The sequence below is a fragment of the Cynocephalus volans genome, chromosome 4 (genome assembly GCF_027409185.1).
Source record: "Cynocephalus volans isolate mCynVol1 chromosome 4, mCynVol1.pri, whole genome shotgun sequence".
Taxonomy (NCBI): Eukaryota; Metazoa; Chordata; class Mammalia; order Dermoptera; family Cynocephalidae; genus Cynocephalus; species Cynocephalus volans.
The window spans coordinates 21,878,982-22,020,903 of NC_084463.1; the positions used below are offsets into that span (position 1 = coordinate 21,878,982).

At 44.1% G+C, this 141,922-nt stretch overlaps 4 protein-coding genes and 2 pseudogenes across 7 annotated transcripts; 4 read left to right on the top strand and 2 right to left on the bottom strand.

Moving 5' to 3' along the window:
* Window positions 1–28,695: 28,695 nt before the first annotated feature.
* LOC134377248 (farnesyl pyrophosphate synthase-like) lies at window positions 28,696–29,743 on the top strand (annotated as a pseudogene).
* A 1,568-nt stretch (window positions 29,744–31,311) lies between these two features.
* Window positions 31,312–61,083, top strand: MSANTD2 (Myb/SANT DNA binding domain containing 2). 3 transcript variants are annotated; one of them, XM_063094510.1, is made up of 4 exons: window positions 31,312–31,887; window positions 54,567–54,822; window positions 56,413–56,473; window positions 59,910–61,083. In XM_063094510.1, exons 1-4 carry the CDS (start codon window positions 31,378–31,380, stop codon window positions 60,760–60,762), a joined length of 1,680 nt encoding a protein of 559 aa, XP_062950580.1. In that variant the 5' UTR covers window positions 31,312–31,377; the 3' UTR covers window positions 60,763–61,083. The 3 variants fall into 3 exon arrangements, with proteins under 3 accessions (XP_062950580.1, XP_062950581.1, XP_062950582.1); XM_063094511.1 differs by having other exon boundaries at window positions 54,723–54,822; XM_063094512.1 differs by lacking the exons at window positions 54,567–54,822; window positions 56,413–56,473; window positions 59,910–61,083 and adding an exon at window positions 50,682–50,784.
* A 4,677-nt stretch (window positions 61,084–65,760) lies between these two features.
* On the top strand, window positions 65,761–73,878 carry ESAM (endothelial cell adhesion molecule). The gene is made up of 7 exons (XM_063094598.1): window positions 65,761–65,947; window positions 69,388–69,575; window positions 70,534–70,735; window positions 70,928–71,083; window positions 72,311–72,433; window positions 72,715–72,841; window positions 73,090–73,878. Exons 1-7 carry the CDS (start codon window positions 65,878–65,880, stop codon window positions 73,403–73,405), a joined length of 1,182 nt encoding a protein of 393 aa, XP_062950668.1. The 5' UTR covers window positions 65,761–65,877; the 3' UTR covers window positions 73,406–73,878.
* A 1,050-nt stretch (window positions 73,879–74,928) lies between these two features.
* On the top strand, window positions 74,929–79,542 carry VSIG2 (V-set and immunoglobulin domain containing 2). The gene is made up of 7 exons (XM_063092477.1): window positions 74,929–74,989; window positions 75,389–75,546; window positions 76,113–76,320; window positions 77,125–77,283; window positions 78,283–78,402; window positions 78,519–78,663; window positions 79,410–79,542. Exons 1-7 carry the CDS (start codon window positions 74,929–74,931, stop codon window positions 79,540–79,542), a joined length of 984 nt encoding a protein of 327 aa, XP_062948547.1.
* A 408-nt stretch (window positions 79,543–79,950) lies between these two features.
* Window positions 79,951–87,516, bottom strand: NRGN (neurogranin). Of its 2 annotated transcripts, none has more exons than XM_063095737.1 (4): window positions 87,453–87,516; window positions 81,334–81,560; window positions 81,065–81,082; window positions 79,951–80,667 (listed from the first exon to the last, which is right to left on the bottom strand). In XM_063095737.1, exons 1-2 carry the CDS (start codon window positions 87,465–87,467, stop codon window positions 81,339–81,341), a joined length of 237 nt encoding a protein of 78 aa, XP_062951807.1. In that variant the 5' UTR covers window positions 87,468–87,516; the 3' UTR covers window positions 79,951–80,667; window positions 81,065–81,082; window positions 81,334–81,338. The 2 variants fall into 2 exon arrangements, with proteins under 2 accessions (XP_062951807.1, XP_062951808.1); XM_063095738.1 differs by having other exon boundaries at window positions 81,065–81,085.
* A 35,508-nt stretch (window positions 87,517–123,024) lies between these two features.
* LOC134375722 (small ribosomal subunit protein eS24-like) lies at window positions 123,025–123,408 on the bottom strand (annotated as a pseudogene).
* Between the last annotated feature and the right edge of the window lie 18,514 nt (window positions 123,409–141,922).

Genomic DNA, 141,922 nt, shown 5'->3' on the forward strand with positions numbered 1-141,922 from the left:
TTGGCTTGAATCCTTCCAGAGACAGGGAGCTCAAAACCTGATGGGGGACACCCAGTGCAAGGCGAGGCAGCTCCAACCAAGAGCAGCTCTGGTCTACAGATGCCTGCATCGTCTATGGGGCTTGGTTCTAGTGCTTCCTCTCACTAAAGAATTGCTTCAGAAGTGGGTAAGGAGAAAGGTATGATCCAGAGAGAGAGATGGAAGTCTAAGAACTAAGGAGAAGAAAATCTTTTGGTAAGATTCAAATATTAGATGAGGCACTGGAGGACAGGCTCATGTTTTAACCTACCTTGAGCCATCTCTGCTCAAAACCTGTAGAGGGTGGGGATGGGGTGTCTTGGGACAGTGTCTAAGGAAGCAGCTTCATAGCTCCCATTTAAATCCTATTTCAACACTGCTGAAGTTGGAGGTGGGAGGAGGGAATATTCCATGGAGCTATTTCAAAAAGGCCAGGGCTGCTGTCAGTGGAAGCTGTAAAACTGTCCGGAGTGGGGTGTGTGTGTGTGTGTGTGTGTGTGTGTGTGTGTGTGTGTGTGTGTGTGTGTGTGTGTGGAGACAGGGCCCATGTGTTTTGGGCTCTATTAACTAACTCCCTCCCATCCATCACAGCCTCCCGCCGGCCACTGCAGCCCTGGCAGCTGGGTCACCCCGGGGAGGCTGGGCTGGGGGTCCCTAAAGGGAGCCAAGCTTCAGGCGGAGCAGCGGAGACACATGTGTGGCTGGCTGGGTTGAGGCCGGCACCTCATTGAGAAGGGGGCTCTCCAAGCTGGGCTTCATTAGGGCAGTGGCACTAATAGGGAGGGGTGCAGGGGGCCGGGCTGACAGCCAATTACTTGCTCGTCTGCATTATGGATTAACCCATCTGGGCCTGGGAGATTGGCTCTGAAAGGGGCACAAAAGGGGGGGCGTGACCACAATCACACACTGAATTATCCTGTCTGGGCACAATTGTCCATCAACAAACAGGGCCACAGGATGGGTGACCCCTTTGGGTTCCTTCCATCCCCCACCCCTTGCCCCATAGCAAGAGCCAGAGATAAACTGCCTCCTGGTTAAAAGGCAGGGTCTGGGACAAGGAGAACAAGGATGCCATTCCAGAGAAGCAGGGAATTTAGGGGAGGGGAATGGGGTTGAGGTTAAGCCAGAGAAGCCAGGAGCCGAGCAAAAGTTCTCTCATCATACTTTTTATCTCAGTCCTCCTCCTCAGAGGCAATGAATGACATAAGAAACTAGTCGATCCGGAATACTGGGCAGAATCAGAGAGCAGTTCAGTCTAACGGAGAGGAATGGGAAGGACCAGCGTCAGGTGTCGCACATCTCACCCGTCACCCCTTCTAAGGTTAATTGATTCCAGACATGAATAAGGCGCTCTGATGTGGGGTCTTGGAGGACCCCTGCCCTGCTCTGGCATCTCTGATGCTCTCCCAGTGGGAGTGCCCGGACACCTCCCCCATACCTCCTCCTCCAGGAATAAGCCCACAGTGGGGGTGGTGGAGAGGAGAATGGGAGGGGGCGGCAGGCAGGGGGCTCTCTCCTCTGGCTAATCCCCTCATTACCATCTCATAATCAGAATCACGCTTTCAATGTAAATGGGGATGTTAAATATCGGTTTCTCTAGACACAAGCTCCTTTGGAGAAAATTATTGATGTTCCCCCTTTTGCCAGTGCTGGTGGCCCCCACAGTGAGGGGGCCGGTGCGGAGCATTAGTGAGAACTGGGGGCTGAAGAGCTGGGTTGGTGGGGAGGGTGGAGGTGTCTGACAAAAGGGGATATACTGATTTGTTTTTAGTTGGCCTGGGCAGCCTCAATTTCCCTGAATCAGCAGAGGAAACTCATCCAGAGGAAATTGGCTCATTTCAAACTCATCAAGACTTGGTTGGAGCTGATTGGCTTCTGGTCTCAAATCATCTTGACTGGAGATCAATATGGGGGTTGTAGATCCCAAAGTCAGATTACTGGGGGAAGGGAAGAACCTTCATTGGGGAGCTCAGGCTCCTTGCCTTGTTGCCCATTGCTAGAAATCCCTGGCGTGCCCTGGGGCAGTGACCAGACTCTCCTTCCCACTGTTTCTACATACAAAACACAACATACACTAGCAACATCCTTTCACATCCAAGACTTCATATTTTATAGCAGTCCTGTGACGTAGGGATGGCAGTTATCATTCCAACTGGCAGATGAAGCTGGAGCCGTCAAGCAAGTTGCTCAGCCCACATGCCTGGTCAGTGCAGATTTATATGGGAACGTGTGTCTTCTGAGTCCAAACTCACCCTCCTGCCTTTGTGCCATGCTCTCTCCTTTAAAATTGAGGCTCCTACTTCTCCGCCACTTGTGAGGAGACAGACACTATCTGATATGTCCGTGGTCTATCACATCAGATGCACACACATAGAGGTGAGTGCATTGAGTGGCGAGTGGGGTCAGGCGGAGGTCATTATCTGCTCAGCTCTACCACCGTGATTAGGACCCAAGGACACTACTCAGGAAAGGCCATCACACTGCTTGTTCTCTCTCTCTGTTCAGGGGCTCCATCCCTCACTGCCTTGTTCACTCTGGGCTCAAAACTGGGAATGTACAATAGTAATAATATTAATAGTGGGTTCTTCTCACATTTGCTTAGCATTTTGCAGTTTACAAAGTCCTTACCATGTGTTATATGCTTTGACCCTCACAACCACCTTAACTAGCACCAGAGCTTACTGCTAAGGACACAGATCTGGAGTCAGCCTGTGTGACTTCGATTCCCAGCTCCACTGCTTAGTAGCTGGGTCACCCAGGCATGTGGCCCGGTGACCTCAGGCAATTTATGTCACGGCTTTCTGCCTCAATGTCCTTATCTATGAAATAAAGATGATAATAATAGAGGCTACTTCCTAGAGTTCTTGGGAAGAATACAGGAGATATACATGCTACGTGCTTAGAGCAGTGACTGGCACATACTAAGTTGTCAAAAAGTATTAGCCTTGTTTGGGGAGAGTAAGGATCCCATACACAGATGCAGAAACTGAGGCTCAAAGGACGAAGGAACTTGTCTGAGGTTACTCGGTTGGCAAGGGCAGCAGACCTGGTTCATAATTCAGGTCTGGAATGAAATCTGCAGGCGGTCTGGGATCCACGTTCAAAGTTCCCCAGGAAGAAAAAAGAAGGGGGCGGTCTCCTGAAGTCCTTTGTTGCGCCGTAGATGGCAGGGCACGTTCTTTTTCTGTTCAGCCGGTGAAGGCACACACCAAGGAAGAAGAACCAACGTCTCCACCGCGGCTCGTGACGCCAGGCGGACCCCTCCTCTCGCCGGGCCAGAGCTAGCGCGTGCAGCCGGGGCCACCACGTGGCTTGCGCTAAGCCACTACTGAAAAGGGAGGGCGGGAGATGCCTTCGGAGGGCCCCCTGCGGGGCCTCGGACAGGGCTTCCGCTGCTCAGCTCCCCGCGTTTAGCTTTCTCCTCATTAACTCCCCGGCCTCATTAATCAGCCCCGATGAAATGCGCCCCCGGGAGCACTGCCCGCCCGCTCCGCCGCTGGGCGCTTTAATTATCCTCCCAGCGGAAGGAGGCGCGGTGGCGGGGCGCCGGGCTTCACACGCGCGCAACCGGCCGCGGAGGGCCGAGCAGAGGCAGGGCCGGGAGCGACGCAGCCAGGGCGGCAGACGCCGGGCGCGGTGCCCGGGACGCCACCGCAGCCCAGGCAGCCCTCGCGTGTCCGTGGCATCTGCCGAGTGAGCCTCCTGTGGCGTTGTCAGGTGCATCAAGTTCTCCCCCGACAAGGGAAAGGGGATCCTCTTTCTCTCCAAAACAGTCCACGAACTTTCACCTCTTTGGTCTCGTTTCACTTATTAACCACATCGTTACTGACCCTCCTACTGTGCGCGCCAGGGACACGGTATAGGTGTTGGCCATACAGACATAGCCCTGGTCAGGTCCCTGGAAGCTTCCGCACCCGCCAGGACGGGACAATAGAAAAAAAACAAAAATACCAAACTTTAAAAACAAAATACAATAACAACAAAACCCCATCAGTGGCAAGGTGCTATTTCTAAAAAAAGCACAGAATGCTCTAGAAGTGCAGAGCAGAACATCGAATGCAGTCAAGGCATGCCCAAGAAGGTTTTTCTAAGAAGATGGAAGCTTGAAGTTGGACTTTATGTAAGGGGAAGCCAGCCGGTGAAAGAGTGGGTGTTTAAAGAAGCAGATAGCAAATACAAAGGACAGAATACGGATAGAACTGTGCACAGAGCCTAGTGGGTAATTCAGTCTGGCTGGAGAACAGGATTCTGAAAGGCACAGAGTGAGGTAAGGAGGTAGCTGTGGTCAGGCACAGGTCCTAAGGGACAGTGTATGCCCAGCCACGAAGGTTGACTGACATGTAACCCAAAGGCAATGAGGACTTACAGATTTTAAAGCCAGAGAGTGACATGATTAGACCCGTGTTTTGGAAAACTTCTTTGTGAGTGAGGAAGATGAATTGGAGGGGGACAGAAATGGAGGCAGAGAGGCTAATTAGCAGTCTAGGTGACTGACTGGGTGTGGGAGGCAAAAGGCAGAGAGAGGAGTTTGGAATATTTCCAAGTTTCCTCTGCAATGCCTGTTTGGGGATCAGGAGGAAGGTTATCTTGAGGTGTTCCCAGGTCTCTGACTCAGCTCAAATTGGAGGTGAGGCAGACACCAGCTGGTTCCCTCCTGTTTGCTTTATTCTCCTCTTGGCAGGCAGCAGAAGACGTGTCTTCTAGTCACAGGAAGGTAAATAACTTCATCAGTTCTCTCATCTATAAAATGAGACAGTGGGATTGGATCTGGTTTACAAACTCACACCTGCGCGTTCCAGGGAGATGATAGATCAGAGCAGACCAAAGCAAGAATAAATGCCCATTGAAGGGGGCAGTGCCCCTCAGTCAAAGCCTGCTCTAGCTTTGCTGGAAAAGGGCTCAAGCTTGCCAAATCTTCCACAGTAGAAGCCAGAGCTCAGTGTTTTTTTTTTTTTTTTGTTTTGTTTTTTTTTGTTTTTTTTTTTTTTTTTTTATATGAAATCTCCTAGTTTTAAAATGCCCATGCAATCAAAACATACTTGGTTTGAAACACACCAAATACATTTAAATCCATGAGTTCATAATGATGTTTTTAAAAAATTACTGATCACCTTTCCAGGATGCTAAGGAATCAACCCATTATTTTGAACAATATTAAGGGAAAGAATTGAGCATCTATCCTACCTTTCCCATTCAGAATGTACCTCAGTTTAAACAAATAGTTGATGACACATTCTCTTTAGAGAAGTATTCCTGCTCATAAATTCAGAGGGAATCATAGAATTAGAATATCACATTTGGCAATCCTTAATGAAATGATGGATCTAGGCAATGGTCATTACTGGATGCTGATATAACAACCACAACAAAACAGACAAGCAGACATCTCTCCTGATAGAATTACACAATATTGCCTAAGAATTATTCTTGAAAAAAAAAAAATCAAGCATTAATTGATCAAGCCTCTATATCTAATAACCAATTTACAGGAAATATAGGGGCAGAAGAACATGTTAAATGACACCATGGGGATACATTTAACAAAATCCAGACTGTGGAAAATTCTACAGAACAAATGATCTGATTTCTACAACAAATAAATTGCAAGGAAAAAAAGAGATGGGGGGGGAGAGACATCAGATTAAAAGAGACAATGCACTGCGTAGATTCATTTGGATCCTAATTTGAACAACAACAATGATGAAGAAAAATAATTATGACAATTGGGCAAGTGTGAACATTGAGTATATATTTGGTGGTAAGGAATTATTATTTTAGGTGTGATAATGACATTGTTATTATTGTTTTATTTGAAAGAGTCTTTATCTTTTAGTACTACATTGAAATATTTACAGAAGAAATTGCATGATCTCTGAGATTTGCTTCAAAATCATGAGGAGAGAGAGGGGGATAGATGAAGGATGATTGCCTTTGAATGGATAAGTGCTGAAGTTTGGTGATGGGTATGTACGGGTTCATTATATCAGTCTCAGTACTCTTGAATATGTTTATTATCCATAGTCTGCTATTATCCATAATAAAATGTTTTAAAAATACAGACCCAAGTGGATCTGTGGCCTGCAGGTGGTCCACCGGCTACCAGATTATGTCCTGTGAATCTGATGACACTTCAGCTTCCATCCAACTCTACATTGCCCATGAATCCAAACCTTCAGTGGTGGGATCCTGTATTACCAGACCTTGTTTTCCAAAACCTTTTTCTAGTCTCTTTTCAGGTCCTTTCCCAGAGGTGCCCATCTCCTAGGGAACGTGATAGTGTGGCAGAGAGGAGCATTAAACGAACCCATAACGACTAGTGCGAGTTCCCTGGGACAGATGACACCACAGGAGTAGGATGCTTGGAACTGGGAATTAGGAGTTGTCACAACCTAGCTCCCCTCCTCTCACCAATTATCTCACCTCAGCGTTAAAGATAAACACTGCATCTGGCCGGGTCGCCCACCTTTTATCTGAGCATTCCAGAGCCCAGACAAAGGCGTCTACTGCCCAGGAAAAAATAGAAAATAAAAGGCGGCAATCTCCCCTGGAGCAGCTGGGTTAGAGAAGAGGGTGGGCAGCGTGGGGAGACTGAGCAATGGGGGCGGAGGAGCGGCAGCGTTGGAGGCAGACACGGCGCTGTTTCTGGGCAGTGTCTTCTCGTGCTGCATCCGTCCTTCCTCCAACGCCCCTCCCCACGTTGCGGTGAACGACCCTTCCCCGGCACGTGTCTGCGGCGCTGGCTGCTCATTTACAAAGGAGGGGGCCCGCCCGGAGAATGAATCACAGGGGCCGAGCGCGAGGGGTGGCGGCTGGCCAGGGGCGGGGGCGACACACAATAGGCAATCCGCGGCAGCCGGGGGCGGGTAGGGGGCTGCTCTCGGAGGGCGCGTCCGTCCGTCCCCGGCCCCCGCGGGCCTCTTATTGTTCCCCGGATCCTCCTCCCGCCCGGTCTGCGAGGCCCAGGTCGGCGCCGGTGCGGGGGCTTTGGCGAGGGGCGGTGTTGGCCGCACACGGGACCGGTGTCTCGGTGCCGGCTGCCTCCACCCTCGCGCGCTTCGTCCCAGGTGCCCGCCCTCCCCGGCCGCCACCGCCTGCAGCAGCCGCTCCCCGACCGTGGGGTCCACGAGCCGCCCCCCGGCCTGGCCCCCCGCGCCATGTGTGCACGTGGGGGTGAAGCCGGGTCTCCGCGGTGCGATGGAGGGTGACCGCGCGAGCGGCTGCGACCCCCGCTTCACACCTGCTCCCCGCCCCCTGCCCGCGGCCGGCGCGGGTGTGTCCTCTCCCTCCCCGCGGGAGGGGCTCAGCTGGGGCTGCACTTGGTAAAGAGGCCGTGGAGAGGCCGCCGGCGGCCCGAGGAGGAGCTGTAAATTTGGAGCAGATGCGGCCTGACAGTCACCCGGCCCGGGGAGGTGGGGGAGGGCTCTGCTCCCCGCCCAGGCCCCACCTTCTATTCTGCAGCTGAGTTAGATGGACTCCGGGCCAAGGTGACCCGCGACAAACGGAGCCTGTCCTCCTCACCCCCACCCCCACCTCTGCCTTCACTCTTTGTGTGGGGAGAAGGGATTGAGGCCGGGAGATGCTGGAATTAGCTTATTACTTTCCCCCTAAAAAGAGTGGTTTTTTTTTCAGAAGAGACTGTGACAAAGTCTACCACCCTGGCCCTGAGCGGGCACTTTTTGGCGGCAGCTGGAAAAAACTATAGAAGATCGCAGAAGTGTGCTTCAGTTGTTCGTTCCACTCAGAGTATTCAGTAAGCGCCTATTTTGTGCTAGAAATGCAGGGTAGGGAGGCACGGGCAGACAGGAAGGGGCGAGAGTGGGAAAGGGGGGCAGAAAAAAATACTAAGGAATAATACTTCGTACTGTAAGTATTCTGTACACTGTAACACTGCACGTAAATAGTATTTCCCCTTAGGAAGTAGCATTTCCTCCATCCCAGAGGACGGAGCAGGGTGCAGAGTGCCTCTAGGGTTTTGATGGATTTAGTTCTCAATCCACGTATCCCAACCACAAATATGTGTGTAGAGGTGAGGGGTTGGGGGGGTTACCACTAACCACACGAACAAGGAAGTGAGATGGGCCTGTCATGGATCTGGAAGGGAGTGGAGAGAGTTGAGGCTGAGTACAGGTGGGATGGACATAACCCTAGTTTACCTTCCTTGCTCTGGATCCTGTAGGCAACCCTCTCTAAAACTGTGAATTGGAGACTTGAGTCCATGTCTCCTGTCTGAAGATCCTGGTACCGTAATCAATCTGACCAAGGGTTATTTGGGGGTTAGTGGTGCCAAGTGGAGTTAGCAGAAACATCTGTAATGACCCTGTCATCCTCCCTTTGAAGCTGTTCCTCTGCTTCCTCTAATCTCGGGGAGGGGTTAACTAGATTGCCTTGCAGGATCCATTGCCCCTCCCCTTGCCTACCACTCCCACCAGTCTCCCTGATCTGAACCCACACGGATTTCCTCCTAGGCTAGTGGTTTTCAAACTTAACCATGCATCAGAATCACCTGGAGGCTACGGGAAGGGCGGGAGAGTTTGCATTTCTAAAAGTTTCCCAGGTGATGACAGTGCTGATGCTGAGTTCCACACCTCCGAGCACTGCCTAGGTGGAAAGGAAAAGTAGGGGCTGGGGAAAGAGGAAGGAGATGAAGTTCTCAGTGCTGGAGAAGGTTCTGGAGACTTAGCATTCCCCCTAATGGACTCAGATTATTCTGCACTGACCTTAGCCTTTCAAAAGGAAGCAAGAATTACCCTAATTTATTTTTCCAGCCTAATTTGGTTATCCACCCATCTCTTTGTCACTAAAGGAGCAGGGGCATTGTCTTATACATTTATATTTGCAAATTGATTAGCATAGGTTTTAGTACACAATAGTGGCTCAATAAATGTTTGTGTATGAATGTCTTTTTTTTTTTTTTTTTTAAAAGATGACCGGTAAGGGGATCTTAACCCTTGACTTGGTGTTGTCAGCACCACGCTCAGCCAGTGAGCGAAACGGCCATCCATATATGGGATCCGAACCCAGGGCCTTGGTGTTATCAGCACCGCACTCTACCGAGTGAGCCACGGGCCGGCCGTGTATGAATGAATTAATGCTTTTTTCCTCTTTAGAGAACCCTGACACTGCTCACCTTTGCTTCTTCCAGCATTTCTAAAACATTTCAAAGGTGGTTTAAGGTGGTTAAGTTCCAGATATTCGCTGAAAAACTCTCCCCAAGGTGTCAGTGTCATTATCATCAGTTAGGAGCCTTTGGCTGGTTGCCACCAGCCAAAAGTCAGAGGCCCAAGTCAGAGGCTGAGGACGGGTTTGCAAAACTGGGATTTTAAAAAAAGATCTAGGGAGATTACATGAGGAAAGCAAGTGGCATTTTATTTCTTACCGCCAGGTGGCAGACCTTACCTCATCAATGAGAAATATCCCTGGACGTGAAGCCTGGCGTAAATTCTAGTTTTCTCAAGTCAGAGCAAGGGCAAAAGAGCTGTTCCCTACCTAGATGAATTGGGGATTGAGGCAGGGAGAACCGTTGCTGGAAAATACCTTTGTAACTGTTGCCAGTGTACTTGAGCGATCCCTTGCTTCCTCATCAGCAAGAAATGACTAGCTGAAACGTAGTTTTTCCTTCAGGAAAAGAGGCATGCACCCTTTGTAGATGTAAGGAAATGTGTTACCTAAATAAGAAAAATGTAAGGAATCCAACTTCGAACCAGAGGTTTCTGGTAGCACATAAACACATAGCAGCCCTAAGGAACTTTCCAAGCACATGGCTTGGTTTCCTTTGTGACCCGCCCCTGTCTGGCAGGCACCCTCTTATTTCCTACCACCCAAGAGTTCTTTGTTCTGTTGCCCATATTGAAATTTCCTCAAACTAAAAACTCAAGTTTTATTCTAGTGCTAGAATCCACTCAGGCACTTTCTTACTAAATTCTAGTTTGCTCTCTGATGGACATATGGATGATCTCTCCTATAACCCAAATGATTTTGACCCTCAGCTGATACTTGACGTAAAACAAAACCTAAATTGTATAACTGTAGCAAAAGTTACACACATACAGCAAGAATATATATTTCTTACAGGAGATTTAATGAACAATTTTGTGAGAAGGGCTGGTGAATGTTTCTGTTTTACAGACCTTTCTTATCTCAGGTGTATGTTACAACAGAAACTGAGGATATAGTAGCATCAACCACAATGTCAAGGTCAGAGCAGATCTATACCTTACATAGAAAACAGGAAGTTGTCTATGCCAACATCAGGTCATCTAGCATAGGTGGGACATTACCTATTTAGCCTGTGGAAGTTATTATTTCTCTCAGCTGCTTAGCTTTAGGCCTCTTCTCCCGTTTTGGGGTAGGCAGATCCCAGGTACACAGTGAAAATCCTAGACTAGGTAATACCCTCCAGCCCAGAGGGCTTCTCTGCATTGAGCAATTGTCTTTCACTGCAACAGCTCCCTTGTACACCTAAAATGTTTATAGATATGCTAGCAAACAAAGCCTGTGAGAAAGAATGTTAAGAAGGTTGAAAGAGTACATATTGGGTTTTTTTCTATGAGGGTTGTTGACAGAGTTAGTCAAAATACATTTATGGAATGCCTGAAGGCTACATAGCATGGTACTTTACCTTTCATTGAAAATCCGTTAAAACAGGTCATGCTTGGAAAACTTTTTTCACAAAGGAATTTTACTTAGTTGCTGGGTTGGCAGGAATTAATTTGAGATACAAAACTAACAACCTCATTTGAACTAGGGAGCCCTTATGTAAACTACCACATACTGCTAATAATATATGTGAATGTATTTGTAACTGTGTCTGAGTATGCGGTTTTAAAAGCTAAAGACCTAATGGTACTAATGTGTACATAAGGGAAGAAAAGTTTGAAAAGTTAGCAAATCATCTTCTACTAATGCTTCAAAATTAAATGTTTACCTAGAAGTTTGTGCCATGGTTATAGGCCATGTAGGGGCCAAGGAAAGACATCCCCTTCAACCCCCCGAAGGTTTTCTGAAAAGTCACCTGATAAACACAGATTAATATGAAGAAAAGGCATAACAAATTTTATTATATCATTAATGTGACGCAGTAGCCTCCAGAATTAAGATCCAAAGATATAGGCAAAATTGTCCATATTTATGCTTAGGTTCTATGAAGCAGGGACAGCCTGTAGAAATGTGATTGGACGGGAGAAGTATGCTCTAATGCTAAGAGACCGAGTGGGGAAACCCAGCAAGGCCTGTCTGTTCAGATGCTCCTTGGCCTCTCTATGTAGCATTCATTCCTCCAGGGTATGGGGCAGGACCTTTTCTGGAATGGGGGTCTTATGACCTACAATCAGACAAGGTAAGTCAGAGAATTTCTTTATGGCCAGCTCCTAGACAGAAAGGGGGGCAGGGGAGGGAAGATTAGAGTATATCTATGACCTGCCTTGGGGAAGAAGGATTCCAGATTCTATGGCTTGCCTCAGGGGAGAATGATGCTGAGAGACAGGAGGGCAGGAGGTCATAGGAAAACTTTGCTTTTGAAGTTGTCTTTGAGGCCTCCACTTTGGGGTATCACTTTCTGGGCCTCAACAGCCATTAATGACCATCAATAAGTAAAACTGTGTTCATATCTCTAACAGTTATGGAATGTCATTCCCTCTTGCCTTTCATACCAGGAAACTAGGCCAGAAAAAACCCCAAGTTTCTTGATCAAGGCCAAAACAGACTCATTTAAACCAACATTTGGTTTTTGATATTAATTTATAAACATAAGGAGATTTTATAAGTTTATTGTTTTTTCAACTCCTAAATTTAACAACCTTTATTAGCATTTGTATTTATACACAGTTGGTTCTGTCTTCTTTCAATCATTTGTTAAACAATGAATTTTTATTACCTAGTTAGGGGACTGGGATAGAAATTGCCCCAATTTCTTGCACATTTTGCTAAGGGTTTCCAGTTGTTAGTGGAATCTCCACCATTTCTATTCCTGTCCCATGTGTCTAGTTCCAGATTTTCTCTGCAAGTACTACTATCTAATCTAAAACCCTCCATGGTGTTCCCTACCTTCTTAGAGCAGGAGGAGAGAGAAAGAGCAGAGTTGGGCAGAGGATCTTATACTGCCTTAAAAGAAGGGTACACTTTCTGTCAAGTGATAGAACTGTGGTGACTGACCTAAGAAAACTAGTATAAGTTTAGAGCAGAAGCCAGGTCAAAGTTCAGATCCATCACTGACCAGTGATAGCGTCCACAGCCAGTAACAACTTCTCTGAGCTAAAGCTAATCTTCTCTCTTGTAAATTGAGGCTTAAATAAGATAATGCATGTAAAATGCCTAATGTTTGCCTAGTACAAATCATCAGACCCAAACCTCTGTGAGAACAGAAGCCTACTTTACCTCTGTTGCTTTGGGCTGCTTTGGGCATACCTTTACCTGTAATTGAGAGAGAATGTATGTATAATATTGTGAAATATATATTTGTGATATTGCAAAATATATATTTGATCTTCTCCCATTTCTTGACACATAAGCTCCTAAAATCCTTGGAATCTCTGGAATGATGAGTTTTTGTACGCCAATGAGATGGCTAGTGACGGGGCTTCCCTAGATAGCCTCAAGATGGGTGCTGGTTGCTGGAAAGACCAAGACATGATAAAAGGGTTGGGACTTTTGGCCCCACCCTCCCAACTCTGGGGACTGGAGAGGGGCTGCACGTTAAGTTCGTCACCAATAGCCAATGGTGTAATCAATCATGCCTATGTAATGAAGCTAACATAAAAACCCAAAAGGACAGGGTTCAGGGACCTTCTGGATAGGTGAATACAAGGAGGTTGCTGGAGAGTGGTGCACCCAGAGAGTGCACGGAAGCTCGACTCCCCTTCCCACATCTCACTCTATGCACCTCTTCTATCTGGCTGTTCATCTGTGTCCTTTGTAATATCCTTTATAATAAACCAGTAAATGTAAGTAAAGTGCTTCCTTGTTCTGTGAGCCACTCTAGCAAATTAATCAAACCCAAGGAGGGGGTCATAGGAACTCTGATTTACAGTCAGTTGGAAGCACAGGCAAAATAAACTGGGGCTTGCAATTGGCATCAAAAGTTGGGGGGCAGTCTTGTGGGAAAGAACCCTCAACCTGTGGGATCTGACAACATCTCTAGATAAACAGTGTTAGAATTTAATTAGAGGATACCCACCTGGTGTCCCCTGGAGAATTTGCTGGTGTGTTGGGGAAAAAATCCCCACACATCTGGTATCAGAAATATTGAATGGCTATGTAAGAGAGCAGAGACTAGGGAAAAACACTTTTGTTTTTGTTTTTTTCTTATCTCTTTGTGCAAATACTACAGAAAGCTCACTGAACTGCCAGTAAACCAGGATACTGCATCATAGGGATTTTCTATACTGGGAAGAAGCTCTGTTTTGAGCAGGAGTCAGAGATAAGCAAGACCCTTTGCCTTTCTTCTAATTGTTGGTGAGTTGGTTTGGGTCCTTCCAGAGATAGACACTGAAATGAGGATTTGAGTGCAAGGAGTTTATTTGGGAAAGCAGATCATTAGTAAAAATTGGGGATGAGAGAGAAAGGAAGGAAACCAATAAAGGGTGAGTTGTGGGTAACTAGGGTTAAATCCCATCAGAGAACTCTCAGAGATAGTATAGGACACATCTCAGAGTTATCCCACCTGAGGGGCAAGGAAATTGGGATATTTATCTACCAACGTTCCATCCATCATTTGTTAAGATCTGCTTCTGGGAGCATTAACTCTTGTAGGCATGGCCTTACAACAGAACTCTAGAGATCTCTACTGCAATTTTTCTGATGGAGATTGCAAGAGATTCCACGTGGCATACAGACCTACAAAAAAATACCTCTGGCACTATGCAGTTACCGGTCTACGTCCAAGCAGCACTGCTACTTCAACTGCAGCCAGAATCTGTTGCACAGACTATATTCTTGCTTAGGGCCTCCCTCAAAGCTGGTAGCCTTCCGAGTCACCCAATACATGGACTGAAGCAGTATTCCTAAACGTGGTATATGCTGTCTCCAAAATCCAGAGAGGACTAGCAGTACCATACCTTTGAGCGGCAGGAAAAGTAAGGTACAGTAACTTGTCCTCAAATTAGGAGTGGATGTCTTGGCATGCCCCAGGTGACTGAATCCCTAAAAGCTTCACTGATATGGCCGGTCCCTGAATTGTTTTAGGGTTTATTTTCTAACCTCTGGTATACAGGTGATCCAATGAATATAATGCCATCAAAACAGCAGAACCAGGGTTCACTGGTTAGCTCAGTTAGAGTGTGGTATTGTAACACCAAGGTCAAGAGTTCAGATCCCTGTGTCAGCCAACTGCCAAAAATAAAAAGGAACTTTGTAGAGTTCCGTGGTATATATATGATAACAATCAAGGTCCTTTGGTCAATACATTGGGGCTGCTGTGAGAAAACACCTTAAGATCCTCAGAAGCCCTAGCTAAGAGTGTGCTTCAGGCATTGCCTTAAATCATTCAGAGATTTAACAAGTGTTCTTACAACCATACACATGATTTGATTTTGGGCCTGAGATTCATTTGACTTTGAGAAATTTTTACCAACTAGGAAAAACTGAGGATAAGAGACAGTTATATTTTCCAAACTTACAAATCCTTAGGCTTCTATATATCCTCTGAACTCTGCTCATAAGGCGAATAGTTTCTTCTTTTGCTCATCTCTCTTTTCCTGTGTGTTATCATATACATTTAGGAGAAACCAAATGGCACTTTCAACTTTCTGTCTGGAGATCTACTTACTCATATGTTTAAAACTTTATTAAGTACACTTTCTATCTTTCAAGTTTCTGCAGGCAACATTTGTCAATTATTCCATGACTGTGTAACACAAGTTGCCCTTTCTTCAGCCTCCAGTATCTATTTTCTCACTGCCTTTCCAGCTCCAGCAGCTGTTGGTGCACCATTCCTCCAGCCTTTGCTCACAGCCTTCTTGGTATTTTTCCAGGCTGCAACCACCAGCTGGTCGAAGGGCAGAATTCCAAGAGAATGAGAGTGGAAGCTACAAGACTCTTAAGGTTAGGCTCTGGAACAACATCACTTCTGCCACGTTTTATCGATCAAAGCAAGCCACAGGGCCATTCTAGATTCAAGGAGTGGGGAATTGACTCAGCTCTGAATAGGACGAGTTGTAAAATATTGTGACAATGTTTTACAATTTACATCAAACATCTTTTCACTAACATGTGGATAGATCTATAGATTGATTCCTAACAGTGAACTTACTGAGTCAAATCAAATACATATTTGCAATTTTGAGAGAGATTGCCAATTCACCTTCCCAGAAGTTGTACCAATTTTGAATCTCAGCAGCAATGTAGGAGGATGCCAGATGAGCTTTTCCCAGATCTCACAACAGGGTGTGTTATTCAAAATGTTTCCCCTTCCAGTCGGATAGGGAAAAATGGTATCTTCCTGTAGTTTTAACTTGTATTTTGCACATTGTGAGTGAGATTTGGCATATTTTATTTAACTAAGAACCAATTATATTTCCTTTTTCTGAAAACTGGCTATTGATAAGTTTGCCATTTTCCGTTTGGCTTGTTGGCGTGTCACCTTCCAATGCATTCAACAACTTACACAAGTTTGTAGTGGGATACTTGGACACCAATTCTGGGACAGGGTCTCTTGAGTCTCTGAGCCAAAAGTATCCTTAGATACCCAATTTTGGTCTTTCTTATTTTTTATTTTTTATTTTTTTTTTGTCTTTTTCGTGACCGGCACTCAGCCAGTGAGTGCACCAGCCATTCCTATATAGGATCCGAACCTGAGGTGGGAGCGTCGCTGCGCTCCTGCGCCACAGGCTCGGCCCCCAATTTTGGTCTTTCTGAGGTCAAGAATATTCTCTCCTCCCCTGGCCATCTGTATGAGGAGAACATAATAGCTCTTAATTAAATGAAACAAATAAAATATGCCCAATCTCACTCATTATACACAAATTCACTTACTTCAGTTCAGCCAGCTACAAATTAAGGGGTTCCCATGATCACCCTCAGATTCAATGCTTTTCTAGAACGACTCAGAACTTGAGACTGACAATTACAGTTTTATTATAATAAAAGGATGAAAATTAGACTCGACCAAAGGAAAAAACACATATGGCAGAATCCAGAACTAAGAAGGTTCCAAGTTTTGTGTCCTCAGGAATGCATTACCATCTGGCACTGATGTGTGGAAATGTGCAGACTGTTGCCAACACAAGAAGCTCATCCCAGTTTCAATGTCCAGACTTTATACACAGGCTTCGTTGGGCAGGCATGGTTGATCGAATTATCACCCAGGTGGTTTACTTCTGTTTCCAGCCACCCTCCCTCCATAGTGGTCAGGTTGATCTCACTACTGTCATTCAGGAAATTTAAAGAGTTTAGAGGGAAACTCCCAGAAGGGACAAAGGTTAGACCTCTCTTTGGGTAAAGGTAATTCTTCACTACACAAATACCCATAGTTTTTCTTTGTTTTGATTTTTCATCCTAACTGAAAATGTATTTTTGTTACATACAGAATAAAAAGAACCAGTGCTTGTCCCTCACAATTTGTGTAGTGAATTTCGTGTACTTTTGATGCACTTTAATTTCTTAGTTTATCTTTTTTCCTCAAAGGATTGGGGGCATGTATAACTCCCACGTCTCCTTTATTCTCCCTGTGCTAATGTGGTGGTGTACAAAGTCCTGGAAGGGACAGAGTGTGTCTTTCATGTCCTTTTTTTCTCCATCACTTTGTTCACTGGCTTCCCAAGGTCCTCCACTCATGTGTTTTACTGGGTGGAGCACCATTCAAAGTTTACCAGATTACTACTTTTCCTTTGTTCTCAACTAGCTGTCTGCATATAAAAACAATACAGCAAATTTTTAATGCTAGGGTGTTAATGTCTAATAAAGGTTTAGTGTTCAGGTATATTTGATTTTGAAAAGAAGTTCCTGGGGATGATTCTCTAATTGCACAATTTCAGGCCAGAGGAGAAGATGTATTGAACATAGGTTCCGATGAGCCAAGTTGATATTTGGGGAAAGGGTGTTCTGGGCAAAGGGTATACAGCAAGAGGAAAAGCCCCAAGGCAAACATGTGCATTATATATTCAAGAAACAGCAAGGAGGCCAGTGTGGCTGAGGCAAGGGAGGCAGCAACAGGAGATGAAGTCAGAGAGGTAAATGGATTACTCTGGCTGTTTTGGTGAGAGTAGATGAAGTGGGGGCAAGGGTGGAAGTAAGAAGACCACTTAGGCAGCTCTCAAAATAATCTAAGCAAGAGATAATGGTGACTTGGAACAACAGTGGAAGCTGTGAGAAGTCCAATCGTGAATAAATTTTGAAGGTAGAGCCAACAGGATTGGGTAGAGTGAGAAATAGTCAATGACAACTCCATGATTTTCAGCCTGAGCAGATGAAATAATGGGGAAGACTGGAAGGGATAGATTTGGAGGGGCAGATCAGGAGAAGTTTGGGACATAGAGTTTGAGAAGCCTATTAAGCAACCATGTGGAGATGTCAAGTAGGCAGTGTATCATATGAATATGCAGTTTGGAAGAAAGGCCATGCCTGGAGATATAAATTTGAAAGTCATCAGCATATGGTTGGTTATTAAAAGCCATGAAGCTGGAAGTAAGTGCAGATAAGAAGGAGAAGAGGTCAAAGGACTGGTTTTGAGGCACCACCAAGAGAAACTAAGAAGAAAAAATAATGTGGTAGAAGGAAAACGAGGAACCAGGAGAGTGTAGTGTCCTGAAAGCAAAGTGAAGAAAGCATCTCAAGAAGGAAGGTGAGATCAACCGTGTCAAATACTGCTGACAGGTCAAGCAAGATGGAAATGATATTGACTATTGAATTTAGCAATGTGGAAGGCATTAGTGACCTTGGCAGGAGCAGTTTTACTGGGTTCATGGAGGCTCAAAGCCTGATTGGAATTATTTACTCAAGAAAAGTTTGGGGGGTGGGGAGGAGCCAGGAATTGAGCATAAAGTACTGATGACACTTTTAAGAAGTTTGTATTAAAAAAGAAGGAGAAAGAGAATCACTTCTGGAATAGCAGTGTGAGGAGCTCCACAGACCCTCTCCCCAACAAAACAGCCGTAACTGGTGAAAATGATTTCAAAAAATAGCAACAACCTTTTAAAGTCTCTGGAAATTGTCCTAAGGGCGTGCAGTACACAAAGAAACATTATTCAAGAAAATGTATTAAATTTCAGTAAGAACAGGAAGAGTCTGTGACACTTAAGTCACAATCTGCTACCTCTCTTGCCCACTCCCGCAGCTCAACATGATGGATTCTCCACTCTGGGCAGCTATGGCCATGAAGACAGGGCTTTCTCTCCCACTAGCTTCCAGTCAAAGACTATGCTATCTCCCTCCAAGGGGCAGGTCATCAGCATTGGTTATACCACCAAACTCTGTGTAATAAAGGCTAAATTCCAGGGAGGTGCTGCCAAGAGGTTGGGGGCTCTCTTTCTTCACCCAGCTGCCATTTGTAGGTCAGAGGCTCTACCCAGGTGTGTCAAGCTGATAATACTGTGGCCCCAATCACACTCACCCTAGTTCACTCCAAAGGCAGAGGTTCCACATGGGAAGTGGCAAGCCAAGAAGACCAGAGGCTTACCAACCTCACACAGTGCCCTGCAGAGGCAGATCACTCTGAAATAAGCAAGCCACTGCCCCTGCCACCAACTCTAAAGCAGTAGTACAGAGGTTTTGCCCAGGAGAGACATAGGCCATAAAAACAGAAAGTTCTAAAGCTTTCCCCAAGGGAACTGACTTTATTTGGAACAGAGTGTGAGGAAGTTCAAGCCTAAGGGCACTTTTGAAAACAACAGAGATGTTGGTGGTAAGCAATTAAAAGGAGGCTGGTAGCTCCAAGAGAACAATAAGCTAAACTGTGGGCTAGCTAGGTTATTGGAGAGAACCAGGGGAAGAGACAGCTATGAACAGTCTTCCTGGGGTCAGGCCAAACCTCAAAGACTATTCTCAGAAACTGTCTCTGTAAAGAAGCCGGCATTTAATTGAATGAGACTCTGGAGCAATTTGTGCTCCGGGTCATTGCAGAAAACAATAGAGCAATCAGTTGGTAATTAGTGGAACCTAACAGTTCTATATGAATATAGATGTAAAAGTCCTAAACAAAATACTAGCAAACTGAATCCAGGAACATATAAAAGGGATTGTAAACCATGACCAATTGGGATTTATCCCCAAAATGCAAGGTTGGTTTAACATCTGAAAGTTATTTAATGGAATTCACTATATCAATAAAGGACAAAAATGATATGGTGATCGCAATAGAGGCTAAAAACCCACTTGATGAAATCTCACACACCAGGACCCCTTCACAATAAAAATACTCAACAAAACAGGCATAGCAGAGAATTTCCTTAACCTGAATAAAGAACATCTACAAAACCCTCATAGCCAACATCATTTTGATGGTAAAACACTGAATGTTTTCTCCCTAAGATAAAAAATAAGTGAATCTGCTCTTGCCACTTCTATTCAACACTGTACTGAAGGCTCTAGTCAAGGTGGTGAAGCAAGAAAATGAAGTAAAGGGCATCCAGATTGGAAAGGAAGAAGTAAAACTACCTTTATTTTTTAGATGATATGATCTTGTATATAGAGAATCATAAGAAATTTATTAAAAACAAATTAAAATTAATGCAAAAATTCAACAAGATTGCAGGTTCCATGATAAATTACATATATCAATACTGTATTAGTCTGTTTTGTGTTGCTATAAGAGAAATACCTGAAACTGGGTAATTTATAAAGAAGAGAGGTTTATTTGGCTTATGATTATGGGACAGCTGTATCTGGCACAGGCCTCAGGCTGCTTCTACTTATGGTGGAAAGCAACAACCAGCCAGTGGCAGGTACAAGCAGATCACATGGCCAGAGGAAGTGAGAGAGAGAGAGAAAGAGGGGAGGTGCCAGGTTTTAGTAAACAACCAGCTCTCATGGGAACTAATAGAGCGAGAACTCACTCATTAATCCCCCCTTCCCCAGGGAGAGCATTAATCCATTCATGAGGGATCCACCCCCATGACTCAATCAGTTTCCAACATTGCCACACTGGGAATCAAATTTCCACATGAGTTTTGGAGGGGACAACACATCCAAACTCCACCAAATACTATTTTTATACACTAGTAATGAACAATCTAAAAATATAATTAAGAAAACAATTCCATTTACAGTAAGATCAAAAAGAATAAAATACTTAGGGATATATTTAACAAATGAAGTACAAAACTTATACTCTGCAAACCACAGAAATTGTTGAAAGAAATTAAAGACTTCAATATATGGAAAGATATCCTATGTTCATTGACTGGAAGACTTAATATTTTTGAAATGGTATCTTAGTCCATTTGTACTACTATAACAAAATACCACAGACCAGGTAATTTATAAAAAATAAACTTATTCCTTACAGTTCTGGAGGCTTGAAAGCCCAAGATCAAAGCACCAGCAGAGTCACTGTCTGGTGAGGGCTGCTCTCTGCCTACAAGATGGCACCTTGTTGCTGCATCCTTAAGTGGTGAAAGACAGAAGAGCTAAAGGACCTAGCTGGTTTCCTCCAGCCTTTTTATAAGGGTACTCATCCCATTTATAAGGGCAAAGCCCTAAGACCCAATGTCCAGCAACATATAAAAGGGATCTCAGGTCTTAGGTTCTAACATATGGGTTTTGGGGGGACATATACACATTCAAACCATAGCAGATGGCAATACTCCCCATCCACAAATTGATATACAGATTCAATGAAATCCCTATTAAAATCCTAGCTGGCTTTTTTTTTTTTTTTTTGGTACAAATTAATAAGCTGATACCAAAATTTACATGGAAATGCAAGGGACCCAGAACAGCCAAAACAATCTTGAAAAAGAGCAAAGTTGAAGGACTCACTCTTTGCAATTTCAAAACTTACTATATAAAGCTACAGTAATGAATAAAGTGTGGTACTAGCATAGGGACAGACGTATATATTGGTGGAATAGAATTGAGAGTCTAGAAATAAACCTTCATATTTACAGTCAATTAATATTTGACAAGGGGGTCAAGACATTAAATTGAGAAAGAACAGTCTTTCCCACAAACAGTGCTGGGATAACTGGATATCCAGATGCAAAATAAATAAATTAATTAAGTCAGTTGGATCTCTTTCTCACACCGTACACACATATGAACTCAAAATGGATTATAGACTTAAACATAAGAGCTAAAAGTATTAAAGTCTGCTAAGAAAAGATAAGAATATGTCCTTGTGACTTTGAGTAAGATATAGACTTCTAAGATTTGAGAGCAAAAGCACGAATGACCAAAGAAAAAATTAGGTAAATTGGATTTCATTAAAATAAAAAACTGTTGTGCTTCAATTGATACCATCAAGAAAGTGAAAGACAACCCATACAATGAGGAAAAAACATTTGCAGATGTTTTCCTTTATATAGTCTTATACATCTGATAAGAGATTTGTATCCAGGACATATTAAAAATATTACAACATAAAATAAAAAGACAAATAACTCAATTAAAAATAGACAAAGCATCTGAATAGACATTTCTCTAAAGGAGATATACTTATCACCCATATGTTCAATATTACTAGTCATCAAGGAAATACAAACCCAAGCCACAATGAGATATCATTTTGTATGCACTAGAATGACTATAGTCAAAAAGACAGATAATAACGTGTTGTAGGGGATGTGAAGAAATATGAACACATACTAGGCTGGTGAGAAAGTAAAACGATGCACCCATTTTGGAAACAGTGTGAAGTTCCTCAAAATGTTAAACCTGAGTTCCCTTATGATCCAGCACTTGTATTCTTAGGTATATACTCAAGTGAAATGAAAATATATGACCACACAAACATTTCTACATGAATGTTTACAGTAGCACAATTCATAATAGCCAAAAAGCAGAAAGAACTCAAATGGCCGTCAACCAATGAACAGATAAAATGTGGTTTATCCATACAATGGAATATTTTTTGGCAATACGAAAGAATGAAGGACTAATTCATGTTACAGCATGGATGGACCTTGAAAACATTATGCTAAATGAAAGAAACCAATCACAAAGACCACAGATTGTATAATTCCATTGATATGAAATGTCCAAGATTGGCAAATCTGTAGGGAGAGAAAGTGACTTAGTTGTTGCCCAAGTCTGAGGCAGGTGGGTAGAAATGGGCAGTGAGTGCTAATGGGTATGGCATTTATTTTTGGGCCAGTGAAAATGTTCTAAAGTTGACTGTGGTAATGGTTGCACAAGTCCATGAATATATTAAAAACATTGACTTGTACACTTTAAATGGGCAAATTATGTGGTATATAAATTATATTTCAATCAAGTGGTTTTTTTTGTTTTTTTTTTAAAGGAAGGAGAGAAATTGGACAGTAGCTGGAGGAGGAAGGTGTGTTTTGAGGTTTTTTTTTTTTAATGAGAAAAATAAGTCATGTTTATATACTGATGGGAATGATCTAGTCCAAGGGAAAAACAACTGCTGATGAAGGAGCTGGAAGAGAGAATTTCTCAAGCAATGTTCTTGTAGTTAGAGGTGATAGGATTTAGTGCTTAAGCAGAGGAATTAATCTTAGCTAAAAGTACAGAGTACTAACTACTACTAACTAGAGGGAAGCAGGCAGGTAAATAAATGTTCTGGGAGCTTTGATTCTAATCCCTTTCATTTCTTTTTCAGTGAAATAGAAAGAAAGATGAGCTGAGAATAAAGATTGGAGAAGATTTTGAAAGTTTGGGGTGATCAAAGGCATAAAATAGTGAGTGACAAAATGAATGAACAAGAGAAATGAAATGATTGCTAAGTCACATTAAGAGCTCACTTGAGGTCAGCAGTCATCATTTAATTAGGCAGACCAGTCAGCATGGTTTCGTGTTTTTTTCTAGACGTGAGCAGTTGCATGGCAGAGGTGTGGCGTAGGCAGACAGTTGGATTTAAATAGGATTGTGGTTTTGCCAAATGAATACTACAAAGAGAGAAAGGAACAGTGAGTTGAGAGATAACAGCCTTCACTTAAAAGGGCTGAAGGGGAACCTGGACAGCCAAGTTTGGGTAAGAGCAAGGAAGTGTGGAGAATGGCTTGAGAAGAGAATGAGGACATAAGGATTTTTTTCTGATTACGGATTCTGAACACCAGAGGCGTTTGGGAGGTGTGGGTAACAGAAAAGAGAAGCTAGAGTCCCTTGGGCACTAAATTCCAGGGCATTTAGATGTCTTGGGACTTCTGGGCTTCTCGTGGTGAGTGCCTTAAACAGATAAAAGAGCATGATGAGATTAGCACTGGTGGTCCCAAGTCACATAGTGGTGGTAAGGCTGTCAGTGTTGGATAGGGATAGGTTTGGAGATGGGAGACCTTCCCAGCAGCATGCAGATGAGAGGAAATAGTGCAGTAATCTTCATTAGGTGTTTAGTAGTACCAGGTTTGATGCAAATTACACTTCATGTATTACCTTATTTTTCCCATATCTTCTTAATAGGTAGGCAGATGTCCCCATTAGGGAACAAAATTGACAGTGTACCTTCAGTGTTACAATGGCCCACAGGTGCTGCAGCTGTGGGAGAGAGGAAAGATTATTGCATTATTTCTTCCAACGATTTTTTAAAAAATAACTTTTTGCTTCTTAAAAATCACTAAACTGGCTGGCCAGTTAGCTCAGTCGGTTAGAGCGTGGTATTGATAACACCAAGGTCCAGGGTTTGATCCCTGTACCAGCCAGACACCAAAAACCAAACCAAAACAAAAATATAAATAAATAAATAAATAAATAAATTTTTAAAAATCACAGAACTGTCATTTCTTTCTTTGAAAATAAAACAAGCATTAGATATAACCAGTATTAAAACTTGCTGCACATTTGTTTCAGTCCTTTTTAGAATTAATAAATATGTGTAAACCTATTTTAAAAAAATATTAGTTGGCTTTATTTCTTAGAGCAGTTTTGGGTTTGCAGAAAAATTAAGCACAAAGTACAGAGCCCCTTCCCCTCCCCCCAGCACACACACAGTTTCCCCTGTTATTAATATCTTGCTTTAGGATGATACCTTTGTTACAATTGATGAACTAATGTCGATACATTACTATTAACCAAAGCTCACAATTTACATTAGGGTTCACTCTTTGTGTTGTGTAGCTCTATGGGTTTTGACAAATGTATATAATGTTTGTATCCATCATTACAGTACCATACCAAATAGTTTCACTGCCAGAAAAATCACCTGTGTTCCACTTATTCATCTCTCTCCCCCTCCCCCATAGCAACCATTGATCTTTTTACTTTCTCTCTAGCTTTGCCTTTTCCAGAATTTCATATAATAGAAATCATACAGTATGTACCCTTTTCAGACTTGTTTCTTTCACTTGGGAATATGCATTTGAGGTTCCTCTGTGTCTTTTCATGGCTTGATAGCTCATTTTTCTTCAATGTTGAATAATTTTCCGCAGTGAATAATATTCCATTTACCTATTGAAGCGGATCTTTGTCACTTCCTGTTTTTGGTAATTATGAATAAAGCTGTTATAAACAATCATGCTGGTTTTTGTGTGGGCATGAACATGATTGTTGGATCATATGGTAAGACTATATTTAGCTCTGTAAGCAGCTCTACCGTTTGTGTTCCCACCAGCCAATGACTGAGAAGTCCTGTTGCTCCACATCCTCATCAGCATTTTGCATTATCAGTTCATTGTATATTTTGGATAAAAATCCTTAATCAGATATGTGGTTTGGTTTGCAAATATGTTCTCCCGGACTGTAGCTTGTATTTTCATTCTCCTAACAAGCCTACTATCCTTTTTTTTTGGTGGCTAGTCAGTATGGGAAATCCAAACCCTTGACTTTGGTGTTACAAGGCTGCACTCTAACCAACTAAGCTAACCAGCCAGCCCTGCCTGTTATTCTTGAGTAATAAAAATATTGGGAATGTCTCTCTAAGTTAATTCCTTTACTATACCATTTTTTATGTCAGAATAATATTTTAAGGAATGGATATAATGATGTTCATTAACCAGTCTCTTACTGCTGGCTTTATAGGTCAGTTCCAATTTTTGGTATTATAAAACAATGTAGTGACGAATAATCTTATAACTAAATGTTTGTGTGCAATCTTCTTTTCTCAGTATACATTTCTAGAAGTGGAATATCTGGATCAAGGGGTTTTATGTTTTTGAAGCTTTTGATATTTGTTAAAATTGTTTTATAGAAAATTTCTCCCAGTTTACATTCTTATTAGCAATGTAGGAGAGAGCACCTTCAATCTCTTGTCAAATAGGTATTATAAAATGCTTTAGAAATGGAAGTGGCTTTCTTTTTTCTTCTGAATATAAAAATAACTCATACTTATGCTATCATTTTGAATTATTTGCAAACTGAAAGGTTAAAAGTAGTATTTCATTATTTTAATTTGTATTTCTTTGATTGCTAACAAAGCTAAACATTTTATGAGGGAAAATATATTCTTTAGTCTCACTTAAGTGACATTATTCTAATATATACGTAATAAATCCTTGGTGAGAGTATTCATAAAACAGCATTTATTGAGCAATTATTCCAACATGGTATTTTGGTAGTTATTACGTAAACATGTGTAGAAGAATCAATCCCTAACTTCTAAGAAATCACAGTCCAAGAAAAATCAACCTCCAGTTAACAAACGTTTATTGAGTGCCTACTATCTTCCTGGAACTATTTTTTATAACAGCTTTATTGAAGTATAATTAACATACAATGAATCGTGCATATTTAAAGTTTTCAATTTGATAATTTCTAACATATGCATACACCTGTGAAACCATCTCCACAATCAAGATAAAATATCCATCACCCCCCAAAATTTCCTTGTACATCTTTATAATCTCTCACCTCCTGACTCTGACCCCTTTATACCCTCACCATTCTCAGGCAACCACTTCTTGCTATCATGAATTTGTATTTTCTAAAATTTTATGTTAATTGAATTATGCAATATATGCTCTTCTTTGGGGGGGTCTGACTTGTTTCATTCAGCATAATAATTTTGAGATTCATCATTGTTGCTGAATCAACAGTTCATTTCTTTTTATTGCTGGGTAGTATTCCATGGTATGGACACACCATAATTTGTTTATCCATTCACTTGCTGATTGACATTTGGATTGTTTCTAGTTTTTGACTATTACAAATAAGGCTGCAATAAATATTCATGTATGTCTTTGAATAGACATATGCTTCCATTTCTCTCGAGGAAATACCTAGAAATCTTATGATTGGGGTATATGGCAGGTGAGGTTTAACTTTTTAAAAAACTGCCAAAGTGTCTTCCAAAGTGGCTGAACCATTTTATACCATGAGCAATGTGTGAGAGGTCCAGTTGCTTCAAATCCTCACCAGTTAGTGTGGTGGTTCATCTTTTAAATATTAGACATTCTAATATGTATGTAGTGGTATTCTTATTTTGGTTTTAATTTGCATTTTCCCAATGACCAATAATATGCAGTATTTTTTCATGTTCTCATTTGCCATCTGTATAACTTCTTTGGTAAAATGTATGTTAAAATTTTTTGCTTGGGCTGAGCCCGTGGCGCACTCGGTAGAGTGCTGCGCTGGGAGCGCGGCGACGCTCCCGCCGCGGGTTCGGATCCCATATAGGAATGACCGGTGCACTCACTGGCTGAGTGCTGGTCACGAAAAAACGACAAAAAAAAAAAAAAAAAGTTTTTTGCTCATTTTTAAAATTGGGTCGCTTCCTTATTAGTGAGTTTTGAGAGTTCTGTGCATATTTTGGGTACAAGTACTTTATTATATATGTAATTTACAAATTTTTTTCCAAGTTTGTGCCTTGTCTTTTCATTCTCTTAACAGTATTTTTCAAAGAACAGAAAATTTATTAATTTTAATGAAGTCCAATTTTTCATTTTTTTTCTTCTATGAATTGTGTTTTTGGTGTCAGACCTAAAATATCTTTGCCTAACCCAAGAACACAAAGATTTTATACTACTTTTTCTTTGAGAAGTTTTATAGGTTTATGTTTTAAATTTAGGCCTAGTAATTTAGGTCTTAAATTTAGGCCTATTTTGAGTCATGTTTTATATACGATGCAAGAGATAGATCCAAGTTCAGATTTTGCATATGGATATCCAATTGTTCCAGCACCATTTGTTGAAAAGATTATCTTTTCTGCACTGAATTGCCTTTGCCCCTTGAGAACAATTGAGCACATTTGTGTGAGTCTATTTCTGGGACATAACCCTTCTGAGTACTCTATCTAATGCCCCATGCTCTGTGAAGTTTTCCAATTTGGCTGGTGGGAAGACGAATTATCCCCAGTCTGTATGAGTTCCAAGTATTCTTTCCTTTAATCCTTTCAGGTTATTCTTCCCCTGGCCTTGGGAATGTTTTGTCACACACAAGTGCTGATAAGTACTCATTTGAAGAGCTGACGGAGATCTTTTTCAGATCTCTGGGGTTCTGTGTACATCTCTTTTCATTTCCTTCTGGTGCTCAGCCCTGCAAACTCTACCAGCCTTGGCCATTTTGGACTCTCAGCTTTGTCTCTTCAATTTAGGGAGACCTCAGAATGCCTTTGGTGATCCTCCTTCCATGCCATGTTCTGGGAACTCTTTCCAGCCAGTAAGCTCAGGCAATTGTAGGGCTCACCTTGTTTCCCATCTCTAAGAGTCCTTCCTTGTCTGATGTCCTATGTCTTGAAAATTGGTGTTTTATATATTTTGTCTGGATTTCTAATTATTTACGATAGGACGGTATAAATATCTGGTCCCTGTTATTTCACCTTGATTGATGGGGAAAGCCTGCCTGGCACTATTCTAAGTGCTGGGTCTATTAGAAGTGAACAAAATAAAGTCCTTGGCTTCAAACAGCTTACATTCTAGAGGGGGAAGACAGACAATACATACATGAAAGAAAAATTAATACATATAAATAAATGATTTCTGAAAATAAGTGCTTTCAACAAAATAAAATGGTAATGGATAGAGTGGCAGTAAAGGTCTCTTTGGAGAGGTGACATTTGAAGAGATGAATTACCAGGAGACTGTCACTTCAAGAGCTTACATAAGCCTGGAGCTGCAAACTTGCCATGAGACATGTACTGTCAAGACCTTGAGAAATCAAGCAAGACATCAATAAAGCTATGCTGATTCCACCCCAAAGCAGAGCAAAATCCTGCAGGACCCTAAGATAATGTCAAGGACAAGAACAGAAGCCAAAGGGAGTCTTGGCAAGAATATGCACCGGGCCCCTTACACATCCTCCTTCCCTGCTGCTTTTCACTTTCCACATTCCATTCCCTTTACCCCTTCTTTAAAAACCTCTCAGTAAATATGAGTCTTTGAGATAGTTTTAGTCTGGACATTCTCCTTCAGGTTTACCGGAGAGATGGGTTAATCTACCATCTCCTTCAGGTTACTGGTCCTGAATAAAGCTGGCTTCCCTTATCACCAACATTTGACTTTTGAGACTTTTGTTTGGGTGGAAGGCAGCCAGACTAGAATTCAGTAACAAGATTTTGGCAAGCCAAGCCAGGGACTGAATACCCTGGGGTAACAGATTTTGGCAAGCCAAGCCAGGGTTTTGTTTGGGGCAGGCAACAGAACTAGGGTTCGGTAACAAACCAGGCACCATCCAAGAAGGAATTCGAATCCAGGAACACTTTGTTCCTCCCTCAGAATGAATGGAGACCAGAAATCAGACGTTTATGTCCAAGAAAAGCAGAATTTTCTCCAGCACTTCTCCCAGATTGTCAAGGTGCTGACTGAAGATGAGATGGATCACCTGGAGACAGGAGTTGCCATTGCCTGGCTCAAGGAGGTCCTGGAGTACAATGCCACTGGAGGCAAGTACCAGCAGGGTTTGACAGTGCTGGCAGCATTCCATGAGCTGGAGGAGCCAAGGAAACAGGGTTCTGATAGTCTCCAGCAGGCCCTGACTGTGGGTTGGTGTGTGGAACTGCTGCAAACTTTCTTCCTGGTGTCCCACAACATCATGTATTCATCCCTCACCTGCTGAGGGAAGATCTGCTGGTATCAGAAGTCAGGCATAGGTTTGGATGCCATCAACGATGCTTTGCTTTCGGAAACATGTATCTACCTCCTGCTGAAGTTCTACTGCCAGGAGCAGCCCTATTACCTGAACCTGATAGAGCTCTGGTCCTGCAGAGTTCCTATCAGACTGTGATTGGGCAGACCCTGAACCTTATCACAGCCCTCCAGGGCAATGTGGATGTCGGCAGATTCACTGAAAAGAGGTACAAATCTATTGTAAAGTACAAGACAGCTTTCTACTATTTCTACCTTCCTGTAGCTGCTGCCATGTACATGGCAGGCTAATGGGGAGAAAGAACATGCAAATGCCAAGAAGATCCTGCTGGTGATGGGAAAGTTCTTTCAGATTCAGGATGATTACCCTGACCTCTTTGGGGATCCCACTGTGACTGGCAAGATTGGCACTGACATCCAGGACAACAAATGCAGTTGGCTGGTGGTTCAGTGTCTGCAATGGTCCACTGTGGAACAGTGCCAGATCCACAGGATTACAGGCAGGAGGCTGAGAAGGTGGCCCAGGTGACGGCACTATACGAGGAACTGGACTCTGCAGTCTGTGTTCTTGCGGTATGAGGAAGACAATTACAACCACTTATGGGGCTCACTTGCCCCAGGCCATCTTCCTGGGGCTAGCACAGAAGATCTACAAGTGGAAAAAGTGACCTAGAGACTGCAAAGGCAGGGAGGGGAGGGATTATTCTGTAATCTTAAAAAACAAAACAACAACAACAAAACCAGGCACCATTCTAAGGACTTTAACTGTATTAACACATTTAATTCTCTCAACAGTGCTGTGTGGTCATCCTCATTTTCCAGATGAAGAAACCAAGGCACTGGGAGGTTGGTTAAGTAACTTGGCTGAGGTCATAGAAATGGAATTTGAGGCCAGGCATTCTGACTCTAGAATGTATATTCTTAACCACCTTTCTCTTAGAAAAAAAGGAAGAGGATAGCATAAATTCTGGAACTTCCTTAAGCTTCTTGATAGTGTTAACTTATAAACTATGGTGACATTTATATGACTTAGGAAGACAATTATCTCCTCCCCTACTTCGTACCTATTGCTTAATCTTTTGGCTTTCCAAAGAACCAGAGCCATTCTCTAGGGTGATTCTCAGAGTTAAAAATGTGGCTGACCTCAACTTTTTTTAAACAACATATGTTTGCTATTTTTAAAAATATTGCATAGTTTATTCACATTCATTGGTCAGCCTCCTCAGTTACAAGTGTGATTTGAAAAAAAGAAACTGCGCGGAGTTTTAAGTTAATGATCTACGATAAAAGATTTTCAGCTTTGAAGCATATGGAAATACCTTACAGCTAGCTACGTACTGGATTTGGTGTGCTACTGTTCATTAAGTTCCAGAACTATATAGAAAGTTCGGGAGTGACTAATGCACTAATTTATTAACAGTGGTCACACAAGAGCTGTCATAATTGGCAGTTTTCTTTTTAATCTTCTTACACTCCAGAGTGTGAAAAACTGGGAAAACTAGGCAACTTCCAAATCAGGGAGGATGGAGAATGGTATTGGAAACTAACTTTTCTGCTGGGCTCATGAGTTCTTACATGTTCGAGCCATAGCCAAACTGTACAAACGCCGTAAAGACATCTAATTCTTCTACGAAAGGCCACACCGACGCACACTAACTGGAAAACAGGAATCAGAAAGTTGCTGTTCTTCACGTAATGGGCTTGGGTTTCTTAAAAAGCTACAGCGTACGAACTCTACCTTGGTCCATAACTGCTTTTTAAAGCCTCCCCCAGAACTGCTGTCCCTTCAGCCTCGGCGCCTTCCCGGATACACCCTCCGTAGCCTTCCCTCGTCTCCACCCTGGACGCCACCCTCTGCACCTCGAGGCCAGTTGAGAGGGAAGAGAGGAACCGGGAGGGAAACAGGGAAGAGAGAGTGAAATGGTCAATTCCTCCTTAACTCCGGGCCCCCTCGCGGGCCTCACCCCTCCTCCCGTGGGCTGAGATTGGAGAGGAAGTGGGAAGGCTCCAATCTGTTCCTCACTCCAGCGCCCTCATGCCCCCACCCTTCTCCTCAGCTCGGGGCTTCGGTGCGCCTCGTTCCCGCCCCTCGCCCCGGGAGAGGAGCGGGCGGCGCGGGAGGGCTCGCGGAGAAAGGCCGGGAGGAACCGACGGCCTCCGCCCGGCAGCTGCATCCTCCGCAGCTGGGGCTTGCAGCCTCCCGACAGCCGGCGAGCCAGGCCCGAGGGCAGCCCCGGAGACCGCGGCGGCCGGATGCGCGGGCACGTCACTTCCGGGCGGTGTAGCGGCGGCCGCTTGGAAGATGGCTGCGCCCTGTGGCTCGGAGCTGCCCGCCAACTCGCCGCTAAAAATCCCGAAGATGGAGGTGCTCTCCCCGGCTTCTCCTGGTGGCCTGAGCGACGGAAATCCATCGCTGTCCGACCCTTCCACACCTCGGGGTGCCTCCCCACTCGGGCCGGGCAGTGCGGCGGGCTCGGGGGCAGCGGCGTCCGGGGGTCTCGGGCTGGGGCTGGGGGGCCGCAGCGCCGCCTCGTCCTCGGTCTCCTTCTCCCCTGGTGGCGGCGGTGGCGGGGCTGCGGCAGCCGCCGCCGCCGCCTGCCGGGGCATGTCGTGGACGCCGGCCGAGACGAACGCGCTCATCGCAGTGTGGGGCAACGAGCGGCTGGTGGAGGCGCGGTACCAGCAGCTGGAGGGAGCCGGCACGGTGTTCGGCAGCAAGGCCCCCGGGCCAGCCATGTACGAGCGCGTGTCCCGGGCCCTGGCCGAGCTGGGCTACGAGCGGACCCCGTCCCAGTGCCGGGAGCGCATCAAGGTAACCGGCCGCCCGGCTTGGGGCAGCGAACCAAAGGCAGAGAGAAGGCGGGGAAGCGGGCCTCGGGGGCGGGGGCCGGTCCGAGCGCGGGGCTCCCCTCCGGGGCCCGGTGGGCGATTCGCATCTCCTCCGTCTTTTTCTTCTCTCCCTGGGAAGGGGGCTTTTTTCCAGATGGCCGCCAGCCCGTAGGTTTCCTGAGTTTGAAGTTGGGCGTGCCTGCCGCCGCCCCTCTTTCTTGCCAATTGAGGATGTTCCTGCGCTCTGAAGTTGGTAGTTTCTCATTGTGCGCCGTGCGGCAGTCCCAGTGCCCCTGGCGCCTCCAGCCCCCACCGCCGGGGCCCCTTGCTTTGTTCCAGGTGGAGGGGCTTCCAGGCTGAGGCTTACCGGCCGGGGCGAGATTGAGGAAGGGCAGAAGGGGGGCCGTTGAGCCCCCAGTTTCGGAATTTTTAATAAGTGACGGTGGCAGAGCCATAGAAAAAGCGACTGGCTTTTGTGTCAGTCGTTTTGCTTCTAACTTGAGCTGCGAGGGACGAGTAAGATTCTTTAGAGAGTTGGAAAGACTTGATTGTAGCCAGATTGTGTATTATCGTGGGAACCATGAAAGTTAGCCTGACCGAGAGTTGGTCTGGAATTTGGATTGTTGGATGCCTCCAGAGTTAGGTTGGCTTGAGTCCCTGCTGTTTCTCTGACGAAGCTCCTTCGTGAAAGCCAGTTTTTCCCTGCAGTTGTAGTTACTGTGCCGGATGTGGTGACAAGTAAAACTCTCAGTATGCATCTGGCCAACCTGTGTATCTGCATGATTAAATGCAGAGGCTTAATTTGGGCTAGGAATTTTACCACCAGCCGCGCTATCATTTTGCTGTTTTTACTGACTTTTATCTAGGCATTCGTATTGGCAGATGTGGAGTTGTATTTTAGTTAAGCTCTATTCCTCATCGTAGTGTCTGCTGAAAGATTCGGGTAGGATTCTCCCAGTTTTCATTGAACTACTTCTACTTAGTCACAGAATCTGTGTACTTCTTTTTTGGTAGGGCTGTCACTTTTTCTGGGAACTTCTTGGAGGGTAAAAATCGTAAGTAAGAATAATGACACTAAAAAAATAATCAGAAAACCCAGTAGGAACAATCATAAGTAAGAGTCATCACACTAAAGAAGGGAGAATTTCACCAGAGTTCATGAGGTCTTGGATGAAGTGCTGTTGTTCGTTTGGGGACGTTGTTGCTTAGAAAAGATGGTCCAGAAATTAAGATATTTCAAATCTACTAATGGTTGTTCAGGAATTTGGTGCCTGTTACCCAATTACAAAATCAAATTACTGTATCTGATAACACACACCTCTGGGACTTCTTAAGCGCGTCCTGCCCCGCTTCTTGCCCCAACCCCTTTTTAAACAAGGATGTCGATAAAGTAGTAGCTAATAGACAAGAAACAGCTACCGCTCTCTGAGTCTCATTCATTATGCTGAGTCTCATCATTTAAGGTCATTTGCACCGTCCTGGTTAGCTTCTATCCATGAACTTTTCTTGAGTTTAGAGGTGCATTTTAGGCATTTGTAACTGTTTTAGCTTGATTGATTATTAATCCATAGACACTTGCCAACCGAAGGGAAGAAGTGTTGTACTATATCAAAACATCGCTCCATAAAATTATTTATCAAACGACCAGGGAATATCTAGTTAGGTTGCTTCATTGACCAGATATGAGAAGGATAACCAAAAGCAGGGAAAGGAGATCAAGCTTCTCTGAAGAATTTTAAAAAGGATCACTTTACCTGTTTCCAGACAGGTGAGACCAAATTGACCTCAAGCTCTTAGAATATTTTGAGAATATGAAGCTGATGATGAGTTCTCTGATAACAAGGAGGGCAGGTAACTTTTGTTTTTTTAAAGTGCCCTACTCTTTGATTTCAATCAGGGAACCCAGACTTCTTCATTAATAATGTTGATCTTTCCTGTCATAATTATAAGCTCTTTGAGGACAAGGTTCTGTTCTCTCTACTCAACGGCTGTACTAGTTTATAATAGGCACTGAATACATGTTTATTAAAGTCAACAGATAAAGACTAAAAAGAGAATTTTGGAAAGTATAAAATCTACAGCAGTGTTATTCAAACTTTCACTCAAAAACAAACTTGGAACCCAATTTGAAAAATACTGCATTAAAAACTAAGCTCTGTTCCTTTAGGAGACTTAGTGTGAATGTAATCTTAAGCACAGACACAAATGTGGTCACTGAAATCATAGCCTTACACAATTATAAGGTGAGTGTCCAAGTATCCCAGATTATGCTTATGGAAATAAAAATACAACCTTAAATTCTCAGAAGATCTTAAAACTATGAAAACAAATTCTTAGATCTCAATTTCAGAAATGCCCATTTAGACTAGGTAATTCAAAAATCTCTTTTCACTTTATTGTGTTTATGTGAACTGCCAAAAGAAATTTAGTAATACTTTTTTCTTTAGATTCTACAAAATAGTAACAGTAGTTCAGTAAGCTGTGGAAAAGGAGGGACTTCTTGTATGTACTGATGTAGCTCACTTAAATGTGAACTCAGTGTCAGAGGTTCACAGAGAAGGAAGGACTTGTGAGTCAATTATATTTCTGTTATAATATATTTGAAATTTCTATTAAAAATTTAATTATGAAAAATTAGTAAATAATTTCTTATAAGTTTGAAAGGAAGAGACATATAGTAACTTCAGTTTTGCCATACAGACGTTCCTTTGATCAGATAGTTTCAACATGTTCACATAGCAGTCTTTATCTCATGACGACGTCTGCAAGTATCAGAAAACGGAGTCCTATCCCAACTTCTTCTCTGACCACCTTCCTGAGGAACCTTAAAGCACATCACTTACTTTCTCTGGAATGCACCTCAGCCTTCTTATCTATGCAATAAACATATTAAAATTGTAAATATTGAAGTTGAATTGATAACTCTTGGATTTTGATACTAAAGTTCTACTTTTTAATACTACTCAAATGAATATATTTCTAAGCACACAAAATTTTACCTAAAGGCAGATATAAAGATTTGTTTATTACTACAAAGAGTTTCATTTTGATGTCTGTCATGTTATTGGTATTTGTTCTATCATTTGGATAAAATGGATGTGTTCGAGATTGCCTTACTACACAAATTGTTGTTTATTCTGAAGTTTTGTTGCTTTTTTGTTTGTTTGCCAGAAGAAAATTTGTCTGCTAACAATTCCAGCCTAATTTTGGAGTCAGATAAACTAATATAGGGTTCTTTTTTGTCTAGTCATTGCATGATTTTTCTTTTTTTCTATAGGCCTTTTCTTCATATCTCCATTCACCAAATACTTGAGTGCTTACTGTGTGCAGGGCTGTCTGCTAGGTGTTAGAATGAATAAAAGAACTGTAGTATACAGTTCCTACAGTCCAAAGAGCTTACAATCCATCTGAAGCTTGTATACACACATTAAAGAATTAAAAAGCTGTCCAAGACAACACAAGGGATAGTATGCAAGGCAGTACTTGATTAAGTATCATATGACTAAAGCAGACTATAAGTTTGATGACTTCAGAGGAGGGAACGATCTCATCACTGTCCGTATTCTAGTAGTTGAAAGATCTATCTAGGTTTGGAATTCATGAAAGCATTCACTTCTCAACCAGATGCTGTATTCACACTTCAGTCAGTTGATCTGATGCACTGCAAAACTCATTCTCAGGTCCCATATTTTTGGTGTTCTCCAAAAATGCTTCTTGCAGGTTGGCATTTTGTCTTTAAGACAGGTGTGTACTTCATCCTTAAGATGAAATGCAAGGTGATTATATGCAACCTAAAAAACTTGTCTTTGCTAGATTAGTGCTGGTTGCTCATCAGACAGATTTAAAAGTGATAAGGAGTCTTTTCACTAGCAAATGAAATGATTAATTTTCTAGGGGCGTTATTTAGATTTATTCATCAATAGTTGTCATCTTTGGAACCAATTTTGTACTTAAGCACACAAATTGCAGTATCATATATTTGGTCCTTAATTTAAGCTATCAAGCCTTGCAATTATTTGTTTGTGATAACCAATAAGGCACAGATAACTTGGAGCCCGAAGATAACTTTTTCCCTGTGTAAGCACTTTAATAGACTCTGCCCATCGCTGAGGATTTTTCTTTGGTGTTTGCAAATAAGATTTCTGCATTATCATTGAAAGATTTCCAAGAAATTTGGCAAGCCACTCAAATAGTTCATAAGAAAAATTTAGTCATATTTATTTCATATCATTTTTTACATATTCAGCTTCTGTTGTTCCCATCCCACTGTCACCTGAAACCTTGTACATTCCAGTTTGCTTGTCCGCTTGTGAATCTGACAGAGGCTTGAGGTGTATCTTAAAAGAATAGGCCTTGACTACTGACCATATACTTATATTTAAGCTTTCAATTTGTATCTAATAAGCATGTGTTAAAACTGAATAAATGAGATTTTGATTTATTTCCTGACATTTCTGGAATCTAGTAAAGAGTGGAGTTAATATTCTGGATACTTCATTAAAAGGATATGTAAAAGGAAAAAAGAATTTAGAAAGCATGTAGTACAGATAGTGCTGTTCAGTAAACCTTTGTGATGATGGAAATGTTCAATATCCACCTCAGTTCGGTATGATAGCTACTAGTCACATGTGGCTATCGGGCCCTTGAAATGTGGCTAGTATGCCTGAAGAATGGAATTTTTAATTATGTTTAATTTTAATTAATTAAATTCTAAACTATAAACATGTGGCTAGTAGCTACCGTATTGAACAGTGTAAGGTCAAAAGTTATTATTCATAGTGTTAAAGTAGTCTTTATTTTATAAAAGGATTCTCTTGGCCATATACTCAAACCTCTAGGGGGAGCTCAGAGTTCCTTTTTGCCACTTTACCCCTGTGTAAGAATCTTAATAAAAGTCAAGAAAAATGGTTCACCATTCTAGGAGGTGGAGCTTTTAGTGCAAGGAGTAAAAAACATTATAACCTCAACTGGCTGGGGCAAACAGTGCATAATCTTGGTTCTCTAAACAGCGCTGTCCAATGGAACTTTGTGATAAGAAAGTGTTCTGTATGGGTACTGTTCAATATGGTAGCCACTAGCCACAGGTAGCTATTGAGGACTTGAACTGTGGCTGGAGTGACTATGAAACTGAATTTTTAATTTTATTTAATTTTAATTAATTTATATTTAGATAGCCACACATGGCTAGTGGCTGTTGTGTTGGTCAGAACAACACTGGAATAATGGTATTCAGACTTTTTGCTTATGTACTCCCAAAAGAGTTTTGAAATCCATGTACTCCCCTTGAACATTTATAAGGAGACATTAAAATTTTCATCATGTGTTTGAAAGTTTATAGGAAGATAATAGAGTATAGAAAGTATTAAACCTACTATGAGATGAATAAGATGAAGATTGGCTATAAAATGTATTGAATAATGTACTCTAGATCTGAAAAATCCATGTAGAATTCTTATCAAAAGGGTGGGTTTTAATCAAATGTATCTTGAAAATGTTGGTGATTAGTAAATATTCTAGTTACATTTAAAAGAAACTATCACTAACATATATTGCTTTGGTCTTTCTAAATTCAGGGCCCAAGCTTCATACCTTAAAAAGTATACATAAGACTGGAAATAACAGAAATCCCTAATGTTTTAAGGTACTTTGATCAGTCATTAAAGAAGGCGTATGGCTATCCCAGTTAAAGACACTGACCATCTTTTTGGTATCTTTCTTGGCTGATGTAGTGGGACTGGGCACTGTCCTTAGCAAGCCCAGAGGAAAACAGGGAAGAGTTGCAGGGGAAGGTGTGGAGCTTTACTCTTGGCCAAAGTCCAGGCATCTGGGGGGATTTGGATATCTTGCCCATTCCCTTTCATCAAACTCAACTGACAGATTCATCACAGGGTTTCTTTAAATACTAAGGACTGAAATAAGGACTTTATTTTTTTTGTTATTTACCCACAAATATTTGAGTGCCTACTGTGGTAGGCCCTAGAAATACAGCAGTGTACCATTTACCTTCAAGGTGTCTGCCTTCCAATAAAGGAGTCAGATGACTAAAGAACCAATTACAATAGTGTGAACAAGGTCTTTCGTGTCATGTTCATGTTAAGCTCATGGTGCCGCAGGAGCACATGGCATCCTAAGTGTTCAGAAGTGGGACTTAATTGGGCAGAGGGGAATAGAGGTAGTTGAGTAGTTGGTGTAAAAGCTCAGACGTAGCATAACGTTGAATAGTGCAAACTGCAAATATGGTAAGATAGATTTATCTAAGAGTCCCAAACTAGAGGAATCCAAATAATGAAATTGTTCCAAAAATTTTTAAGTGATCGTCTATTTAAAGAGTCATGTCTTGGGAGAGTGCGGTGCTGATAAAGAGTCATGTCTTTTAAATGAAGAACAGTTTGCCATAGTGCATGGCACAGGATAAAGGTGTGATTTAGGAGTTATGAATGATAGATTGGTGGTTTCATAAAGAATGATGTAAAAGGGTGGAGCTGATCATTTGGGGATGACATTATAATGGACATACCAATTCTAGGTAATTTACATGTTTTGATGAGTAATAACTTTTTTATAGCATTGAACTGCAGTTGTGCAAATATCATTATGTATATCAATCCTTAATTTGTATACTGGAAAGGAACATTGACACAATGCATCGTTTTTTGACCACAACCCTGAAGAAGAAATATATTTTACCCTAGGGTTCAGTACTTACATAATACAACACATGTATAACTGAAACAAATGTTATAGAATAATAATGATTATAGCTAACATATTATTATATTATGTAGATTATGTAGCATTTACTATGTGCCATGCTCTGTTCAAATATTCTATTTGAACGCAGACAATCTGGCTTCAGACTCTCTTTAGTAACAGTTACACAGCACATGAAAGCACCTAACATAGTGCCTGCACCTGGGAGGCCTGTGGTACCTCTCTCTCCCCTTCCCTGGCCACAGCCTCAGTTGTTTCCAGAAATTCCTTCATCTAAAACTGGTGCAAAGAAAATCTGCGGGGATGGGGTTTATCCCTAGCGGGCTTACTTCTTGGGGATTGGCAGCTCAGGCTCACGTTGGTCGTCGCCACAAGGTGCGTGGCCAGGAGATGGCAGGATGGAGGAGCCGGAAGAACTGGGGAAGGGAGACAGATTAAAACACATACCTGAGGGACCCACAGATTTCTCCCCCTCCCCATACCCTTTTGCCATTCCACTGGCCCCTCTTCCAACCCTTATACTCAGCCATTTGGGAGAGAGACCTGCCTGACCCCCCTGGGGGTAGGGGCGTGGGGAGGGATCCAGAAGTGCATGCTTCTCACTCACCCAGCACATTGAGTTCTAAAGTTTTGCTGCTGAGGCCTCTGTGTATTCCTTGACCATCTTGCACATTCCCAAATACCCATAGGAGACAAAATCTTCCTCCTGGAGGTCCTGCAGCAACAGTGACACATTCTTAGAGGGCATGGGGTACAGCAGGGATGCTCCAGATTTGCTTGATATGACCCCACTGATGTAGGCCAACACCTGGTGTGGGGCATAACACCTGTCCATTGTTATTATTACACACATGCACTAGACCCACAGGCTCAGCCAGTCCCTTCTGCAAACTGTGTTCTCAAATGCCCCTCACCTGCACCCATCCTTCTACGTGTACCAGCTCCCAGTCACCCTTAACTCACCAGCCACCCTCTCACCCACTCCTGGGACCTCTTCACCAGAATGGTTCTCATTCCCTCATACATTGTCTCTTCATCTCCCCCTTGGGGAGTTCAGAAGTGTCACAACCCACTAAAATTGATTTTTCAACTCACTAATGAGTCATAACCTGCAGTTAGATAAAAGGACCAGAAGATATTGAGGTGAGGTCAAGATTTATTCAATTACTGTGCTGTTTTAGACTTAAGATACCCAAACTCCAGAAACATCATTAATCTGCAGCAACGTGTGCCCCACATATTCTGGTGAAATGTTTTAAACTATGTAGTTCTGGTAGATGGAGCCTAGGGTTCAAAAGTCAAGGGTGAAGGGAGGTGAGAATTACTAAGAACTGAGACTGGAGATATAAACAAGAGGAGGTGATGTGTGCTAAGGAGTTTGGATTATCCTAATCATCAGAGTGTTTTAAGCCAGGTATTGACATGGTTAGTCTTAAGTTTTAGAACAGTCACAGGCTGTAATGTAGAGAATGAAAGGGATTAAACTGGAAGCACAAAGATCATTTAGAGGCTTCTTGCAGTAAGCTAGATGAGAGGTGAAGTAAAGCAGTGGCAAAGAAGATAGAAGAGAACAGATTGCAGATGTATCAAAATCAGGGGACTGTTTGCAGAATTTGGAATTTTTTTTTTTTTTAAAGATGACTGTTAAGGGGATCTTAACCGTTGACTTGGTGGTGTCAGCACCAAGTGAGCTAACCGGCCATCCTTATATAGGGATGTGAACCTGTGGCCTTGGTGTTATCAGCATCACACTCTCCCAAGTGAGCCACGGGCCAGCCCTAGAATTTGGAAATTTTAATTTACAGAATTTGTTAGGTCTTTATATCTGTGACACAACTCACATCTACTTCTCTACCAACTTATACCAAGGATTCTTTGCTTTAGTCATCAGAGACTGTCACAGTAGTTCATAGCTTGAGTTTTTAGGCTTGATTTCTAAGAATCCAATGAGGTCTAACTGAAACACCATATTAGGACAGTCCTGTCTATGTTGCCTTTAGGATATACTCTTGGATTGGATCTGCTCCCCAGTCCTCAGAAGTAATTATTCGGCCTCCTTTTTTTTTTTTCTCTCTCTTTTTCTTAGCATTACCAGAGGGTAAGAACGAAAATTCAGATCTAAGATTTCAAGTGTTAATTGTCATACAGGCACACTGAAGTATGCTCCCATTGCTTGGTTAAGGTAGAATAGCAGTTTTATCCCCCTATGGAAAGTTTTACCTGTGTAATGTTTAAAATATGAAATTAAATAGAGGAAGAAACTTTCTGAGTTCCAAAACAACAGACCAGTACCATAAGGAGCTTTAGATTTTAAACAATTGATTGTTAGGATTGCAGAGATGGTTAGATACACTTATTTCTGTTATTGGGTTCATGCACTGTGTTCTGCCTGCTATTTACCGTTGCAGAAACTTCATTCAGTGTTTAAAATGAAAGGTTAATGAATCTGTGCCTCCTGTGCATATGTTACAAATTATCTGGAGCTTGTATTTATGCTGAGTCCCCCCCCCCCCCCATTTTTCTAAATAATTGAATAATGTCTGCATATGGAAAAAGGTATGTATTTAAATCTGTATAATTCTCAGCTATTTATAGTTGAGAGAGTCCTTGAGAGCCAATGGAAAGACTTTTTTTCCTTGGTCCTAATCAAAATGAGTGTTATCTTTTCACTTAGTAGGATGTGTTGTTACTGCTTGGTAAAATACAAATCTGTGTTTATTCTCAGGATTTTAGGAACAACAGCCATCATTTTATTTTTATATGTGTTCTTGGCTGTATTCATAAATTATATATTTTGAGCTACCAAATATTATTTCATTCGATATAAATGGATATAGTAGAGTTGAAGTTGTTTATTTAGATATGTTTTCTAGTTACATTTTCTCAGGCTATGTAAGACTACTTTGTTGCAACAGACTGAATTTTTGAAATTTACCATACTGTTTCTCTACTGTCTTCAGATTACTTCATTTATCTGAATTAATGTTATGTCTGTAATTGATATTAATAAAACCAGAATAAAAACTCATATCTACCAAAACTGTTTTTATTATTATTATTTTTAATTTGCAAATACTTTCTCTAAATGGAAAGAACTGGTTTATGATTTAGGAACAAGACTATGATAAGTCAGAAAGTACCTCAACCTTGATCTTAGAATCTCAGCTGCCTATATACAGTCTTAAGGAATTTTTATTCATTCATTAATTTATTCATCCAACAAAAATTTATTGAACCCCTTCTACATGCCAGGTGTTGATATAGGTGTTAGGAGTACATCAGTGAACAAAGTTGACAAAACCCCCTGCCTTCAAATAGCTTACATTCTGGTAGAAAACGGGCTGGCTGGTTAGCTCAGCTCGTTAGAGTATGGTACTGGTAACACCCAGGTCCAGAGTTCAATCTCTACCAGCCAGCTGCCAAAAAACAAACTAACAAACAAAAACCAATATGATATTTAAAATATGTGATTGAAAACAATGAACACAATTAGGGGAAAACTCTCAAATATATTCCTAGATAAAGCCTTATTTGTCTTAGAAAGTTTGAGCTCTATACCTTTCATTATGCAAAAGAAATAGAAATTCATTTGCCTTTGCTTTATTAAGAATGACTTACATGATTTTATATTATTCCTTTGCATTGTATATATCCAGTTGTCATTGAAGTCTGCAGCACCAAGCAGCAAAGTGCTACATTGTTGTCATTCGTTCTGTCGTTGGTTAATGAGCACCTGCTATTGAACAGGCACTATGCGGGGTCCTAAAGGGACCATCTTGAGTAAAACCAGGTGATGTCCAAATTAGGAAACGTAGTTGGGCTTTGAGAGTTCAGAATTGTGCCAATTTTAGGACAGTATAAAATAATTACTTTTTTCTTTATGTAAGTAATATAACCACACTACAAAATTAAGAGAAAAAATCGAGGGAAAAAAATTTAACTTCTTCACTGTAGCATAACCACATATCCATGAAACATTTTATTTTTCAAATGGTAGTGGTAAATCTGATTTTTAATTCCAGTAAATTTCCATGCACCAAAAGAGGAATTAGAGATCTACATGCTTTTTGTTCCATCAAACTCTAAGGAAACATATGGGTCATTCATAGTCCTTATTTTTTTTCATGCTGAGTTTTGCCTGTCTCCTGCTTCTTGTAAACAGGTTGCCCAGTGAGTGAGGCCTAATCCTCACTCTGTAGGGGTAGTTAGTCCTCTTACCTCCTTGGTTTATATGTTAATGTGTTAAGTCACCATATTCTTGCCAAGACTATAAACCTTTGAAAATGATTAACTAATTGGCCTTTACCTATAAAAGAGGAACTGAGCAAAAAGTTGAAGAAGCTATGTTTCTGAAACTTGAATAATGTGTGGACAAAACCATGTTTATATAACAATGTTATTTACTGTGTACAAGCCTACATCTAAGTATAAGCTTATTTTACCTAAAGAACTCACATGTTATCAAACAAATACAATTTTGTAAAATAGTTTCAGTACTAGTGAAATGAAAAATAAAAAGAATCAAGTTAGCATTCCTTTTAATACTTTGGATGATGTGGTTTAGTTGAAACTTATTTGCCTTTCCCAGACATGACTCTGATACTGATTGCTACAGTAAGGTTCTTTTGAGTATGTTATTCCTACCATGTGCTTGTGATAAAGCACTTTGCTGTTACTACTTTCCTCTACTTGAACTAACCTTTATACATAAGGCCCCTTGGTCTCCATATAGTGTAACTGTATCATTTTTGTAATAATTATAATGATGGCTAACATTTACTGAGTGAAAGCAATTAGCCAGACACCATTTTGAATGTTCTACTTCTATTTTCTCACTTAATGCTCACAACAAATCTATGATGGAGGTACTGTTATTAGCCTCACCTTACAGATGGAGAAGTTAAGGCACAGAGGGAATAATTTTCACATCTCCTAAAGGTAGCAGGTGGTGACACTGAACTAAGCAATCTCACTGCAGAACCCATGCTCTTAACCACTTGATTATATTGTCTCTTTATGAATCATCAGCCCGCCTTTATTAAATTTTGACAATTGAAATAATGTTTTTGGCAACAATGTGATAATAAACAGTCATAAATATAATACCAAAGTCATTTAGTAACACCCAGGTGAACCTCATTATGCTTATACAGTTGGCCCTTCGTGTATTCGGGTTCACCATCCACAGATTCAACCAACCCAGTATTGAAAATATTTGAAAAAAATAAAAAATAACAATACAGCAATTAAAAATAGTACAGCATAACAACTATTTACCTAACTTATATGTCGTATTCAGTATCATAAGCAATCTAGAGATGATTTAAAGTATATGGGAAGATGTGTGTAGGTTATATACCATTTTATGCAAGGGACTTGAGCATCTGCAGATTTTGGTGTCTGTGGGGGTCCTGGAACCAATCTGAGAATACTGAGCTGTGACTGTATGTGTTTCTTTTTCTTATCATTGAAATGAAAACACAAATTTTTAAAATTCTTGCAGATAATTGTGGTTTCCTAAAATTATAAATACAAGGGGGAAACATTGATTTGGAAGTCCTAAGAAATAATTTAAAACTAGTGTTGAAACACAAGTAAAGCCTTTATTAGAGAAGATTCATTCAGTTATTCTTTCAAGTCCTTTGGTAAATGGTGGTATTTTTTTTTTTTTTTTTTTTTTTCTAAAAGATGACCGGTAAGGGGATCTTAACCCTTGACTTGGTGTTGTCAGCACCACGCTCACCCAGTGAGCAAACCGGCCATCCCTATATGGGATCCGAACCCGTGGCCTCGGCGCTCCCAGCGCCACACTCTCCCGAGTGAGCCACGGGCTCAGCCCTAAATGGTGGTATTTATTGGACTACCAATTCCCCTTAAGGGAAGTAAGTTATAGCAGAGGAAACATTTACAAAGTAGAATTACTTTTTGACAAAAGCAGGTAAGGATGAGGCTTACCAAAGAAGGCCATGAAATGTCCATTACCTTATGCCAGCTATTGTTTACCTAATATGTAAATGCTTTAGGTACTTGTCATCTTAGAGACAGATGATGAGGTTGAGATGGCCTGTTATGTAATATATACAAAAAAGGCATCAGCATATTGAGAAAGCTAAAAATAGAATCAGAAAATAAGAAATCAGAATGAAGGGAGCTTAGCAGTAACCCAGGTAAATGTAGTTACCTCAGCTAAATAGTAAAATGAGCTATGAGTTTCCTGACAACTATGGCACAAAGGTAAATACAATGACTTTCTGTAATTTTCAGTGTCTCTGAGTAGAAGCATATCAGGTCCTAGTTTTGAAACCTAAAATGAATTTACATTAAAGACACATGATGTGACCTTGGGTAAGTTCTTACCTTTTTCTGTCTGTAAAATAGGGGTGCACCATATATCTCTTTGTATATATGCGATTCATGGTCAAGATCCCTCTGGGAATGAGACACTAGTTCCCCCAGGTATCTAGAACTCTGACTGCTAACGACAACTTGTTTAATACCTCCTAGGAGTTTCCCTTTGCCCAAGGAAGCTATCTCACCCAAGTGAGGTCTCCTTAGGTGGCAGCCTGAACCCAATGACTGTCAGTGCTGAAATACAAAGGTCAGCTTCCTTGCCTCAATTTAGGACAAATCTGAAGGGTCACCCAAGTTCCATACCTCACTTTAGGATTGGCAGAGGCCTCTGTTGCAACTCTGTCTTACTTCAACTTCTTTGTCCGCCCCGCCCTGCTTCTCAGTCTCAAGTATGGTTCCCAAGAGCCCTTCTCAGTAAACCTCCTGCAGTCTCTTCAAATTCTCTTTGCTGGGACACTCTAACTTTATTGGTAGAAGTAGGAATAATAAATGTAAACTGCTTAGCCCAAATCTCAGCACGTAGTAGGCACTCAGGAAATGGTAGTTATGGTTTACCTTCATTACATGGCACATTGAGCCATATAAGGAAAATGTTTGATTTTTGTAGAAAGTACAGAAATGTTTTTTGTATGGCCATTTCTCTTAGTGATCCTCATAAGCTAAGAATGAAATAACAAAAATTGTACTAAATGAGCTATAAAAATAGTGTTATGACCACCTGAATTTCTAATAACTTCCTAAATAAGTTCAGATCTCCCAAGGACAGATCCTTATGGTCAACTTAAAACATGCTTATTTTTAGGTTTTTCTTAGAAATGTTATCTGTCAGGATGTGTAGATGTGTTCTTTTCATGCATTTATGACCTGTACTTTGTACCATGTAAATGCAACAACAACAACAACAACAAAAATTCAATCTTTATTTTTTTCACAATTGACTGAATCTTGATTTAACATTTGTACCCAGATGTCTTGATGGAGGATATCTAATAACCTTAGTTTTTAGATGATTTAAATCGGGGTGTCAGAATTATTTTTTTCATGACCAAATACATAAAATTTTACTGGTGAAAAAAATCTATGTTATAGATTATCTCTGTGTTATAGATAGTAGTTTTTAGTAAAAAAATAATTACAAAACAGTGAATCAAATAGTCAACATATAAATGGAATGCACTGGCCTACTATTACCTGCTCTGGACAGTTTTCCTTTTAAACATTGTTCTTATGAATAGAAGGTACCTTTGTATTTTTGAAGCAATACAATGTTGTAATGATAAAGGTGTATGAGATTTTTTAGTGGGGTGTGTTGGAGGGGTTCTTAATTTTTAGGTGCGGTTGTTTGTGGAACAATTAGTTCGTAACGGAGGATGTTTGTATGGGAGGCCTTTAAAAATGAATGATTCTCTCCTGCTACTCGAGAAGTATTTCAGATAAATCTCTTGAATGTGTGGGGTTTTTTGTTGTTTTTTTTTTTAGATATCACATACTAATAAAAGTTAATAACATTTATGTTATCCAAACATCACTTTGAGAGGATGCCTCAGGGTGCGAAGTACTGTACTAAGAAAAAGATTCAACAGAGATGCTGACATAGCAACTTCAGAGGTGACATAAGAGGTCAAATGAAAATAACGTCTAATCCAAGTCAGTTCTTTACCAACAACTGATTTTTCCTCCCTTTCAGGTGAGGAGGAAGTTCTAGACAAATAGTGTTAGCTGCCTATCTTTGGTGACTATCTATACCTTTTGCTGCTTATGTCTGAAATAAGTAGTTCAGTATACCCTAAGTTTTCAGCCTTTTTCTAAATAGAGAAGCACTTGAGGATTCCATGTCTAGAAGGATCCTTGTATCCCAAAGAAGCCCTTAAACATAAACACGCGTACTAGGTGTGGCTTTAATAGAGTGTTGCTGCTAATATGAGATAATTGTATGAGTGTTTGTGTGACGTACATACAGCATAGGGTTAAAGCTTTCCTTGAGCAATGGAATATATTTGTTTTTGGCAATTAGTATTGTCCTCCTTGAGTGTTTTTTTTTTTTTTTCTTTGTAATCTGAATGGGCAAGACCGTCAGCTGCTAGTATCAAGGAACCTAGAAAACTCAGGACTTGATACTGAGAATCAAAATTTCCTAAATCACATATTCTGTGCAAGAATCTCTCAGGAAGACAGTACTAACCAGTTAAAAACAGAGTGAGTGTGTCGTTGATACCCAGATTCAAAATGAAGTGCAAGCTGATAGGATTCCATCCTGGACAGTTTCCCACAAAGACTGAGGCTCCAGAGAGGTAAGATCTCCTTGTTTGGTCATTTTTCTGTTTGACCCTATTAAAATCCAGGAAACAACTGAGTCTTTTTCCCTTCCTATCTTTGAAAGAACTACCTTATATTCTTGAATATTTTATTTTTTGTTTTAATTTGTAAGACACAGAAATAACAAGATTTGGACAGAGTTACAGAGCTCCCCTTGGCAGGTGACTCCCACCCTCCCTTCCAAAGAAAGCTATAAGACCAACAGTGAGAGTTATTTAAAAACTAGCCTTGTCCACTACAGTTAGTCCTTCATTACAAAGAGATTAACTTGCTTTGTTAATTATAGCTGTATTTATGTTTTATGCTCTTTTCTGCTCCTTTTTTTCAAAAGGTTTCAGGAGCCCTACCTACCTCAGATTTATTGATTTTATAAATATAATCTATTGTGGTTAAACAATGAATTTTCTGATTTTCTTTGCTAAGAAAATTTGATCCTCCTGCTGGTGATTTACTACTTTAAAATCAATTCATTTATTTAATAAATATATGTTGAATACTCTTTATGTGATAGGCACTGTTCTAGGCTCAGGGTAATAGAGACAAACAAGGTAGACAAAATTCCTACATCATGGAGCTTATAGTACAGTGGAATACCTTTCTTAAGAAGCATTAAAGTTTTATGAATGGCATTTGGTAATTTGCATATGCCAAATCCCCTTTGAAGGAGTGCTTATTAGTCTTTTGGCCTTGGTTCTTCATTCGTTAAGTGAGAAAGTTGGACTAGATGATCTTTAAGGTTATCTTTCCGTTCAGAACTTCCGTAATATTTTAGAAGTTGGAGCCTCGTTTGTAATTAGGGCCTTGGGCAGCTCCACCACCCCTGTGGATCAGTATATTACAGAAAGTTTTACAAAGAGATATTTGGCAGGATGGTGATGTGGATAGGTGGTGAAGATATGAAGTGCTGCAGGAAAGTCAAATGAGTTAAGGGCAGAGCTTGAGGGCCATTCTTCTTAGTGATTGAGAAGACACGAATGACCATAGCATGATCAGTTTTAGTGGAGTAATAGATGAGAACATGATGCCACTGGTGAAGGATTGAAGTAGTGCAGATATTGCCTGTTCCTATGTGGCCTTTCCATCCTTAGGCAGTGTGGAAACTGGAAGTCCCCTGCTAAGGAAGGTAGCCACGACTTACTTTCCTATACTTGTTCCTGGATGTATGAATTTCGCTGTTTTAAAGTTGTTGCCTTAGGCAGTTTATCTAGCGTCTATATTGATAAGTCCATCAGATAATGAATGATAAAGTACTGTGTGATATAGTTGGAACAGACAATCAGCGTAACTAATGAATCTTAATACTGCTTAATTAGCACATCAGAAAAAAATTTCTTGCCCTGCAGGTGGAAAAAAGTGCTTTATTTTTGTGAAGAGTAAAGTGATATCCCTGTACGCTCTTAGGGATGGAAACTGTTTCCTTCAAGAAATGGGAATTTAGCTAATTTTTCTCTTAAAGGAAATATTAATGTTGCTTTATCAAAATGAGCAGCATACTGAGCAAAGTGGTTAATAGTACTTAAACTGGGTGTCCCAATCTTTAGAATCCCTTGCAAAGCCTAAGACACAAATGACGTCTACCTTATTTGAGGGTTTCTAATATATGTTATATTCTTTTATAGAAGAAAAAACTACCTAGAGCAGAGTTTTTTCTCTTTAACTTCTATTATGTGCTCTTCACTGAGTCCAGGTAGCCATTTAAATTGTATGGAACAGTTTGTGTATGTGTGCTTTTTTCTGGGGAGAGGATCCATGACCCAGAAGGGTTAAGAATATCTGCTCTGGAGGGGAAGAGGAAAAGCAAAAGCAAAAGATTTAAGAATAAAAAGGTCTTTTACTTACAACTTACTCTATAGCACTAAGAACTGGGGGAGTGTGAAACAAGTTTGTTATATTTTTGTTTTTGGTTTTGTTTTTTTGAATTTTGTTTGTTTGTTTGGTTCTAAAGGATTTAGGTGATTGGCAAGTCAGTTTGCCGGATATTAATGTACAGAAAACCTAAGAAAATAGGTAGTAAAAGTTCTGCTGGCCCCAGGTGGATTTTGCCTTAGGTGACTTCCTAATGATCAGTTACAGCTCTGTCAGACTATCTTAACATCCTCTTACTGTGTGCAGTAATGTGTTATTGACTTATGTCTGCCACTTAAGGTTTTTTCTTTCCTACTTTCGTGCTCACAGTAACAAAATATAGCTAATTTACGAAATTTTGAATCTTAAAGATATTAAACTAGGTGTCGTTTTGTTGCCTCGATTAACTAAGAGCCACTACAGTCATGCGTCGCTTAACTTAGGGGGATGCATTCTGAGAAATGTGTCCTTAGGTGATTTTGTCATTGTGTGAACGTCGTAGAGTGTCATTACACAAACCTAGATGGTATAGCCTACTACACACCTAGGCTATATGATGTAGCCATTATAATCTTATGGGACCATAATCCTATGTCTGGTCCGTCGTTGACAGAAATGTTCTGCTTGACGGAAGTGTTATATGTGGTACTTCACTGTAATTGCAATAGTTGCAATAGCAGTATCTTTAAAGGAAGAAGAAAGATCTATTTTGCAAAGATTTGCTGCTTCCAAATACGCAGTGCTTTAGTCTGAGGTATTGTTTTTAACACTTCTATAAGAAAATCAGTCACTGGAGATTTACTCTGAGTATAATTTCCCAGTCTCGTGGAGTATAATGCGATTTTTAAGGCTTTGTTTGTGAATAAGTGTATTCTAATTTATTTAATCATTTGGGTAAAAGGAATCTCAAATTTATCATGTTTAGTTGGCAGAGGGTTAAGATAACTATGTAATCCATTTCTAGTATGGCCAGTTTGACAAGTACATTTGAAAATCTGTTTCACTGCTTGTTTTTCCTGTAACGTTGTTTCCTGCTGTTATAACTAAGCTGTCCTCCCTGCAGATTGACTTTATTTTCATCTGACATCTTAGACTGATCAGGCCAATGTTTTCTAAACAACACGTTTATGTAGCTGTTATGCCTTATTTCTATATTCCTCCTCATTATATGCTCTGTTCCACTTTTGGTCAGTTCTGTTAGAACAGTGGTTTTGTCATGGTGATTATTTTATGATTGTATGAAATGGGGCAAATTTTGAGAAAATTATTGAGCCAGTAGTGGAATTGGTTGGCATATGCCCTTATGATTTATTTAGTTTGCTTCCTACTTTGCCATACCAGGGAAGAATTTAATTCTTCCCACTTCCTGAAATTCAAAGGAGGGATTGGAGGACACCGAAGCTAAAGAAACCTGAAGCTCACCCCTAAAGTAGCTTATGCAATGTCAGGAAGGGTTTTGATGAAACCACTGGCCCTGCTTATAGATCTTATTTTCCAAGCCTTTCATTATTTTATTTGCCCTTTTCTGAACTCTACAATTTCCCTCTCTTGTAGCTGGTTCGATGCCCAGAACTGAATGCTGTGCTCCAGCTGTGGCCTCACCGGTGCTGAATAGAGAGGAAGAGCCACCTTCATAGCTTACATGTGATTCCTCTGCTTATACAACCCAATACTGGATTTACTTACTTTGGCAAGATAGCTGCATTGTGCACTGTATTTAATGTTACGTGTACTGTAACCCTGGGTCTTTCTCTGCATTGCTGCCGTTAAACCCCCAATCCTGCCAATCTAAAACTCCTACCTTTGTTTACCTGCTCCCCTCCCCCATAGACTCCCCATACATTCATCCACAATGAATGTCATCTTTTTATTCTCTCATTTCCTTTTACTCTAATCTTGAACTTTGGAAAACTTTCTCCCTGTCCTGTAAATTTTGTCAGTTGTCAGCCATCTTATTTTTCTCTCTGCTTTGGTAACGGGACATCTTTCAAGTCTTTTCTCTGGTTCTTTTCCTTTTATAGTCATTAAGCACTTGGCATGGTGGATTTTGTAAGCATTCACCTGGCATTTCTTCCAAATCAAATACCCATGAACTCCTCTGATTTGACCACCTGTTCAAGTTGTTACCTATATTTCAGTTCTTCTGTCTAGATTTTCTTGACTCCTTCTGACCTCTGTCCCTATGGCTTTATTCAAGATACAGTATTATCTCATAGCTCTTCCTCCAGAGAGGAGCCAATAACATAGTAACAATTTACTGTGGAAATTTCTGACAATAAGAAAAGCAATTATTTTTAATTGTGAATAGAATAGGCTTTAATAATTTTAAGCAAATTCTCTCCCCGCGAGATCTTAATTTTTAGAAAATGATTAGAACTTATGTTGCTATGAATTTCTAAGTTGAGTGAGGTAAAGGAAGAAGGAAGGGAATCAAGGTTTTTGTGTTCAGTAGGACATGGTTCTTCAAGAAGGCCAAGTTGAGGTTCTTGCTCGATTTGGTAGGTGTCTGAAATGGGAGTTGAGACTTTGTTTTTCCTAGATTCTGGAGCATTATTGTAATCTCAGATTTAGAGTAGGTTTTTAAGTTGATTTATTTAGGACTGGTGACATTGACACACACACAATCTTTTAATTACATGCTTTGATTAATTATTTAGAGTGTGGAAAGTGTAACCTTTTTTGATTTGTTATGGATGTTAAGAATTGGAAGGTCTCCATATGTCCTTTTTATCCATTTCTAATTTCCCTCAATTTTAACTAAATCCCATCATTTCTTATAGTAGCAGTCAAGCTGATGTTTGAGTTCTTACTGTTTTTTCTATCTTATTTTACGTGTCCTATTTAAATAGCTTCTTCTTGGATCCTTGGTCTTTATTGAACCCAGAAGTTGCCTCTTATTTGTGTTTATATCTTGAGAGAGCTAAAATCAGTTTGGAAATCTTTTTGACATTATTTTTAATACATCAAATTTCTATCATATAGATATAGAAGTTATCAAACATCTTTTCTTCAGGCACCTGGTAGGTATTTTACATATCAGCATATTGCACTATAAAAGTGTATTACAGAAGTACAGTACAAAGCAAGAGGTGGCAAGGTCTGTTAGCCTTTAATGATGAAATATAAAATATATCACCTATTTCTACATATCTATAACTGTTAGATATTACTAGTTTGTTTATTCACAATTACATAAGCCAAGTGAAATTTTACTCAATTTGGTCATTTCCAAGAGGGTGAGAGTCTTTTCTGTGGTTTCCTACCATACCTGTTGTTAAAAATTAGTGGCTTTGCTTATACCTGTGTCACTTCCTGATAAGTGTGGCACATTTCTTCAAAGGAGCATTAGTTTTATTCCTTGAATTCTGAAGTGACCCTCAGTGACTGAGCCAGATGGTCTCTTTTGAGTGCTGAGTGCTTTTCTCTGGGCAGCCTGTAGTGAGTAGTGGCATGGTTTCCATCTCCATTTATGGCCTTGGAAGGGTGAAAGGGACATGGTTGGGACTCTCCATTTACGGTCCTTGGCGGAGTTGAAAAGAGTGGTTGGGGTGTTCTTGGAGACAGAAACTAGACATTGTGAGATAAAAATAAATTGGCAGGGGATGTTTGCAACTCAAATTCCAAGCCCTGAGTGGAGGGCAGAGGGTGCTGGGAAAGGGGAATATGTAGAAAGTCAGATGAGATCTGCTGCAGGCATTTGTCTCCTTCCATTGGAAGCTTTGCCCATGACACATTTCCCAAGTTCATATTTCTGTTTGCTTGAGAGTTTTGTCTTATGTAGTTGTAAACTGTCCTGTACAAACAGAAAGAAGAAACACTTTTTAAAAGAATGTATTATTGGAAAGCTCAGCTCTTGAAGGCAATATCTGAGGCCCCAGAAGAGGTCTTAAGAGAGGGAGAGTGAGGCAGTGCTTGCTCAGAGTAGGCTGGCTGGTTTTAGGGCGGGTCACTCTAATCATCTCTCTGTTTGTGTCTGAGGAAGATCATCATATGTGTCATGCTTTTATTCCTTTTGCCCGTCTGGATTTCTGGCCTCAAGGGACACAGATTCACAAAGTATATGACAGAGTGTCTTGACTGTCAACTGTGATTTAAAGATACTGTACTTTCACAGAGGCTCTATAAAGATTATCAAGAGTTGTTTTAGTGTGGTGAGAATAAGTAATATATTGGCTTATGGGAAGTAATCTCATATTTAGGAGAAATTTACAGTCTGGCTAATGCCTGTAAAGTAACTCTGAGGTGAACTAGTTTTGCACAGTTGAGTTAAAAAGTATTTGGGAGCCACCAGGGAAATGGGAGCACCAGGGAAAGGCAGTTTTGTCTCTCAAGAAAATTCTGAGTGAAACCCAGTAAAGTGGAAGGGAGATTAGAAGGAACAGAGGGAGGCAGGTGTGGGATAGAGACTGAATGCAACTAAACTAAATTTGGAGGCTGGAACTAAGTCCTTGATTTATCTTTTGAAGTATCATATAGGATAGCATAAGATGTACCATTAAACTCAGGAAACTGAGGTAATAATCAGAAGTTACATTAGAAATAAAGACCATGACAAAAATGCAAGGGTGTACAAGATAATAAAATTATCCAGGTTTTGTCTGTGGACTTGCATGATATTTATTTGTTGTTTGCCACGTGGCAGAAAAAGAAGTGAAATAACACCCCTCCACCTTGCCCTTCCCCCAGAAAAGAAATTATTGGCCTTGTTGGTTGGTTTGTTTAGCTGGCAGTTTGAGTTGGTAGAACAGACTAGTAAATTGTCTAGTTTTTAGACATAGGTATTAGTGTACTGTTCCTTGATAACTGATGTTTGAGACTGAGAGTTTGTAGCAGTATTGATTTGATCTCTGTTTCAAATTTTAGCAGCTTCCACAAAGACAGTGAGTTATTAGTAAGGAATACAGACTATGTAAGTAATAAGTTTTACTAGCTAATTTGTTTACACAATTGTTTTTACACTGTATTCCTTCTTAATCAGGAGTAAGGAAGGGATTCTTTGCTTTGGGAAATTCTTCTTTCTGTCCTCCCTTCCCTTACTTTTTCCAAATTCTGGGCACAATAGCAGCTCTTTCTCTTCTGTGGCAGGTGTGCATCCTATTGGCTGGCTGGTATTTCTTGTTTTTTTCCCCCCCTTATTCTTTTTAAATGGGGTGGGGGTATAAAAATATGTGTATGGGGTACATGCAATAATGTTGTAATGTTTCTCGTTGTTTAATGGATAATTAATTGCAAAATAATTGTTTGAATTATAACATGTTTGAGTAAATGCTAAATTAGTATTTTTTTCTAATATAATAATGAATTTGAAATCTAGCATACCTGTAACAATGTGTCTATGTTTGTCTGTCTGTGTCTGTCTAATAGTAATTAATATCTGTGGTCCGTACCTGGAAGAGGAAGTACAGCTTTAAAGGAATAACAAAAGACTTTGTGTCTTAGACCCTTCGCAGGTGTTACAGTCGGGTGAAAGAACATGGTGTTGGGAAAAGAAAGAGCAGTTACACATTTGAACAGTTGGAACAGGTGTTTGGTCAGGGAGGATGGGATGCTCAGCCCTGCCAGCCTGTACTTATTAACAGTAGTGGCTTGTACCAGGAGCTGGAGTCAGATGGCAGCACTATGGAGGACTATTCACAGGAGGACTGGGGAAACCACAGTCAGGATCTCCATGGCTATCCAACAGATCAGGAATTGGGTAAGAAAGTCAATATATACAATACTTATGTGTGTGTATATTAATTTACCTTAATATGTGTACCAGTACTTACCATCTGTAATATCTTCTGGCATCATTCCCACTGTCAGCACAAGACATGTAGCCAGTCTATTTGGGGCAATATGTGCATCCTTCGTTTAACCTTAAACTGCCAGCTAGTGGTTGGTGTTGGTTGTTTGGTGATTTGGGTACTAGCAAGGTTTCTAAAGACACAGAATTCATAATCCTGAGCTACATGAGGAAGGTTGGTGACAGGTAGAATCCCATGCTATTTTAAATATTCTGCACCTTTTAGTTCTAAGATGACTGCCAAGAGTATTGTCTCTTTGCCCAGCTGCAGTAGATGTAACTATCTTTTTTTTCCTTCTTCCCAAATACTTTTTCTTTTCTGTTTATGATTAGTCCAAACTTCAACCTGAACAAAAAATGAGGGGAAGCCTTGGTGTGTCTTGAAAAGAACTGATATTTGAACTGTATCAGTTATCATAATCCTTCAGACTTCTTAAGGGATCCCATCCCCACAGTAGCTGGAAAGATTTATATGCAGTTTCGCGCATTAAAAATGGAAAATAAAACTCCTGGCCATCAAATCTAAACTTGTATGGCCTAATTAAGAGTGTACCTGTAGTTGGGTTTTTGTTTCTTTTTGCATTTATCACTCCAAATTTGCTTTTCATAATTTGGAAGTACTTAAGTTTCTGTTGCAGCCATCGTACATTAACATCAAGTTATGTAATGAGCACTCACTTATAAGTAAATGTTCTCACTCCCCAGCAAGGTGCTTTGGCAAACCCCAAAGAAGTACGAGTGAGATTGGTGATATAAATGAGCTTTCCTAGTGTAAGATAACAGTCTATAGGTTTTTTTGGTTTTTTCTTTACAGAATTTCTGATGATAGAGAAACTCTAATTCAAAAGAAAAAGAATTAAATGCTAATATATTTCTTATGAATGCTGTTTTTTTTAAAAAAAAATCTCAAATAATGGAAGAAACAGGAAAGAAGCTATAAAACTGTGCCACTAACAGTATGTAAGGGAGGGACTTAAAGATTAGAAGAATAAAAAGGGCAGATGCTAAGTGATCACTGCCTCTTAATTTCAAAACAGTAATAAGGTCTAAATTACTTTGGCATCCTATAATACTGGTTTTGCCATAGAGAGGTAAGTCACTGAAACCTTTGGGAAAAAAATAACACACAGAGTATGTTGATCCTGATATTGGGGGAATAATTGCTCTGTAAAACCTACATAGAACAGAATTATTTTCATTCTTGGTCTTTTAAAATCATGTTTGCAGTGATATTAAGCTTTAAGCTCCTAGCTAGAAATCCACTGGTGACCTTGAAGAATTTTATACTTGTAGAGCTGGTTTCTGATCTTGCATATAAATGTGTGCATCTCATTATGTAAGAGTTATATATATAAATCTGGCATTGGGCAGTGTTTGATGCCAGAATTAAGGCCTGGCATTGGAAAGTATGGAATGAGCAGTAAACATAGCTACTGATCTACATAAATGTGTGCCACCACGTAGGAAAATATAATTTGTTTCAAAATCTTTGCTTTTCAGATGAAATACCTGTCACAAAGAGAACATTAAAAATAAAACAAGAGTCTTCTGAAGAAGCACAGTAAGTAGCTGCTTCACTTCTCCACAAAGTATATCTGCCCAAGTGTAATGACCATTGGAAGGAGGAGAAAGTAGTTAGACACGCTACAGAAGTTACAGCCATCCCACCAAGGAAGCCTGTCTGTTCATTCTTTCTCATCATCTTAGCCTAAGTTTTCCAGTGGTTATCTAAAATGTTGAGAGTTTTGTACACAACAAGAAGAAATAAATGTGCTACATGAAAATAAGCGTGTTTATGGTGTTTGCCTGTGTGTGGATGTGTATAACTGGATGTTTAAATAAAGTACAAAGATGTGTCGAAGGGACCTGAATTTATCTGGAATTAGATAAAATGATAAGACGCCTTAAAATCCTTGTTTGGTAATCAGAAAGCAAGCTCTTACATGACCTATGGATACATTCATAAAAAAAGCAGTTGCTGGAGGAAAGACTAAGAAAGTCAGGGACAGGGTCCTCCTACTGGCCCGCATAGCTTGATCTTCCACTTAAGAGTTTAGCGTTATCTCCTTCTGTAAGGACATCACAGTTGTCGGAGTTACCAGCGATGTTATGTTTGCAATAGCTTTAAGTCCCTGATTAAATCTATTAAAGAGAATATATGAACAGATAAATTTAGGGGGAAGTAAGGAACACCATTCAGTTTTTTCACCTGTTAACCATGGAGTATTCATAGCACCCACTTGTTTTTATGTGCTTTATTCCACACACGTGATCTTGGGTGTCTGAGAGATGGCAGAGAAAGAGGCAAAAAACTGATATAAAAAGGACTGTGATAGATAATGGGCAGTACAGCAAAGAAACTTTTGTCGTTCTCATTCAGCAAACTACCATCACCGCCACCCCTTTGCAAATGCTTGTTTCTTTTTTATAGTATCTCTTTGGAATCAAAGAATTACCACTGTCATCTGATCCCATGCCTGGGGAGAGGGTAGGAGAGGGTAAGAGTTCAGGGATCAGGAGTTGTTCCCCCAAATTGTAGTAATTAACCCACTCCTCAAAAAAGAAGTTTATGACCCAAACCAGTAATTCTCAGGCCCTCTCTTATTGGGAGATAGTTATCTTTTAAGATTGTGACATCAAGTGTACCAAAGGAAGGGAAATGGATTACTGTTTTAAAAAATGAGTTATTACAAATATATACCTTCAAACCCCTATTCTCCAAAAAAGCCACTGGCTCTTTTACTGGAATGTTCTATCTCTCCTTTATTGCCCTACCTATAGGGGAGGTCCAGTTGATATAAGTGGAGATGAACTCAGACTTCACAGAATTGGTGTCACCAACCTCAAACCACTTGAATTTCTCTAGTGGTTGGAACTTCAGAAGCCAGGAAATATATAACATAGTTTCAGGAACTGTTTAAATAACTGGGTCTAGTTCTCATTGTGTTCCAAAGCTTGGAGACTCTGATATGAGTCTTGAGTCCAGATCAGCTTGAGGCTGAGATCATCAGGGCAGGAAACTGACGTGCTCTGCAGAAATCTCCAGCCTGTGCTATCTCTTCTCCAGATTTCAGCTCCTAGGGTGAGCAATTCTGAAGAGGTTCCTGATAAACTATTTATTTTCCAGTGCAGTAGTTTCTTTAGAACTGTTCTTTGCAGTGTTTGACTATAGCATAAATGATTTTGGTTTAAGAGAGTGCTGAGTAAAATAACTCATTTGGACACTATTTTTTTTGCTCTGTAGGTATAGGTGGGATTAGCTGAACTAGCTCACATAACCTGCAGTCAAATACACTATCCTTCATACACACAAAAAAGTCACCTAATCTGCTCATTTATACGACACATATTTATCAGGTCCCTACTATATATGTCAGGCATCGGGATACATCAGTGAGCCAAATAGGCAGAAATCTCTGCCCTCCATCCCAACTCAGTGTAGTCTTCCTTGAGATCAATAAAATATTTCAAAGAAGACAAGGAAGGATGGTGGCTATGAAAGATAGTTTTCCTTTAAATCACTGATCCATGCAGAAATGTAGTCCTATATCTTAGCCTCACAAGCACCAGAATCAAATATTATAAAAGTGATCAAGTGCTTTGTGTCCTCTGAGAAGAACGGTTCCCCAGGAGTTCTCTCCTTTCAAGAAACTTAGCAAATCAACACATAGCCCTCTTTTCTTGCCTATGTTTGATTGTATATGAGTGTGGTAGTTGAATATTTTTGTAGGTTAAACCTGTAAGTGATGTAGAGTGTAAGTCTGTTGCCAAGTTGATATTTAACAAACCAATCTTCCAATATCAAAGTTTTGCCATACTTGAGAAACAAACTTGTAATTAGATATCTTCATAGATATACAAATTACATGAAATATCAGTTACAATTACATGAGTTAAGCTACCTGTGAAACAAGAATTTCCTAGCATTTTCTGTCTTATTCTGTTAACTATGCAAGTCAAAATTGAAATAATTTTTATCCTTTTGCTTCCCTTTTTTCCTTTATAAAGGGTTTTCTTTCTTTTTCTTTTAGGAATTTATTTATTTTTTAATTGAAACATTGGTTGTACATATTTATGGGGTATGGAGTTATATTTTAATACATGTATACAGTGTGTAATGATGAAATCAGTGTAGTTAGCAAACTCATCATCACAAAAATGTATCATTTCTTTGTGATGTATAAAAGGTTTTCTAGAACAGACTCAATGTATAATTTTGAATCTTTCTCTCTTAAAACGTAAGCCTAATGTGGACTTTTTCCGTCTGAATTCTTAAATCTTAATTCTGTGCTAACTTGACAGTTCTTTTAAATTTGGGAGTAGTGATAAATTTCAAACAAATAGAAAATGTCATTTTATTTTTGTATCAGGTCATTAGTCATAATCAGTTGTATGTTTTCCTATAGCATGCATGTACACTCATGAAAATATACACCAAAGTTATTGAACTTTCAGAATTTTCAGGTTAGAAATTAAACTTGTAATTATTTAAGTGACTGGATGCTTTTCTGATTATAGCATCCTTCACCTTATTTTGATAGTTAGATCTGAAGGCCATCATAGGCATTATAATAGCCACTTAAAAAATTCATGATCTTTGGATTTCTGAAATGCTAGGGTCTTGTATATTAATATTTATTAAATTGAATACAGTGAGACTAGAAGTAATGGAAAGCAGTTTATCATTAATTCTTAGAAACTTCCTAGGGATGAGTGTTTCTCACTTTTTAATACTATGAGTATCTCACTTTTTAATACTTGTACTGTCTACACAGTAGCCACTAGTCACATGTGGCTACTTAAATATAATTTTAAATTAAATATAATTAAAAATTTAATACCTCACTTACATCAACCACATTTTAATGTCTAGTGGCTACACTAGACATTAGATATTGGACAGGACAGATACAGAACATTTACTTCATCACAGAAAGTTCTATTGGGCAGTGCTATTCTAGCCACTTGAGGAATTTGACTTTTATTTCTCTTTCTAGGAAGAGAGACATCATGCAGAATATTGTACAGATTTTGGAATCAGTACAGTTGAAATGGGAGCTGTTTCAGAGCTGGACAGACTTTTCAAGGCTCCATCTTTCCAATAAACTGGCCATTTTTGGAATTGGTTATAACACCCGTTGGAAAGAGGATATCCGTTACCATTATGCTGAGATCAGCTCCCAGGTGCCCCTTGGCAAGCGACTTCGGGAGTACTTCAACTCTGAGAAGCCTGAGGGGCGGATCATTATGACCCGAGTGCAGAAAATGAACTGGAAAAATGTTTACTACAAATTTTTAGAGATCACTATTAGTGAAGCTAGGTGCCTGGAGCTGCACATGGAAATTGACTGGATACCCATTGCCCACTCCAAACCAACTGGCGGGAACATTGTTCAATATTTATTGCCAGGAGGCATTCCTAAAAGCCCAGGCCTTTATGCCATTGGCTATGAAGAATGTATTGAGAGGCCCCTCTCACCCCACATGGAGCGACGTTCCCTGGACCCAGGAAAAGAGGGTCGGGTTGACCTGGAAACCCTTTCAGCACAAGCCTCATTGCAGGTGGAAATAGAACCCACCAGAATTATCTATTGCTACCTCGGCATTGCTGAGGTTAGGACTCTGCAGCAATGCTTATTTTTACACTTCCAAGCAAATACTAAAACCTTCAGCAAAGATTGGGTTGGTATTAATGGATTTTTGTCTCAGAACTGTATTGTGGATCCCGGAGTTTCCCCCAAATCCATCTATATCAAATTTGTAGAAGTAGAGAGGGATTTTCTTTCCGCTGGCTCTTTAGTTGAGTGCCTGGAAAAAGCCATTGGATACCCCTTAAAATTCAACAACTGAATGTCATCCTTCATAAGGATTTGGGCTCTTACTTTCCTCCTCTCTACTCACTTCCCGTTACCCAGACTGTCCCTCATCCAGATGCTGCCATCAGACTCTTCACGGAAGCTCTTTCCACAATTGGGCCAGTACAACTTCTAAGGAATCATAGTAGACTCTGGGCAGAAAAAACTGACCTCATGAAAAAAATGCTCATTTTGAGCAAGCAAGATATATACAGCGAACTTGCATGGTGGGTCAGCTGTTTCTTTTTTAAAAACAAAATGATTTTTAAATGGATTTTAGAGCCCTAATATAAACAAATGTAGGTACATTCCATATTGGACAAAACTTATACTTTGAGTTTCATATGAAATTGAAAAATTGTATTTTTTTCACAATGTTTCATTTTTACACATCTCTATGTCTCTATATAAGTATTATTTACAACCCTGAATAAATAAGCAATAGATAATGGCAAGTTAAATCTTCAGTCACAGTAAATAAGACTGTTTTTCGATATCACTCTTAGCTACTATTGTACATAATTTAGAGTTTCGTTTTTTTTCACCAACCAAGTGTTTTGCTATTTCCAATCAGTGTTGCCTGCAAAGACCTTTGTTTCTGTGATGTACCAACTTTATGGTTGTGTTGCCATTTAAATTAAAAAAAAAAAAAATTAAAGTAATTCCTGGCCTCTTGGCGTACTAGTGGCGCTTTTTGTAGCAGAGTGTGGCTGCACTGGCAGTGGGGGCTGTCCTCTGACTTTACTGCTAAGAATGAAAAAAGCAAACAGAGCAGGGTATCTTTACTCTCTGTCACTCTTTATACCCCATTGACCCATGTCATTATTTCTTGTCAAAGTTCCAAAGGTCATTGGATATCTCATTTTGTATTTCTTTTTATTTTTTTTCAATTTTTTTTCAATTTTATTTATATTTTTGTGGGATACAGTGTGTTGTTTCAGAACATGCATATATGCATAATGATTCACTTAGGGTAGACAGCATAGTTTTGTACCCATTAGTCCGTCCCCTTTTCCTTTCCCCATCCCCCTCTTGTATTTCTTTTTAAAAAATGACTAGGATATTCCTTCTGACCCCAAGTCCATGAATTTGTTAGAGACTTTCATTCCTCATCTTTTATACTTAGTTATCAGGGACAGCTCTCTCAAGGGATTGCAGTTGGAAAATTGATGTCATCTTGCTGTCTCTGAAAAAGGAAAGTGAAGATCCAGTAGAAACATACAAAAATATTTTGTTTTTTAGAACAAGTGATCATGAGAGGAAGTTGAAAGGTATCAGTTTGTTAAGAAGGTGACTATCATATTTAGATCCTTTAGATATTTTTAATGGGTCAACTACTACTCCACTCAGAGGTTAGTACTCTTGGCTAAGAGTAGCTTGCAAGTTGAGTAGTCAAGGATCAGTTTGGTCTCATGGCAGGAACTTGTTAGATTGGTTATTTTTTTAATTTTTTTTTTTTTCGTCTTTTTCGTGACTGGCACTCAGCCAGTGAGTGCACCGGCCATTCCTATATAGGATCTGAACCCGCGGCGGGAGCGTTACCGTGCTCCCAGCCCAGCACTCTCCCGAGTGCGCCACGGGTTCGGCCCTAGATTGGTTATCTTTAATGATTCCCCAACTTCTCTCGGGTGCTTTACTTTAAATGGGTTTCAAATCCAGGTAAGAGCTATAATTCTCCCCATTTTTCTATACTATTGAAGATAAAGTTGAATATTGATAAATATTGATGAACATTCCCACTCTGGAATAGTCTCAAATCAGTGATTCTGTCATTCTGAAACGCCTTGGTTGGTTGATGCTTATTTTTCTAATGACTGGAGAGCTTATAATCAATGAGATAACTTTATAGTTTTTTGAGTTTGGGTTTGTGGAGTTGGCTTTTTTCTGATGTGAGCTGATAAAAATGGGTGCTAGTTCAGGGAGAGTATAAATATCCTGTAACACCTGTTCTCCCTGGGCACAGCCTGTATGCAGGGGCCTTAGAACATTCTCAAGACTTTGCTCTCTTTTGGAATTCGTAATTATGGTCCTAAAGGTTGAGGCACGATTTATTATATTGTAGCAATAATCTCACAGTATTCAGTGCCAAGTGCTTTAGGAAAAAGTGTTAGTACCAGGAGTACTACATGGCATCTGCAGAACTTTGCCATTGACCAGTCCCAAAACTAACATTATGTTTTGTGCATTTTTGTTCCTCCTTCCTACTTCCCACTGCTGTTAGTTACTCAGCTGGGGTGGAACATTTTAGTGAGGCTGTTGTAGACCTACCTAACGTTACTGAGAAGGCGGCATTACTAAACCACCATGAGCAGCATGGAGAAGATGGCAAAGACTGGATCCACTCTGTGTTTTCAGCGTTTGGCTTAATGATGGGGGGAGCTGAAGACAAAGTTGAGCATTGGGAAATGGAGGCTTGCAAGGAAAGCAGTTTGCTGATACTCAATATCCGGTCTCTTGGCCAGAACAGTCCAGAAAAGAAGACGACAAGTTGTCAGATAACTATGAGTATTGCTAAAAACAAGAAATGGACTGTTTAGACCTTAATAAAGCCTTATAACTGATTCAAGGGGGATGGAGACAGTAGAATCAAATTTTAGAATCAGTATTACCAAATACTTTGAAGATCTAAGATGAGGTGTGATTGGAATATTAATGACCTTCAAGTCTCTAACATGAAGCTATGAACTGAGCTCTTGCTCACATGTTTATGTAAGCAGTTCTCAGGTCATCCACAGATCATCTGTGCCAATGTTCTCATTTCACACCAGGGTGGTGAGCAGTGTCCACAGTAAAATGCATCTTGGCAAAAGCTTGCAGGACGTAATGGAGCTGTTCTGTTAACTTCTACCACCTGACTGCCTTGGGGTCAGAAGAAAGAAGTGGTTGGAATAGGAGACAGGAAAATTATTAGGTTAGGGTGAGGGCAGTGGAAGAGTCCTGCAGAGACTGCCCCTCTGTCACATGGAGACATTCACTACTTACAAATCCTAGGTTGCAGCTTCACTTCCCATGTGGCTAGTTATTTGACAACTTAATTCTGAAGGAAAAGTTAGCTACAGGGAGTGAATGTTGAGGCTGTACCTTATGTAGCACTTGATAGGGATGATAGCACTTGATAGCCTCTGTAATGAGATGCTTTGGGGCTCCTGGGTTACAACCCAAAGACTTTGTACTGCCTTTCTTGGAAGTAGTTATTTTGAGGGGATGACTTAACCCTGGTCTGGAAACAAAGGATAAGTGTTTATGAGAGGTGGTTTGCAATGTAGACAAGCCAAGAAAAATTTGAGGGTGATAGAATAGGAAAAACAAACCAACAACCCCTGACCTGGCCCCCCGCCCCCCGATCTGCTTGACAATTCCAAGTGTGTAGCTCCCTGTGTGGTGGTGTAAGACTGGCAGTTATCTATTCCCATTGCCTTTGCTGCCACTGAGCTATCAAGTGTTAGATTCCAGTGAATGCCCGAGCAGTACAGTGTTTGCATAGGCCTTTCTCAAACCCACTGCACAGCAGGTATTTGAAGAGGAGCCAGGCGAATTACACTAGGAAGCAGCAGCTGCGAGGGTCTATGAGGGCACAGTATAGAAAAAGACCTTGTGCAGTCTGCAGGCACAAGGTCCAGACTCTGTTAGAGCAGAACTGTTGGAGTAAGTGGAACCCAGCAGGCCTAGCTGCTTTTCTTCCCAGATAACTCTGCCCCCCAGAGTGGGCAGCGCCAGGAATTCGTTGTTATGCTTTCTGCCCTCAGTCACCTTTTCTTGGTGGTTGAGCTGTGCGGGGATGTTTGAAGCATCTCTTTGGCTGTTGGACAGAAAAGCCCGAACAAGAGCGTGCCCTCCTGAAAGTGAGTCGTGGCCGCCAGGGGGCGCAGAGGTGCCTTTTGACCGATGGCGGGGAGCGGGGTGAAGGGGAGGAGGACGGTTAAATTAAATTCACCGCGAACAAGATGTAAGCCTGAGAATTAAAGGATCAGCGCGGGCCTGAGCCGTTCACTGCAGGCATGGGAGGCAGCGAAGATACGGGAGATAAAGAAGAAACGGAGGGACTTTGTCCTGTCTACCTTCCTGCAGCCGCCCGCTCCTCCCCGGTCACCATAAGGCCTGTAAGCCGTTCATCTCACGGGTGAGGAGCTGAGAACGGAACATGTGTTGCCTCAGTTTCCCGTTCAGCTCCTGGAGCTAAGTTGCGCCAATCTTCTCTGCTCGGGGTTTGAGGCACGAGGCCGGGGCAATCCTAGGGCCTGGGTTTTAGGGGGTCTGTGGGAACTCGCTGAGAGCCCCTCTCTTCGCCCACAGGCGGAGACCGACCCTGCGTCCACCCGCCGGCGCTGGCGCGTCGCGGTGCCGCCCTGGGCCTCAAGCGCGCCAGGTGCGCGGCGCGGACGTAGCCGTAACCCGTCCTGCGGTGCGCCGGCGACCAAGCCCGCCCTCGGCTCTGGCCCCTGCCTGCTGTGGGGCCCCCCACACTGCGGAGTCTCAGTGGCCTGGGGAAAGCGGGGCTACCCTGTGCTCCTCCTTCGGGAAGGCCGCCCTGGGGAGGCTGAGGACGCGGTACCCCCAAGCTTGGAGCCGGTTATTTGGGCCACCGCCCCGGGGCATTTAAGGCGTTAGGGGTGCGGTGGCTCCTGGACTTCGGATAGTCCCCAAACCTCCTTCCGTCCCTAGTCACCCTTCTTACCCCACACCGGGGGGGGGGGGAGGGTACGGCGCAGAATGACAGTTCATGATCTTTTCCCCCCGCTTGTCCCCTGGGCCGGCTCGTGCGGGCACCACGACTTACTTGACCCCACCCTGAGTCCGGACTCTGCAGAGGCCGCGGGATGCTGCCTTCGGAGCGCTAGTAGCGGGTCCCCCCCACCCCCCGCGGCGAGTCACTAGTGCGCCCCGCCCGCGAGGACGGCGACCTCTCCGCCCCCTCGAATGCCCCGCCTTCCTGTCGCTGTCGGTCCCCACCCCACCACCGGCACACGAACGCAGAGACTTGGGCTGGAGCCGCCCTTGGTGTCAGTGGCCCGGCACCGGCGCCCTCTCCGGCCGTGGCGCAGCCTTGGCACCTGTCGGCCGGTGTGTCCCGGAGCTGGTGCCCCTGACTCCATTGGGGCCAGGGAGGGCCATGATTTCCCTGTACAGGCCCCAGGCGACCAACGTGCTGCGGTTTTTGTTCCTGGGGCTGAGTACCCTCGGTGAGTGAAACCTGGGACCAGGAGGCGAGTTGAGATGCGGGATGGGGGTAAATCCGACCCTGGGGGAGGACTTTGGGCACTGATGAGGAACGGTGTTGGATGGGACTCCCACCCCCCATCATTCCCTCACCCCATGGCATCACTGTCTGGTGCTGACGTCTCTGCTCGCTATGGCGAGGACACCTTCCAGTTTGGGTGCGGCGTGTGGGGGTGGGGGCTAGGGCATCTCCAGGGAAGACACAGGTACCTCTGGGGTGAATTATCGGAATCATTCCTCCCCCTTAACCCCCAACTCCCTACCCCACTCAGCAGAGCCAGATGAGCCGAGCCGCTAGATGAGACACTGGCTAAAGAGCTTAAGGACTTAACTCCAGCCCCCTTCTTTCCCCCTACCCCACACATGAGCTGATGCGAAAGATCCCCGGGGGATTCCCCTGGTCCCCTGGTCCCCAGGCTTGATTCGCGCACTTTGTCAGTTCCGCAGCTCAGATCTTCCCTCTACTCTCTCCTCCTGCTTCCTGCCCTGGGAATCAAGGGAGGTGCCCCAAAAGCACGACCGTGAGGTCATTTGGGACACAGGAAATGGGGGAGGGGTTCAAATGCTTAGAGGAGTAGAATTGTGACCCCCTCCCCCCAAGAGGTCCACCACCCCTATTGGTTCCCAGAGCCAAAGGGACAAGGGAAATAGGGAGGAGGGTGGCTAAAAGTCAGAGAGGAAGGAAACTTCCTTGTAGCAAGTGTTTGGGGAGTGTTGAAGGCCTCCAGGGACACCTAGTTTCAGCAGGAGCTAGGGGTGCCTCAGTGCTACATCGGGGGAGAAAAGGACCCAGCAGGAACTTGCTGCCTCCCAGACTTTCTTGCTATCCCCCTTCAAGGATCCCGAATGGGGGTGAAGAGTGGGTTCGGGGATACCAGCTTTAACTCATTTCTCTCAGGTTGGAGGATGCCAGGGCAAGTAAGGCCTAGAAGAAGGTAGAGTGAAATTCAACCACAGTGACTGGGACTGAGATGGGGACCTCCTAGCTCATGCCTGCGCCCCTTTAGCCTGGTCCCATGAAGCATGAGGCATGAAGTATTAGGGTCCCCAGGCAAAGAGGGTCTCAAGAGCAACTCCCAGCCACACCAAAGCTAGGACAGCTTCCTGCCCCTCTGGGCATGGTGGGCCTGATCCAGTATTTCAGCTTCTTAGCTTCACTTCCTCAACTTCAACCTCAGCTGCTCTTTTTCATCTGCCTTCTACCCCAACCCTCCTATCCCCCTTCCGCTGGGGGAGTTTCTGAAGCTAGGGAGGAAAATCCAAGTTTGCTGCCTGGGCATTATTTGCAGCTCATCTGCAACCCCTCCTTTTTCCATCCCTGTTCTGAGCCTCAGTTTGTTATACTGAAGGCACAGATCCAAAGGCCCTATCGGGCCACCCCAGGGGTTGCCCAGCTCCCGCCGGCCACTCGAGGGTTAAATGGCGCTTGGGACCCTTGGCGCATCGGGCGGGGGGCACCCGGCTCTGCTGGACCGGACTGGACCAGGCCCTCGTGCTCGGCGCGCTCCTCCGCGGCTCTGCGCGGCTGCCCCTGGGGCGTGAGAAGCCCGCGGGGGGAGTTTCTCAGAGAAAGAGGGAGACTAAAAATAGTAGCCCTGTGGAGCGGGCCCATTTCGCTCTCTTTCGGCCCTTGCCTGCTCCCTCACTCTGTGCTCGGATTGGGCCAGGACGGCCCCTTTCTTGGGCTTCTCCTTTGACCTGCACTCAGACCCAACCTCTCACCCCTCTTTTCTCTCCCAGCCGCACCGAGGACCCTGGGAGCGCAAAGGGCGGACCAGCTGGGGGGCTTCCACCCCAGCAGACACCCAGGACAGAGGGCGGGGAAGCCCCAGTCCCGCTTCTTCTCCTGGCTTCTGACTTAGGACCTAGGACAGGCAGCATTTGCCCAGACCCCAGTGTGTCCATCGCTATCCATTTTAAGGCCTCTCTAACCTTCCGCAAGCTGCGGTTATAACGCGGGACCTGAGGGAGGTCGCTGGGGGCTCCCCTGGCGACGGAAGCTCGCGCCCCTGTCCGGACCCAGGCCGTATCCTGGGGGGAATCGTTTCTGGCCCTTCGGTTGTGCTGCGGAAAGGTCGGGCAAGAGCCGGCACCGCCCGCAGGCCTCGGCCGAAGGACGGGCGGGCCAGGTCCCGAGGGGGCACCGAGCTCCTTGAGGCGGGGGCTGTTTTCGCAGGTAGAGCCTCCGGTCTGGCGCGGCTTCCCCTCCCCCCTCCCCCGCCCCTCTCCTTCATTGTCCTCGGCCTTATCACCGGGTCCAAGTTTCCTGCCCAGCCCGCAGGGACCCGCCAGGAAATGGGAAGGGGGGGTGCAGAGAAAGCCGAGGAATAAGGGTGGGGGGTTCTGTAAAGACGCGCAGCCGGGAAGCAGTGGGGGAGGCGCGCATCCTGGCCGGATGGCTCGCGGACCCTTAGAGGCCTTCAGCCCGGCTCCAGGAGAACCGGGAACTGGGCCTGTCTGCCCGCGTGTTGGCCGCCTGCTCACCACGCGGAGGTGGCGTCTCATGCTCCGCTGTGGAGTGCCGAGGCCAGGCAAGAGCAGGGCCCAGGACCAGGGCGCCCGCATCCTCGGGCGCGGCTGTGCACAAGCCCCAGAGCTTAGCGAACTCGGCTGCTCCCTTGACACTCCGCAGGGCAGAAAAGAGTGTTCCTGGGCGCCATGGTGCAAGCGACAGCCCCTCCTTGAAACCAACTCTCCAGTCCACCTCCTGAACCCGGGCACACAGAGGGGAAGCTTTGCACTTGTCAGGGGACTGTCATTCACCCTGCCCCGTAATCCCCTGCGACCCGAGAGAATCCGCCCAGGTCACCCAGACCCACAAGGTCTCTTGAGAGCTTTCTGGTTCTCAACCCTTCGCTCTCCTAGGGAAGGAGGCGCTTTGGGACTGGGTAGGAGGCAGTGGTAGGGGACACCGCGGTCACTGGGCCAGGCTTGGGCGCTGGGCCTCTCCGGTCTCTCCCGCTCGGGCGGTTCAGAGGAGCGGCGGAGTTAATCGGTAACTGGGTGGCCTCCCATCCCCCTCCGCCCATCCAGTTGAAAACACTGGAGCAAGGAATCCTGATGGCCCTGACCAGTGTCGCTACTCTCCCTTGGCTCCCGCCCAGGGAAATTGGGGGAGCAAGTGGGCTACGTGGGATGTAGAACAAAAGCAGATCTTCCCTCCCTCGTGAACTCTTCCTCTCCTCGCAGAAAATCTACCCCTTCTTCTTGGTGCTCAGAAGTCTGCGCCTCTGGATACGAATAAATGCATAGAAATGTGTTCCCATCCCCCGCTACAAACCTACGGGCTGGGGGTGGGGAGCATAAGCTCTGATGCCATTGAAATCAGGACACTGGGTCAGCGGTCAGCGGACCGAGCAGGGAGCCGGCCCTCGGTGCTCACGCCCCCCGCCCTTGCCTCCAGCATTGCCCTCGCGGGCCCAGGTGGAGATGCATGTGCCCGCCGGCCTCGCCAGGTTGCAGGCGGTAGAGGGAGAGGAAGTGGTGCTGCCGGTGTGGTACACCCTGTCTGGGGAGGTGTCTTCGTCCCAGCCGTGGGAGTTGCCCATCGTGATGTGGTTCTTGGAACAAGAAGGGAAGGATCTGAACCAGGTGAGGAAAGAAAGCATCGCAGACAGTGGCAAGCTGCGCCCAGCGGGGGGCGTAGGGAACAGCAGGCAAAGGTGGCAGGCAAAGGTGGGAGGAGTGGCCGGGGAATGGAGAATTCTCTTTTCCCCAAATTTCCCTAGAAATTCAGCACACAAAACACTGCAAAAGTGGAGAGACATTTTACCTTGTTATTGGGGATGGAGTGGAGGGATAGGGTCGGAATTGAGGGAAGGATTAGGGCAAGTAACACACAACTTTTAAAAGCTGAGCAAGTTTCTGTCTTCACATTCTCTGTGCTTTGGACACTGTCGAGTCACAGTCCAGTTCTCTTCCCAAATGATCATCTGTCCCCCTGCCCCTATATACCACCTTCAGAGGCAAAGGGCTGTCTCCTCCCACAACCTGCCACCTAACCTTGTCATAACACCAGACTTACACTCAGAGACAGATTTACCCAAAAGCGAATGAAACAATTTCCAGAGCCTCTCACTTGCAGGGGTTCCTTCCAAGGTACTGGAAAGTGTATTCAAGGAGATCATTCGTTCTTGTTCTAAAAAAAAAGATATTTTTATCTTTTTCTTGAAGATGCCCCACCCCCAAACTGTCTAAGTTTCATGCCTCACAAAACCTGGATCTACCCCTGCAATCTAAGTTTCTTTCGTACATACCCCCTATTCACACTATCCCTCTAGCCCCTCTTATGCCACCTTTCTAAAAGCAAGACGGAGATGAAGAGACAATGTATGAGGGAACAAGAACTGTTTTGGTGAAGAGGTCACAGGGGTGGGTGAGAGGGTGGCTGGGGAGACAGGGGTGATTGGGAGCTGGTACAGGTAGAAGGATGGGTGCAGGTGAGGGGCATTTGAGAACACAGTTTGTGGAAGGGGACTGGCTGAGCCTGTGAGCCTGGGGCATGCGTGTAATAATAACAATAACGGACAGGTGTTATGCCCTACACCAGGTGTTGGCCTACATCAATGGGGTCACATCAAGCAAATCTGGAGCATCCCTGCTGTACCCCATGCCCTCCCGGAATGTGTCCCTGTTGCTGCAGGGCCTCCAAGAGAAAGATTCTGGCTCCTACAAGTGTTCTGTGAATGTGCAAGATGGTCAAGGAATACCTAGAGGCCACAACAGCAAAACTTTAGAACTCAATGTGCTGGGTGAGTGAGAAGCATGAACTTCCGGATACCTCCATAGGCCCCTGCCCCCAGGGGGGGTCAGGCAGGTCTCTCTCCCAAATGGCTGAGTGTAAGGGTTGGAAGAGGGGCCACTGGAATGACAAAAGGGTGTGGGGAGGGGGAGAAATCTGTGAGTCCCTCAGGTGTGGGTTTTAATCTGTCTCCCTTCCCCAGTTCCTCCAGCTCCTCCATCCTGCCATCTCCTGGGTGTGCCCCGTGTGGGGACCAACATGACCCTGAGCTGCCAGTCCCCAAGGAGTAAGCCTGCTGCCCAATACCAGTGGGAGAAGCTGTCCCCATCCCCTCAGGTTTTCTTTGCACCAGTTTTAGGTGAGGGAACTTCTGAGGCTGTGGCCAGGGATGGGGAAAGATGAGAGGTACCACAGGGACTGGGGTGAAAAGGGGAGGTAATATTGAAAAGTACTGGGGAGGAGGATGAGGATGATGGGGGGAGGGTGGAGAAAGATGGCCTCCCAGGTGCAGGCACTGGGGTAGGTGCTTTCACGTGCTGTGTAACTGTTGTTAAAGAGGCTCGGAAGCCAGATTGTCTGTGTTCCAACTCCAGCTCTGCCACTCACTAGCTGTGTGACTCTGTGCCTCTATTCCCTCATTTGTAAAATGGTGATATCAGTAGCCCTGATTTGAACACACTAGCTATGAAAAGTATTTGGGGAACAATTGGAACATATTTAATATGGAGTATTAGATGATTTTTGAGAATTATTATTAATTTCTTAGGCATGGCAATGGTATTGTGCTCATGTGGGACAATGTCCTTATTTTTTGGAGATTCATGCTGAAGTATTTACTTTAAAATGCCTCAGAAAAAGAGAGAGAAATGAAACGAATATGGCAAAATGTTAACAACTGTTGGACCTAGGTGGTGGCTATTTGGATTTTCATTTTGCCCCTCTTTTTACTTTTCATTTGCCCATTTTTATAATAAAAGCTTTTTATTTTTTAAAATAGTGCCTATCTCATAGGTTGGTTGTGAAATTTTGGTGAGTTAGTACATGTAAAGAATTTAGAGCAGACTTTGGCATAGATTAAGGAGCCAATGAACATTAACTGTTATAATGATAAGCCCATATAATCCTTTCAACACCGTTAGATAGGTCATATTGCCCCATTTTACAGATGAAGAAATGGAGACCCACGGATATCAAGTAACTTGCTTAAAGTCATGTGGCCTATTCTGGATCTTGGGTTTTCTAGTTTCTAGCCTACTGTTCTTTCTCTACTCATCACAGTGTCTTTCAGAAATAAAAATAAAAATGTGGTTTTGGTTTTTCTGTGCATCACTTCCTTGTTCACCTCCTTTCAGACCTCAGTTGGGGGCTCTGAGGAGTGGAAAGGGAGAGGGGTATTGAGCTAGGCAGTCTGTAGCTAGGAGCTGAGCCCAGCATGCTGGCTGTCACATCTTTCCCCTCCATCAAGGAACAGACGAGCTGTGACTCCCAGAGAGTCAACGAGGACATTCCAGAGGCAGGGCAGGATTTTTTTTTTTTCTTAGTGGAAAAGGGGGTCTGTGGTCTGATGACTAAATTGTGTCCATAGATGCCATCCGTGGGTCTTTACGCCTCACCAACCTCTCCAGTTCCATGTCTGGGCTCTATGTCTGCAGGGCCCGCAATGAGGTGGGCAGTGCCCAGTGCAATGTGACCCTGGAAGTGAGCACAGGTCAGTGAGGGGTAAGTGTGGTTACGTGAAGAGTGGTCAATGGTGAGGGTGGGCTTGCAAGAGGGGAGGAAGCCTGTCTGCTGAGGCCTCTAATTGTAGTTGTAACAGGACAGGGAGCTTGCCCTGGTCATATGTGTCAGTGACTGGTCATTTGCTGCTTGACGGCCACCTCTCTTCTTCACAGGGAAAATGAGAGAATATGTATGGTGGCAGTGGGTAGTGGGATTGGAGAGGGGTGGCGAACAGCTGGGTGTCCCCCTCTGACACCAAGCCTTTTCTAGAGCCTGGGGCTGCAGTCGTTGCTGGAGCTGTTGTGGGTACCCTGGTTGGATTGGGGCTGCTGGCTGGGCTGGTCCTCTTGTACCAACGCCGGGGCAAGGCTGTGGAGGAGCCGGCCAATGATATCAAGTAAGTGTCCCTGGTATCTGCTATGATGGGGGCTCCCCTAGCTTCCCTCACAGAGCCTGGGAATTCGGGCAGCTCTTATCTAATGGAAGGGTGGCCAGTAGCTGAAACATCATTCCTGTGGGCAGATTTTAATGGAGAGAAAGAGGAGGTGTTGGGGGAGAGGAGGGGAGGAGGCCTGTGACAAAACATGTAGAAACTCTCCTCTCCTTCTCCTGCTTCTGATCTCTTGTTACTTCTTTGATGACTAGGGAGGATGCCATTGCTCCCCGGACCCTGCCCTGGCCTAAGGGCTCAGACACAATCTCCAAGAATGGGACCCTTTCTTCTGTCACCTCAGCACGAGCCCTCCAGCCACCCCATGGCCCTCCCAGGCCTGGTGCATTGACCCCCATGCCTAGTCTCTCCAGCCAGGCCCAGCCCTCACCAACAGTGCCCAGGACAGATGGGGCCCACCCTCAGCCAATATCCACCTGTCCTGGTGGGGTTTCTTCCTGTGCTCTGAGCCGCATGGGTGCTGTGCCTGTGATGTTGCCAGCCCAGAGTCAGGCTGGATCTCTTGTGTGAGGGCCCAGCCATTCCCTGGCTAAACCACCTGGTGTCTCGCCTGAGTCTTGGGAGGGTAGCCATGCTCCAGACCGCCAGTCCTCTGCCCCACCTATATTGTGGGAAGCTGAGTCTCAGTAAGACCCAAATGTCCAGGAGGTAGAAGGAGAAGAGAAAGGGGACCTGGGATTGGAAGGAGTCTCCACCCGCTTTCCTGCTCCTCCCTGTGAAGCCAGCTGAATCTGCTGAGATTGGCTCCCCACCAAGGGCCCTGGAGGAAACTGCCAGGCAAAGAGTCCCTCAGGACCCTTTGATCTGTACCCCACCCCTCTCTAATGCCATCCTTTGTTCCCACTCCATCTGTCTACATTAATATTACCTGTCCTGCTGGCTTGGTTGAGTTTTGTTGGGGCAGGAGATAGGGAAGATATTTTAAAAACTAACTTGAAATGTGTTTTTATTTTGCAAATTTCAATAAAGATACATTGTGTTTGTATGGAATAAGAATAAAATTGCCTTTTCAAACCAGAAATTCCAAGAAATTGAGTTTCAGGATGATGCAAAATAGACCCCTACCCAGGCTGTATACCCAGGAGGGCTTCTCAGAGCTTACTGGCTCAGGATAGCTCTTCTAGAGTCTTTAGAAAGGTCATTTGCTGTCATGTGGAGATGGGGAGGTACCAGGATCCTGAGGCTAAGGATACCCGAACCCTCTCTGAGAAGCGAAGGGGTGAAACAGGTGCACTCCTGCTGAGCAGAGTACTTAGGGCTTTGGGGTACATGCACCTCACCTCCGCTTCCCCTCAGGGCAGGGGAGAGGAACCTGACTTGTGCTTCCCTCTCCCTGACAACTGAACCCTTCACAAACACACCTCCTGCCCATCCGGCAGCAGCGATCCCCCTTGTTACTGAGGGAGAGCTGGGTGTAGGATGTGGTGCAGGTCTATGTCCGAATTCTGCCATGCCCTTTCCTACCAAAGGTACGGTCTCTTCTATGTCTCAGCTTCTCTGCCCATAAAATGGGGTGGCTCTGGGAATGGGGACACGGTTGTAATTTCGATGGAAACTTCCACCTCAGCAAGTGGTGAAAAAAAGAGGGGCTTGGAAGGAACAAGAATCTCTAAAGGGGCTAGGAAAGGTCGGCGGCCTGGGGCTCTTGCTCACTGTGTGAGGCCAAAGAGTGGTGGTGTCCTTTGCCAGCTCTCAGGCTGTCAGAATGCGTCCCTCTTCCTACACAGCCACTCTTTTCCTCCAGAGCCTCAGTTCCTAACCCTTTCCCTCACGATGCCCACCCCAAGGCCAGCCCTTTACCCAGGTCTGACAGCTTCAGGAACTGAGGAGGAAGAGGAAGGAAGAGGGTGCGAGGCTAGAATCACACCAGAATTGGGCCTCGAGGAGGAGGGGCATTTCCTCACCTGAGGGTGCCGGCCTCTCACCTTGTTTGCTCTGAGATAGCCAGTCTCACTCCTGCCCAGCACCAGGCAGCTGCCCGCCGGGCGCTCCCTTCCCTCCCAGACACCCACTCCGACCAACAGACGGCAGCCATGGCCGGGCTCCCGGGGCCTTTCTTCTGCCGGGCCCTGCTGGGCTTCGTGTGCCTGAGTGGTGAGGAGGGGCCGGCGGGCCACGGGGAGGGCTGGGGGGCAGGGGCGAGGCCGGGGCGGGGGCGTCGAAGGCCGGGAGGGCGGCGGAGGGAGGCACGCAGGCAGGCGGGCGAGTGCGGCCTCTGCGGCTCAAGCTCCGCAGGACCATGGTTTTCCTTTCTCTGCCAAGTACACCCTCACGCCTGGCTCAGGGTCGGTCCTTTCACCCACGAAGACCCGACCGGGCTGCGGGCCCCTCCCTCCCGGAACTCAGGTTTCGAGAAGGGTGGGATTGGATCGAGGGGAGGGGTGCGCTCTGGGGAGGGAGCCCCCTGCTGCCGGTGTAGACGCCGCGGGGTGGGCCGGCCCCTCCAGATCACCGGGACGTGGGTCCTGGCCTCCCTCTGCGCCCCAGCTCCAGGGCGAGCCGTGGAGGTGAAAGTTCCCGCCGAGCCGCTGAGCATGCCGGTGGGCAAGACTGCAGAGCTGAGCTGCAGCTACAGCACGTCGGTGGGAGACAGCTTCGCCCTGGAGTGGAGCTTCGTGCAGCCTGGGAAGCCCATCGCTGAGTCGCAGCCCGTGAGCTGAGAGCGATTGTGCCCAGTGGGGGTGGGGTTGGCCGCTAGGAGAGACAGGAACAAAGCCCCCCCCCAGGATGAGGGCGTGGGGTCGGGAGGGGGCGTGTGGGGATCAGCACGCTTGAATGAAAAGGTAAGTGGTCTCTTCCTAGATCTTTTCGGGGCTGCGGTCTGGCCACCCTATATCATCCCTTTCTCTCCCATGGCCCCTATATCCAACTCCCCTGTGTCAGTGCAGTCCCAGTTTCAGTTAATAAATGCACTGACACTAAGGTGTTGTGATGGATAGTAGCATAACATGCTGCCCCTTCCAGGAATATTTGCATTAATTTTTCCCCCCAAGTAGAACCGTGCTTAGCTGAAGGCAGTGAATCTAGTTCATTTAGCACTTGGAAGGAGGTGGTACTTGGGAACAGATAGACCTTCATGATTCCAACTACAGGGTATCAGCCTCCCTGGCTGGTGTAGTAAGCAAGGAGCCTCTTATGCCCACTTTCATGATGAAGGGGTGTAGAGTTGATGCCAGGCAGAAAAAGGCTCATATATGTGTCTTTGGCCTCTCACCAGATCCTGTACTACACCAACGGCCACCTGTATCCAACTGGCTCTAAGGCAAAGCGGGCCAGCCTGCTTCAGAATCCCCCCACAAGAGGGGTGGCCACCCTGAAACTGACTGATGTTCACCCCACGGATACTGGAACCTACCTCTGCCATGTTAACAACCCACCAGATTTCTACACCAATGGGCTGGGGCTAATCAACTTTACTGTGCTTGGTAAGACAGGCTGGGGACACACCAGCCACCCACATACCCTGAAAGTTTTCACTGGTCCTGCTAAAGCTCTCCATATCCTGATTTCCAGCCCAAGCACACACTGGGGGCCCTAAAGGAAAACACAGCTTTCCCATGTCTTCTAATCTGGAAGGTCTTATGCCAACTCCACCCTCCACAGTGTCTCCTCCCTCAGGGCCTAGTAACAAATGGTCTGAGAAAGCCCTCCGTATATGGGGATCTGAGTCATGACCCCACCAGCTCCATCAGCAGGGGGAACCTCCCATTGGTAGCTCTCAGATTCTGTCCCTCCCAAGGTCCATGGCAGAGAAGGGGAGTGGCCATTAAAGGAACAGGGCACTCTTGCTCACTGAGCACCAACTTTGTGTTCAGAGCTTCCATCTCAAACTTGAGCCTGCTCAGAGATGAGCAGCCAGAAGAAACTATTAAAGAGGCTGGGAATGTCTAGATGGAAAAGAGAAGACCTAGGATTTGCTGTATGACTGCTGTATTCAAGTATCTGAAGGGCTGTCATGTGCAGGAGAGATTTTAATTTCTCTTTGTGGGCCCAGAGGGCAGGAACTGGAAGCAATGGATGGATATTATGTGAACACAGATTTTGGCTCAACATGAGGAGGAATTTTCTAACAGTCACAATTTCCAGTAGTGGAAATCACTTCCTGGGGATGCAATGGTGTGTGAACAGAAGTGGACCACTATTTGGTACGGGTATTGAAGCAGGAAATCTAACACTTAATAGAGGTGGGGTCAGAAGATTGCTAAACTACTTTCTGTGATTTTTTTCAGTACCCCCCAGTACCCCTTTATGTAGTCAGAGTGGGCAAACCACTGTGAGAGGCTCTGCTGCACTGAGGTGCAGCTCTTCCGAGGGAGCTCCCAAGCCAGTGTACAACTGGGTGCGCCTCGGATCTTCTCCTACACCTTCTCCTGGCAGCATGGTTCAAGGTAAAGACGCAGGGCATTAGGAAGTGGGGACTTGAGACCTGAGCAAATCTGGTCTCTAAACCCCACACACTCATGTTACCAGTTTCATGGCTAGGGCTATGAGACTGCCACTATACCTTTCCTTTCCCAGCCTCTTCTTTGGCTTCCTGTACTATTCCCTCCTGTCTGTCTCCCTGTACAGTCTGATCCTGGGAGCATTTCTCAAGCTAAATGTACTCTTGATATCCTGGAAGACAGTGAAGAGGATTGAGGGGATATGGGGGTGGGGTGGGGAGGCATTCTGATGACCCCTGCTTGTTTGCTTTCAGGGGATTTCTTTTAGATTTCTTAACGGTCATGAATCACTTCTAAACTTCCTAGAGAGGAAACTGAGGCAGAGTAGCATGGATTGGCTTGAATCAATTAGCCAGTTTCTTTGGAGGAAGCATATACCTAAGAGCCTTAGCTTCTCATCTTCCTCTTGCTGATTCCAGTTGCCGTTTCTCTCCCCATAGCCCCAGTTCCAGTAAGCCCCTTTATCAATCTAGAAGCCCCCCCACCCCCACCCCCAGATCACTTCCTGGTGTATGCTCTGCCTTCTAAAGCAAAAGTAAGCAGTTTAGAAAAGCATTTGGGTCAGCTTAGAGCCACCCCAGATGCTGCAGTTTCTAGTAATCAAGCCTTTTACTCCCCAACCAGGAACCTGACATCAGCCAGTAAGCACCCCACGCCAGTTCCATAGCCATTTTTGAACCTTCACATGTGTGCAGTTCCCCCACCCCTGAAAAGGTGGCTGTATAGGGTGGAAAGAGCACAGAAGTTGCAGTGGCTTTGGAATTCCTGTGTCGCCTTGGACAAATTACAGTACTTTCTTTCTCTGAGCCAGTTTCCCCCCAGTAAAGTGAGATTAGTCCCTTCCTGACAGGATTGTTGTAAGGATTTAATGAAATGTGCTTTCTTCATAGTAGGTGCTCACTATGAGTTGAATGAGTGGTGGAACACTTCCTCTTTACCCTCTAGATGAGGTGTCTGGCCAGCTCATTCTCACCAATCTTTCCCTGACCTCCTCGGGCACCTACCGTTGTGTGGCCACCAACCAGATGGGCAGTGCATCCTGTGAGCTGACCCTCTCTGTGACCGGTAAGGAATGCTGGTCAGAGGCCAGGCTGGCAGGCTTGGTATGGGGAGACTGCATGAAGCTGTCTGAGGATGGGCCAAAGAAGGTCTGCAGCTCTGAGAGTCCTGTGTCTCCTTAGACCCTTCCAAAGGCCGAGTGGCCGGAGCTCTGATTGGGGTGCTCCTCGGTGTGCTATTGCTGTTGATTGCTGCATTCTGCCTGATCAGGTTCCAGAAAGAGAGGAGGAAAAAGCCCAAGGAGACATATGGGGGTAGTGACCTTCGGTGAGCAAGAGGGCTGGGGGATGGTACAGAGAGGGGGAAAGGGCTCTTGCATTAATAATGGGTGTCTTCTGCCTTCAAACTCTGATGTAGTTAGAAGTGCTTAGGGGTAGGGGTTATAGTTAGCCCTGGGATTGGGTGTTGGGGGCAGCAATATATCCTATGTATTTGCATGTGTTTGCAAGGTATACAGGGTGGAGGGATCAGTTCCAAAGCTCGGACAGGGATGGCCCAGTTTGCAGGACTGCCTTGACTCTCCTCACACTTAAAAAGTTTACTTTTCTGTTTTTAAGGCATTTTTATATACATTAACCACTTGGAAGTAGTGGTGAGAGGTTGGATAACAGGGGTTGGATTCCTTCTGAGCACTCAGCTAAGTTCTGTGTGGGGCAATCAGGAAAGGAGTAGTGAAAACTGCCTCTGTCACCCACTTTAGCTGCTAGTTGTGGGATCCAGAATTGGGATCAGAGCAATATTTCTCGAAGTGTGGTCCTCAGATTACCTGGACAGAACTTGTTAAACATTCAGATTCAGGCCACTTCCTATCCCTCCTAGAGCAGAATCTCTGTATATGTGTGTGCATGTGTGTGTGTTGGGGGGCGGGGTGATTAGGCCAGGAATCTTCATTTTAACCGAAGTTCCACAGATGATTCTCATGCACAGTAAAGTCTAAAAGTACTGGAGTTAGAGGATGGCTGTCCTCTAAAGGATGCCTCTAGCCTCCACTAAGAATTTCCTATATCCATCAGGGAGGATGCCATCGCTCCTGGGATTTCTGAGCAAACTTCAGTGAGGGCCGATTCTAGCGATGGGCTCCTGGAGAGGCCCCTGTCTGCCAGCACTGTGACGACCACCAAGTCCAAGCTCCCTATGATTGTCTGACTTCACTCAATCCCTGAAGGCAGTGAGGGGAATATCAATAATAAAAGCCTTTGGGTACCATATTGTCTCCCTCTTCTTTCTGCTGGTATGGCGAACTCCTCCAGGTGGCCCAAAGAGTATTACCAGTAAGGAAAGGAATGGCTTGAAGCCCGAGAGATGATGCTGTAGGAAGTTTGCTTGGGTCTAAGGGGTAGGTTTCAACCTAGGTGCCCCTCCACCTCACTCCCGCCCCGCCGTCCCCCCCCCCCCCCCCCCCGCTTTGTTTGGTTTGGTCACATGAGACTTGTTCAAGCTCCAAGCGGTGGCCTTGTGCATCCAAACTCCCTCCCCCTTGGCACTCTCTGAACACTTGGACATTCCTCTTTATTGTTCACATTCCAGCCCAGCAAGGTCACATGCACACACAAGAGATTAAAAACCTTCCAGCCACAGCCCCAGGAACCCGGCGGGAGGCGGGGCCGGCAGCGGCGGTGCCGCGAACACTCCTCCCACCGAGCCTCGCACACGCTCGGCATTTGCAGAAACAAGAGAACTGGAGAGGCTCCTCTCAGTGCGCTGGGCAACTGGGTGCGGGGGTGCCAGGCAAATGGGAGAGGGACTTCCCTTCCGATCAGAGCAAGGGGCATTCCACACAGTAAAAACCCTCTTCCCTTCACACCCCTATCCAAAGTCCTGGATCTACGCTGGGGCCGGAACGACGCAGGGCGCCCCCTTTAGCTGCGCACGGAACGAAAGGACTTGTTTTTTGGAAAGTGAGTGTACTTCGAGCGACGCTTAGGGCGCCCTCCGCAGTACGCGCGGGGACGCGCATCGAGGCGGCGGAGGCAGAGCTGCATGCTGGGTGCGGGGAGAGGTGGGCGAGAAGCAAAAGAAGGAAGATTTGGGAGCGCAGGGTTTGGAGCTAGGGTGGGAAGGAAGGGCGAATGGGGACCACACTAGACTGGAGAAGTAACTAAAAGGGCACGGACTTAGCAACTCCACGATGGAGCCTGCCTGGGAGAGGGAGTCTCTGGGACGTAGGGAGGCTCCTGAAGCTGGCAAGTTGGTGGGAAGGAGAGGATCACAAACACGGCAGGGAAGTCTCGTCACTGCGAAAGGGACGTGGCATCCATCTCTCCTAGGGAACTGAGCAGAGAGAAGGTCTGAGAACCTGCCCTCTCCTGGTACTTCCTCTCTCCTCCCTTCTGCCTTTCTGAGCCAGGGCACCAGGGGGCGGGGGGAAGTCACCCAGAATCCCCCTCCCCGAATGACTGAGCTGAAACGAGCCCCGCGGCAGGTACGTGTGTGCGCTGCGATGTGTTTATGGCTCTTGGCCAGGCTAGTACAGCCAAATGGAGGTGACTGCGTATCTGTGTCGGTCCACGTGCGTCCCCGTAGCAACCTCAGGCGTCTCCAGGTATTGGGAAACCCGCAGGCGCAGGGAGCATTTTCCCCGTCTGGGAGGGGGTGAGGGAAGGGCTGGGGATTTGGTCCTTTCCACCCACTCAGGGCTCCCACCCCGCTTCGGGGTTGTATTCATTACCTTCGAAAATGCTCAGTTCTTCTTCGATACGTGGCGGGGCAGAAGGCAGGGTGGAGAGGGACAAACAGGTGAGCTCTGGGAACCGCAGCACCCGCAGCCTCACCCACCCAGCCACCCACTTCACGTCTCGGATTTCTAGTCCCCCACCCTTTTAGTCCCCTCCACACCTCTCTCCACCCACCCCCAGCCCGCCCTTAGTCTTCCCCTGCTCCTTGGGAGGAGGGCTGGGAAAGGAGAGCCCCCGGCCCGCCGCGCCCCGCCCGCCTCACCTGGCCTAGTCTCCGCTGGGGCCGCCGCCCGCACCTCCCCGGGAGCCCGCAGCTCCGCCCGGCCCGCCCGGGCCCGCGCCCTTCCGGCCGCGCTCTCCGCTCTTTATCTTCTTCCGCGCCATGTGGCCCCGGAAACTCGCCTGGATTTTGGCAGCCGCGGCGTTGGCACCGGGATCGTCCAGCGGGATGTCTAGAATGTCGTCGTCTGGCTTGGAGCAGGCGCTCTCCTAGGGGTGGGGTAGGGAGGTTTTGTGGGGTGACTGGGCCGGGCTGGGTAGGAATAGAGTCCTGGGAGATTGAGACGACAGCGACGCGAGGTGGGAGGTGCAGAGTGGGAGCTGCAGCGTGGAGAAGGGCTGAGGCAGGGCCGCGCGTGGGGGGTGGGTGTCCCCTCCTGGGCAGCGGCAGGCAGAGAGGAAGGTTCAGGGCCAGGAGACACAGTTGTGTGCCCCACTCGGGAAAGAGAAGTGCACATTGTAATGAGATACAAGAAAGCCAGATACCCCTGAGTGAGCTAAGGCCCCATCACCAGCAGCCCCGTTAGGGGAGTTGCAGAGCTGACTGGAGGGGGGATTTGGAGGAGCAAGGAAAACAGTAGCAGGCACTCCTGGATGTGGCTGCCCGTTCCCCTGCTCTCAGATGGTGCCTCCAGCTCAGAAGGGCCCCTTCCGAGTGCAGGGTCCCTGGAGAGAGGGTGTGGAAGGCTCAGCAGGACAGCCCTCTCCCTAGTGGACTGTGCCAGAGCTCATGGCTGAGATTAGGTGAGGATGCTCGGCAAGTCAGCCTCCCCTACCCAGGGCTAGAGGCCCACTGGTTGTTTTCCCACAGACTCTCCACTTTCCACGGCTCCCCAGGATGCACTCAAACACAGAAGAGGGGAGATAGTCTGGAAGAAGCAACAGTCAAAAGGCTTCACTCCAAAAACGGGTAAAGAAAAGATCAGCAGGAGCAAGAAGCCCTTTCTATGATATGCTCATAAGGAAAAAGGAATTATGACAATAGCTACCATTTAAGCACTACTTACCTTGTTCCAGGTGCCATAACACAGTGTTTAACAGGCATTATTTAGTCCTCAACCGTAAAGCTATGGCATACCTTTTAATCGTCGTCCTAATAAAACTGATGATTAGAGTGTTTAAAAACCTACCTGGGGTCATACAGATAGTTATCAGTGTGTCTGAGATTCAAATCCTTGCATGTCAGAGTCCAGAGTATTTTTAACTCCTACACTATAGAATAAGCAAATGAAGCCTAGAAAATGAACCAAGGCTCTACCACTTGCTATAACTGGGTGGTCTTGGGCAAGTTATCTAATCTTTTAACTCAGGTCCTTCATCTGAAAAATCAGGATAATAACATTCACCTTAATGGGTTGTGGGGAGGAATAAACAGCATGATAAGCATTAAGTTTCTGGCACAATCTAGTTGCTCAATAAATGGTAGCTATTATTATGGTTTTGAATAATAATGTTAAGTTGATGAGAAATACAGTCATCCCTCAGTATCCGTGGAGGACTGGTCCCAGGACACCTTGTGGGTAACAAAATGCACAGATGCTCAAGTTCCTTACATAAATTGCCTCTAGATTACTTGTAATACCTAACAGTGTAAATAGTTGTTATACTGTATGTTTAGGAAATAATGACAAGAAAAAAAGTCTGTTCAAGTTCAGTACAGACGCAACCATCTTTTCTTTTCTTTTCTTTTTTTTTTTTTTTAATATTTTTGATCTGCAGTTGGTTGAATCAATGGATTGGAACCCATGGCTATGGAGGGTGGACTGTAGTTGTTGTAGGCCAAAAGTGGTCATATAATAACAGTTTCACATGGTTCAACCTAATAGTGATCAGAACCACGCCCATGCCTCAAAGTAGGTTCTGTTTCTCTGACAGCCTGCTGTGTAGCTGAGAGTAGAAAGGGTATCGATTTCAGAGGCAAGGAATGGAGAAGGACTCAGCCCCTGAACCCCTTTGTCTCTTACCATGGCTTACAGCATTAGGGTAGGTTTAGATGGGGATGGTTACTATGAAGTTAGAAGGGTATTTCTCATTTGCCCTGGCTTCTGGCTTCTAAGAATTTGCCCTCATTTTTTGCCGGAGGACTTGCACTGCTTTCACTGTCTTTTTCTTCTAGGACATGAGATGACCAAGGTCTCATGTAGCCATGGTAATTCAGTTCTACTCAGCCCCCCTCCCCACCATCACCCATTCAGTTCACAGAAGCCAGTAAGGTATGAGTGAGGTTTTCAACGATCACTGTCCCAGCCAGGTTCTGCCCCAGGAGCACTAGTTTAAATTCCAGATTCCTAAGCCCAGGTTTACAAATGGCTCCCCCTTACCATGCTTCACAGGCTGTCCTCATTTCCTGGGCTTCACAGTTCTTCAATTTGTGCCCAAGATACCCACTATCAATTTAAACACAGTTAAAAGGAGTTACCGAGAGGTGGGTGTGGTTGTGAAGGGGCCTAATACACTGTTTTTGCTTCCCAGGTCTGGCACTCTCCCTGACATCTTATTTCTCACCTTAAATCAGAAACAATTCCTTTGGGTTCTTTGGTTCTCAGAATGCAAGTCTTTCTTGGGATATTCTCAGGGAACAGTGATGCTTCTTCTCAAAAGAGGGCAACCACCATAAAAAACCATTCCCGGCCCACCTCTCCTCCTCGGCCTCAGCAGCTGTGGAGGAGTGGGGAGGATGAGTGGAAAAAGGGGTGTCTTCTCCCAACCACACTAACACCTGACCTGCTGTCACCGCCCACCTCAGATGGTTCCAGAATGGAAACCTGGAACAACAGGCAAAGCCACCCCCAACACGCTGCTCTTCCCCAGAATCAGCTCTCTCTCCCCCTAGCCGAATTCTCAGGACAGAGCTGCTAGGCCTGTCCATAGGTGGAACTGGAGGGTCTTTGTCCAGTTTTTTTTTTTTTTTTTTTTTTAAATATTTTCAATCTGCGGTTGGTTGAATCAACGGATGTGGAACACACAGCTGTGGAGGACAGACTATAGTTGTTTTTTGTAGGCCAAAAGTGGTCATATAATAACAATTTCACATGGTTCGACCGGGAAAGAATTCAGGAAGGGGCTCATTAGTCATGGTGCCTGGGCTGGTGTCTTCCAAAGCCAAGATTGATGTTGTGTGCTTGAGAGCCCCATATAAACTGGGGGACGTTTGGAGGGGGTGGAAAGGGCACTGGTTGGCAAAGCAGGAGCCATGGCTTCTAGTCCCAACTGGGCACATCACTTCACCGAGCATCTCATTTTCTTCAGCCACAGCTAGAACTTGGCCTAGATAAATAAAGTCTCCTTCAGCTCTCAAATTCTAATAACTTTAAGAGTTATCCCTGCCTGCTTGTTATGTGTAAGGCCCTGTGCTATGCACTTTGCACATATTACCTCATTTAATTTCCATTTTCGAAGTCGGGAAACAGCCTCCAAGACGTTTTGTAAGTTACCCAAGGTCGCGCGGCTGGCAAATAGTGAATTGATCAGATTCAGTAGCCTGCGCTGTTAACCACTGCCTCATGGCATGTAATTATTTCTATGAATTCAGCTGAACCAAGGCAACTAGACTAAGCAAAAGAAAGGAATAGGATCCAAAAAAAAAAAAAAAAAGAAACACAACATGTTTCTTTGCCTTTTCATATTAAAGTGAATACAGGAAAAGTCACATGTATGTGGCTATGTAAATCAGCAACTAGAACATTTGAATCAACAGCTCTCATATATATAAAAAATAAAGCAGATCTGTTTTTTCCTTCCTCATTTCTGTTTGAGTCTCCTTACCAAGGGGAAAGAGGAATAGCAGGACTCAGTTCTTCCCAAACACCAGGTAAGGAGTTCAATGAGGCAAGCCCCAGAATGAAAGGTGAAGAAGGGTCTGTCCCTAGTCCCCCAGAGGCATGCTGTACTCTGTACATGTCCCGGCTCCCTCCCGGCACTGAGTCCAGCCCTCCACAAAGTGGGGTAGGAAGATGCCCAGCCCCAACCTTGCCCTGCCCCAATCCTCCACCCCTGCCAGCCCTTCTCCCTCTTCCTGCCCCCCTACACAGTCTGATAATGGTCCTCTCTCCTGCTCAGCCCTTTGGCCCTGTAGACCTAAGACAGGGCATGGGAAGGGAAGGCTCCTATTTACAGGGTGCACAGGAGGAGGTGCCCCAGGACACTAGGCCACTTGGATAATTGTGTATCCGCCTCCTCTGGGCTTTTTTGGTTTGGCAGCCTCTTCTTTTCCAGGGGACACTGATTCCAACCATGTCTACCAATCCTTTAGTATCACTTCCTGGGCACTCAAGAGCATGGTCCAGGGCAAACCAGGGCCTTCAGGCAGGGATCCCACATCCTCCTCTAATTACTCCTGCAGACACCAGAGGACACAAATTACATTCCTCTTCTGGATCCTTGGATTCTTTGCTCACTCACCTCTCTCCATTGACCACCCCCTTGCTTCCCCTTCCCTATCATTCTTACCTTCTCATCTTATTCCTTCTCAGCAATACTCCTCCTCCCCCCACTGACCCACATCCCAGAACCTGCCATCTATTTATTTTTTCTACTTTATAAAACATTGCTGGATGTGAGGGACTCTGCCTCAGAGGAGCCCAGGAACCTCCATGAAGAGCCCATTTCTCCTTTCACAACCAAAAATTGCTTGCTGGAGGATAAAAAGCAGAGGGAAAAGATTGGAAGGAGATGTCATCAGTGTGTTCTCCAGGGAATGGAATTGTACATGATCGACATGTTTCTTTTTTATACTTTTCTCTAGTTTTTACATTTTCTATTGGCAGCGTGTTGCTTTCATGATGAGGAAAAAACAGCAAATATTTGGAGGAGAGGCTAAAGTACAGCTATTCGAATCAGACAGGGCTGTGCTTGAATCCTGCCTCCACACTTAGGAGCTGTGCCTTGCTGGGGAAATCATTCAGTCTTTCTAAACCTGAGCTTGCATATCTGCGAAATAATATCTACCTCACAGGGTTGTTGTGATGATTACACAGAAAGTGCTAAGTACATGGTGAGCATTTACAGTATTACAGATACTAACAAGAGCTAAAACCACAACTATGACTTGCCACTAAGTTCTCCATACACAGGGAAGTCTCACCTCTTATAGAACTGGGCTATCCTTTCTTTCCAAACCTCGCTTTTTTTTTTTTTTTTTTTTCTTTTGTATGCCATGGGATGGAGGTGGGGCAGGCAAAGTCAGTATCGTTAGCTCCGTTGACTGAATAGATAACCTCCATCCCACGGCATACAAAAGGATTTTGGAGTGTTTTTTCTCCATGTGTATGTAGGGGCTAAAAATAAAGAAGCAAACAAACAATGAATTTTATATGCATATGATCATTGTATTCCTCTAGTGAGCCAGGAGCAAGGTCCTGTGCCAGGCGTTTTCATACCAAGTCATCTGAACAACAACCTGCTTTGGCGTTAGGCACTTGCAGTATCCAGGTTTCCGTGTGGGCGCTGACAAATTGCAGACACTTCCTTCCCTCGCCAGCAGGGCTCTCTCGCGGTCACTTCACCCAGCCCCCTCCAAAGTGAGAAGCCATTGGGGGCCAGCCAACACCTCCCCAGAACCACACTGACTAGGCTCTTTGTTGCCCGTCATCACTACTATGCTAACCAGTGTGAGTCGACAATCCCAGCCTGTGCTGTACAGGGCATTTAGGCGATCGTTGGAGGGTCGTAAGGATCAGCCTGTTCGCCTACTGAGAGCGGCGACAGTGGGCTAGGAATGGGATAGGGGACAAAACCCAGGGCAAAGGAGTGTCCTCAGCTTCCCTAGGCGACGGTTTCCAGCATCTCACTGGAGGAAGTTCCTCCTCTCGTCTAACCCGCAGCTTCCCTGCTGCAGAGCCCCTGCCGAACTCCCAGTCCAACCTAGACTGCCTGGCGGATGGGCGCGCAGACGCCCCCGCGAGTTGGGGAGCATTGTTCCTAGGGCGTCCAAGTCAGGCGGGCGCCTTCCGCCATCCACCACCCACGTCTCAGCAGGCACCCCTTTTTTGCCCCTAGATTTTCCACACCCATTTCCATCCGTCGTTCGCCCTCCAGGGGATTCTCGGGCGCCCCTTGCTCCAGACCAAGCTGAGTGCCCGTCCCCCAGGTCCTCTAACTTACGGTGCAGCAGTCCATGCTGGTATTGGGAGTCCTTGGCTGGGGCGCAGGCTGGCGTAGGGCGCGGATAGAGTCTGCGTGGTGCTGGATGGGGGCTCTGGGGCTGTCGGGCGCCCGCAGACCCGCGCCAAGCCAGCCGCTCTCCTCTGCGGTCCCGTCTCCCGCGCTCCGCTCGGCTCACGAATGTCACCTGAGCCCCGCGGTCGGGAAGCCAATCAGGGGAAACCTTCGGCCGGGTGGGCGGGGAGAACTGGAAGGAGGACCCCTCCCTCTCCCGGCTCCCACCGCCTTGTTCCCACTCCTGCCCCAACCCCTCCGCCTACACAGTTCCATCCATTCCTCCTACACACCCCATCCTCCCAAACTCAATCGCCTTGCTTGCTAAGCGGCAGACTGACAGGCAGCTGTATGCCGAGGAGGCAGGAAGAGGCCCCGAATTCCCGGCACAAACACACGCGCATCTGGGCGCAGCACCCCTTCCCGCCCTGAGATGGAAAACCATGTAGCCTTCACCCAGCTCCCCACTTCCACAACCTGACGGGAGTCCCAAGTATGGCTTCCTCGAGCTTCCCTCCCCCTCAGTCCGCAAACAAAGGCTCCCTAAGACCTGCGGTTAAAAACGTCCCTCTTGTAGAAGGAGAAAGCTGTTGGTACAGCAACCTGGTGATCGCACACATCGACACACAAGGTCACAAGCCCCACATGTCCGTGTGTGATACTCCCCAGACTCACTAAAACGTGCCCTTCTTCCAACACACGGACACTGCAGACACAACCTGCAAAAACAACTACACAGACCTTGTACACACACCCTATACAGATGCAGGTAAATGTAGACACACACACACACACACACACACACACACACACACACACACACACACACACACACACTCATTCTACTCAGGCTGTTTGTATTGCATATCTATTATCTACTTATCCATTCATCATCTATAATCTATCTATCTATATGTCCTGCACCAAACAAACAAAATCATACTAGGGGTCTTCAAATACTTCATGGAAAGATCTGTACTATCTTTTAATTCTATTTTTCCACGAACTTTTTGAAGTACCCTCAAATATGCACAACTATGTTACATGGGTACAGATGTGGAAGAAACATCTGCTGCTCCCCCCGCCCCCCAGCTCCTCACACCAGATTCTCCCTAACCTCCTGATCTACTGCCTCAGAACAAGACTACCATTGCTCCTGGGAAGAAGAAAAATATCCTAAACCCAAGTATAGGGAATTAAAAGTATCTTTGGTTCCATGATGAGGAAGGATGTGGGCTTTGTGAGAGGCTGGGAAGGGAAGATATGGAAGTAGCATCTGGGAGGGGCAGCCTGCCACTTTTGTGGTCACCAGCCTCCCCAACTTGTCAGACCTGGCAGGCAGTGTGGCATGTTATGTGAGTAGGGTGGGCCATCTCTTGGAAAGCTAGGAAGTCTTTCTCAGCTACGCTCCCAGAGGAGGGAAGGAAGAAAGGATGGCTATTGCTCAGAGCAACGGCAAGGAAAATACCCTGTGGCTCTGAGTAGGACGGGGACCTTGCAACAGCACTGCTATGAGTCCACAGCCACTGGCTGGTCACAGTGTGGCTGTTACATGCTTTCTTCCTGCCTGGACATTTGGGCCAGAGGCTTTGCTTGTCAAAGGGAAAATGAGTGGGAGGGAAATTCTAGTGTCCACTCAAGATGGAGACAGTGTTAGCCAGCTTGGGGACCCAAGCTGAGCTGGATGCTGGCCGGGATTCCAGGGCTTGGGTATAGGGGTGTCTCTCTTAACATGTTTGGGACCCACCTACCCATGTAACTGAAAATCTGTTCCCCAATCTGTCTCTGGCACATCCTCCATTCCCCCACCTCCACTATATGGCAGGATGTCCGGGGCACTCAGGCTCTAGCCTAAATGATGGGCATGGCTGGGGCCTTAGGCTGTGCTCATTCTCACTGGACTTCAACTCCAGAATCCAAAGGGGAGAGGGGAGGAGGAAATTAAGGGACAGAGAGGATACTAGGCCTAGACTGTGCTTTTCTCTTCCCAAATCAGAGCTGAAGAATTCGGGATTTGGTGAGTTTGCAGTAAAGTCTCCCAAGTTGCTAGGCAACATCCCTCTGCAGGCTGCGCTGCCTCTGGGCCCTTCTTCCTGCTGGTCAGAGCTGAAAGGGGGAGTATCTTTACAACACCCTCCCAAACTCCCACACAGGCAGTACAGCCCTTCCCTCTTGCTGAAAGTCACCTTGGTGTGGGGTGAGGGCGTCTCTGAACACTGGCAGGGCCCATGGAAGAGCAGATATGGCAACTGTCAGTTCCATCCACAAAACAACTATTTCAGCAGCAGCCCACTTGAGGCGCCTACGCAGAACTGGCCACAGTGCTTGCCCTGGGGAATGGGCAGGCTCAAAGGTGAGGAAAAGACAGACAGAGAGGAAGGTAGAGACTGGAATGAGAAGACAGATACATACAAACTCAAATACCAGAGGCAGGAGCAGCAACACATATGGCCTCGTGTAAATGACACACACATAGACCCAAAGGTGCAGTCAGTGAGGCGCCAGGGCACACACTAACCCTGGTGAGAGGTTCTTCTGGACTAGGCGGCTGGAGTTTGCGAACAAGGTGGGCTGGTGGAACTCTGAGCCTGTAATTCTCAAATAGAGCTTGGAAAAGGGGCATGTGTAGTGTGGGATGCCTGGGTCCAGCTCTGCCGGGCTCTGGTTCTTGGTAGAGCAATGCCAGGTGATGTGCTCCATGGTTGCCTGCCTGGCCTAGGGCCTGGGTGCCACAGGTCAACTTTTGGAGTGTTACCTATTAACCAGTTGGGCTTGGGCGCTGTAGTTGTCCTCCTTGACTCTTTCAATTTCAAAAACTCCTCGACATTCACCAGACCCCATGGCTATTGAAGGAGAATGACTGCAGGCCCAGAAAGGAGATGAGCTCTGGGAGGGCCGGGTTAGATAGGGAGTTGAACATGTCAGTGCTGTGGGCTGGCGCCAGCAGGGAGCATGGAGACAGAGGGGCAAAGGACAGAAGCCATGGCAGGCAGAAGAAGAAGTGGTTTAGACAAAAGAGAGGACAGAAGATGGATTAGTGGGAAGCTTCTGTGGTCCAGTACAGATCTTTGTTGGGACAGATGGAGGGGAATTAGGAGAGGGTTGGTCCTAGTAAGTAGAGAGAAAAGCCAAGGCACGTGACAATTTATTTGCCAATACTTGTGGCTTCCCTCCTCAGAGTGGGCACTTTCTGAACATAACATCCCAGCTCAAGCCTACAGAGGGACTCCACAATAAGAAGGGGGCTGGAAAGTAGGAGGCTTGTGCTTTTGGTGGAGCTGATCTGGGGGCTTCTTAGGTCAGGATTTCACCCATGTGAGTGGAGGGGGTGGAGGTAGCAGGAAATTCAGTTTTCTCTGCAAATATTTCAGCCTTTGCTGTAGTAGTATTTTTAGCAACCTGGTTGGCAGAGGAGGAGCCCGGGTACATTTTTAAAGGAGCCTCTGCCAGACTTAAGGCCTCTTCCCACCCTCACCCCACATGTCATAAAGGAGGGGAGAGAAAGCACAGGGCTCCAGGGGTGCATTTGAATTTAAAAATCAGGTTTGCTGGGTATTAGGGGACCATTCATTCATTTTCATCGGTAGTCATTATCCGTCATCAGCAGGATCGATATTGTTAGCAGCATTTTCAAGAAGAGTAAATATTTCTTGGACTGTGTGCAAGGTGCTGCTAGGGACACAACAGAGAAGACCTGATGTAATATACTTGGTTAGACAGGGGAAAGAACCAAGACTATTGAGTGATTACTACACTTACCCTAAACAATGCTTTACAGAGTGCTTGTCCATCCATGATATAACGTAGTGCTCTTGAGAACTGTGTGAAGAGGTGTTAGTATTTCTAAGCCCTTTTTCTGAGGAGGAAACTGAGGCCTAGAGAGGTTAAGAGACTTGTTATTTGTCTAGTATTAGACCTGTAATGAAATGCAGAACTAGGGTTAAAACACAGGAGTTCTGACTCTGAATTCTGTATTTCCCTTTAAAGTGCTCCTGCCATTTGTACTGGGCTCGATGTGATGGGCTACATGGTAAACAAATCAGTCATAGTCTCTTCTCTTGAATCTCATAGACTGATAAAAAAAAGTCCGTTTCTGTGTGTGTGTGTGTGTAAAATAAAGGAATAAATGATAAATGCCAAATGAATGAAGAAGACAGTAAGTGTTATGGGAGTGGAGGTGTGAGATAAATGGTTGAGCATTTGCATGATCAAGGAAGGCTTCCTGGACGAGGATAGTTTGAAGCAAGACTAGGACTCAGATAAGTGAAGGGGATCAGGAGTGGGCAGAAGGACAATTGAGGCACAGGCCAACATTGTGAGCCATGCACTCCGTTTAGCATCACTGTGAGCTCATGCCACAGCAATCCCAATCTTTTTCCTCACACACAAATTGTATGTCTAAAGCTCAGCACTCTGAGTTCATCTGTGGTGACCTACCGGAGCCCACCAGAACCTCTAGATAAACACCAGATGGTGCTTGCTCCTGCTCAGCAGCCTAGTGGTTGCTCCAAGCTCCAGCACACGCCTGCCCCTTGCTCCTACTGATTTGCTCAGTGTCCTCTTCCTCCACTTTCATGCCCTTTTTTCTCAATGTAGTTCAAAGTCCTGGATATGGTTTGCTCCTCATTCCTGTATCATCTCAAACATCTACTTGTTCTATCCCTTTCCACTTCCTTTTTCTCAGTTGCTTCCCCACCTTTCCTGATGAGTAAGATCTAGTGCTGGTGAAGCAATGTGCACACCTGCTGGTCCTGCACACAGCCATTTTAATAACATTTGAATAACAAACTCTAGAACAAATCTAGTAATAAACCACCTCAGCTTTGGTCCAAACAAATGTCAGTTTTAATTAATTTTTACAAAGAGGTATAATTCTTACCTTACTCCTTGGTCCATTTAAGTATGTTTTCTCCATTTCTCGTTCAGCTGAACAGTCAGATCAAAGAAATTCCTTGTTCAACCAGCAATGCGTGCACGTCTGGTGATCTAAGGGAAGTTCAGGCCATTCTCGCAGTCACTGCCTACCTTAGGGCAAAAGGGAGGAAACTCTTATCCAGGAGATGGAGACCCTCTTAAAATCTTCCAGAACTTGCATCTCTTGGTGTGTGTGTGTGTGTGGTCAGTATCGCAGGCTCACGCTGCTCCATGCTCACGCTCTCTGATCTGAGAGCTTGGAGTGGTTGTTCTGATCTGGATCCGCTGGCTATGGCCTTGCCCATTCATTTGGCATCTAGCATTTAATGCCTTATATTAATCCTTTTTATAAAAAGCTTTTTTTATTTTTGAAAAACTTAAACATATGCAAAAGTAAATAAAGTAGTGTGTAATAAACTCCACTGTACCCCTCATCCACATTCTATAATTCTCAACTCATCACCAAACTTATTTAATCTGTATTTCTTATGTCTCCCCCATTATCATTTTATTCATAAATATGTAAATATGTATTTCCAAAAAATAAAACTTATTTTTAAGTCATATGCTCTCATTAGACTGTAAGTTCTGGGGATCCAACATACAGCATGGTGACTATAGTTAATAATATTGTATTGTTTACTTGAAATTTGCTAGGAGAGTAGATCTTAAATGTGCTCACCAAACACACACACCAAAAATGAAACTACTATGTGTGGTGATGGGTGTGTTAATTAATTTGATTGTGGTAGATATATCAATGTATACATGTATCAAATCATCACGTTGTACATCTTGAATATACATACAAGTTTATTTGTCAATTATACCTCAATATAGCTGGAAAAATATAAAATGTAAAAAAAAAAAAAAAAGGGAAAGAGATTAGGGTGTTTTTTTTTTCCAACCACTGTAGCCTTAGCACAATGTTGGGAACATGGGGGATACTCAATACATATTTTTTGAATGATTGAATGAATAAGAGGAAGAATGAATGAGTACATGTCAAGAGGATGCAAGGGGTAACAAAAAGTGCATATTGCTCTGGTCAGGCATGACCTCATTTGCAGCAGGCCATTATTCTGTTAGAGGCCCAGGTATGTCTTCAGCAAGAATTTAGAAGGTAGGCCTCGAAGGCAATTCTTCATCTCTCTGAGATTTGGTCTCAGAGCTTCCATTCTCAGGAGATGAGTCAAAGAAACATGCGTTCCTTGGAAGTCCCTGCCCTTCGTGGAGCAGCATGGGAGATAGAACATGACAGGGCCTGTAAGCTTGTACCAGTTTATGTAATTTAATATTACTGTCCATCTACCTCCATTTTATTATTTCCTTCCTTTAGCTTGGTTAAGCATTTCTACTTTGTCTTGGTGGTGCAAGGGGATATTCAAGGAAGAGTTATGTACTCGATCTTGGGACAGAGAGGCCAAACCAGGGCAGCCAGCATGGTGGCAGCAGTCCTCAGTGAGACATTGCAAGAGGAAGCTGGCTCTCAGGCTTTGTGGTCTTGGTGCCCTATCCCATTTGCAGATTCTCCTTCCATCGTTAATCTTGGAGAGTTTCATTTTTATTTTAAAAGGTGGAAAGTTTCTTTCATTGGGTGATCTGACATCTCAGTTCCCTTGAAGAAATTCATATGTTAATGATTTCTGCCTACTGGCCAAACCTGTGACCTATTGGATGGATGAAGATCAGCTGTTTATAAGGAATTGAGGGCTTAACACCTATCACTTACTTTAAACCAATCCAGGTCAGCCATCTGGCTGAAAACGGTGTTACCAGTGATCATTTTCTACTGAATTTTCACATAAATTTCTCATAGTAAGTGTTGGTAATTAAAGGTCTCTCCCCCTTAGACTTCAAAGGGAAGGAGACATTGATGGAATTGTTCTGTTCCACATTGTCATCCAATGTGGCCAAGATATAGGTGAACAGATTTTAGAAGTTGGCCATTGTAGGGCTGGGATGGCAAGTCATGTGCAAGAAAAAACTTCCTCTAGGGCACTATCCAGCATGAAAGACATTTCATGCACCCCTGGGATTGGATCATGACACAGGAATTTGGACATTTGGACAAATGTGTTTCCCTGTGTGAAAATGAGAGTAATTTTACCCAGATAAAGCCCAGCTCTAACCTTGGGAAGTGATGTTTCTTTCATTTAACTTTTTTTTTTTTTTTTGGTCAGACTGAAACATTGAAAAGTAGAGGATTATTAACTACAAACTTTTGTTATTCTGTAGTTTGGGTGGAATATTTAAGTTTAATGAAGTATGTACTGATAGTTATTTTGGTTGATATATCCATGTTATTTTTGCTTTTCTTTCATGGGATTGTGTGTTGGAGAGGGTTGAGGGTGGGGAGAGCTGGAACATGAGCTGTTTCAGATTGGGTTGTTAGTGAAAATCTTCCTGCTGCTTAGAGAGAAGGCCTGCTAGGTAAAATCATACTTTCTTTTGACCCTGAGTCCTTAAGATATTTCCATAGTCTCTCTATAGGTGTTCAGTGTTCATATGTATCTAGTAAAAAGAATCAAAGATTTGTGCTGAAGACAATCCTATGTAGCAGATGTTCACAAAAGAGAGATTATTAAGCTTGATGCTTAAAGGAGAACACTTCCTGTTCCACTGGGAACAGGATGGTGGAGCTATGCTACCTTATAATTTGCTAAACACATGTCAAATCTCGACAACAGCAAAGTTGCACATTTAGGATAATTTGTGGGAATATGTAGACCATAATGAAGCCATCATGGCAGATATTAGGTCGTATGAGAACCCTTTTGGCCGCGCCCCATCATGGCTCTGGCTACCCTTCTCTCCCACCTTCTCCTTCCCGCTGGCACCACAATACCTTCCCGTTGGCATGAATCACACGCCAATCAGCACAGGCTCCCTGCTCCTGGCCCCTTAGCAACGCAATCCATCCAATCCCCGAATGCCCCGTGTCCTCAGCAAACCTATCAGCTCTCTTCTAACCCTATAAAAGCAGATGTGCCCGCTGAATAAAAATCCTTCTCCGGTGAGCTGCCTTGCGTTTGTGTCTCATCCTTTAACTGGTGCTGAATTTTATTCCTTTCATTGGTACCAAAACCCGAGAGGCGGGATTGTCCACTGTGGGCCCCGTCTCCATCTCAACCAAGGTGGCTTGCCCTCGTCCACCTTTTTGGGCGCTGGCTCTTTGCACTCACCACCACTTCCACCCTTGGGTACATCTCCCTTATAGGGCTGCCACCCTCTTCTGGGCTACAGTGGAGCAGTTATCGACCAAAAAGGCTCCAACACCCTTAAGAGATGTAAAGTTACACCCCATTAAGACCTTTACGGTTGTGGCGGACCCTCTGGCTATCCACTCCCTTCTCTCCAGGAGCCTTTGAGAACTTTATGGTCGTGACAGACCCTCCGGCTATCCATTCCCTTCTCTCCAGGAGCCTTTGAGACCTTTACGGTTGTGGCGGACCCTCCGGCTATCCACTCCCTTCTCTCCAGGAGCCTTTGAGCATGAGGGTTCAGGGTGGAGGCTCCTTTCTGCTTCTCTCTCTCTCTCTGGACACTAAAACGGGTTCCAAAAATCCTAGTACTATGTTCCTCGTGGCCTCCGGCACTGTGCCTCCTGGGAGCTTGAAGTGTGAGTGATGACCCTCACTCTCCTCCTAATCTGGTTCCTATAGAACCTCCGTGGCTCACAAACTCCTTGGGGGACACCTCCTGGATTTTGCTGACCCACTTCTGGCCCGGGGATTCATTTTCTCGTTTTCTCTTTTTCTCTTCCTCTTGATTTCCTTATCTCTGTCCACTTCACAATGGGAGCCTCCTCATCCCTTCCGGAAACCTCGCCCCTCAAATGCTTACTCAGAAACCTTACTGTACTCTCCCTTACACCAGATATTAAGCCAAAGCTCTTGATCAGATTTTGCACTCAAGATTGGCCCCAGTACCTCCTGGACAACCAAAACCATTGGCCTTTTGAGGGATCCCTAGACCCAGACCTCCTTCGTGACCTTTTTAACTACTGCCAGTGCCTCAAAAAGTGGAAGGAGATCCCCTATGTGGAGGCCTTTCACCTCCTCAGACAAAATCCCCATCTTTGTTCTTCGTGCTCTCCCTCCCAAGTCCTCCTGGCCTGTAAGTCTCCACCCCTTCTTGACCCTCCTACTTTCAATCCTGCGGATGAACCACCCGCATACCGCCCGCCTCCCTCTGCTCCCACTTCCCCCTCTGCCTCAGTTTCCCTCTCTGCCATCTTCCATTTCAGCTTCCCCTTCCACTCCAATTCCACAGCTGCCCTCCGTTTCCCCTCCTCCCACAAAACCTTTTAGTCCTCCACGGACTAGATCACAGGGGCTCCCTCCAGTCCCTCCCACTATTGCACCACTTTGAGAGGTGGCTGGCCCAGAAGGGGTAATCAGAGTTCATGTACCTTTTTCCATCTCTGATCTCACACAATTAGAGAGGAAACTGGGCTCCTTTACCACTGACCCCACCGCCTATGTTAGGGAGTTTCAGTGGATCCTGCAGGCTTACAGTCTCACACACCATGACATATATATGTTGATAGCTAACACTCTCCTTCCTGAGGAGCGAAGTCGTGTATGGAATTGGCCCGAGCCCATGCAGACAAAACACACAGGACTAATCCTAACCACCCTACAGGTCCCAATGCAGTTCCAGAACAGGATCCCCAATGGGATTATAACACCCCTATTGGCATAAATTCCTGTGATGTTTTTGCTTCCTGCCTTGTAGCCGGCCTCAAACGGGCTGCTCAAAAAGTTGTAAATTTCCAAAAGGTGCAGGAAGTAATACAAAAAAAGGAAGAAACCCCTTCCAAATTTTTAGACAGGTTAACCAAGGCCCTTCAACAATATACCAGTCTAGACCCAGAAACCCCAGATGGTTGTCATGTTTTAATGACCTATTTCCTAGCCCAGAGCTATCCCGACATTAGGGCTAAATTAAAAAAGCTAGAGCAGGGGCCCGCTACTCCTCAGACTGAAATTCTTATGGTGGCTTTTAAGGTTTTTCATAATAGAGAGGAGGAAAAGGAACGCCGCAAGCAGAGAGCTGATCAGGCAAATTTTCAGATGCTTGCACAAATAACCCAAGGACAGCTGCAACCCAGGCGCCCACAAACCCATAAGCCGCCCCCTGGAACCTGCTTTAAATATGGAAAAGAGGGACATTGGGCAAAAGCCTGCCCCTCTCCTCAGCCTCCAACCACTCCCTGTCCCAAATGCCACAAAAGGGGCCATTGGGGATCTGATTGCCCTGCCACCCGAAGGGGAGAGGGGCCAATCACCCCACAATCTAAGCCCGACCTGTTGGGACTAGCAGGAGAAGATTGATGGGGCCCTGGGTCTCTGTTCTCGACCACGACCATCACGATACAGGAACCCAGGGTGCGGCTTGTGGTGGATGGGCACCCCATTTCCTTCCTCTTAGACACCGGAGCTGCTTTTTCGGTCCTGAGGGAGTTCTGGGGCCCAACTACACCTTCCACGTCTCCTATTGTCGGGGTAGGAGGTAAACAGATTTTCCCTCATAAACCCCCCTATTAACATGCACCATGCAAGATGTTTCCACACCCTTCTCACACTCCTTCCTTGTCACACCCCAATGTCCCATCCCTCTACTGGGAAGAGATATTCTCTCCCTTCTCAGGGTTACAATCAGCATCACCTCCCATGCCTCGCCTACCACACAGTTTTTTATAGCACTCCTGGCCGACGACTCGGACTCACGGCCTCCCTTTCCAACATTAACTGAGCCTGTCAACACAGTTGTCTGGGACACGTCAAGCCCCTCCACTGCAAAGTGTTCTCCAATATACATTAGGCTTAAGGACGCCACTAAGTTTATATGCCAGGCCCAGTATCCCCTGACCACCACAGCCCTTCTTGGCCTTTGCCCCATCATTCAGGATTTACAAAAAAAGGGCTATCTCTGGCCCACTCACTCGCCTTTCAACACCCCTATACTAGCTGTAAAAAAACCTAACGGGACCTATCGCTTGGTGCAGGATTTGTGCCCCATTAACTCCTCAGTCATCCATATCCATTCCTTAGTGCCCAATGTCTATACCCTCCTTTCTAACATCCCAGCCACCACAACCCATTTTTCGGCTTTGGATTTAAAGGATGCTTTCTTCTCTATACCTCTAGTGCCAAGCTCTCAAGATATTTTTTGCTTTCACTTGGACTGATCCTCACACCCGACACTCCCGACAACTTACTGGACTGTTCTCCCACAGGGATTTCGGGACAGTCCTCACATCTCTGGCCAGGTTTTAGCCCAGGATCTCACTGATTTTTATGCCAACCACCCCGACTCCATGCTTCTTCAGTATGTAGGTGACCTTCTCTTGTGCAGCCCCTCGTGGGAGCAATCTCAAACAGATACTGCTCACCTATTAAATCACTTAGCTAATAAAGGATATCGGTTCTCCCCACATAAAGCCCACATTTCCCAGTCAACGGTAACCTACCTCAGCTTTCTCCTGTCCCCAGGGAAAAAGTCAATTACGCTTAACAGAAAACAACTTCTCATGGACCTTCCCATTCCCCAAACAAAGGCTGAAATATTGTCATTTTTGGGATTAGCTGGATACTTCAGAGCCTGGGTCCCAAATTATTCCCTCCTGGCCAGATCTCTGTATAACCTAACTAAGGGTCCCGCTGATGAACCCCTACTCTCCTCCCCCCGCCATCCCTTTTAAAAATTGCGACAGACCCTTGTACAGGCGCCGGCACTTCATCTCCCTGATCTCTCTAAACCTTTCTTCTTGTACATCCATGAGAAGGGCGGACAGGCACTCGGGGTGTTGGGACAAAATTATGGACCCACCTTTGCTCCCGTAGCATACCTTTCTAAGCAGTTAGAGCCCACCATCCGTGGATGGGCACCCTGCATAAGGGCCCTAGCCGCCGGACAGCTCTCACAAAAGGAGGCGTACAAATTAACTTTCAGGGCACCATTAACTATCCTTTCCCCCCACCACTTAAAGGATCTCCTGACATACAAGGGACTTCAATCCCTCCCTCCATCCAGGGTTTTGTCCCTTCTCACCTCCTTCCCCGAAAACCCTGACATCACCTTTCTTCCGTGCCCCCCCCTTAAATCCTGCCACTTTACTTCCCATACCTTGTCCTTCAGGTATAGTCACCCCTTCCCATGATTGCCTGGAGGCCCTAGAAAACTTCCTGCCCTGTCACTCCTCTATTTCAGAAGGACCTCTCTCTCATCCCGATTACATTTGGTTTATGGACGGTAGTTCTTTCAGACAGGACTCTGCCCATTTTGCAGGATATGCCGTAACCTCTCTCACCGAAATCATAGAAGCCAAACCCCTACCCCCAGGCACTACCAACCAACAGGCTGAGCTTATAGCAACTACAAGAGCCTATATTTTAGCCCAAGGTAAATCCCTCACGCTTTACACTGACTCCAGATATGCTTTCCACACCCTGTTGTCCCATGCTGCTGTGTGGAGGGAACGATGCCTACTCACCACAAAAGGAAGCTCAATCACTAATTCATCCCTTATCACCAAACTTATAGAGGCCTCTCGTCTGCCCGGCCGGCTAGGGGTAGTTCACTGCAAGTCTCATCAGAAAGACAACTCCCCTCTCACACAGGGCAATTCCAGGGCCGACGCGGCTGCACGAACAGCGGCCATGAATCCCGAACATAAACCTGCTCACCTTTTAGCCGCCCTCAATGACATACCCCCCGCGGACAATACGGCCCTGTTCCAGCTTCTACATGCTCTCTTCCACTCTAGCCCCCAAACTTTAACAATCTTTTTACAAACTTTCTTTACTCTCACCCCTTTAGATAAAGCCCTCCTACAGGAAATTTCCCTTACTTGTAAAGTCTGCCAGCGCTCTAACCCCAACACTCCTTTAAAACCTAAACCTTTCCCCTCCCACCAGGCCAGAGGTCACACACCTGCAGCTGATTGGCAGGTGGATGTCACTAACATGCCACCTGTATGACGCACCAGACATCTCCTAGTGTTCGGAGATACCTTCTCTGGATGGGTAGAGGCCTTCCCCACATCTAATAAAAGGGGTATTACAGTGGCGTCCATCCTTCTCTATCGATTATCCCTAGATGTGGAATGCCCACTTCATTACAGTCTGACAATGGTCCTGAGTTTATCTCTCAGATTACCCAGAAAGCTTCCCAAGTTCTCTCTTTTCAGTGGCACTTACACTGTCCCTATCATCCCCAGGCTTCCGGAAAGGTAGAGAGATCCAACAGAACTCTTAAAAATATTTTAACAAAATTATCCTTAGAACTACACCTGGACTGGGTTCAGCTACTCCCATTGGCCTTACTCAGGGTAAGGGCTCTTCCAAAAAAACCCTCTCTGTTGTCTCCTTTTGAAATAATGTACGGGCGTCCCCTCTTACCTCCAGGGCTCACTCCCTCACAGGGTCCAATACCGCCAGACCTCAATTTACCTCTCCTTTTCCATCTCCGCTCTGAACTTTGGAAATTTCAAGATTGGCTTCTTCCTGACCCTGCTTCCTCTCAAAACTTCTTGTATCTCCACCCTGGACAACTAGTATATTACAACTCCCTGGAAGAAAAAGGGCCTCTCATGCCCAAGTGGGAGGGCCCCCACCCAGTTATTCTTTGCACCCCTACAGCCGCCAAACTCCCTTTACCTGGTAACCGTTTTACTCCCTGGATTCACATTTCTAGATTGAAACCAGACACCCGGAACCTCGTCCCCACCGGCGCCCAGGATATCTCAGAAGAGTCCCGAGGCTCCCCTCCATCTACTCCTTCTCCCTCTTATTCTTGTACTCCGGACCCATCTAATCCCCTGAAATTGCGATTTTCCCGCGTTCCTGCTCTTCCTCCCCTCAATCACAAGGATGCTCCCTCTTAGTATTCTTAACACTTTTAACATCCTCCTTCTCTTTCTCTTTATACTTCCTCAAAGTTCCTCTTCTTCTTCATCTTACGTATGGAGATTTAAGGTGAGAGAATCATACACACACACAACAAACACCAAAGTCACCCATTTGGCCGCTACTGCGGACTGCTCCATCAAAGGTTACTCCGAGGCTGTCACTATCACTCTTTCCAATTCCAAGTTAGTTAAACAAGCCAACCGCCCTTACCTTTGCTTCCTCTTTGATCAGACCCGCGGTTACTGCCGCTGGTGGCCTGACACCTATGGCGGCTGTCCGTATTGGTCATGTAAGATCCACTGGGGGTTAGGGTATATGGGACAGCCTACTGGTAGGAGACTTTTTCAGTGTGACGGCAAATGACAGTGTTCTTTAACCATCCAGGACCCATGGGAGAGCCGATGGGCTACCACGGTCCTTGCTTCTGTTTACTGTAATGGCTATGCTTCACACCCCTGCGGAACTTTTGAAATATCCCGTGAGTATGTTCCTCTTCAAGACCCTATATCTCTTGTCTCTACAGACATAAAACATCATGAACAGAACATCATATCCTCTTTAGAAAATGCCCCTTCCCTTCATGCCCCGGGCACCCCTATATATACTTGGTTACAAATCATCTCCGATACCCTGTCCTTTTTAAACCAGACTGTTCCATCCATTTCTCCCGGAAATTGCCTTTTGTGCACCTCCTTGGCTCGCCCCCTGCTTGCCGCTGTCCTAGTCAACAACCCCGACTCACTCCTTAGTCCAAACCCTTCCTAGGCTCCACTGCCCTCGTCACCCCTACCCAATGTTCCTTTGTGGGAGCCTGAGGACGGCAACCACACCCTCCTCCCTAGAACATGCCTTTGTGGCCCCACTATTTCCAAATCTTTCAATGACCCCTTTTGCCAATACAGTCTGAACCTCACAAATACCACTCATGCATCGCCTGGAACCTTTTTTTGGTGCAATGGAACCCTTATCACCACTTTCCTCCCCAACATAACTTCTCCTTGCCTTCTCGTAACTGTTGTTCCCCAGCTCACCGTATACACCAGCTCAGAAATGTTTCACCTTCTTAATCCCCCAGATCGACAGAAAAGAGCGGCTTTCCTCCCTATCTTGGTTGGTATGTCTTTAACCATTTCCGTCGCCAGTGCCGGCCTCTCGGGAGGAGCCCTGAGCCACTCTCTGTGGGCTGTCGAAGATATTAAATCCAGGTTAGAAAGGGCCCTCACATCCACGGCAGAATCTCTAACCTCCCTACAAAAACAAATAACTTCTTTGGCCCAAGTGACCCTCCAGAACAGGAGAGCCCTTGATCTGCTCACAGTGGAAAAAGGTGGCACCTGCCTCTTCCTAAGAGAAGAATGTTGTTATTATTTTAACGAATCGGGTGTGGTAGAAAATAACATCATTAAACTCACTGAATTGGCTACCAGCCTGCGTGCCCCACCCGACTCCAGCCCATTCTCCTCTCTAATGTCAACCCTCTCCTAACCTGAGTTTGGCCCATCCTCGGCCCCCTCTCTGTAATCCTTCTGTTATGCCTTTTTTTACCTTGTATATTCAAGTTTTTTGTTTTTTTTTTAAGATGACCGGTAAGGGAATCTCAACCCTTGGCTTGGTGTTGTCAGCACCACGCTCAGCCAGTGAGCAAATCGGCCATCCCTATATAGGATCCGAACCCGTGGCCTTGGTGTTATCAGCACCGCACTCTCCCGAGTGAGCTACGGGCCGGCCTGTATACTCAAGTTTTTACAAAGCCAAGTGGACAAAATTTCTAACCAGACTTTTAACCAGCTTTTACTTAGAAACTACCAACTCCTAGCTACTGATGAACCCTCCGCCTCTTCTCTGAAACTCCTTACCACATGCTGATGAAACATACAGGACGTGATGGATTGCCTTCCTAGATGCCCTTTCCTCCACGCCTGGCTACTACACCTGGTTTTTACACATCAGGAGTGGACTCAACAGATTATCGACTTATGGCTGCAGGGAACTTTCATCCATTTCACCCCCCAGGAGGTTCTTTTATATTCCACCATATTATGGGGTCTCCTAACCATATTCCTCCCTGACACTCTAACCCCTTCCCAAACGACGCCCCCTACCAGCAGGAAGTAGCCAGAAAGAGAAACGTCGCCCTTTTCCTAACAAAACAAAAAGGGAGGAATTTTAGGGCATATGAGAACCCTTTCGGCCGCACCCCATCATGGTGCTGGCTACCCTTCTCTTCCGCCTTCTCCTTCCTGCCGGTGCCACAATACCTTCCCACCGGCACGAATCGCACTCCAATCAGCAGAGGCTCCCTGCTCCTGCCCCTTAGCAACGCAATCCATCCAATCCCCGAACGCCCCGTGTCCTCAGCAAACCTATCAGCTCTCTTCTAACCCTATAAAAGCAGATGTGCCCGCTGAATAAAAAACCTTCTCCGGCGAGCTGCCTTGCATTTGTGTCTCATCCTTTAACTGGTGCTGAATTTTATTCCTTTCAGCAGACACTGTTGCTTACCTACCAATATCCATGCATTCTCCCTTCTTTCTTGCCAACACAACTGCAATTTTGTTGGGGTAGTCATGGGTCGAGACATGACAATGGATAAATAGTCTAAGGCCGTTTTCACTTTTCCACCTTTTATCACAGCTAGGGCTGGTCTCATGGCCAATGAGAAACAAGCAGATTTCTGCTGCAAAATCTGGGAAAGCTCTTACTTTCCAAATAGGAGGGGGCAGATGCAGCTGGTACCATAAGTTCTTTTTCTTTCTGCCTTGAATACAGACCTAATGTCTGGAGCCGTATCAGCTATCTTGTGATTATGAAGTAAAATGTTAATATGCTAAAATCATGAGGGGGAAAAACCCCCAAACCTATATCTTTAAGCCACTATCATTTAAACTTTCTATGAGATTTACACAAACGAATCCCTAATATGCCATAACAATTCAGGAAATATTCATGGGATCAATGCACCTATCATTTTGACAAGATGAGGATGGCCCGTGTAAGTTGTTTCTGGGGATTTTTGATGACGGACCTTGAAAATTCTAAGTGAAGACAGCTACTAATTCAGACATGAGTTTATGCAATCTTGTGCAGCCTTGATTTCCTAATTGGTTGTCCTAGATTAGCTTTGCTTAATTGAAAGAACGATTGTAGGATTCTAAGTGACCATTTATAGTTCCTGCAGTCACGCTCAGAGTCTTTATCCCCTGGTCTCTTTCACCATTTCGATCACATCAACCTCTCCCTGTTGTCCCATGTCTGGAATGTGGGCTTCTATAATTAGAATGCCTGGCAATTAGGGAAAGTTTCTTTAAGACAGAGACAAGATAGATGAAGACTGGATTGATCTGGGCATTTTATCTGTAGCCAGATGGCTGACCTGTATTGGTTTTAAAAAAAAAGTGAAAGGAGTTAAGCCCTTAATTCCTTATAAATGACAGTGGCAGCTTAGTCTTTATTCACCCAATGGGCTGCTGTTTGGCCTGATAGGCGGGAGTCATTAACATATGAATTTATTCAAGGGAATTGGGATCAACCCTATCAGACCACCCAGTAAAGAAACTTCCTACCTTTTTAAATAAAAAATAACCCTCCCCTCCAACGTTAGCACTGGAAGGAGATAGATTAAAAGCAGACTGTATGTTCATCCAGAGTCCCTTTTTCATGCAGCCTTTGGAGCGCCTTCAGGGGATGGCTCCTGTCCTCCAGCATTCCTGAAGACAGTACATGATAGTCCAAATGCAGTTTTCAGTCTAGTTATTCTAATATTCCAAAGGCTTAATTAAATACCCTTTAGGACAAAGACTCTCTACCAGTTCTTTGACTAACGTATGCTTGTTTCCTTTAAGATGGGCATTACTTTTAACTTCTAGATGGAAATGGCTTGTACCAATAAGCAGAAACCTCTGGGACACTGGGAGGAAACTTCTTTTTATTGCACATTGTTGTCAAGGCCTTCTGAATTTATCTTAAATTAATGCAAAAGTTCCATATGTCTGGAAGGTCTCAAACCATTTTCCAAGGAGCACTTTCTGTATCAAATATCGAAAGAAAGTGAGCCAAGGTGCTGGGTACCGATCAAGCTTTATTAAAGGAAAAGAATCTGCTGGGCTGCAGCCAAAGTGGCGGGTAGCCCAGGGCTGCCCTCAAAACGGAGGACAGCACCAAGTGTGGTGGTAGGAGAGCGTATATAGTGCACCGAGGGCTGGCTGATACCATCAAGGAGGGGCATTATGCTAATGTGGAAACTATGCAACCAGGGTGGAGAATTGCACCCTTGCAGAAGCAAAAGGGTTTCTGTTTAAGTCACAAGGCTTCTGGTAAAGGGAAGTGGGGAGGGGTTTGGTGCTGGAGTGGAAAACAAGGCCTGTGGCTATTTTGTGCTTACTGTGTGCACAATGGCCTGATCATATCCAAAATCCATCAAATATTTATTATGAGCATTTATTATGTGTCATCTGCTTCATCTGCTTTATACTAAGTGCATCACATGTTGTATTAATAAAGACTATTTTGGTTGAAAGAGACAGAAACCCAATTTACCCTAGCATAAGCATTGATTCACTGAAAGAATAGAGGTGGAGCTCTAGGAACAACCAGATCCAGGAATGCAAAATCTTAACAAGATTCTCTTCTTCGTTTTCTATTTCTTGTCTCCGCTTGTTTTGGCATAATGCTGCCATCCTCATAATGCTGGAACTATGGCCGGAGGCAGCTCCAAACTTAAACCATTATAGTCTTGGAACTAAAGAGGAAATACAATTCTTCATCCCAACTTCATTAATAATAATTTAAACACTCCCAGGGGAGGTCTCTGATAAACTAGAATTGGGCCACATGCCCATTCCTGCACCAATCCTCGTGGCTAGAGGAAAGAAGTACGAGGATACCTCACAAAGTTCATGGAAAAATAGGACTGAAAGATAATAGGAATCTCTCCGTGAACTTTCTGAAGTGCCCTCATGTTATAATTGGCCCAGCTTGGGGCACAACTTTATGGCCAGCTGGACTACATGACTGGCACTGCCCTTCAGAACCATTTGGTTAGAGTGGGTGTTCTTAAAATAATATATGTCCCTCTCAGTACATTATGTCATGGCATGCTCGCAATAATCCACTGAGACAAATACTATTCCCCATGTTGTATAGGTAAGAAATGTGGGAAAACAGAAAGGTTAAGTAACTTGAACAAGGTCACACAGCTGGTAGACAGCAAAGCTGGGATTCCATTCGAGTGTGTTTAACTTCAAAGTCACTCTACTACTTGGTCACCTTTCCTGCCTAGATGACTTTCTCCTCAATCTATGTGGCTCAGAGTCATGAAGCCATCAGGGCAGAAGACTCTAAGTTTGCACATTAAGTAATCATCTTTTATCCCTCTGCTTCTCTCCAGGAAAGGCCATTTGACATTGAGGGCTCTTTCAGGCTCTGCTTTCTTCTGGAGTAACTACCTTAAACAAAAAGAGAGATTTATCAGGCCACTGAACTGAGTTGGCATGGGTGGACCCAGGGGCTTAGAATGGTGTTGTCAGGTTTCCCTTCCTATCTTTTGACAATGTCTCCCTTAATCTCTCTGTGCTATGTTTACACTCAAATTGGCCTCCTCTGTGGTACAGGAGAGAAGGTTGCTGACAGCCCCAAACCCTCAAATGAAAGAGACCATCTCTCTGTATGTATCCACATGCAGAATTTCATGAAAGGGCTCTGAGCAGCCCTCCTTGGGCATTTGCCCATGTTACTGACAAACACTCCTGGACCACTTGGACTCGGGGAGGGGTGGGCCCACCCTAGGAAGGGATGTTGGTGGTCAAAAATGTGTGCAGTTCAACACTAATAAGGCAGAATCAATAGAGAGTGAAGATCTGTGGCCAGTGTCCTTTCCTGTACCCCCCAGGACTGTACTTGCCTTATTAGCAGTTATCACACTGCCTGGTCATCATTTACATCTCATCTTCCTCACTAGGCTGTGAATGCTTGGAGAACCAAGATTTAGTCTTTCATTTTGACATCCCAGCATCTAGCACAGTGCCTGACATATGGTAGGGGCCCAATAAATATCTATTGAATGAGTGAATATAATATAATGCTGTGGTTTGTATGGTTTATGATGTTATGGTTACGAAAACAAGCATTCCCCAAAGGTCCGATGTGAACCCCAATAAGAAAACAATAACTTAGACACTATTGTATGATTTACACAGTAAATTGTAAGTACCTTGTCATAAAAATTTTATGTATGCATCTCATTTAAACCTAAACACAATGTCAATTTATGTGCCACTTCTTATAAACCTGCACTTTGCTGGCTGTAGAAGAGGGTAAGGGAGTTTAGAAGAGTAGAAGATGTGGCCTGTAAGGAGCCTTTGGTCTTGTGGAGGCAAAATAACCATGACCATTAGAAGGCCTCTCCAAGATGGTATGTAATAAGTTCTTCCATGCACATCGATGCTCAAGTGCTCCTTGGCAAAAGTCCAGTGTCTGTTTGGGATTCCAAGGAGGAACTCAGAGCAGGATTACATGAGCAACAAGGTTGCTAAAAAACCATGACATGGGGGGAAAGGTTAAAGGAACTGGAATGACTCAGGTTGGAGAAGAGAAGGTTGAGAAGAAATGGAATCTCGTTCTTCAAGGCAGAGAAGGGCTCTTCTGTGCGGAGTGAGGCCAGCTGTCCTCCTTTGCCTCTGCAGGCAGAGCAAGGGGAAATGGGCTGAGACCAAAGGCAGGACTAAGATTAGACAGGAGGAAAAACTTGGCAGGAAGGATGTTGTATAACCCACTTTTTGAGACAACGTGGGGACTGAGGAGACTCCCACACTCCTGGTCTGGGCCCAGTGGACGTGGACGTGGGGCTGATCTGGCTGGCTGGCTGGGAATGGAGGAGGAGGCCCTGTGGCTGTATCTTTCTGCGTGTCCTTGATTTCCCGTTAGAAGTTAAGTTCCCAAATTTTGGAACTGGCAAGGCAGCACCTCCCCCACCCACCACGCACTGCTCCAGTGTTCCTGGGCTGGGTAATAATGCCTGTCATTTCCCCTCCCGGGGGAGTGGGGCTGCAACCGCCCTGACAGCCCCGAGGGATTGAAGGCAACTAAAAATAGTACCTTAAATATAATCTTTTGAGGGGCACATTTGCATTGCTTTTCTTTCCCCCTTGCCTGTCTCTTCATGCCTCCTGGAGGGCCAGGCCTGGGTCCAGCTCCGGGCACTAAGAATCTGCTTCCAAGCACCAGCTGCTCTCTTTGTTGCAGAAGGGTTCTCTAGACAAGAGGTCCGAGGTAGCAATCTATAAAGTACAGCTGAGGGTCCTCAGGAGCATCCCCTGCCACTCCTCCCCATTGCCCACTGGGCCTCTGGGTCCTTCAGAGCCCGAAGGTGCAGGCAGAGGAGCTGGAAGTGGGGGAGGCAGCGTGGAAAAGGAGAGCCAGCCAGGGCTTTGTTCTCCCATCAGCCACTTCCGTCTGCTACACAATCTCTCTGAGGTTAAATATTAATTAAGAGCAGAATGACAGTGAGAGCTGAGCAGTGTCACTTTCTGTCCCAACACAAATGCTAATTTCCTTCCTGGTATAAAGTGACTTTGGAGTGGGATTGGCAGCCCAGGGAGAATAGCTGGGGAGGAGGAAGGAGAGAAAGCAGGGAGAGATGTGGGGGGGTGTGCCCCTGTGCCAGAACCGTTAAGAGGAATAAGTAAAGGAACAAGGCAAGGAAGGTACTGGCGCTGGGATTCTAGCGGCAAGACAAGTGCTCATCAGGTTACAGAGGACGTGGTCACAGCACCACTCTAGGCTCACCCCATTTTAACAACAGTGATCAAAGAAGTTGGGGTGGAGCTGGCCCTCCCCACTTTCCTAAAGCAGGGTTCTTAACCCGAGGTTCATGCATTGGTTTCAGGGCTCATCAAATCCTGGAGATTGTTTGCAAAACTGTGTGCACATAACCAGACTTTTAGAGAGTGAGTCGTGGATTTCCAGCTGGGTTGATATAATCCACAGTGAGATCCTCAGCATGTGGTACCCATCTTTGAAGTTACCTTGTGGTTGGATATGGCTGCTAGAGCCTCAGCTGACCGTCTATATTCCAGACAGGAAGCAAAAAAGAGTTGTGGGGGTAGGAGGAGGACAAAAAAGTTCCACTCCAGTGTTCTGTCCCCCTATACGTGAGCTCTTCCAGAAATCCACTTCCACACCTCCCTGCAAGAGAGACTAGAAAATATGATCTTTTAGTTGACCATGTTGCAGCTCCATACAAAGCCAATGTTTCTGTTAATGAAAATAAAAGGAGAGAATAGTAGACAACTAGGAATTTCTGCTGCAGTCTCTATCTTACACAAGGTCAAGAACTTCTGATTTAGGGGACGGAGATGTTGCCATCTCTTGAAAGTTTCCATGCCATTGCCCAGACAAAGCTGACTGAAGGGAAAAGCCTAGCATTAAAACGCCCACCTTGGTTTGGATTCCTATAAACCACTCCTGAGCTCAAAATTGGTCTTCAGAAGCTGATCCTCCGAAGTGACGCTGTCAGGGTTGTCCTCTGACCAGGGCTTGGTTGTTTGAAAGGAGGCTAGAAAAAAGGGGTGCTTGTTCCACTAAGGAGCATGGCCCTACAGGGGGCTTTGTGGTGTGTTTCTAGGAACAGCTTTGTTCAGTCTCTGATAATTATCTTCTTCTTAGCAGCACTCCATTCCCCACAGCCTGGAACAGGTGGCTGAGGAGAGGGAAGACATTTTTACTTCTTAAGGAAAGATGCAAATGGGGAAAGGTCTAAGGTGTGGGTGTGGGAGGAGTGAACCGGCCAGTGTGAGATGCCCCTTGTTTAGGACCTGAGTAGTATATTCAATTCAATCCATTTCTCTTAGGTCTCTGAACCTTTGCACAAATCATTCCATCCAATTGGAATGGTCATCCTGTGGTAGACTCTTAACCCCCTCCAGGAGTCAGCTCCACGAAACTGTTCCTGATTTTTCTTTCCCATCCTCTTTACTCCCTCACCCCTGCTCCCACCCCGGGAACCTTCTCGTGATTCTGTGATCCTCTGTTCATGTCTTTATTACAACATTCATTACATTGTCTAAAACAGGCTACTTGTCTTCCTCCACAGAGCTAAGAGCTCCTTAATGGTAGAGAATGTTTTGCGACCACCTACTGTATACAACTGTTAGTAGGGCTCAGTAAGTGTTTGATTGGGATGAACAAATTTTGAAAGTGTTAGTGAGTATCTATTGTGAGCAAATACTCTAGAGATAAGAAGGGGATTAACATTAAAAATGACATAGACACTGGCTTCTAGGAGCTCGCAGTCTAGTGGAAGAGACAGAAGATTAGATGACTGATCTGATAAAATGGTAACAGTGATCAGGTACAGGCATCTTCAGCACAGGGGACAAAAAGATTAATAGTACTGAGGGGGATCTGGGAAGGTAACACCAATCTGTGCAGGGCTTTGAAGGAAAAGTCACAGCCCCACCTCTAGGACGGAGCCTGGGAGAGATGGGGCCAGGAAAAAGGAGAAAGCAGGAGCCATCTCTGGAGACCAGCTGCTCTGAGCTAGGACAATCTGTATGGGAATCTAGAAGTGTTTCTATTTGTTTGTCTTTTTAACACGGGGAAACAGGTACTGTGTCTGGGTCAGGCTGATTTCAAGGCTTGACCTTATCTGCTTTTCCTGAAAGAAGACTGTGCTGATTTGTTCCTGTATGGCTTGAAGGTGTCTGAGAAGGTGTCAGGACTGGGTGATGTGCTATTCAGGGATGAGGAGGCAAGAGGCCTGGGTTGGGATGGGGTCTTGTATGGTTGTCACCTTGGTCTGGGTGTTTTGGAGGCCTGTGGAAAGAAAAGCCCATGCTAGGTCCTCCCCTCACCCTTCCCTTTTCTGTCTTTCTTAAAATACCCTGTGTTCCTGCAGCAGTGCGGCTGCTAATCTAAAATAAAAACAGCAGGAAATGCAAATGGTCAGGTTCTCCTAGCAACAGGAGCCAACCCACACAGGGGCAGCGCGTGTGGAGCAGAGTAAAAGTGTCCTGAGGCTGAGATGCAGGTGGCTGGGGTGAGGAACAAGTCTCCTCTTATAGCTTGGCCCCTCGAACTTCCCAGAGGGGCTGGCCTGTGGTACAGAAGAAACCCTCCCTGAGCTGGACCTGGGCAGAGAAGTGAGTGCCAGGGAGCAGGTACATGGGTAGAGGGTAGGGGAGAGAGTGGCAGCAGAGTTTAAGACACCTGACTGCAGGGCTGGAATGGTGCCTCCTGAGAATCGACACTAGGGGTGTAACTAGGTGCACAATTGGGAAGGGCTTGGATTCATGTGCATGTTTCTATGAATCCATTTCAATAAACTCATGGAGTCTTGTCGAAATGAAAGGAGGGATTAGGTAAAATGAAATCTGAGGGATTACCTCAGATTTCTAGGTAAGAGGATCAAAATTGGGAAACTGCAAAGATTCTTAGAAATATCTGGTTTAATCCCTTTCTGTTACAAATGAGGAAACTGAGGTCCAGAGAGGTAAGTGACTTTCCCAGGTTACAGTCCTAATTAGTGCCAGAGGTGGAACTGGAAAAGAGATATCTAGGTTGAGACATTTCAATTTAAGTAGAAGCTGCTGACATTCCTCCTCTGCTAACAGCTAGACAATTAGAAGCCATGATAATCTTGCTAGGCTCCTGGATAAACAAAACAAAACAAAAAAACCCCCCAGTTATTTTAGGCATATCAAATAAAGCTGAAGACATTTGAGAGATGAATGGAGGCCACAACCTCAGTGGAGTGCCATGGGAAGTGAGGACCTAGAGGAGAGAGAGGCATTGGCTGGATCTAGAAACAGAAGAATGCCGCTCAGAGAGCCGCACAGCTCCTGGTGTTGCTATGCACAGGCATTCCTTGGGCGTCTCTCCATGGGAAAGGGAGGGAAATACCACCATGTCAATGTTACACAGCAGGAAACTGGAGAAGGTGAGGTAACTTGCTTAGAACAGCAGACCCAAGTATGGTTGAACTTGGAAGAGAACTCTGGAATCCTGGCTCCTTGGAGCCCAGAGAAGCCTGTGTGCCCTAGTCAGTGTGGTTTTCTCTTACATAAGCAAATCTTCTATTACTCACACGCTGGCTTCCTCCTGCAAGACTCCTACAGCATCTCCCCTAGAAAACACAGGAGAAAAAAAGGGTTCTTAGTTCCAGCTGAGTCTTGGTGACTTGAGTACATGGCCACTTCTAAGGGCTCCAGGGTCACTGGCAGGGTGGATGACAGTTAACAAGCCACATCAGGGAAAGTGGTTACTCAGAGCTTGATTTTGGAAGCACTGGCCTATGAATGATCTATACGTACATGTCATGCTTCACTTTGCCATGGCCCCGTGGTACCCTATGCCACAGCAGTGTGAGAGTGCCATCATTCCTAGCCTTCTCATGCTGCCCAGCCTTCCTGGCCAAAGCCCCAACTGAGCCAGTCAGTCAGTTGGTGAATAGAAGAAAGAACAAGGGCTCAAATTCTAGCTTAGTAACTCTGTGACCTCAGGCAACTTACTTAGCTTCTGAGTATTGGATTCTTTATCCGTAAAATGAGAGCAATTGTGTCTGTCTCATAGATGTATGTAAAGTGCTAGCACAGCCAGACATACAGCAGGCACTCAACAAATATTGGTTTCTATGCTTCTTACTTGTGGTTGCAGTTGCTCAGGGACCAGGTGGAAGCTTCAACTGCTATTGCCAAGGCAGGGAATGCTATTTTCCAGGTAGCCCAATATGAAGCTCAGACGCAGTTCTCCCACACTCAAAATTAATTTGCCCTTATTATTGATTAAATCAGTTTTTATAGGTTGATCCGGGAATGAAACCTTCTGGTCTGTTTTTCACCATTGTATCTGCAGCACCTGGTATAGTAAGCACTCAGTAAACATTTGAGTGTTGTTTATTTGAGAGAAAAGCATTTTAAATTATAGATAACCAGCTTACAAAAGAATATTTTAAACATAATGAGTTCAGAAGTTTGGTCTGCTTGTAGAATCTCTCTGAAGCCAGTCCTAGGAAGACAGGGCAGGGGACCCAGGGTGGGTCCCTGATGGGCTAGTGAGTCTACCAAGCCATGACCTATAGCTCAGCCCCTGGACAGCTCCCTGGCTCAGACAAGACAGCAGACTGCAGGAATTTTTATAAACAGGTTTTTAGAAGGGGAGGAGGGGTCTTCTCAGGAGATCTCTGAGTGGTTGTCGGGGCCAGTAAAGTGGATAGGCAGCCCTGGCCTTGGCAACTGCATCTTCTATTGTACTCTTCTGGCAGCACAGATGAGGAGCATATTCAACTAAAATCTTCTCCAAGGAGTTATTTGTCCTTCCCTCTTAGTTGTAAACATCTCCCCAAACTCCTCTCTCTCTCTCTCTCTCTCACACACACACACACACACACACACACACACACACACACACACACACACACACACACACACACACACACGCACACAGAGCTGAGTCTGGATATTGATTCTGCCATTTCAACTCCAAAATCTGTTTCTCAAATGTGGGCAGTGCTGGCTCATTCGCTGTTCCTTTGTTGCTAGAGTTGTAAAAATCAATGTCCCATTGCTGAGGTAGTAGCTTCCTGTATCTCTGGGGGGCTCAGCAGGGATGATGGCCTCCACAGCAGACTTCTGGGAAATCACAGAGGCATTATAGCTGTGGGCCTAGCATATGATGTCCCAAGGGGATTACAGTCCACTCCTGGGAAGGGTGCACCTGAAGAGATTACTTGAAACCTCCTGGAGCCCCCCAAGTCACCAAAGCGTTCAGATCCTCTTCTTTTTGCTTCCTACACTGAACACGTTATAGACCTGCATGAGGAATCAGAATTCCAGACTACCTTAGTGAAAGACACAGCGTTTGACTGTAGCTTTTTCTTTTCTAAAATAAGGGTCTTTGCTCTCTAGAATCAGGCTGCCTGATCTCGTTATCCATGAAACTGGTGGAGAGTAAAAGAATTGTACTTCTCTTCATGGGTGGGAAATCAGGTCATCCTCTGCAAAGGTATAGCACACTCCACCCGGCTGTGGAGAGCATGTTCTGGCTTCTACCTGGAAAAACTATAGAGGAAAACTTTGGCTGCCTAGTATTGAGTATCAGGGCAAAAAGCAGAGATATTTTTAACATATGGAATATCAGTGAACAGAATGCTATGAAACTAGCAAACGTATTCCAATAAATTATGAAGCATATGCTCAGCCTAAAGCCAATCCAGCTTATATACACATTTCATGAAGGAAAAAAAATGTCAGAAATTGCGGAAATATTTGATGGTAAGTGGGCTACTACCACTTGCTGCAGGAGACCTGGAAGGCTGCGCGGACGGAGTGGGAAAAGTGACTGGTTGGCCAGGGCGCGAGGGGTCCTCAGCCGTCTTGTCCTGTGGGTCTGGGATTGTTCTGGGGGCCGAGGCTCCAGAGGGACATTTCCCCACACACAGCCCCGGTTGGTTCCGTCAGGGTGCGCGTCACCAACCATCAGAACATCATCTCTAGCTTCCCTATCCTGAATCTTCAAACATGGAAGATGCCTGTCTCAGTGGCAGAGAGCCATGAGCTTGGCAAAAAAAATGGCATTTTGGGTTTTCTCCGACAGGTTCTTGCACTTGCAGCTGGGAAAGGCAATTTGTATTCATCTCCTTAGCGAGGCTCTAGTAATTGGGCATATTAATTTTATTGCTGAACCTGACGAATATTTTACTCTCCTGGAGTGGGTAATTGCATCCCCAACAGCCTCTCCTTTTGTGCTGCCAGATGGAAAGGATGTGTTTGCCATTTTCATTAATGCAATTAGTACCTTAGCGTCTCGCCTGCCCCCTCCCTTGCTGCACACTCCCGGGGACCGGGAGGAGGACGCGGAACGCAGCAGGAGCTGCCGGGGCTGGGCGCTGGGCCGGCGGGGGCCAAACCGCAGCGAGGCCGCCGCCGCCAGCCGTGGTTCGGGAGCGGCGGGACAGGGGCAGAGACCGAGCCGGCGGCCGGGGCCTCCGCGCTGCTCCCGGAGCCGCTCTCTCGGCCGCTCCCATCTTGGAAGACTGCTAAGTTTGCCGCACATCGGCCACGCTCCTCGCCCGGGCTCCTCAGCCATCGCGGGACTCTGAGTGGCAGACGCTCGCTTCTGATGCGATTGCCCTCTCGGAGAGATGGAGGCAGTGGCCGAGGCGGAGGGGCTTCAGCCTGGGTCTCAAGGGTCCTTTCTGATGGTCTGACGAAGTAGACCCATGATTCTCTGGCTCCTGCCTCAGTCAGCCCCTGTTGCTATGAGAAATATACCACAGACTGGCGGGCCTAACCCACAAACATTTATTTGTCCCAATTCTGGAGGCTGGGAGGTCCAAGATCAGGGACTGTGCAGATGCAGTGTTTGGCTAGAGGGCCTTTTTTTCTGGTTTGCAAGCGACAGTCTTCTTGTATCCATGGCAAGGGGTTGAGGGGTGGGGTGGAGGGGGAGGGGGTGGAGAGAGAGAGAGAGATCCTGTCCATTCTTCTAAGGGTACTAATCTCATCACGAGGGCTAATTAGCTTCCAAAGACTCCACCTCCTAATACCACCACCTTGGGGAGTGGGGTTTCAACATATGAATTTCGGGGGGATGCAAACATTCAGTCCATAGCAGCTCCTGTCTTTTCACAGCTGTCAGGGAGATGGGTGCACGGTGCCGCTTATTTCCAAAGACAGAAGTAAGGCGGAACTAAACGGGGTACCCTTTTCCTCTCTTTCCCTTCCTCTGGCCTCTGAGTGCTGATTTGCAGACTGTTAGAGAAGAGTCCCAGAGAGAAGCCACCTCTAGGATAGCCACAGTCTGCTCCTGGGAAAGAGTCTGTCCTACAAGGGACATAGAGAATGGAAAACAATTTTTAAAAAATCATCCTTGGATAGATCAAGTAAAAGTGATCATTGCCACTACACTGTGCAAACACTTTATCCAGGGATATCACATTATTTTTCCTCATTTTGGGTCACCTCCTGATATCATCTTAGCCACTGATGGTGTTGGTGGCAAAGACTTACTTTAAAACACTCAGACTATTGCATTGGGGTTTGGAAGAACTTGAGTAGAGGTAAGCCCATGGTTCCTAATCCAAGTTGTGTCACTAGAAGGCAGGAAACTGTGAGCTTCATGCAACCTCTCTAATTTAGAAATGATGGCTTCTTGAGACTTGGATTTTTGAAACAAAACTACATGGAAATATTTCATGAGCCTTTTAGCTGCTTCTCCTTTCTGGAATGGACTCACCTTTCCTTTCTAGCATATGATCCCTGCTGTGGATTGACTAAATTGTGTCCTCGAAAGTTCATTTATTAGAAGCTTAATTCCCACTGCAACTGTTGAAGGTGGGAAATCCTATTATGGTAATTGAAAGGTGGGGCCTTGAAGAGGTGATTAGATTGTAGGACCATGTGGTAGTAAATGGATTAGTAATGGTGGTCAGGGGCATGGTTCTGAGGGCTTTAAAAGGAGAGCATATGGGAGTCTCTCTCTCTCTCTCTCTCTCTCTCTGCCATCTTCTGCCATCTTCTGCCATGTGAGACCCCTGCATTGCTGTAAAACCACCACCAAAGAAGACCCTCACCAGATGTGTTCTCTGGACTTTGGATTTCCCAGCCTCTGAAACTGCACGCAATAAATTTCATTTTCTTTCTAAATTACCCAGTTCCAGGTATTTTGTTATAACAACAGAAATGGACTAATACAAAAAATTGATACTGAGAGTGGGGTATTGCTTATAACAAATACTTGAAAATGTGGAAGAAGCTTTGGAATTGGGTGTTGAGGAAAGACTGGAAGAATCTGAACGAGCAGGCTAGAAAAAGCCTAACTGCTGGTGGGAATTTAGAAGACAAGAAGACCAGGGAAAATTTGGAACATTTTAGAAACTGGTTAAATAGTGGTGACCAGAATGCTCACAGAAATAAGAACCATTCTGAGGAGACCTCAGATAGAAATAAGAAGGGGTGTATTGGAAACCGGGTTAAAAATCACCCTTGTTATGAACTGGCAAGGAACTTGGCTGCATTCTATTTGTGTCCAAAAGTTTTATAGAATGTGAAATGCTGACCCGGGTATTTGGCAGAAGAAATTTCTAATCAGCAAAACATTTAGGAGGCTGAATGGCTCCTTGTAGTAGCCTACACTGAGTTGTAGCAGTAAAGGCATGACACAAAGTCAGAGTTTAAAAGCGAAGCAGAGTGTAAAGATTTGGAAAAAGTGCAGCCCGGTCTCGTGGGCTTCTCTTCTTGAGAAGCAGAGAGCATTTTCAGGAGAAAAATGCAATGGTGCTAAGAAGATTAGTACAAAAGAAAGGGATTATCAAGAGAAGGGGGAAAAGGCAGAAGCCTCTGGGGCCAACGCTTCTATTACAGGCCCAGAGGCCTAGGGAGACAGAATGGTCTTGGGGAACAGGCCTGAGGCGCCCTCCACGGGCTCACTGCCCAGGGCCACCTCAGGATGCTGGGCCCCACACCAGCACCTTGGCTGATCTGGCTATTCCAGCCGTGGCTAAATTGGCCCCAGGTGTGGCTGGATCTGCGACTTTGGAAAATACAAGCCAGAAGGCTTGGAGGCATCCACATGGTGTTAGGTCTCAGGATTGCAGAATACCAGAGCTCTGAAACTTGGGAGCCTCCACCCTGATTTTAAAGGATGTATGGGAAAGCCTGGGGGACCAGTAAGAGATCTGTCAGGGGTGGATTCACTGCATAGAGCCTTCACTAGAGCAATGCTGAGCAGAAACGTGGGGTCAGAGTTGCAGCAGAAAAACCTCATCGATGCCATGTCTAGTGGGACTGTGAGAGCAGGACTGACAGGGAGACCTCAGAATCACAGAGCTACCAATGTGAAACACCAGCATGGGAGAGCTGAAGCATGGCCTTAGACCAAGAAAACCATAGGAGTGGTGCTGCCTGAGGACTTGAGGACCCAGTGTGTAGAGAATGTTGAACATGGAGTCAAGGTACATGATTCTCCAGCTTTGAGATTTGATTCCTTCCCTGCTGTTTTTCAGACTTATTTGGGACCTGTTACCCCTTTCTTTTGGCCCATTTCTTCCTTTTTCAATGGGAATATGTAGCCTATGTTTGTCCCACCATTATATCTTGGAAGTAGATAACTTACTTCAATTTCACAGATGGGACCTTGACACTTTGGACTTTTGTGTTGAAACAAGTTAAGACTTGGAGGATGGGATGAATGTATTTACCTCTGAGAAGGACATGAACTTTGGAGGCCAGGGGCAGAATGCTGTGAATTGATTGAATTGTATCCCCCAAAGTTCATATATTAGAAGCTTAATTCCCACTGTAACTGTTGAAGATGAGAAATCCTATTATGGTAATTGAAAGGTGGGGCCTTGAAGAGGAGATTAGATTGTAGGACTATGCCATAGTAAATGGATTAATAACGGTGGTCAGGGGCAGGGTTCTGAGGGCTTTGAAAGGAGAGCATATGGGAGTCTCTCTCTCTCTCTGTCTGCCATCTTCTGCCATGTGAGACCCCTGCATTGTTGTAAAGCCATCACCAAAGAAGACCCTCACCAGATGTGTTCCCTGGACTTTGGATTTCCCAGCCTCTGAAATTGTAAGCAATAAATTTCATTTTCTTTATAAATTACCCAGTTCCAGATATTTTGTTATAAGCAAAAGAAATGGACTAATACAATCCCATACCTCTTCTTCCCCCAAGAAACTTTTCTTGACCATACCTGTGCAAAGTAATCCATGTAGAAAATACACTACCTGCCCCATTAATTTACCTCTTGATCACTGCTATCCTGTGCAATTCAAATGTCAGGATAACTTGTCTGGATGTGTTGCAGTCTTTTCTTGTTCTAAACCCCACTAAAAACCGACAGCCTTATTATGAGTTTCCTGATGATGGGTAGGCAAACGTCATATGTGGTATATGTTGCTTCTAAAATCCAAAGAGGACTGCCAAGCACTATGCTTCTTTGTGGCAGGTGCAAACAATTGTCTTTTCCTTTAGAAAGTATATCTTGACATGAACTAGACCGCTAGACCCTTAGGAAATTCACTGATGTGAGAAAACTTTGAACTTTCTATTATGTTACCAATGTGATGACTAGTGTGATGTTCTATAGAATATCAAGACAATCAAGGTCTCTTCAGACTGTATTATGACAAAGAACAGGAACATTGACTCTGAGGTGAAAGAGGGAAGGAATATTGCTATCCCTGCTACATCACTTCTGATGATCTTTCGTGATAAAAATGGGGGAAGAAAGAATTTGTTAGGCTAATATCTGCATATCAGGTTTCAAGGACTGCATTGTTTTGCTCCACAAAGTTACCACATCCAGAATCAGCCATGAATGGCACTGTTGGTTACGTGTATAATAATCTACAGCCATTCTCCAAGACCATCTGGAGTTTGCAAGAATGAGGAAGGACGATAAATGGGGATATGGTTATAATCACACCTCTGCCTCTAACAAGTCTTTTTAATGGTGGCACTAAGTCTGCAGTTCCTTTGGGGTGGTCGGTTTGATTTTGAGTTACTAGCATGACAAGGAGGAGTGGGTTGGGGTGGGGAAGTTCTAGAGGCTTCTACTTGCTACTTGGTACTGCTTTCTGGCCATAGTAGACTTCACTCTGTTGGTCAGGGAACCAATATAAGGATTCTTTCAATTAATAAGTATATCTTTCCAAAATATATCTTCTGAGACTGGGAACCATAAAATGGATGATCTCACTGGACTTCTTAGACCAAAACTCCACCTTTTACCTGACTTCCATAAGCACACCCTAATTAGTGAACAAAGGTGACATTTTAGGTTCTAGGATTAGAGTCAGTTCAGCTCATTTCTTAATGCCTTGAAAAAAGGAAGTGTCCCCTGAGCCCTCCTCCTCTAAGCCCACCCTTATGGCTAGGGAATGGTTGATCAAGTTGCATATAACAGATTCACCTTAGCTTCCTCATGTCCTTTAGCATTTGGACTTCTTCCTCTTATCGTATGCCAGGGAAGTTCCGGCATTTCATCTTTACTGACAGTTGCTTACTGTCAACATTGACCAACCTAGCTACTAACACCACTTCCCAAGTGCTCAGACCATGATATTAAATCCTAATTCTCAGTTGTGCACTCATTTCAATAAATTTATCTTAATCAAGTCTTAAGTTATATCCTTCTTGGTCTAACAATCTTTGAATCCACTTAATACACGTTCCCAGACTCCCGATGATACAAGTTAATGAAGTTCTGCAACTCTTTTGGCATAAAGTCTATCTCCTCTTGTCATAGGTCTTATGCTTTACAATCTGGACTATGCTGGCATTTAACTCTCCTTGTGGGTCTGGAAGCAACGAAGGGTACTGGAGGTGAGTCCCGAGGAAAGCCACATAACTGCCCACAGTGCAGCCACTGAAGAATTTTTATTCAATGGAAATGGGTTGCAGGATATAAACCTCCTCAAGGAATTTTAAAAGGATTTTAGCATTTAAATTCTCAGTCTCATCCATGTCTGTACAAATGTCTCCATCTCATATTGGGGTCCCAATGTGTACTTCTTTCCCATCAGTACCCTTAGCTTATTGTAAGAGACTGGAAGGGTTTGAGTATTTAATTGTGTTTGCAACTTTGCAACCATTAAAATAATTTTGTAGACTTGGTCCTTATCCATATCAGTCCAGTGACTACAGGGAAGGACTACCACAGAGACTTTCTGATTTCTCATCAGACTCTGAATAGGGGATTCAGGCTTTCAATATGTTCTCTCTCCTATTTACTCTCTTTAGAGCCATCAGAGGCAGTCAGCTGACCCCATAGTCTTTATCAACACTATTGTCACCATGGTGACTAAATACCACAGTCACTTTTTTCTATTCCCCTCCCCCTGAATCTATTCCTTGCCACCACCAATGATAAGCTGAGTCACTATTATACCACTGAATGCCATGGATTACCAGTATCCTATTTTCTCCTGGTGAAGTTAGTTGTGTGCTTCTTAAATACGAAAGCAATAGAATATCAGAATCCTTTTGGGGGGTCTGTTTTCTTGGGCCCTTCCTGGTACCTATTCCTACCTCTGTCTGGTGCCCGAGTGGCAATATATGGCACACTCAAATGGGGGTAATTGCTGTGGATTTAACATAAGGGAATATTTATAAAGATGAAGGCAGGGGTGGCAGATTGAATAAGAGACTTCAATTTTTTTTACCCCTATTTGTATCCATACCCTTTCAGGCCCTTATTATGCATGGAGTGTACTTCCCTGCCTCAGGTCTTTGCGCTTGGCCATATGACTGGTTTTGGCCAATGGTGTGTGAATAGAAGTGAGAGCATGCCAGTTCCAAGCTTAGGCCTTAAGAGATATCACATATTTTTGTTGCTCTTATGTGCCTCTGCCGCCACCTTGAGAGAAACATGCCTGCTGGTCTAAGGAGGATGACAGACAAGGGGGACAGAGTTGCTCCAACCACCCCATAGACCTGCAGTGAGAAGCACAGCTGCCGTAGCTACCAAAGCATGAAGTAAAGATACCCAGTCTAAGTCATCCAAGGTCTAGCTGACCTGCAGATCCATGAGAAAAAAATGGTTGTTTTAAGACCGTGGACTTTGGAGTAGTGGTTATGCAGCATGAGTGTTGCAATAGTTAACTGATACACTGGAGTAAATAAAAACCAGTAAGAGATGGGACAGAACCTCAGAGATGTTGATGGTAAGCCTAAGGGATCAAGGGAGGAAGAAGTTACTAGAACGTGGAGAGAGTAGCTATAGGAGAGAATTATTTGACAAGAGCTGTGGCCTTTGGTGGAGGGATGCAGGTGATCCACGGAATCTAGGGAGGGAGGCAAGGGTAATAAATATTATCACCTCACTCTCCTTCTACCCTCTGATCGCCTCCTGGTGCCTCCCACTGTCAAACCTAGAAGGCAAGGAAGTCCATTGATGCAGGTCATTAAAAAAATCCTCCTAGCGCATAAAGCAGGATGAAGAGTAGGTCTGGAAGAGAAAATAGAAAATATCCACCACGCTTTGCATGGCTGAAAACGTCTTTGTTTTACCCTCACTTGTATGATAGTTTGGTGGAGTATAGATTCTATGTCTGACATAATTCCCTTCAGAAGATTGAAGGAATTTCCAGTGGAGCAATTGAGAGGTTTGAAGTTGGAACTTTTACTCTTTGAGTGTGAACTATTGTTTCTCTCTCTCTCTCTCTTGAAATTAGTAGAATCTTCTTTTTTGTCCCAGTCATATTTTCACAAATTTTTACTATGTATCTTGCAATGGGTTTACCTTTATCCATTATTATAGACATTCAATCTGGAAACCTGTACACTTCAGTTCTGGAAATATTTCTTGAATTATTTTATTGATAATTTATCCTATTCTGTTCCCCTGCTCTCTCTTTTCCTAAATAGCTAATTTTCTCTCTCCTATTTTCTATCTTTGTCTTTTTACTCTTCTTTCTGGGATATTTATTCAATTTTTTCCTTCAATCTTTCTATTGAGTTTTATTTTAATAGCATTTTAAAGTTGAGATATGCTTCACATAACATCAAGTTCAACATTTTAAAATGTACACTTCAGTGGTTTTTAGTGTATTTGCTATGTTGTGCAACAATCACCACTGTCAAATTCCATCACCCCAAAACAATTTTTAAAAGTTTTTTACAATTTTTTAGTCCTCTTGTGAAAATGTCACAAAATTATTACAGATGAAGTCATTGCAGAATCTTTACTCCTTCTTTTTGCCAGCATCATCATTGGCCTTTGCAGTCCCCCTAACTTTCTTTATTCTGTTCTTGCGTTCCTTTCACTGTTTTCTTGAGGTCTTTTTCTTCTCATACAGGCCATATCTTGCGAGTCTATGTTTGGGTTCATTTTTCTTGGCATAATCCAAGGAATCGTAAATCATGCCAAAGCCAGTTGTCTTGCCACCACCAAAATGAGTTCTGAATCCAAATACAAAGATGACATCTGGTGTGGTCTTGTACATTTTGGCTAGTGTTTCCCAAATTTCTGTCTTAGGCACTGTTGCCTTCCCGGGATGAAGAACGTCAATGACCATTTGTTTCCTCTGAAGTAGTCGGCTGGTCATGAACTTCCTGGTCTGGATAGTTACTGTCATTCCTGATGGTGGCCTCTCCTCCCGAAAACATTTTTATCACCTCAGAAAGAAACCTGTACCTATTAGCAGCTAATTTCAAGTTCCCCCAACCTCCACCCCTGGCAACCACTATTCTATTTTCTGTCTCTACGGATTTACCTATTCCAGACATTTCCTACAAATGGAATCATACAATATGTGGCCTTCTGTGTCTGGAATCTTTCACTTAGCATAATGTTTTCAAAGTTCATGCATGTTATAGTATGTAATGATACTTATTCCTGCATGGTTGAATAATAGTACATTGTATGAATATTTCACATTTTGTTTATCCATTCATCAGTTAATGAATATTGGTTGTTTCCACTTTCTGGCTATTATGAATGTTAAAATAATAAATTTAGGCAAATTAAATTTAACAAAGTTTAATTTGAGCAAGAAAAGAGAGAGAAAAAACAAAACAAAACCAAAAAAGATTTGCAAATCGGGCAGCCCCTAGAATCAGAACAGATTCAGAGGGACTATGGCCAAAAACACATGGTCAGTTAGATTTGTAGACAGAAAAAGTGAAGCGAAGGGACAGAAAAAGGGAAGCGAAGGGACAGAAAAAAGGAAGCGAAGGGACAGAACGGTTGACTGTCTGTAATTGGCTGAGACTGAGCTGTTATCACAGAAGCACACTTCTAAGTTAGGTTTTCAATTTGCCCATGTGCTTATGTACTAAATTAAGTTGTGGTTTGTACATAAGAGCTCAAGTATGAGAATACAGAGGCTTTCTCAGGCCAAATTTTTTTAGTTTGATTTAACCATTCCCCGCTTTTAGTTCGCCTCTCAATTTGGAGAGATTGACCAAAACTTTGGGCATTGATGCCACTGCCTGTCACCATCACAAATGACACACCAGTTGACCAAATCTCATATATTATAGCTCATCTAGTTGAAGGGAGACCATTCAAAGCTCGATGGATGGCTGTACAAAAACATTTAAGACTTGAGAGAATACAGCCCACTAGGGGGACTATGAGGACATAATATCAAAAGGCCAAAGTGTGCTTTTAAAGGGAGAGTTCTTACGAAATGAACCTAACCAAAACAGACAAGTTCAGTAAATACGGCAATTTAACAGCATTCAGGTCTGATTGGTTATAGTCCTTGTGTGGGGCATGGTAGCAATTAAGGATCATAGATTGCTGTAAAGTGGCCTGATCTAAAGCAGCACTCATTTATGTTGTTAGCCTAGTAACACAATGCATAATAACCTCTAGACCTACTAGAAGAAATAAAAAGATTAGAAAACATTGGAAAACCCAAGCTTGCCATTCACCATTTAGGATGCCTGCAAACCAACTGTCAGTTGCTCCCATAAACACATCATGTGTCTCTTCCTGTTGAGAAATTTCCTTAATGTATTTGGTGGCAGTGTCTAAGGAAACAGCAGTGTCGGCCACTTTTCTAATTAAGCTTTTTGTAGTAACAAAATCAGGGGAGAGATAGGTATAGCATTCAGTGGTGTTCAATACCAAACATAAGCCCCCAACTTGAGCAAAAAGGAGATTGAAAGCGGTATGATGTTCCATTAAATGTTTTTGTTGAACACATATGTTATCATCCACCTTTTGAAGAGCGATTTCCTCTCATCTGAAACCTAGGGAGGTCTGATTGGCCAGAAAATCTAAGATTTTTCCAATTTATGGACTAATTTCAAATTCCATACAACTGGTACTCCACTACCACCAAGAGTGAGCCCCCAGGAGACCCGCTGGAATCTTTCCTCAGTAGAACTTAGCATATTTTCATCTATTTCAACGTTGGTGCTTATTGCAGTTATTGACCATTTTGGCCTCTGATCATGGGAGCCATTATGAAAACTTCCAGGGGGAGCTATTCAAAAGGCAAGAGTGAGCCAGGCCAAATAGCGAGATCCAAACCAGCAAGGAGACAGCATGGAATAAGCAGATTCTCTGCAGACCCAATATAGGCCCTCAGGAGTTGGAAAGGAGGGCCACCTACTTATATTAGGGCAAGAGTCAGTTAAATCTGTTCTCCCATAAATTTGCTTAGCTCCTGAACAGCATTCGGTGGGAAATTTACTTTTCTGTGGCCCCTTTATAGCATGCTGTCAGGGTGTATAACCACATTTGGAAAAAAAGGGGCCCTACTGGATTTAATCCAGTGTCATTATATAAACACTTACTTGTACTCACATAGGTAATTCCTGGATCTTGAGGGCATGATGCCTGAAAGCACAATATACCTTTTGCAGACATCACTCAGGTTTTCTACATTTTGTAATAACAAAATTATTAATTGTAAAAGTCAGAGTGTTGTTTCTAGTGAGAGCAGGAAAGCAAGTAGCAGTTTAGAATATCAAGCATAGCTTTCCACTCTTCTTTTGGGGTTTCAGGGTGACTCTCATTGGGAACACAGAGAGGCACTGGTATCAGTGGAATTGTTTCCTGGCTTTTTAGTATTAGCTCACAAAGCTAACAATTGCTCTGGTTTTGTGCTAAAATAGAAGCTGGAGCTAAAGCCATCCACTGATTATGGCCCCATGGATTTTGTGGGGAAAAGGAAAGGATTAGGAGAGCAGAGCTAAGAGAAAAGAAAAAAAAGCATAAGGCTTTCATGATGACAGAGAAATAAATATTCATGTTCTTGGGAAAGCTGTCCACTTCTATGACACCATCTGCTTTGGGGGAGAAATTTCCCTGGTCAACTTTACTTTAAAGTCTCCAACAGATACACAGTTCCAAGAGTCTAGAGGGGCCCTTTTGAGTCATGAGATATGGACTCAAGTTTCAAGGTCTCAAAGCGTCAATGCGTCATGGCTTGTGCGAAGAACTTGGTATGATCCCTTCTAATGAGGTTCAAGAGCAGTCTTCCTCTGATGTCATTTCCAGAAGACCCAGTCTCTGGATTCTACACTGAGAAAAGCTTGATTGTTCTGAGTTGGTGGATCACAAAAAGCTTCTTTTATCTGGTGAAAATACACTTTGGCATAATGCAGTAAAGCCTTGCAATATTTAGTTATATCAGAGTTTAGGAGAGTGGGAGATGCATGAAATTCTATTATTAGGGGCATAGGTCTTCCAGTGACTATTTCATAAGGGGTCAACTTATGTTTTCCAGTGGGAGTGGATCTGATTGTCATTAAAACCAATGGCAATACCTTTGGCCAAGGCAACACAATTGGCTCAGTTAACTTTGCTAATTTAGTTTTAGGATGCCATTTGTTCTCTCAACCTTTCCAGAAGACTGAGGGTGACAGGGACAATGGTAGTTCCATTGTGTCCATAAAACCTTATTTAACTGCTTTATAACTTTCACAGCAAAATGAATTACCCTGTTACAGGAGATTTTTCCAGAAATGTACCATAAAGGAAACACGTTTTCTAAAAATTACTTAGCAATGTCACAGCATCTGCTTTTCTACACAGGAAAGCCTCCAACCAACCAGAAAATATGCAAACTATAACAATAATATACTGGAACCCCACTGAAGATGGTAGCTGAATGAAGTCCATCTGTAAATGTTCAAGTGGCCCATAAGGTGGTGGAAAAACACCACTTGAAATTTTTATTGTCTTCCAAGGATTATGAGTTTGACAAACTATTGTTTTTAAGTGACTTTAGCAATTTTGGAACAGTCACTTCATCAGTATTTTTCATAATTTTGATCATTTTCTCTGCTCCTTGATGGGTTGTGGAGTGCAGAGCTTTCTTAACAATGGAAGCTTTAAAGACTCAGGAAGACCAGGCTGCTGTCTGGGCCCTCTGTGAGTTCAAGTTTAACACTGAGTTTACATCTTTTAAATGCCAACTTTGTTTTTCCAAATCAGGTGCATTGCACTGTTTATTATACAGGTCATGATAAGGAAGTTGATTAGGATCAATCTTACGGAGTTCATTCAGATAGTATATTCTAACGGTTTCAGCACTAATTGATTTGGCATAAAAATCTGTTAGTGTATTCCCTCAATGTTCAGGTTCAGTTCTACAGATATGAGCTTCAATCTTAATAAAGGTAATCTGTGATGGAAGCAGAATAGCAGAAAGGAGTTCATCTACTCGGAGCCCAGTTTTGAGTTTAGCTACTTGGAGTCCACTAGAAGTGAGAAACCCTTGATGTTTCTATAACATGCCACAATCATGTAATAGTCCAAAAATATATCTACTATCTGTGTAAGTAATTACTAACTTATCCTTAGCTATATGACAGGCTTGAGTGAGAGCAAAAAGATCTGCAGGTTGAGCTGACTTATATTGAGGAAGAGTTGCCCTCTCTATTAATTCGTTTTGGGTGGTAACAGCATACCCTGCCTGATATTTACCTTCTCAGTGTTTGGTGTAGGATCCATCAACAAAAATATTAGCTCAGGATCATTCAATGGAGAGTCTCATAAGCCAACAGAAGGGGCCACTGTTTCTGATACTATACTTAGACAATTGTGATTCTCACCATTGTCAGGCAGAGGTAATAGAGTAGCAACGTTAAGTAGTTTGCAGCATTTTAGATGAAGATTAGAAGGAGACAGGAGGAGAATTTCATAAGAGTTTGGTCTACCTGCTCAAAAATGCTGAGTTTGGTTGGAATTTAATAGACTTTCTACAGTTCATGGGACTTGTAAGGGAAATCCCTTCAACAGTCATGTCCCAAATGGACTTTTTCTCTTGAGAACTGGTTTTTCCACTGAAGCCTTATGATCTTTACAAGCAAATTGCTGTACGAGGTAAACTGAGTCAATTTCAGAGCCTTCTTTTGTGGGAGAGCATAATAACAAGTCTTCTACATACTGAATAAGAGTGAAATTTTCAGGAAACGTAGGGTTTTTAAGTCCTGATGCAATGCCTGGGAAAAATATGAAGGGGCTTCAAGAAACCCTTGCGGTATTACAGTCCAGGTGTACTGTTGATTTTTCCAATAAAGGCAAACAAGCATTGACTCTATGAGCTAAATGCTGAAGAAAGCTGAGCAGAGGTCTGTTACCATGATCAATTTTTAGTCAGCAGGCACACTAGATAATAAAGTATCAGGATTTGGGACCACAGGAAACCTTGATATCAGTTTTATTCATTGCCCATAAATCTTGAACAAATTTCCCGACCCATCCATTTCATTTTTTTACTGGTAGGATTGGGGTGTAACATGGACTGGTACACAGAATTATGTTTAATTAAATCTTCTATTATTGGTAAGAACCTTTGAATTGCTTTGGATTTTAGTGAATATTGGGGTAATTTAGGCAAAGGTTTAGAATGATCTACTTGGATCTTTGTGAGTTCCACACTATGTCAGATGAGCAAGAAGCCCATAAGCATTCAGTTATTTTGGAAAGGTCAGGGGTATTACAGGCCTGAGTTTTTCTATCAACAATTTCTGCCTGTAGAGAACGTAACAGTGCTGGTTCAGGAGAGTCAAGAAATGCTAAGATTATTTCTCCCTCTGAGGAGAGTTTTATACACCCTTTTAGCTTTGAAAGTAAGTCTCCACCCTAGCAAGTTTACTGAAACATAGTAAAAAGGTGTGTTTTTCTGAAAATGGCTCCAAATTCAACTGGATGGGTTCAGATATGGGAACCTCTTGAACTTGATTTGAAATCCCCACCATAGAAATGGCTTTTTTACTCCAAGGGATTTGTTGGTTTATTAAAGTGTGGTTTATGGTAGATAAGGTGGCTCCAGTATCCACCAGTATTGTACAAGGTTCCCGATTAATTTTAACTCTTGTTTCTCCATGTTTACTTAAGGGTGCTATGGGGAGCAATTTACCAGAGAATCCCTTCAGAGCCTCATCAGTGTTGATTATCATCAGGAGGGCTCAAATCGCTTTGGCTGCTCCTGGTGGGGAAATAGTTCTAAAGGGAGGAGACTTATTGGTGGCCTGATGTCAAAGTGAAGAATCATACTTCCAGTGTCCTGGTCATTTGCAAAAAGGGCAGACATCTCAGGATAAAGAATTTCTTGTTCTAAGACCTCTTGCTTGTGGTTTAAAATAAGCATGAGAAGGTCCCTTTGGCCTTGGCCTCTGTAACTGTTTATAATTCAAGAGACATAAGCTACCTTTTGGGCTTTTTCTTGTTCTAGTGCCTTCTCAAAATTTTCAGCTAAGGCCACTAATTCAGTCATATCTGTAACTCTTGGTTTATGCTTTTAAATCAAACTGCTAAGTTCGGGACGACAATTAGTGCTGTGCAGTCCCTGCAGGAAATCCTCCTCCCTCTATTTTGAGCCCAGAATGTTTTACAAACAGTGTTTCTAAGCAAGTTCTGTAATCTGAAACTGTTTCATCTTTTTTTGTTTGTTTGTAAGACTGCATGTTGGACCAATCAATTTTTTTGTGTGAGAAAAAATCTTAGGAATTGAATCTAAAAGGTTTTCAGCAATTTTCTTAGCTCCTTTTGGCCCTTCTCATGAGGAAGCTTTGGAGAGGTCTTCAATATCTTCTCAGGTTTATCCCATCCCACTGCCACCATCCATTTTCAAGCTTTACCAGGCCCCAATATTATGCAAATAAATTGGCAAAGTTCAAGGAGTCCTGGATTGTAAGATCCTGTAAGGATTCTAAATTACTCAGTAAACTATTGAGGACTTTTCCTTGGGTTAGGAAAGTCCTTTGCAATGGCACTAAACTCAGTTTTAGACCATGGGGTAAAGGTGGTTATAGCAGGAAGGCCTGGCTGATCAGAAGGTCATACTTTATAAGGCATCTATCTAAGCTCTTCTTTTTCATCATCCTCAGGGTGAAAGGGTAGTTTAGCAGAAAGATTAGTGGGTTCAGAGTATTTAGGTAGAGAAGGATAAGGAGAAGAAACAGTCAGGTTTAGTTCAGTCAAAGTACAGTGCTCTTTTATCATTAGTCTATTGCTTAAGTGCTTTTCACTTGCTTTTTGCAAAGGAACTTTTAAGGACACATTTTTTGATTCATTTAGCTTATTACATGCCTCTGCATATCAGTTAAAATACATATTCCATTGCCTTTGTGCATTTTCCCCCTAATATAACTTGCAGTAAATAATTTGATTCAAATTAAAACTCACCCGTTGTGGTGATCTTAATTCCAAGCTATCTCTGGTAAGGTTAACCCATTTTTCTAAAAGTGTACATGTGCTAGGATCATAATTTTTATACATAAAGTTAGCTGGAGTCCCAGAAGGTGGAGTCCCAGACTCCTTGGTTTGAAATGGACCCATTATCTAAAAGGTACCTACCCGAGGTCCAAGACCTCTAACTGAATCCAATCCAGTTAAATTATTGAATCCAATTCGATCCTGGACCCAGCTTAGTCAAAATATTTCTCAAATAAAGTTGAAGAGCTCAGAACACAATATTACTGGAGTTCTGAATCCAAGAAAAAACTCACTCATGACCTCCAGTTACAAACAAGAGAGCAGTGAGCATAATTTGTTCCATGGGTAACTTGTCTGATTGCCTGATATTTGTGGGTGTCACATCCCACTTCTGACACCAATTTGTTTAAAGAATAAATTTAGGCAAATTAAATTTAACAAAGTTTAATTTGAGCAAGAGAAGAAAAAAGAAATTCGTGAATCAGACAGCCCCTAGAGTCAGAACAGATTCAGGGGGCTATGGTTGAAAACACATGGTCAGTTAGATTTATAGACAGAAAAGAGAAGTGATGATACAGAAAAAGGAAGTGAGGTACAGAACAGTTGACTGCTTGCAATTGGCTGAGATTCAACTATCATCACAGAGCATACTTCTAAGTTGGGTTTTCAATTTTCCCATGTGCTTACATACTAAGTTAGGTTGCAGTTCGTATGTAAGAGCTCAAGTCTGAGAGTATGGAGGCTTTCTTAGGCCACTTTTTTTAGTTTGATTTAACATGAATAATGCTACTGTGAACATGCATGTACAAGTTTTTGTGTAAGCATGTTTTCAATTTTGGGGGTATACACCCAGAAGTGAAATTGCTGGGTCATATGATAATTCCATGCTTAACTTTTTGAAGAACTACTCAACTCTATTGAGTTTTAAAATTCTGCTAGCAGGTTTTATATTTCTAAGAACTTCTTTCGATTTTCTGAATGTTTCTTTTAAAAATTGAATGTAATATCTCTCCTCCCTCTCTGATGATATCAATGATACTTTTCGAAGTTTTCTTCTCCCTGCATAGTCTGTCTCACCAAGTTAATTTAAATCTATTTTTAAAATTATCTGTTTTTCATGTTATAGGCTTTCCCCAAATGCCTCATAACACTTGGCTGATAAAGAGTCATTTTATTCAAGAGTGAGACACCAGAAAGCTGATTGGGTCATGGTCTCAATCATGTGGGTTGTCTTGTTGACTTTGAGTTTCGAAGTGATTTCATGGGATATTTGTTGAGGACTCCTAATGCCAGTTACCTTTAAGTCAGATTCTCCTAGAAAAGGGCCTTCTTACCTTTCATCTGGAATATTACTATCTTCCTTCCAGTGTCTTGGGGATATTTGGGAGAGAGGGTTGGAAGTCTCTGTACTCATAATTCAGCATGCAAATGGACAATTAATGCTCTTCTTTGGGCATGGCATTTCTGTCCTCAAAGGAGCCTCATATTTTTCAGTCTAGAGACTATTCTATTCCCTCTGGACTATACCTTTAAACCTCCAGTTTTCTGCTAAGCTGAGGGAGGGGCAGGCCTACAGTGACCTGGAGTGAGAAAAGGAATCTAAGGATCTAACTTCTTCACAGTTGTTACTCAGTTGATTTTTTTTTTAATTTAACCTTCCCCCTTTTTAGTTTTAGTGATACCTAGTACTTCCTAATCCTGTGCCTTGTGTCAATTTTGTGGGGCAAGCTGTGTTGATTCTCAGCCTTCCTCAGTGTGGTCTTGGGATTTGGCTCTCTTAGTTCTGTTAGATGAATTTGGTTTCTAGCTTCCAAAGCATGTTAATGTTGTCTCATTTCCTGTTGCCCTAACCATGTTTCAGTTAAAAAAAAATAATAATTTGCTGCTGTTTTGATGGAGTTTCTGGAGGGTTCAGAATTAGATGCATGTTTTCAGTTTTCCATGTTAATCTAGAAGTCCCCAAGCCACATTTCTAAGTAAAAAGTCTGCTGTTTTGATTTCATCTGAATCAGTTGCAGATTAATTAGGAAACAGACACCACTATTCTATTTTAATAGATAGAATTTAATATAAAGAATTGTTAATTGAGGGCCGGCCTGTGGCTCACTTGGGAGAGTGTGGTGCTGATAACACCAAGGCCAAGGGTTCAGATCCCTATATAGGGATGGCCGGTTGGCTCATTGGGTGGGCATGGTGCTGACAACACCAAGTCAGGGGTTAAGATCCCCTTACCAGTCATCTTTAAAAAAAAAAAAAAGAATTGTTAATTGGGTATAAAGAATTGTTAATATGGTGACAAAGAGCTAAAAGAAAACTCAGCTACTATGGAGATAGAAACTTCAGGAAGCAGCATAAAGAAACAAAGAGAAAAAGTTAAAATTACCAGAACTTAGAAACATGCAGAAAGGGCCTGTGAGCTGAAACTCAGACCTCTGAGCAGGAACACTGGTGGGCAGATGGTGTCCCTGAGGAGGCATGATGAGGCTGCCTGGGAATGCTGCAAAACTGGATTCAACAGCTTCCCAACTGAATTGCTGTCTGGGGTGAGGAAGAAGCAATGTTGGATGACACTGACGGCATAGAAGCTGATGGAAAGTAAATAGAAAAGAGCATGTGCCATCCTCCTACTCTAGCCTGAAGCTCCTCTAAAGGCCTTTATTACCAAAGCCTAGAAGAGATCCAGCTGGCAATGGAGAAATGTCATTTGCAGAGCCCAGCCCCAGCACCACAAAGCCAACTAGAAGGTGGGCTTGAAACTGAGAGAGAGAGTTTGATAATGGTTGTAGTCTACCATATCAGCTACTTGGGATTTATACACACACTACCAAATATATTTGAACTTCCATACAACCGTGAAATGGACTCTGTTTCCACCTTCCCACAAACAAAGTCATTTTCACTTTCTCCCCAGACTGAGGAGACACAAAGTTTAAACAGCAATTGTATCCATATGGGGGACACAGTCTCACCATTTCTGAGCTATATTAATTGCTGGTCAAACTCAGTCATAATCCCATCTGAATGTTCTATTTCTAAACACTACCTTTTTTTTTTTTTTATTGAATCACAGTTGATTATACATATTCTTGGGATTCAATGTTGACATATGTTGATCAAATCAATACTACTAGTATGTATATTATTACAGATTGTACTTATTCTTTATGCCCCTTGTCCAATCTCTCCCTAACCCCCTCTCCCTCTTCCTCCCACCACTGGTAACCCTAGATTTCTTCTCTCTCTCTGAAAGAGTAATGGCTACTCAGTAGATTTGTTGCCTAGAAGATCTGTCCAGTGCTGAGAGAGGTGTGTTCAGGTCCCCCAATATTATCATAGAGCAGATGCTTCTTCTGTCAGTCTGGAATAGGCTCTGTGGAGAGAGACATCCCCTTCTTTTCTTTGGTCTCTGCTGGTGACTCTCCTTGTGTCAATGCACTCCCGTGGCTGGTGGGCCATCTGCGTGGTGGTTGTGGTGTCTAGCCACTTTCACGGCAGCCATAAACACTACCTTTTGATACCTGTTTTCCTACTTAGTTTCTCCCAATTGGTTCAGAATTTGTCCTGGGAAGAAAAGGGTGTTATAAATTGACTCTCTTAAAGCCCAGCAGATGTACTTATCATCAAGCTTATTAGCTATGTTGCCAATTTACATTCCTAAGAGCAGTACAAGTGAGCTCCACTTGCTCCACATCATCCTTTAGTATCATCAGGCTTTTAAATTTTGTTAATGCATGACTAAGAAATTGTATGTCATTATTGTGTAATTTACATCTCCCTTATCAGGGAGGCTGAACAGGGTCTTTCCATATGTTTATTGGACTTGGGTTTTCTCTTCTGCCTGTATTTTTGACCTAATTTTCTAATTTTTTCTTCTTACTAATTTGCAATGATGAAGAAGAAAAGAAGCCAGGAAAGGAGGATAAAAGAAAAGAACCACAGTGACTCCGTTTTCTGAACATTTCTGTCACTTTCTTCTATCCCAAGAAGCTGAACCTTTCATGGAATTGACTACTTGACAAAAAGACTCTTGTGTAGGCAAGTGCAGGTGACATTGTTGAGAGAAATCCTGGGAAGACAAGATGTGTCAACTTGTTAAACATTTGGGAGTTACTTATGAATTTAGTAGCCTGGATTCGAGCAACCATGAATAATGTAAAAGGCCTGAGAAACCAGTCGCTCCACATGTCATAGTCAGTTATCCACTCCATCTTCACACAAAGTTTGGAATCTGTTTACTGCTTAGACCTTCCTAAACCTGTCCTATAAAACCTCCTTGCCTTTTATGCTGGTAGGCTGACTGACTTCTCACCTCGTTTGCAAACCTAAATAAACGCTTCATTTGAATTTCCTTACAGACCGAAGTGTTTGCTTTGACAGCAGGAATTCTTTAAAAAATTCTTTTGGTGAAACATGTTTGAAACATATACAGATAAGAATAGAGGATGATATAAAAAATATTCATGTTCCTACCACCCAGCTTCATTAGATTTCAGCATTGTCTTATTTGCCTCATATTCTTTTAAAAGAAATAAAACATTATATATACACTGTGATCCTTTTGGCCTCCTTCTTCAATTCTATTCTCCTTCGTTCCTCCCCTACATAATCACTATCAGGAATTTAGTGTTTACCATTCCCATGCAAAGTTTTTATACTGAGTAGGAGTTTATATTCTGGATACTGATCCTTTGTTAATTTTATGCATTTTGAATTGCAAATATCTCCTCTCATTCTGTGCTGTGTTTTTCACTTTACTTATGGGTGTTTTTTTTTGTTTTTTTTTTCTTATGGTGTTTTTTGATACAGTATATGAAAATTTTAAATTTTAATGTGATCGTATTTATCAGATGTTTCTTTTAGGGTTTGTACTTTTTGTGGCATATTTAAAAAATTCTTTCTTTTCTGTACACTTTTTGTGAATGTATGGCTTATCTCTGTGGTGAATGTCTATGTTTCCTTGAGGAAAGAATTATGACTTATATACTTCTTTCATCCTCTATAATGTTGATTCTGGTGACTCCCAACTGGTAGGTCAAAAAGACCTAATAGGTGGGCAGTAGCTTGTTGTCTTTCTCTGCATATCCAGCTCCAGCTACTGTTTTTTGTTTTTAGCTACTATCTTGTGTCCTTTCCTTGCCTTTCCTTTTTCTTCATATCTACATTTCTCTTTTCCATTCTATTGCCCAAGACTCATGGCTTTAGAAGAATATCATTTACAACTCTTTGTTACAGGTTACTGAAAACTATTAAAAATAAAGGGGATTAATTAGCTCATACAAGTAGAAAGTCCAAGGACTTCACCTTTGATTCAGTAGGTCATAGATATAATCACTAAAGAAGTAGTCACAGTGAATACACTGAATTTCTGTATTTTTGCCTGACTTCCTGCTTGGGTCAGCTTTATCCTAAACCTTGTTCTCTCTTGGAGCGACAAGATTTTAAAAAATTTTTTTTTACCTAATCAGGCTTTCTCAACCTTGATACCAGAGGCATTTGGATTAGGTAATTCCTTGCTGTGAAGGAATCTGTCCTGAGCATTGTAAGAGGTTAAGCAGCATCCCCGGCCTCTACCCATCAGATACCAACAGCACTCTCCCTTCTTACCCCAAACTGTGACAGCTGAAAATGTCTCCTGGGGGGTATAGTCACCCCTTAGTTGAGAGCTACTGCCTTAATTAGATGGACCCAAATCACATGTCTAATCCTGAAACAATGAGAGCCTGCTGAGGGATGGAAGGTGCAAACTGGCTTAAGCCAATTTAGATTTATTTCCAGAATTAGTTCAACTTTTGCTCTGGGTTGATGAAGGGTAGGAGCCAAAAAGAAAAGCTAGGTACTAGTAGAAAGGGGGAAGGTGGAAGAGTGGCTGGACAGTCAAGAAATGGGCACCCCAGAAAAATTTGGTATGAGCTGCCAAGGTGGCAGCTGAGTGACCATTGCTACTCTTTAATATCCAGTAATCAAAACTAGCCGTCACCATCAGCTCTTCCATTCTAATTTTCTCTCGCCTTCTTGATTCAGGTATGTATGTTGCAGTAAAATTGGGAAGAAATAACTATATTAATGGTTGTGAAAAGATGGCAAACAATAACCCAGCAGTAGTTTTGCACATCTCAGGCACTCAACAATTTTTATTTGTCTTGGTCTCTTTGGGCTGCCATAACAACATACCATAGACTGGGTGACTTAAACAACAGAAATGTATTTCATCACAGTTCTGGAGGCTGTAAGTCTGAGATCAGGGTGCCAGCATGGTCTGATTCTGATAAAGGCTCTCAGCTTGCAGAAAACACCTTCTCACTGTGTGCTCACACTGCCTTTCCGTGGTCCATGGGTGGAGACTAGAGCGTGATAGAGAGAGAGCTCTCTGGTGTCTCTTCTTATAAGGGTACTAATGAAGGCCCCACCCTCATGACCTCATCTAAACCTAATTAGCTCCCCAAAACTCCAATATCATCACATTGGGGGTTAGGGCTTCAACATATGAATTTCAGGGGGGAACACAATTGAGTCCATAAAATTACTACTTGGGATTTTGGTAATTATAATTCACTTAGAGAAGAAATGTATATTTTTCCATAATAAGTTAGCTCCTGTTAAGCAGTATGTCATCATCGAGTTCCTATACAGATCACATAAGAGGAGCGAAGGGTTTTAAAATGTTCAGGTGTGTCAGAGATTTGCAACCTAACCTGTCATAAGTCAGGTTTCCTGGGGATGCTTTCTGAGACAGAGTTTGAGTAGAGGTGGTTTATTGGAGAATGCATTCAGAAACGACACCTGTAAGGACAGTAGGTAGGTAGGGACGCAGGACTAGAGAGAAGCTGAAATTGAACTGTGATCAATTTTCAACAGAGGTTCAGCCAATCCTATGGCTGAGAGCCAGGATGGCCCTGCAGAGTTGTCTCAATTTGAGGCAAAGGGTCAAACCCTTGTATCATAACTTTGACTAGTCATTAGATAGGGGCTGTCTCCAGGGAGGCTGCAACTTAGGGTGAAGCGGCTCCTTAATGCTGAGGGCAATTTCTAGAAAGGAAGCAGCCTTCAGTTCTCAAAGAATGGGGTAGGGGGCAGCTCTGGGCAGCACATCCCAGCATTCACTATAGTACCCAAGCAATCTAAAAGCAAGTGACTCTAAACTCATTATTGGGACAGCACTGCAGTGGTTATTCTTCCCTACCAATTGCTTGTTAAGTGTCCAGGCAAGCATATTTTCTATTGTTTCAAAAAGTTCAAAAACAAGTTTTCTGATAGCTCTTAAAATTGAATTTAATGCCCAGTTTATCCTACTAATATTTTGATGGAGTAAGATGCTTTAGTTCTTGGTCTGAAGCCTTCTGAGACAGGAGCATGTCTCCAGGAGTAGAATGACGGCAGATTCTCACACCTTTCCTGTTGGATCTGGCCTGCTTGGAATTGTATGTTTGTATACTTCCTATGGTGATGTGCTGGCCTTTAGGTGGTGATAATCCTTTGTCAAGGTGTGTGGTAATGAGTGTGGTGGCTCTGGAGTATCATCTGAGAGCCTCACAGGCATAAATAATTGTCAATCCCAGTAGCTATATTTATAAAAAACACTTCATATTGGAAATTAGTTCACCAACATCATAAGTTGATACAAAATGGGTCTTCATTAGATGTTCATTACAGATATATGGGAGAAAGAAAATAGGAATAAAAATGAAAAGACAAAAGTCCTAGTCCTGTGTTTATAATCCACTCTTTAGAAATATCCTCAGGCCAAGAGAACTGTATGTAGGAAATTAGTACCTGGTTTCTGTATTATCACCTCCCACCCCCTCATAAAACAAGAACATGGGAATAATTTCATAGAGGAAAACCTAAAGTTTGAAAAAAATATGGTAACTGCTGAAATATTTCCACATGTTAGAAAGCTCAAGTTCTTTTGAAATACAGAGAGAAACTGCTGGGTTAGTTTTATTGAAAAATTTAGGGAAATCACAGTTTAGTTTGCTTTAGAACAACAAAAGGGAATGATATAATATGTTTAGAGGCAGAATGACTGACAATTCAGGAACTTATCCTGGGTTCATCTCTGAATCACAGAGACACTGACCAAGCTCCACACCACAGTGGAAGAGAGAGCAGCCTCTCCAGATTCTGCTGGATTTATATTTATTAAAAAGATTGATGATATTGACAGAAGACTTCTTTTCTATAGGTCCAATGTTCATAAGAAGGTTTTATGAAAGATTCATGTTGATGAACTCTCACACTTGTTTCCCAGAGCAAAATTCTGTATATATTTCTAAAATGGTTTAAGTCCTCTTTCTATCTCATACAATTTTTCATATTTTACTGGACTCTAAAGCCCTTTCTTTTGGGAGATTCCCCTGTTCACATCGCACAACTCCAAGAAGCACCATTAGCTTTGCAATTTATGTGGTAGACTGCCCAAATTTCCATATTTCCATGTCTTCTTAACCCCTCATTTGCCCTTTTAATTTTTTCCTTTTATTCTTGATACTTTAATGCTTGGTTTTGATGAATAATAAACAGTGCAATGTAATGAGAAACCATGTGGTGATTAAAGTATCATGGTGGATATTTGTTGGTTGCCTGCCTGGCATCCACTATCACTTCCTCCTGATATTACTCTATTTCCTCTAGGAGACTTCAAACTTCCTGGACTTTCAGCCAGGTTTTGGGGGCAGAATAGAAGTGGGTTCTGATAGTGACAGGCATAATCTAATTTTATGAGTCAACTTGACTGGTTAAGGGATGCCCAGATAGCTGCTAAAATATTATTTCTGGGTGTTTCCAGAAGAGATTAGCATTTTCATCAGTATGATTGAGTAAAGAAGCTCCACCGTCGCTAACATGGGCAGGATTAAAGTACTATGGTGGAGTATTTGCTAGGCAGGTTGACACTGAGCGCTCAGACAGAGGGGAAAAAAACGGCAGAGGAACGGTGAATCCTCTCTCTTTTGGAGCTGGGACATCCATCTTCCCCTGTCCTTAGATATCAGAGCTCCTGGTTCTTGGGCCTTTAGGACTTATCCCAGCAGCTCAGCTGGTTCTCAGGCCTTTACTGAATTACACCACTGGCTTTCCTGGTTCTGTGCTTGCAGAGGGCATATTGTGGGACTTTCTCGGCCTCCTTAATTGTCTAAGCTAATCCCCATAATAAATCCCCTCTTATTTACAAGGATACCTCAAAAAGTTCATGCAGGGTGGATGGGGTATCAGGGGGAGCTGGAGGGGTGCCTGCTGCTGAGAAGGACTGGGAGGGGGCAGGCCTTCAGCCTCATGAAAAGCTGCATTTCAGATGATTAAATGCAGCGCAGGCCATCCCATACCCCCACCCCAAGGTCCTGCGAGGGGCAAGATGAACTGGGCTAGGCACTTATCCACATCGCCTTGTATCGTCTCACCAGCTGATGGAGTTTGGATGTGTTGTCCCTTCCAAAACTCATGTGGAAATTTCATCTCCAATGTGACAGTGTTGGAAACTGATTGTCATGGGGCAGATCCCTCATGAATGGATTAATGCTCTCCCTAGGGGAGGAGGGATAGTGAGTGAGTTTTAGCTCTATTAGTTCTCATGAGAGCTGATTGTTTAAAGGACCCTGGCACCTCCTCTCCCTCTCTCTTGCTTCCTTTCGCCATGTGATCTACTTGTACCTGCCACTTTCTGCCATGAGTAGAAGCAGCCTGAGGCCCATGCCAGATGCAGCTGTCCCAGAATGATAAGCCAAATAAACCTCTTTTCCTTATAAATTACCCAGTCTCAGGTATTTCTGTTATAGCAACACAGACTAAAACACCAGCCATGCAAAGTAGGAACTGCCGTCCTCAGTTTCCATCCAGGGAAACTGAGGCTGGTAGAGTCACTCTGCTGGCAAGTGTCCGGAACTCAGATTTGCTGAAGAACCAAGTTCTTTTCTCGATTCAGCATGGGAGCATTTTAGCCAGCAATTAAACAAACCACCTCTATTTCTAGGTAATTATTTTTTGTAGATATATATGTAGCTATACACTTGGACTCTTTTATCAGATAATGCAGCTATTCCCAGCCTCTTTGCTCCTTTGTCTAAGTGAAGCAATGGGTGGGGGGAGAGCTAGACTGGGGGACTTTAGCAAATGCAAAACCCCTGTTCTAAAACAGAATAGGGCTGACCAGTTAGCTCAGTTGGTTAGAAGCATGGTGCTGATAACACCAAGGTGCAGGGTGTAAACACCAAGTATAGCCGATAACATCAAGTATAGGGTCCAACCTATACTGGCCAGCTGTAAAAAACACACACAACAAAAAAAGTTAATGGACAGGTTCATATTATCTTTTAATTTCATTTTCTGTGAACTTTTGGAAGTACTTGTACATTTTGTTGGCTTGGTTTCTCTGGAGAACCCTGAATAACACAGGGTAGAAGCAGGGAAACTAGATATGACAAAAGACTTTAGTATATTGAAATATTGGTTTCAATCCTTCCCTCTTCTTACTAGAATTAAATCAGAGAGATAGAGATGGAGGCATATCTTGAAAAAAATTCTGGGTGCAGTTTCAGCACACGGAATTGACTACAGTCAAATCTGTACAAAATCCACAAAGTTTTAAGGATAAATTTATTGGCAAAAGCACCACCACCAACTAAAAGAGATTAAGGTTATACAAGATATAAACAGACCCTTTGGCTCTCAATTTTGTACAGTCAGGAAGCAGGTTGAGAAACACACTTATCCACCAAGAAGAGCGTATTTTCCAATGTCTTTTACAAATGATTAAAGAAGATGATGAAAAAAGAGTGATCTCCTAGAGTGCAGAGGCAAGAGCTATGGAGGATAGGCTGGAGAATGATTTTTAGGGGGTAGAACTAGTACCTAATCATGGGACATTACTATCCCCTCCCAAGCCTCCCCTGCCCCCCCAGAGGAACCTGGCAACCTTTGCTCAGTGGGATTTCATAATTGCTATGGACCAGTGACTGCGATTTGCTTCCATTATCCCGTTTGAATGAGGGTATTTTTTATAATTATTTTGTGCAATTGTCACTGTTTCATCATTTGTTGTATGTTGAATATGTGAGAAGAAGATGCTTGCTCTTTTAATTCATAGGTCTCTATACCAAGAGGAGTTATATTTGGACTTGATGTATAATATAAGTTCCTGGACCCCAAAGATCTGATGAAGCTTTTATGGGTCTTGGGATAGGAGTGAGTATATTTTGCATCTGGGAAGGATGTGAAGAATTATAACTAAAAGAGCATACTGTAGTAGACTGAATTACTGTTCCCAATTCTTCACTACCCTGTAGTAGTAGTATGCATACATAAGGCCTTTGCTATGGCCACATGGTGAGCAGTGTATTTCCTCATTCTCTTGACTTTGGGCTTAGTCAGATGACATTCTCTGATCAAAGAGATGTCAGTGAAAATGATGGAAGCAAAAGCTTGAAATATTCTTGCATGTTGGGTTTTCCTGCTGTGCTTCTATGACC

Coding starts and splice junctions, on each gene's coding strand:
- ESAM (XM_063094598.1), top strand. CDS start 65,878: ATGATTTCCCTGTACAGGCCCCAGGCGACCAACGTGCTGCGGTTTTTG. Junction 65,948..69,387: donor CCTGGGGCTGAGTACCCTCG/GTGAGTGAAACC, acceptor CCTTGCCTCCAG/CATTGCCCTCGCGGGCCCAG. Junction 71,084..72,310: donor TTTCTTTGCACCAGTTTTAG/GTGAGGGAACTT, acceptor TTGTGTCCATAG/ATGCCATCCGTGGGTCTTTA.
- MSANTD2 (XM_063094510.1), top strand. CDS start 31,378: ATGGCTGCGCCCTGTGGCTCGGAGCTGCCCGCCAACTCGCCGCTAAAA. Junction 31,888..54,566: donor AGTGCCGGGAGCGCATCAAG/GTAACCGGCCGC, acceptor TTTGTGTCTTAG/ACCCTTCGCAGGTGTTACAG. Junction 56,474..59,909: donor GAGTCTTCTGAAGAAGCACA/GTAAGTAGCTGC, acceptor TTCTCTTTCTAG/GAAGAGAGACATCATGCAGA.
- VSIG2 (XM_063092477.1), top strand. CDS start 74,929: ATGGCCGGGCTCCCGGGGCCTTTCTTCTGCCGGGCCCTGCTGGGCTTC. Junction 76,321..77,124: donor AATCAACTTTACTGTGCTTG/GTAAGACAGGCT, acceptor GATTTTTTTCAG/TACCCCCCAGTACCCCTTTA. Junction 78,664..79,409: donor TATGGGGGTAGTGACCTTCG/GTGAGCAAGAGG, acceptor TATATCCATCAG/GGAGGATGCCATCGCTCCTG.